Source organism: Dreissena polymorpha, chromosome 8, assembly GCF_020536995.1.
Source record: "Dreissena polymorpha isolate Duluth1 chromosome 8, UMN_Dpol_1.0, whole genome shotgun sequence".
NCBI classification, from domain to species: domain Eukaryota; kingdom Metazoa; phylum Mollusca; class Bivalvia; order Myida; family Dreissenidae; genus Dreissena; species Dreissena polymorpha.
In genome coordinates this window covers 74363869-74485764 of record NC_068362.1, presented here as the reverse complement: position 1 = coordinate 74485764, position 121896 = coordinate 74363869, and the positions used below count along the sequence as shown (strand labels likewise).

At 35.0% G+C, this 121896-nt stretch overlaps 2 protein-coding genes and 2 long non-coding RNA genes across 21 annotated transcripts; 2 read left to right on the top strand and 2 right to left on the bottom strand.

The window, feature by feature from the left end:
- Positions 1 to 1713: 1713 nt before the first annotated feature.
- On the top strand, positions 1714 to 12106 carry LOC127842561 (peroxisome assembly protein 26-like). The gene is made up of 5 exons (XM_052372121.1): positions 1714 to 1918; positions 3562 to 3702; positions 5471 to 5832; positions 8609 to 8761; positions 10111 to 12106. Exons 1-5 carry the CDS (start codon positions 1746 to 1748, stop codon positions 10206 to 10208), a joined length of 927 nt encoding a protein of 308 aa, XP_052228081.1. The 5' UTR covers positions 1714 to 1745; the 3' UTR covers positions 10209 to 12106.
- Positions 12107 to 14630: 2524 nt separating this feature from the next.
- LOC127842430 (uncharacterized) lies at positions 14631 to 15969 on the bottom strand. Its single transcript, XR_008031621.1, has 2 exons — positions 15901 to 15969; positions 14631 to 15599 (listed from the first exon to the last, which is right to left on the bottom strand). It is a non-coding gene; the product is annotated as an uncharacterized LOC127842430 (long non-coding RNA).
- An 816-nt stretch (positions 15970 to 16785) lies between these two features.
- On the bottom strand, positions 16786 to 106307 carry LOC127841975 (gamma-adducin-like). Of its 18 annotated transcripts, none has more exons than XM_052371185.1 (24): positions 106204 to 106307; positions 96927 to 96996; positions 71914 to 72010; positions 64370 to 64624; positions 55969 to 56117; positions 54311 to 54541; positions 53729 to 53872; positions 52722 to 52820; positions 52013 to 52183; positions 50717 to 50862; positions 49870 to 49999; positions 47473 to 47592; positions 45205 to 45297; positions 42162 to 42182; positions 39437 to 39529; positions 38845 to 38962; positions 37886 to 37999; positions 35857 to 35886; positions 32447 to 32569; positions 31122 to 31382; positions 28456 to 28536; positions 27964 to 28038; positions 23732 to 23853; positions 16786 to 21656 (listed from the first exon to the last, which is right to left on the bottom strand). In XM_052371185.1, exons 3-24 carry the CDS (start codon positions 71975 to 71977, stop codon positions 21537 to 21539), a joined length of 2760 nt encoding a protein of 919 aa, XP_052227145.1. In that variant the 5' UTR covers positions 71978 to 72010; positions 96927 to 96996; positions 106204 to 106307; the 3' UTR covers positions 16786 to 21536. The 18 variants fall into 18 exon arrangements, with proteins under 18 accessions (XP_052227145.1, XP_052227147.1, XP_052227146.1 ...); XM_052371187.1 differs by lacking the exon at positions 106204 to 106307 and adding an exon at positions 106087 to 106106; XM_052371186.1 differs by lacking the exons at positions 96927 to 96996; positions 106204 to 106307 and adding exons at positions 90723 to 90971; positions 91287 to 91480.
- Positions 106308 to 107310: 1003 nt separating this feature from the next.
- Positions 107311 to 117940, top strand: LOC127842004 (uncharacterized). Its single transcript, XR_008031454.1, has 3 exons — positions 107311 to 107428; positions 115612 to 115697; positions 117626 to 117940. It is a non-coding gene; the product is annotated as an uncharacterized LOC127842004 (long non-coding RNA).
- The last annotated feature ends 3956 nt before the right edge of the window (positions 117941 to 121896 follow it).

Below are 121896 nucleotides of genomic sequence, written 5' to 3'. Positions count from 1 at the left end.
AAGTTCGTTTGTTTGCAGATGACACTGCTGTATATATGGCTATTAACAACTTGCAAGACTGTGCCTCTCTTCAAAATGATTTAGACAAATTAGTACATTGGGAAAACCTGTGGGACATGGAGTTTAACCCTAGTAAATGTGTAGTCCTTGTTATTTCTAAGAAAAAACATAAATTCATCTTCAATTACAGGCTACATGGACATATCCTTGAAGTTGTAGACAGTGCTAAATATTTAGGTGTTTCCATTTCAGATGATCTTTCTTGGAACAAACATATTACCAACATTACAGCGAATGCTAATAAATCTCTTGGTTTCATCCGCAGGAATATACAGACTAAAAATGAAAACATCAGAGAAGTAGCCTATAAGACCTTAGTTAGACCCCAGGTAGAATATGCGTCCTCTGTCTGGAGTCCACATACCAAACAAAATAGTGACAAAATTGAAAGAGTACAACGTAGAGCAGTCCGCTGGGTGAAAAACGATTTCTCATTCTACAGCAGTGTTACCGGTATGCAGACTGAACTTGGCTGGCAGACTTTGAAGGACCGACGTGACCTCTCCCGACTGACCCTTTTTTACAAAATTGTGTATGGCTTGGTAGCCATTTCGCCGCCATCATATCTTGAGAGGCCTACGAGGATGACTCGTCATATGCACCTACTCCCATTCAGACAAGTCCATACATCAGCCAACTACTTTAAATATTCCTTCTTCCCTTACACCATAGTTTTTGGAACAGCCTACCGGCCTCAGTTGTACAGCAGGCAGACCTAGAGGGGTTAAAGCGTTGCCTTAGCCCCACTCTACTCCCCAGTCGGCCCTGAATGCACAAAACAGTGTTTTTAACAACTTTTAACCTATAAATATGTTTCTTCTTGTTTAACACTATCACACTTTTATCTTCACCTCACTTTCATGCTTTGAAGTCTCCCTTTCAATGCTTTTAAACCTTTTATTCTTGCACTGACACGCGCACCTGCCAATAGTACCCGCATGGGGTTTCCGGCAGTATTAAAAGAAAGATAGATAGATATTAATTTTAAGCTTTTTGTTGTTCTAGAATATATCCCAATGTATTGATATATATGTATGTATGTCGGTAAATAGCTATACAAAGTTAATGTTATATTGTTTCATAAAATTGTGCACCGACTTTAAATAAAATTTGTATTGTATTGTATTGTTATGTAAGATATTGGTAAGATATGCATCTGACTACTAGTATGTGTGTAATTTATGTTTCTTTAATACTTCATAATATACAATATTTATAAATAATGTTTAATAAATGTATATCGAAGGCCATTCATTTACTTACTTTATTTATAAATAGGGGCCAGTCATTACTAAATTACGGCGAGTAGTCATGAATAGGTGCAAATCTTTAAAGCAAATATCGTCAAGGTGGCGAGTCGTTTCTTAAACTCTTTCTTGTTATTTTATGGTCGGTCTTCTCCTTTTCTCTTCTTCATTATATATATATATATATATATATATATATATATATATATATATATATATATATATATATATATATATATATATATATTTATATATTATATATATATATTATGGTCGGGATTCGATTCATTAGTATTTATAGTCAAGGCCAATGACAATAATGTCGACCAATCGTGATATATCAACTATCTGCGTAATCCTCCGCAAAATAGATTGAAGCAGAGTAAGATTATTGAGTGTAATGTAACCCACTATGCATAATGGTCACATGATCTAAACATGGCGGCTGCACAAGTAACTAAAATGAAAACAACATTGCACTCGCACACGGACGATTTTGAATCTACGGTCGACTTAGCAAAAGAATATTTACTTTTAAGAAAATTCAAATGCTGCCATGAACTCTGTCTCAGTGTAATTTCCAAAGCTAAACATCGTGGAGATGAGAAAAGGTGAACGTGTTGATTGTTTTTGTTCAAGACTCGATCGTTCACGCTTGACCATCTAAGGCATAGCAAAATGCATATCGTCAATGGGGTTAATGAGAGACCACAGATTGCGGATTAAAAATAGGAGAAGATACAAATAAAACCTTGAAGAGTAATTCCTTTGTTCCACTATATAATCGGGGCCCTTGTGAAGAAAAAAACTACTAAGCCTTGACTTAGCTCCTTGGGTCATTGTCGACCTGAAATGGCTTGAAGTCACCAGGGGGGTGACTAGAAGCTGATTCTTGTCACCCTAGGGTGACTTCAAGCCGATTCATGTCACCCTAGGGTGACTTCAAGCCGACCGGATGACTTGAATCGGCTTGAAGTCAACCCAGGGTGCCATGAATTGGCTTCAAGCCATTTCAGGTCGACAATGACCCGATGAGTATAGCCCATTGGGTCATTTTTGACCTGAAATGGCTTGAAGTCACCCGAGGGTGACTAGAAGCCGATTCTTGTCGCCCCAGGGTGACTTCAAGCCGATGCATGTCACCCTAGGGTGACTTCAAGCCAACCGGGTGACTAGAATCGGCTTGAAGTCACCACAGGGTGATATGAATCGGCTTCTAGTCAACCCAGGGTGACTTCAAGCCATTTCAGGTCGACAATGACCCAATGAGCTTTATTTAAGATTTGTTGTATAGTGAAAGTATTTTCTCATACTTTACATGGGCAGTTTGTGTGTGTATGTATGTCAGAATTTATTTACGGGTCCCTCAGCATCTTCCCAACTGCCTAAATTAAAGACCTGCCCCTTTTCAGATGTTTCAAAGGGCCCGGTTTTCTTATATAAATGTGTTGTGTAATTGTGCAATAGACCTAAATTTAATTATTTACGCTGGTTTTCATGTATTAATGTACCAAATGGGAGAGAATAAAGTTTTGTTTCCTGTATTTAAATGGAGTTACTTGAGCTCCAGAATTGTCTTGGCCACTGTTAGTTTTTACATTGGTGGCCAAGACAATTCCGCAGCTCAAGGCTGCTCTGCCAAACACAAACATCTCCTTCCTGCTCCTTGTTATAGCAGTTATATATGCTGCACAGCCTTTATTGCCACTCTTGATGTTACCAGCAGTAAACCCTAACCCCAGCATGTTGAGCCTATATTATAATTAAAAGGGTAGTTACACAACTACATGTAGTTGTAATTGGGCACCAGGGTTAGGAATTTAGCCACATATAAAATTAGAAGTAGCTCTGTATTTGTGTTTTAAATTGACAAGAGTTGCATGTGTCATAATTCTTAAAACTCATTGAAATCTTTATTTACCAATTAAAAAATTTAAGAGGTCATGATTGACGTAATATAATCAAATTTGGTAATTCATATGTGTATCAAGAAAGAAATCAGTAATTGTGTTCTTCAGATGTTGTTACCATAAGTGGCTGAAAGTGTATATTATCAAATTGGTGTTGTTTTTTCATGAAAATGTGTGTATCAGGGCACCTCCAAAATATTTTCAGACCTAGTTCATTCGAAAGGTATCAACTCCACAGGTTATGTTTTCTTATGACATCTGGTTTAGCTCTCTAAATGTACTACAATGTCACAGTCTAAACTGTATATAATTGAGATGAAATTAATCAATAATGTGTTTAACAGGGTACAGGTGACCATAGAACGTCTGTGTGTGGTGTGTATACAAGCACTAGCAGAGATGGACTGCTGGCAGGAAGTGTTACCCATGGTACTGAATGTCTATGAAAGTGTGGAGAAGTGTCCTGTCACTGTTATACAACTATGGTAAGAATCGGTGTACAAATCAACAACGAATATATATCTGTTGAAAATTTTACACTAACATTTATTTATGATTTTAATGTATACAGCTAAAATTAAGCATTATTAGTCCCCTATTGGTGAAACTGGAGAGGGACTTATGGTTTGCACTCTGTGTGTTTGTCAGTCTGTCACACTTGTCTGGATCCTGCGTTAACTTTAAAAGTTCTTCATATTTTTTCATGAAACTTGAAACATAGCCAGATGGCAATATGGAGATTATGCACGTTATTTCATTTGTTTATATGTCAATATTTCTGGTTGCTATGGCAACAAATAGACTAGAAATATTGCTGAAAATGGTGGATCCTGCGATAACTTTAAAAGTTCTTCATATTTTTTCATGAAACTTAAAACATACATAGATGGCAATATGGAGATTATGCACATCATTTTGTTTTGTTCCTATGTCAAGCAATTTGTTTACTATGGCAACAAATAAACTACAAATATTGCTGAAAATGGTGGATCCTGCGAAGGTAGGGGACTTTTATTGCTTGGCAATAGTCTTGTTTTATAATTACTTACATTTGTTTGAATGTTCTTTTTATTTTTATTTTAATATGAGGAAAAAAGTGATGTGTCCTTCAATTTAGATTTTTACCACTTGTCTTCCAACGCCAACACAGTCAATACTTCTTGCTACATTGTATAGGCCTACGTTGAAACAGCGATATGATAATTACTTAACCCTTTCAGCGCTGGAACCGAATTTTAAAGGCCTTTGCAAACAGTTTGGATCCAGATGAGATGCCACAGAACGTGACGTCTCATCAGGATCCAAACTGTTTGCTTTTCTGATGGTATTCTTTGAAAAAAATCGAAAAAAATGCTAATTTTATCAATTCAGCAGACAATATTTTAGCAGACGACAAATTTCCCAGCATGCAAAGGGTAAATTAATGCTTGTGACCAATCCCATCTATGAACAACACCTAGTCTTAAGTATGACCTTGATCTAATCTATAAAATTCAAATGTGCTGTTCAGCACGCACAGTGGTACATCTTCATTATTTTTTTCACTCAATATCTTGTTTCATAGCGTGTCAATGTGGACATTTTTATTGGTCTCAAACTGTCATATATATATATATATATATATATATATATATATATATATATATATCCATCATGGCAGAAGTTAGGTTACAACCCTAAATTCAGAAATGAAATAATAAAAAATACAAAAAATCATGACAAAATTACACAAATAAACTTTCTAACCTCATAAAAAAAATTAACAAAAAACATAGAATATGCAGATCATCTGTAGTTTTTCATGTTCACTTTAATTCCAAATTGAGACATATAAATGAACCGATTATCAGAAGAAAATAAAACGTGCTGTTTTAGTAAATTTCTTGACACTTTTCATGTAGTCCCAATTACATTTGTAATTCGATACTTTCCTTTAATTGTTTGCTTCACAACATCCTGTTATACATATGCTTATGTATAATCTAAAATTGACTTCAAGGTTGGGTAACCTTTCTTTACTTAAGACAAGTGGACTTCAAATCCCTGAATACTATATGTGTGAAAATGCTTATAACATTTGTTTTTATCTTCTCATAACTCTTTTCTTAATTGCCTTAGCTTGCACATGATAAAAATAAGAGAAAAGGGGTACCTGTAACTAGGTTAACTGACCACTGTAAGATAACTAGAATACTGTTTATTATCATAAATATATGAAGAAAATACAACAAGAATTATTTAATTCAATTTCAGTATCCTCCTTCATGCAAAAGTTCAAGAATTTAGTCAATGTAATGCACTAGCAAGCGTTTGGCTACGATGTGAAGATAACTCTTTACGACCAGGCTATGAAAGAGTTGCAGCCCTTTATGCTATAAAAGTTATGCTTCCCAGAGGACAGATTGTGCTACTTCCACAGTTTTTGAATGCTTGCACCCATCTGAGTGACAGCGCCAAGTCAAGTTTAGTGGATGACTGTGAGAAAATATATACAGACCAACTAAAGCATGATTCGGAGGCCAATGAACATTCAAGTAGTGGTGAAAACATTAAGTCCTTGAAGGCTGAATATAGTAATGTTGAAGATGTAGATGAAACTTCTAATCACCCTGATGGTAATTGTCTGGTTTTAAGAGTTTGTAATTGTAGCAAATAGTATAATATCCATATACATATGTGGACTGTTCTGAGATTTTTGGTCAAAACGGGGATACATTGACCAAAATGACTTATTTACATATTCAGAAAGCTCCATGTATGGCGCACATGCTAAAATTAAGATGTTTGCAAAATTTATCAGTTTAAGGTTAAAATGGCTGATTTAGAAATGCCTATTAAAACACAAAAATAAACATTTCAAATTCTTGATTTATTTTCAGGTCAATAAATTATGTTAATGCATTTTTAATAAGTCTTCAAGTGCATGAATAAAACAGTAACATATGGTTTTATAATATGATATACTTAATACTTCTCAAGAATTTGAAAAAATATAAACATTATAAAATGTATATTGGTTACCATGGAAACACCTTAAATAATTCAAACTATTGACATTTTGTGTATGCAATGCACTTTTTAACTGTTTTTTGTTTAATTAATGATATATTGAAACAAACATTCTTCCATACTAAATGCAGATACAAAGTCATGGTGTCTCTCTCAATAGATATAGACTCTTGTGGTTATTTGCGCCAAGTTTGTTTGCAGTACATTTGGATCTGATAAGATTACCTACATCTAGCCAATTTTAACAAATTAAATGACACTGCAAAATATGTCATACAAACTGTACCATATTTCAAAATTTGAATCTACTGTTTTCCAAAAATCATCAGTGATTGTTTACAAAGAACCTCAATGTTTTAATTGTACTGTAACCAAGGAAACCAAGATCTATACCCAACATTATTATTTGAAAGAGGTAAAAATAAAATAATGTATTTAAAAAACTTAAACATTAAATATTATGTTCATTTAATCTTGTAAAAAAAAATAAAAAAAAACAATGTAATTACAAATTGCACTTTTAAATCTCTTAGCTATTCAGATTTAATTGTAATTCAAGAATTATATTCATCTTTAAAGAATTAAAACAGATCCCATTTAATTAAGTTCATGCATAGACAAACATAATATTCTCAGATTTGTTCAATGTTCATTTAATTGTACAATTAATTTACACATGGCTATCTTAAAACCTATTAAACGACAATACATTCAGAAATCATCAATTTGTAAGTGTTAGTTGCATGGCGATGATCACAACTTTGTGGTCACAATGGTTACCATTGTAAAAATTAAAAAAATGCATACAGTTGTTTTAAGTTGACATATACTGTTAGAATGGAATAAAAATTATAAAAACTGCATAACAAAATGAGTATAGGTAAAATGTCTTATACATTCAAACATATTCCATAAATATGAGTGAGGTCTTGAGGCAGTTAACTCTTACATCTACAAGTGTTGCAGTACATTATCATAGACTGCTCATGATTTGAAAATGCAACAACAACTAGGTGTAATATGCGTTATTAATCACATATTGTTGGCATTGCTACATCTGCAAGTGGGATAGACAGGAATAGTTTCTTTTCACATCATTCTTATTCTTCCTCTTATAGCACAGGCATTGAGAAGAGAGGCGTAGTGTTTCCTGTTGGATTGGTATACAATATGTTATGAGAGGCGTAGTGTTTCCTGTTGGATTGGTATACAATATGTTATGAAACTTCTTCCCAAAAAGGTCAAGTATTTCTTCTGCGCATTGACCCTGTCTGGCTGTTTATCTTCCAGCTGGCATGTCTGATGTTATTCTGTGTAAAACAAAAATGAGATTTAATCAGTTTTTATTAAATTAAGCAAATTGAGGGTCATTATGCTGCTCAATGACAACATAAAATTTTAATTGCACTTTCACTTTTATACAGTTACAATGAGTATAGGGGAATTTCCTGATAGAAATTTCTCCAAAACAAAACTGTATTATTTTTTTTATTTAGGTGGGAAATATAAATAATTTAGTGATGAAATTTCACAATCAATTATAATAAAACAAATAAGAACTTTATTTATTAACTTAATGTAAACTAAATATAAGGAACTGGGTCGCTATTTTTACTTTCGTTTTCAGTTGTAAATATGTTGTTTTTTGTAAATATTTTGGACATTTAACATAAAAAGTGAATTTGATTAGAAGAATAACACCTACCTTTTCAAAGAAGAGTTCAATCCAAACATTATTATTAGCATCGACATGAAATCGGTATCAACATATGTTGAAAAATTGTGTGTGGCTATAAATAATTCGGTGGCCGACATTGGTAAAAGGGAAGTAATAACTCAGCTCATTGACATTAAAAGGTCAAAATCAACTATTTGTTTGCTAACAAATTCTTTCAAGTACTAGTCTATGCCGATATTTATATTACTTAAATAAGATAAATGGCAAAATCACAGAAAACCTTAGGCAATTTATACAAAATTCAGCGCAAGTTTAGCGACGTCATTTTGAATGAGTTTTCTCATAATGACGCTTGCCGAATTAGTACCAAAAGTCTCAGAACACGACACATATTTGTAGAATATTAAGTAATAATTGAATCATGTTATATTTATTTAATAATTTCAAAGAATGAATTTGAATATTGTGATCAACTTTTTTTGTAAATTTACGAAGACTATTAAAAAAAATATTAAAATACTTTACTGTCATTTGCTTAACGCACACCTATGTTTCCCATATGATCCGTTTTAGTAAAGTGGTTTCTTATTGATGAAAAATGCATTAACATTTGTTTAAACCAAAATCAAGACTTTATCGAAGTACCATATCTCATCCATATAATAAGTAGTAAACCAACACAAATAATATTGCCTGTTCTTTAGATATTACCAGCTCAGACCTGTCAGTGTTCAGCCATATCAAGTATTACGGGTGTCTGTTGGTCAGCAAGCTCTCATTTCCCAGCCTGGTCAGTCTCACGAAGGTGGCTGCAGCCTGCGCAACACTGGCAGTCATACTGAAGATCTGCATGGACGGTAAGTTGTGCTTCATTGGTCATTGTCGGCTCGGGTACTACTTACATGTACCCCGGGTACTCTTAAGTATACTTGCATGTTCCCCGGGTACGGTAAATATACTTCAACGTACCCGGTCGATATTAGACTGTACCGAATTTGTATTCACGCCCAAAATCCGATGTCATAAAACGCGCTACCGATAACCGTTTAACGATATTGTTGATCTTAAACAAAATTCTCTTTTAAATAAAACTGCAGCAACATGCTTTTTGAGTATGATTTTCGATAATATAGGGGCCATTTAACAGAAAATTGACATAAATGTGAACATTAATTTAAAAAAAAATAGCCGACAATGACCGATTAAGCGTTAAAATTCCCGGGTGCGTTTTAGTATGATAACCGTACCCCGGGTACATGTAAGTAGTACCCGAGCCTACAATGACTAATCGAGCGTAAGTTGTCGTGGAAATCTGCATGAATAGTAGGTTTTCATGGAAATCTGCATGCCACGTAGGTTGTCATGGAAATCTGAATAAGATCTACCTACCTACATGTATAAAGTTTTAAGTTGATATATCTTTAAGTTTTAAAGATATTCACTGAAAAACGTTTTGTATAAATAAACAAAAAGCAAAGAGCAGTAACTCTTTAATTTTAAATAAAAATCTATAAAGTTTGATGTGGACAATGGAGAGACTATTTCGAGGCACAAAGTTCAAATGGACAATGATATTAAGTATCAAACAATTTTCAAAATTAAAGGGCATATTTCCGTGCAAAGATTATTTAGAAATGCATAAACAATAGGTATTTCACTTCTGCATAGATTAAACGACATATGTATAAAATTTCATTTCGATAGGCAGAACATTAAGTTGGGAACACTAAGTACACAAATATGTGCATCTTATAAGACCAACAAACCCACAGGGTGATTCCATTTCACCAAAGACCTAGAATAAAAATCTAAGTCTTTGATTAAAATAGGCAAAAACAAAGTTTGTTGATGGGTGAAATCAAAGACCTAGAATAATTCTAGGTCTTTGTTTTAATGTATTGCGTGTTATCAATTGTGTAAGTTGCGTCATTATTTAGTGGATTTGCTAAGTGTGAAAAGTGTGATAACGCATGTTTTGTTTCAGTATGCCTGACAATTGGTTCCTTGCCATAAATAAAGGACCAAGTGCTATAACAAGATGTCCTTTAGTCTATCTAGATTTGATTAAATTAATATTTTTCATATTCCACTTTTTATGATTCAAAGTCTATCCAAATAGTTGTACCTTGCAAAGTTATGAACATATCCCATTTATCAATTGATATGCAATATTGACGTGCATTATTTGCATAATTTGTTTTTCCAGGAGATTATTTCAGTAGACTGGACCATGTTAGAGAACTCTGGAAAGCTGCTGTACAGTTGCTGAAGACAGTATTCTCCCCTTACAGACCGGGCAGATAGGGGAAGTGACTACAAGTACCGGTATATACTATATCTGGCTGAGAATTTCTTCCTATCTCCTATCCGTTTGGAAATACTGTGCACTGTGAATATACACTGCAATGTTACACTTTATTGAATATCCAACTTGGCTTAGCCACATCACTGATGTGAGTTGCAAACCCTAAACAGTGATAGTCAAAGTTACAATGGTGTAACTTTCAGTGGTGTAGTGGATATGGTGTCCGCCTAGCGATCCGGAGGTCAAGTTCGATCCCCACTGTTGGAGCGTTCTTTAGCTTTCCCTCATAGACACCAAGTACTGGTTCTAGTCCCAGGAAACGGACTCGAGAGCGTTTCAAGTAAGCCTTAGACTTTCAATGCAATCGAGGTAAAATAACTAGGTTTTAAGTAAAGATACAAGGGTGATGATCTTGATTATTTGTGCAATATGGATTCTGTAAGGGTTGTATATAATCTGTGACGTTTTAATTGTTTACCCTGGTTAATGGTTCTTCCCAAGAAGACATGAAGTTTACAGTACTTTTCTGTATGATGTATAGGTTTTTTGCTGTAACTTGATTTGTTGCTTCTTTAACATGTTTTGATATTTTTAATAAATCAATTTATAACTTTCATGTTTGTCAAAGCTTGCAAAATAATTCACATTGATAATGTTTGAGTTGTTTTTAGCAATATCTGGAAGCAACAAGATACATGTATCTATTGAGTAATTTTTTTGGCCCAAAATTACGGCCTCTTACAGGCTGCTTCCCAATATCAATAAGGAACATTTCTTTCCAAAAATCTGACCAAAATTTATCAACAAAAGATGCAGAACTTTTCTAATAAACTTATTTCATAATTTGTTTTTTGAGTTTATTATACAGGGATAAAATTCTGTAACACTTTATAAAATAAATTTTAAAATGCAGTTTAACGTTCACTTATAAACAATTGGAATATCGTTATTAATAATCATATTAATAACGTTATATTTTTCACAATTGCATGGTTTATCCCGCTATTTTTCCCAATCGAAAAGGCTCAGACTGTAAAATTGCACATTCACTGATATTTGGAATGTATTGTTTTATACATAAGCAGTATTTAGCTCTCAGCATACACATTTATTGAAATTCCAATCATGTCACAGAAATTAGAATTATTGTTGTACATGTATTTGAATTATGCATGTGTGATCTGTTTCATGTGTTATCTGAGATAAGAAAACCAGAATTTATGTTCATGCGAATGTATTTGAAAGCCAGCAAGTACCCGCGTTCTCAGATGCCATAAGTGTACTAATTATTCCCCCTGATACAAAGTTAAGGGTTCATACTGTAATCACTAGGTATGTCTGTATTTAGACACTAATTTTTCCTGATTTCTCATACAGTTTCCAACACCGAACCTTCAAACTTGTAATTTCTTTATGATAGCAAATTTTGCATTTGCGATTTGTATTGTTTTACGTTGAAAATAACAAAAGTTATGACTCTTTTTCAACAAAGAATTTCTGAAACATAGTTGTTTCTAGAGACTTTTCCTTTGAAACCACAAGGCCCAAAGGTTTTATATTGAGTATGTGCCATTCAATTGCATTTCTCTGCAAATTTTGTTAAAATAATGCTTGCGTGGGGAAAACTAACCACGCCATAGGGTCCAATTTGTATTGTTACATCAGGCTTCATATAATTATTACTATATGCAGAGTCTGGGGGTATTAATGTCTTCTTAGACAAGCTTTAAATATGAAAAGGTTAGTGTTTTTAGCAGTATTGTTGTATATAATTACGTTTATTGTTCATTTACCTATGTTGTTAAGTTTGTACATATGTTTCCTTTTCTTCACCAGTTTTTTTCTTATGTCTTATCACACTACCAATTCTATCACATTGAATAAAATGGAAAACGCATTTAGTCTGTTTGTTAATTGCTACCAGAAGTAATAGTCTGTTTTTGATTGCTACCAGAAGTAATAGTCTGTTTTTGATTGCTACCAGAAGTAATAGTCTGTTTTTGATTGCTACCAGAAGTACAAGTTTGTTTTTTATTGCTACCAAAATAGTCTGTTTTTGATTGTTACCAGAAGTAATGGTATGTTTTTGATTGTTACCAGAAGTAATGGTATGTTTTTTATTGTTACCAGAAGTAATGGTATGTTTTTGATTGCTAACAGAATAGTCTGTTTTTGATTGCTACCAGGAGTAATGGTATGTTTTTTATTGATACCAGAAGTTAACTATAGTTAATATAGTCTATTTCATTATTTCTACTAGTAGTTCTAGCCTAATTTGTTTCCCTGCAAGCAGCAAATTTGTCTGCCATTACGTAGGGTACTGAGATAAAACTTTGTACTGAAATGATGGACATGTAACTGGATGGATGTTTGTCTGGGCTGGTAATTGAAGTTTCTAAGTGCTGGCTCATGATACATTTTTCACTGGATATATTAATCATGTCAAGATAGTCTTGCATTAATCGTTTCAATCTAGTTATGCATTAGTCATCTGAATCCAGTTGTGCATTTTGTCCATATGTTGTAGTTTGTGAATTTCTAAGAAATGGCCCTTTGAATTTTATTTACATAACAAAATTTGTCTGAACTTGTTCTCTCATGGTACTGGAAAAAAAGAATCCCAGGATTAATCCTTGTAGAGGATAGTAACTGTTGTGCATATCTTAGGATCCTTATCTGCAGGTTTTTAGACTCACTTAAAGCCCATCACAGTTTTTGACGTTTGCAATCACTGACTGAAATTCAATAAACTTCAGAAGGTCCGTATTTTCCACCCAATTCTTAGACTAAAGAATAGACTTAGCAAAAAAACAATAAAGTCAAGATGGTCCTTAAGCGCTCACCTGAGTTAACGTACACCAACAAAAGATTTTATCTGACATAAGGTAAAAGGTTAAAGAACAATACAAAAAATCTTAATGAACTAGGTGTCTATAGGGCATGGATGTGCACTCATTCCTCTTTCCTTTCAAAACTCCAAATTGTCAATCAAAATCTGTTTATTGCCATATTGGAATTTCAACCTCGTAAAATGACCTTGACCTTTGAGGTAATAAGACGGGTGATTCTCTCAAAATTCAGTCTCCTCGTGGTAGTCGTTTGTGGTAAGTTGTCTTTACATTGTAAATAGAATGATGGAGATGTTACAGCTTGTAAAAGCTGCTTTATAGCCCAATTGAACCATTGACCTCTAAGTGTGACCCTGACCTCTGAGGTTGGGAGACAGGTTTAAAACACACATTGTCCTCATGTTTGTATCTCAAGGTTAAGTTATCTTAAAATAGCATAGCGGATGACTATACATGTATTTCAGTCCCAAAAAACTGTTATATGGCTGACTTGGATCTTTGAAGTATGACCTTTACCTTGAAGAAGAAAGACAGGTTTAACACTAGACACATCATCTTTTGATGAACTGCATTTGTGCAAAGGTGTTTTGAAATCCATCAATATATGTTTTGGCTTTCACAGGAGTTTGCATGCTGTTTAAACAATATATATGTTAGTAATGGCTGCAGGTCAGCTGTAGGAAAATATTGCATACCAGTAGTACATCTGATCTTTTTAATACTTCAATTAAACGAAACTACAAATTTATCTAGGATCTGGCTAGTGTTTGTTGTTTTCTGGATGTTAGGATGTATCAAGATTTTTAAGGCCCAATATAAGGGTACTCAACTACTCCATTATTGTTAATAAGGGGACCAATATTGGAATACACAATTTTCTAAGAAGATAAAAGTACATGTGTCCTTGAAAATGTTCCAGATGTATTTATATAAACTGTATAAAACACGGTATTATGTGAAGTTGGAATAAGACATCAACTTGGGAATATATTGTTTTTTCAAAAGTGCATAATATGCAGTTTTATATTTTTGTATTTATTTAGTTTGACCAATTATAATTAAAACAGATACTTGCATATATACATGTAATAGCATCATTTAAATGAATTTTTCTGCAAAACTGGACTGTTTATTGATATTTTTAAAAATCCTCTTGAAATGAAACCGTGTCCATGCGGGGCAGGGACAGTTTAAAAATACAGATAAAACAAGAGTTCCGCGGTCGGAGATGACCGCATTGAAGCCGGATTTTTGATTTAAATGACAGGAAAGTACCTTAACCAAAGTTAAATCATGAAAAAATATTCACATTTAAGGTCACTGTCAATTGAAAGACTTTAAAATGACCAGTTGTTCTCTTGACCAGTGGTCATCTGTTAGTCATGGCAAAGTCCATGTCCAAGCATACGAAAGTTAAAACAACTTTTAATTTTTAACATTCAAGGTCACAGTGACCTTGACCTTCAATGACCTTAAAATGACCAATTGTCATCTACTAGTGCTGGCCAACCTTCATGTCCAGTTTGAAGACTGTAAGTCCAAGCATAAGAAAGTTATACCATGAAATAAGAATTTTAACATTTTTACATTCAAGGTCACGGTGACCTTGACCTTAAAATGACCAGTGGTCATCTACTAGTTCTGGCCAACCTTCATATCAAGTTTGAAGACTCTAGGTCTAAGCATACCAAAGTATTAACAACTTTAACATATTTACATCCAAGGTCACAGTGACCTCGACCTTCAAATGAATGACCTTGAAATGACCAGTGGTCATCTAAGTGTGCTTGCAAACCTTTACGTCAAGTTTGAGATTCTAGGTCCAAGCATACCAAAGTTACAACAATTTTAACATTTTAACATTTAAGTTCACAGTGACCTTGACCTTCAAATGAATGACATTGAAATGAATGACCTTGAAATGACCAGTGGTCATCTAAGTGTGCTTGCAAACCTTTACGTCAAGTTTGAGATTCTAGGTCCAAGCGTACCAAAGTTATAACAATTTTAACATTTTAACATTGAAGGTCACAGTGACCTTGACCTTCAAATGAATGACATTGAAATGAGCAGTGGTGATCTTCTAGTACTGGCCAACCTTTATGTCAAGTTTGAAGACTCTAGGTACAAGCATACCAAAGTTATAACATGAAATAAGAACTTTAACATTTTTACATTCAAGGTCACAGTGACCTTGACCTTCAAATGAATGACCTTGAAATGTCCAGTGGTTACTTACTAGTTCTGGCCAACCTTCATGTCAAGTTTCAAGACTAGGTCCAAGCATACCAAAGTTATAACAACTTTAACATTTTTACATTCAAGGTCACAGTGACCTTGACCTTCAAATGAATGACCTTGAAATGTCCAGTGGTTACTTACTAGTTCTGGCCAACCTTCATGTCAAGTTTCAAGACTCTAGGTCCAAGCATACCAAAGTTATAACAACTTTAACATTTTTATATTGAAGGTCACAGTGACCTTCACCTTCAAATGAATGACCTTGAAATGACCAGTGGTCATCTGTTAATCCTGGCCAACCTTCATGTTAAGTTTGAAGACTCTAGGTCCAAGCATACCAAAGTTATACCATGAAATAAGAACTTTAACATTTTTACATTCAAGGTCACAGTGACCTTGACCTTCAAATGAATGACCTTGAAATGACCAGTGGTTACTAACAAGTTATGGCCAACCTTCATGTCAAGTTTTAAGACTCTAGGTCCAAGCATACCAAAGTTATAAGAACTTTAACATTTTTTATATTGAAGGTCACAGTGACCTTGACCTTCAAATGAATGACCTTGAAATGACCAGTGGTCATCTGTTAATCCTGGCCAACCTTCATGTCAAGTTTGAAGACTCTAGGTCCAAGCATACCAAAGTTATACCATGAAATAAGAACTTTAACATTTTCGAGCACGCCGCCACCCCGCCCGCCCGCCCGCCCCCCCGCCCGCCCGACAACATCAATCTATAAGCCGAGATTTTTTCGAAAAAAATCCGGCTAATGATGAAAATACAATCACTGTTAAAGAAAAAGTCATGGAAAATTGCTTATTAAGCTTGTAGTGTAGATTTACAAATTTAATAGTATTACAAAAATAAATTCAGATCATGAAATGAATAGTTTTGTTTGAGAAAAATCACCAAAAAAATGTCCATTCCCAGTTTGATGTCTTACTCAAATTCACATAATTCAGTGTTTTAATAATAATTTATTAATTTTTTGTTAGCAAATCAATCTCCTTACAGTTTAATGAACATGTAATGTTTGTAGTGTAAATACAATTTTTCATAGAATTTAAATAAATTTAATTATATATTAAAAACATCCCATTTGCAATATTTTAATTGAAAATATCTAATATGCCGTGTTATTATGTGTTACACGTTCTATTCATTACAAAGAAACGATGGACCAATAACAGGCCTTCCACACGTTGAATTTGTAGGCATGTTCACAGGTAAACAAAAATGGCCAGCAAAGTTTGACAGATGTAAATAGAATGTTACTGCTGACTTTGCATAAATGCTTCCTAGAAACAGTTGGAAGATTAACAGCCCTCTGAGAAATCCACAATAAATTGTAAATTCATTTGACAAGATAGAAAACAATTGTAATCAATTATAAAGATTCTTTGGTTATTGGTCCTCTTTGGCTATTGAATTGCGACCATTAGACACTAAACCCTACAAGGAACAAATTGATAACAAACACACGCTATATGTTGAGAATTTGTTGTTTTATTGGACACCGCATTTACAAAGTGGCTCACTAGAAGCTTAGAGAAATGTATGTATGGCTTGTAAACACAGAAAACACAGAAGAAACAGAGCAAAATGTACAACAAAGAGAATGATCAATCTGCCTTAATCCTTATCTAGACTAGCTGGAATACATGTGACACAATATTGTTAACAGACATGTAGACTGCAGCATGTTCTCCAAAACAAGACAATACATATTTCCAATTTATTAAAGATTTTATTTGATTGCAGATTTTATTGTAGTTCTAAATTTGTTGATTTGTTTTTCATTTGGCCCTTAAAAAAGCATTTCTTGGTAAGGGTATTTGAATCAATAAGTTGAGGAACGAAGCATCTCTGCTTTCTTTACTTATACATTATAGAACACAAAAAGAAGAGTAAGTGAAAGTTTTGTTTGAAACAATATCTTATTGATACAAAGACTATACCTGTTGCCAGTTTAATTGAATACATGTACAATCTACTCAACATAAATGACATACAAATCTTAAGCAATAATTGGATACTATACATACTACTACATTGAGACTCAAAAATTATAATAAGATGCACTTCTACATTCATATACAATATTGACATAGTTTTATTATAATAAAGTTAAAGTAATAAAACTATAATGACCATAATCATAGTATCGACCATATATTCAATATCTGTTTGGGTATCCCAAATACACGATATACTGCATAATATTGATATATACGTACTGCCTATGTAGATTATGACAAATTATCGTTACATATTAATATGTATGTTACACTTTATTTTCAATATCAATTATTAAATATTTTGACTACTTAAAATTATATGACAAAAAAAACTTGGAACCCTTATGATTCATACGGCAAGATACATTCAATTAATTAACACGAACAATGCTATAAAAAGGGGAAAACATTCAACACCGACAGATTCCATTATGACTTTCAATCGGGACAGAAAAAATGTGGCAAATATAATCATAGCAACATCATATTAATTTAACATTTTAATCAAGAAAAAACATATAAATGTAAGGGCTTAATATTGCATGGTTAAAATAATGTAATTCAACAATTTAATTTCAAACGTTCATTTTCATGACCATCAATATTGAGCATTTTGGTTCATTGTCTAAGTATTGAAACTCAATGCATTATATATTAAGTTAGCTGAAACCTATTTATTTTAGCTTGATTGCATTTATTTAAAGGTTAAATGCTCTCGAGTCCATTTCCTGGGCCTATAACTTGGTGTCTTTGAGAGAGATATAAAGAACGCCTTAAATATTGAAAGTACAGTATCATGTCAACTGTTCTCCCAAATAGTGGGTCCACTACACTTACAAACTGTACAGATGATGCCCATATAGTTTCCAAAGTGTTCACAAGGAACCCCAAATCCCATTAAAAATAAAAAAGAATTATACACAAAAATAAGACAATGCGAAGATAGACACTATAAATGTACAATACCTAGACACTATGACGAAAATGTACTTGAAACATGAATATTATATTTGTGTACACATTAAAAAAGGCATTACACAGGCGGTACTTTTAATTGTTCACAATTTCTCGAAAGCATTTTCTCTCACAAACACAAGTGAATACTTCAGAGAGTGACACACAACACTCACATTTACACAGGAGAAAAACACTGTCAATTCTGCATTAATATAAAAGCCCAGATCTTTGAAGGTGTAAGACGAAAGGAACAAAACAAAAATTCCAAAGATCCTACACTTGCATGTTTTGACTAATGGAATCTTGCAACAGTTCTGTTTCCGTTTCTTAAAGAAACAAACACAAAACAAGAAAGCATTTTATGCAATACATGATTCCATAATATTAGCAATGACAAAAACAATTATTTTCATAGACAAGTTTGAAATTGACCATCCTAAGAATAAAGTTAATAAGATGAATATTACTAATGTTTCAAATAGGAACAGTTGAGTTTTTTCGTATTCAGGATCAAAATTGGAGAGGTTATTATGAGCTCCGAAATTACAACTTCATTTCTGAATGACAGTCATACTTTAAAAATGTCTTTTTAAGTTCAGTATTAATTAATGCAAGAACAATGGCAAATTCACCAAATTAAGCATTTTTGCATACATGTTCACACAAAGCAGAAAGTATATATCATTTTGCACATTTCCCTAAAAAAAGAACATTTAGTGACTTGGAACCAGTCTGGTCGACAAGTATATCATGAAACATTCATAGACAAATAACTGGACACATTTGAAATATTGTGTTTATGCTTCATCTCTTTATTTTTATGTGGAGAGTTAACCAAACAAATTGGCAAAAAGTTTTTTAAGCATTCAAATTATAATTCATTTTATTGGCATTGGGCTTTTTTCTTATAGTTCATAGAATGTAAACAAATGCAAGCTTATTCCAATATCAGGTCAATATCTTTCTAATAAATGCAACAAAGCCTGATATATGACACTGTTCTTTTCTTTCAATAATTCATCAAAATACAAAGCATCATTTAACATGAACAAAAAGCAATGTAACATCTGTTCACCGTTGAAGTGCAACAAAACAAACAAAGTTGAATACAAGCAGGACAAGAAATGGTTTGGACAGTTGTACAAACTACCGGTAGTATCTGTGCTGAATAATGTATTATTGCATAAGCTTTCTAGAAGTCCCAGGCACCATTATAAGAATACCATCCCGCATTCATCAGCAGGACCCGGAGCTAAATATTCCATTTTCTAAAGACTACAAGCTAGTGAAATAAATACATGGAAGAGCAGCAATAAAAACCAGGTGAACAATTAAAATGAGTAACAAGAGTGCCAAACTGTCACAAGATACGCCCGTTCGAAGGTTTTGGACACCATGCTCAATGCTTGAAAGTGTCCTCAAGACCTAGTTATTGACCCGGCATGACCCATATTTGAACTTGACCTAGATATCACTTAGATGTAACATCTGACTAAATTTGGTGAAGATCAGATGAAAACTACTTCAATTAAAGAGCGGACAACATGCTTAATGCTTGAAATGCACTATGTGACCTCTTTTTTGACCCGGCATGACCCATGTTCGAACTTGACCTACATATCATCTAGACACAACTTCTGACCAAATTAGGTGAAGATCAGATGAAAACTACTTCAATTAGAGAGCGGACACCATGCTAAATGCTTGAAATGCACTAAGTAACCTCGTGACCTAGTTTTTGACCCGGCATGACCCATATTTGAACTTGACCTACATATCATCTAGACACAACTTCTGACCAAATTTGGTGAAGATCGGATGAATACAATTTGAATTAGAGTCCGGACAAAGTGGCGCCGTTGAAAATGCACTAATTGACCCTATGACCTAGTTTTTGACCCGGCATGACCCATATTCGAACTTGGCCTATATATCAACTAGATGCAACTGCTGACCAAGTTTGGTGAAGATCGGATGAATACAATTTGAAATAGAGTCCGGACAAAGTGGCCCCTTTGAAAATGCACTTATTGACCCTATGACCTAGTTTTTGACCCGGCATGACCCATATTCGAACTTGGCCTAGATATCAACTAGATACAACTGCTGACCAAGTTTGGTGAAGATCGGATGAATACAATTTGAAATAGAGTCCGGACAAAGTGGCCCCTTTGAAAATGCACTTATTGACCCTATGACCTAGTTTTTGACCCGGCATGACCCATATTCGAACTTGGCCTAGATATCAACTAGATGCAACTGCTGACCAAGTTTGGTGAAGATCGGATGAATACAATTTGAATTAGAGTCCGGACAAAGTGATGCCTTCCGCCCGCCGCCCGCCGCCCGCCGCCCGCCCGCCCGCCGCCCGCCCGCCCGCCGCCAAGGGGTTTCACATAATACGTCCCGTATTTTATACGGGCGTATAAAAATCAGAAATGAGTAAAATGAATGTACATGATGAAATGATGCATCAATATTTTAGATCATTTAGATTCTGCTTAAAAAAACAAATGACATCAAGTGCATGATTTGGTGTTACCTTGGTTGTTAACTTCCACAAAGTTTCTTAACAACACAATTTTCGTAGATAAGCATCTCTGCTTTGAAAACTTCGTAAGTCACCAGCATGCAATTCTTGAATAGTAACACAGCAAACCAGATGTTTTTACATTTTTCATTTCAAATTACTGAAAGCAATAATTATATTCAAAGCTCATGCTTTAAGTACCACTTGTCTTTCATCTGAAAATCTGAAACTGATCATAAACATTGTAAGGGCAAGCCAGGTAACAAATGTTTAATATGAAATCCTATAAGGCTGAGGCTACAATATACCATACAAGGTCTTGCAATTTTAATGCACAGGAAGAGTGCTTCGGACAAACAGCTTCACACACAGGTCAACCTTTCAGTTTGAACGACAGATTATTGCAACTTTGAAGGGAAATATTTAAGAACACATTTTAATGGATGTACACAAAGCTGGTTTTCTAATAAATGTGTTATTTCAATTACTTTTGTAAAATAAATAGAAAAATCTTTTTTGAAAAATATTGGTAAATTCATTCAACCACAGCAGTAAGCTGCTGCTGTTTTGTAAACCAATCAGAAATCAGCATTTTAATCATGTGACCATTACCTCAGCTGGACTGTCCAATCACATGCAAGATAAGGTATACATATTGAATACAAATATTTAAAAAAAAACTATCACGACAATAAGATGTCTGCATTATGCATTGAACTAATACATGTGCTTTCAAATTGAACTTTCTTTGCCTTCCTTATTTTTCTTGTTTTTCGAGAACGATGGCATTCTAAATTTCTTCTTCTTTTTCTTCTCCTTTGTCGGTGATGGATGCTCCTTGGTGGGGGATCCCTAAAATTACAGACACATTGATAAATTGAACAGCCAACAAAATTACATGTATTGATATAAAACAGTCTTGCTCTGAGAAAACAGGTCATAACCAGTTACCACTTAGATATAGTTACCACTTACATACATATTTTTACGCCTGTGTAGTCCCTTAGAAAGTTAATTTAATTAAAGACCTATCGTACCAGATTTAAGTTGTAAAGGCTTCATTTCCAACCCTTAGATACTGGTGAGCAGCAAACAGCATGAAATCTGAACAGACTGCGAGTTACTCGAAGGCTGTTCTGGCTATACGCTGTTTGCACATAGCAATTTTCACTTTGCTCTGAGAAAACGGGTCTTAATTGTGCATTTAGTGTCGACCCATATTAACCTGTGATGTCCACACAGGCAAATTAGGGACTACACTGTAAGATTTTATGGAATCTACACTTAAGGCTTTAATGGACTTTTCTTGTTTGAAGGAAGTAAATTCTAAGGTAAAATTCAGTTTAAGCTGAAAATGTTGTGCCATATTAGCCTGTGAAGACTGCTCTGGCTTTTCTGCCACAAAACTTACAGCACATAAATTAAACACAAGCTTCTTGGATAGAGGCTAAAATGAAGTTTACGTCTTTGAACAAGACTTACACATTATCAAATCAAACTTGTGAATTCTCGTTAACTTAAGAATGTTGTCTTCATATTTGTGTTAATAGTTTTGCAACTTTCTAAAAATTACAAACTCATTGATAAATTGAACAGGCAACAACATTACATTTGTTAATATAAATAAAATTCATATCTTGGAATATCACTTATACATTTATATATCAAACTTCTGTAATCTAATAAGCTAAGGAATGTTGTTTTTATAGTTTTGGACCTTCTGAACAGTAGTTTGTAATGTGTACACAAATTATTTAGTTCTTATCTTTTTTTCCATATTTGGTACTTTAATTTTTGTTTGACCTAGTATTTACAGAACTGGTAAAAGCTTTCAAGCCTACGAAATAGTTTATAATCCTATCTTTATGAATACGAAAATATGGAAAATATTAAATTTCAATATATTTAACCCATTACCACTTAGATACATATTTTCACTCATTTTATTCCCTTAGAATGTTATATTTAATTTAAGACCTTAAGTTACTCACAGGCTGTTCTGGTTTTATGCTGTTTGCACATAGCCATTTTCACTTTGCTTCTGAGTGGGAAAGGGTTAATATATTCAAGTTTTCAAGGCTTCGTCTCCAAACCTTTGATACTGATGAGCAGCAAACAGCATAAAGCCTGAACAGACTGCGAGTTACTCGCAGGCTGTTCTGGTATTATGCTGGTTGCAAAAGCAATATTCACTTTGCTTCTGATGGGGGAAAGGGTCGAGTTAATGTGGCTAAGAAATTGCTGGGTCTCTTAGTGGTCACATTCCAGCTACCTATCACAGTTAAAACTGCATAAATGTATACGAAAGTATAATTTCTGTAGAGCCTTTAACCATTTACTACTGTTTTTAACATTTTACATTTTGCAGCATTCGTCGTCCCTTATAAAATTTAATGAAATTAAATACCTTTCTTACTAGATTCAAATTTAAACAGCTTAATTTACAACGCTAAGATACAGGTGAGCAACACACAGAATATAACCTGAACAGCCTGAAAGTTACTCGCTGGCTGTTCATGTTTTATGATGGTTGGATATAGCCATTCTCACTTTGTTGCTCAGCTGGAAAGAATTACACCAACTATACGTGAGCATATTTCTCAACACCATGAAGACCACAAACAAAGACCCAAAATAAACTATCCACCAATCACAGCACACAAAAACAAGTGAGCTTTGTTCTGAGAAAACTGGCTTTAATTCAAATGCCTGAAGTTTTGTACCAGATTAGCCTGTGAAGTCCACACCAGCTTATTAGGGACGAAGCTTTTATTTTATTTTTAGTTAAAAGGTAGTCTTCTCAACCAAATACGGCGGAACCTGTCGGTCATGATAAGCCCATGCTGACTGCACAGGCTTATCCGGGGACGACAGTGTTCCCACATGCATTGAGTCCAGTTGCCTCAGAACGAGACTCGAGCGCATACCTCTTTGCTGCTGCGTCCTGACTCCTCCAGTGTCTCACCGCCGCTGGCGCTGTCCGTGGAGCGGAGCGTGTCTGACTTGGCCGGAGACCGCATCTGGTCATCATCACCATTTACTGCCTTCTCTGTAACAACAAACAACTTGTGAAAGTGAGCTATCTGGTTTATGCTGCAAAAGTGCCGCATATTTATCTCATAATAAGTTGCACAAAAATCAGCCAATCATATTGGGGCAAGTCACAAAACAGCAGATAGCTACTTTGGAATATCTTCCTGAACTATTCTGCCGATCATATTGGGTGTATCTTTTGTTTATAAATTAAACAACTATTTTGAAAACAAAACATAATGCACATGCACAAATGCATGAATAAAATAAAATAGATTTTCATCACACACAGAAAATAAAATAAATGAGCAGAATACCTTTAAAAGACTAGAAATGGCGCGGCAGAGGCCGACGCGTATCCCCACGCCGAATGTTTGACCTAGGTGTGCCCCAGGGTTGGTAATGGGGCCATGCATAGCTGAGATTGACCGTATTGTCATAAGAGAAGTTCATCATCAATTAGAAGTGAATTGGTGTAGAAATGAAGAAGTTATAGTAAAAGGCAATTTTGGGTGGGTGTGACATATGTGGGCAGGGCGCCCCAGGGTTGGTAATTGTGCCATGCATAGTTGAGATTGACCGTATTGTCATAAGAGAGGTTCAGTATCAATTTGAAGTGAATCGGTGTAGAAATGAAGAAATTATAGTAAAAGGCAATTTTGGGTGGGTGTGGTCTATGTGGGCGGGGCGCCCCAGGGTTGGTAATGGGGCCATGCATAGTTGAGATTGACTGTATTGTCATAAGAGAAGTTCAATATCAATTTGAAGTGAATCGGTGTAGAAATGAAGAAATTATAGTAAAGCAATTTTGGGTGGGTGTGGTCTATGTGGGCGGGGCCCCAGGGTTGGTTATGGGGCCATGCATAGTTGAGATTGACCCTAATGTCATAAGAGAAGTTCAGTATCAATTTGAAGTGAATCCGTGTAGAAATGAAAAAATTATAGTAAATGGAATTTTTTGATGGGTGTGGCCTATGTGGGCGGGCGCCCCAGGGTTGGGATTGGGGCCATGCATAGTTGAGATTGACCCTAATGTCATAACAAAAGTTCAGTATCAATTTGAAGTGAATCCGTGTAGAAATGAAAAAATTATAGTAAATGGAAATTTTTGGTGGGTGTGGCCTATGTGGGCGGGGCGCCCCAGGGTTGGGAATGGGGCCATGCATGGTTGAGATTGACCGTATTGTCATAGGTGAGGTCCAGTATCAATTTGAAGTGAATCGGTGTAGAAATAAAGAAGTAAATGTAAAATAACCTAAAAAAATGAGTGATAATTTCTGACGCGGCCCCACCCCAACCCCTATAACTTTTGACCCAGGGGTCAGATCAAAATTCCAAATAGTGCAGGGTCGCACATATGCTCATAGCTACCATGTGTGTAAATTTCAAGGTTCTAGTGCTTTTAGTGTAGGAGGAGATAGTGGCCAGGACGGACGGACAGACGGACGGACAGACGGACGGACGGACGGACGGCGGAGATCACCACAATATCCCCACCTTTTTTTCAAAAAGCGTGGGGATAAAAAACAACAAAAACAATATAAACTTAATTTCATAGCTGTTTCAACACAAAAAGTGTGTGTTTTTCGTAATTAAAGCAACAAGCTAAATAATTGCCATGCACATCAAATAAACTGTGAAAAGGGCAAACTCACGATAGAAAAATCTAGCATATATGCACAAACAGAAAGGTAAAAACAACAAATAGATGTTCAGATAGTATAATTAATTTAATAATGTATTTTAATTTTTAATACTTAGGAACTTTAACCCTGTATGTTTCTTATGAAAATTTGTGGATTTATGGTGTTGTTAGCCAGTCAAAATTTAATAAAGATATTTTAAATAGATGGAAAGACATTTGTTTTATACAATTTAACATTTATCTCCTAGATAAAAAACAAGAGGGCCAAGATGGCCCTAGTTCGCTCACCTGAGAGGAGTCGGTTCATTCAATCTTTACCAAACGTCAAACTTGACCTAGATTTTGTCCAGACAAACATCCTGGTCAAGTTTCATCATTATTGAACCAAAACTCTGGCATATGGAATGTTTTTGTTTTTGTACGATTTGACCTGGTGACCTATATTTTGTGTTGACCCCCCCCCCTTACCAAACATCAAACTTTGCTTACAAAAATAAATATTATGACCAAGATTCATTAAATCTGAAACAAAATTGTGACCTCTAGAGTATTTACAAGGATTTTGTATAATATAATGAAAATTTGGACAATCTAAGGGCAATAATTATGGCATTAATTATGTGATATATATATAAAACCATATCTTTGTACCAAGTTTCATGATGATTGGGCAAAAAATGTGATTTCTAGAGTGTTCACGAGTCAATTTTTGAACTCTACTCTCATATCAAGGAAACAAATGTTCTGACCAAATTTCATGAAAATTGGGCCAAAAATGTGACTTCTAGAGTGTTCTCATGTTTTTACTATATACATATAGAGAAAAATGCCCCGTGTTTTTTCACCGATCTGGACCATTTTCGAACTCGTACGAGATATCAATAAAATCAATGTTTTGACCAACTTTCATGATGATTGGGCAAAAATTGTGACTTCTAGAGTGTTTACAAGGTTAATCTATAGCCAAATAAGGAAAACTGCCCCACCCCCCCGGCAGCCATGTTATTCAACTGACCAGAACCATTTTTGAACTCAACTCTCATATCAAGGAAACAAATGTTCTGACCAAATTTCATGAAAATTGGGCCAAAAATGTGACTTCTAGAGTGTTCACATGTTTTCACAATATACATATAGAGAAAAATGCCCCACCCACTGGTGGCCATGTTTTTTCACCGATCTGGACCATTTTCGAACTCGTCCGAGATATCAATAAAACCAATGTTTTGACCACCTTTCATGATGGTTGGGCAAAAATTGTGACTTCTAGAGTGTTTACAAGGTTTCTATATAGCCAAATAAGGAAAACTGCCACCCCCCCCCCCCCGGCAGCCATGTTATTCAACTGACCGGAACCATTTTTGGACTCAACTCTCATATCAAGGAAACAAATGTTCTGACCAAATTTCATGAAAATTGGGCCAAAAATGTGACTTCTAGAGTGTTTTCATGTTTTTACTATATACATATAGAGAAAAATGCCCAGTGTTTTTTCACCGATCTGGACCATTTTCGAACTCGTACGAGATATCAATAAAATCAATGTTTTGACCAACTTTCATGATGATTGGGCAAAAATTGTGACTTCTAGAGTGTTTACAAGGTTTATCTATAGCCAAATAAGGAAAACTGCCCCCCCCCCCCCCCCCGGCAGCCAGGTTATTCAACTGACCGGAACCTTTTTTTAACTCAACTCTCATATCAAGGAAACAAATGTTCTGACCAAATTTCATGAAAATTGGGCCAAAAATGTGACTTCTAGAGTGTTCTCATGTTTTCACTACATGTATATACATTTAGAGAAAAATGCCCCGCCCACTGGCGGCCATGTTTTTTCACCGATCTGGACCATTTTCAAACTCGTCCAAAATATCAATAAAACCAATGTTTTGACCAACTTTCATGATGATTGGGCAAAAATTGTGACTTCTAGAGTGTTTACAAGGTTTCTCTAAAGCCAAATAAGGAAAACTGCCCCGCCCACTGCATGGCGGCCATGTTTTTCAACGGACCGGAACCACTTTTGAACTTGACCAACATATCATTAAGGCAAATATTTTGACAAAGTTACATGAAGATTGGGCATGAAAGGTATCTTCTACAGTGTTTACAAGGTTATTCTTTTTTTCTACCTAGTGACCTAGTTTTTGACCCAGCATGACTCAGTTTCGAACTTGATCGAGATATCATTAGGACAAATGTTCTGACCAAGTTTCATGAAGATCGGACATGAAATGTTGCCTCTAGAGTGTTTACAAACCAAATGTGGACGGCGGACGGACGGACGGAATACGGACAAAGACCGGTCACAAAAGCTCACCTGAGCAATCAGGTGAGCTAAAAAATTACAATAAAATAAAATGCATTTACAAACATTATTCTATGGTGTCAATGTTGAACATTTCATGATATATTTCTTTGAAGGTTTGAAGTTTTTAATTTGTAAACTTCATATCTAATGATTCTCAACCATTGAGTTACCTTTCTTTCCCTTATTCTTAGCTTTGCGTTCGGATTTTGAGCGATCAAAGTTCTTGGCTTTCAATTCTTCAATCACTAAGTGAGAAAAACAAACAACAATATACATGCTACATGCTAGCTACAACAAGGGGTAGTGAAGCTATAACTACAAAGGTCACAGCAGAAGGATTACAATACCTAAACAATCCATGTGTTTACCACTTTATAAATTATCAGTCCTTTTTTTAATGTGTATAATATAAATAAACTATGCTGTCACAAATCTGGTCTATTTGTATATTGTTACTTAACAGATACGTTTGTTATCTGCAATCCTATATCAATACATTTATTTTCTGCATTAAACAATTAAACGCACATAAGCAGGTCAAAAAGTTTTGCCCACATTGGTTTCACAAAATGTCATATTTTAATGTGTTTAGCCAGAAATTGTATATCAAATTTAATGATGGTAACCAAACCACTCAAGTTATTTCTAGAGTGTAAACTTACGTTGAGGGGATTTAGGCGGGTATCTGGCGGACTCTGACCGTTGGAAGTTAGAGGTGGGTGTGACCGGTGAAACAGGCTGGGCTGAGAACATGCAATCAAACATGCACAGGCTATACATCACTATACAACACTTTTTACAACGATAATTAAAACAGATAAGATAAAAGGAGTCCCAGACATACACATGTAAAAGAAGCAAACTGAAAGCAAAGTGTTTAGTAAGCTTAAAAATTGCTAAAAAAAAAAGAAAAATATAAATTACACAATTAACACTATACATTAAAGTGCTTAATTAAAATGAAATTCTATAAATAAAAAGTAGATCCATTCACCATTTTTTACTCATTTTATTACCATTAAAAGTGTATCTAAATGATTAAGCTTAAATAATTACATGAACTTTATTTTATGTTCAAAGGAAAACAAGGGACAAAATTGTCACAAAACCAGGTTTTCATTGTGAAAAAAAAATCTGATAAAGGGAGAAAACTCAAACTGAACTTTTGAAATGAACAAACAAAATTAACCCCCTTTGTAAGTTTGTTTTTAAAAAAAATCTATTTTTAGTCGTGGCGACCTTGACATTGGAGATATTGACGTGATTCTTTCGTGCGACACACCGTCCCATGATGGTGAACAAATGTGCCAAATGATTTTAAAATCTCACAATGAATGACATAGTTATGGCCAGGACAAGCTCATTTATGGCCATTTTTGACCTTTGAACTCAAAGTGTGACCTTGATCTTGGAGATATCAACGTAATTATTTCGCGCGACACACCGTCCAATGATGGTGAACAAATGTGCCAAATGATTTTAAAATCTGACAATGAACGACATAGTTATGGCCCGGACAAGCTTGTTCCGCCCGCCCGCCAGCCCGCCAGCCAGCCAGCATTCGCCAATCTAATAACCAGTTTTTTCCTTCGGAAAACCTGGTTAAAAACCTGGTTTAAAACCTAGCTGGTTAAAAAGCACTCAAACAAATTATATTAGCCTATGTTTTTCCTATACTTTCTACTCCTAAACTGCTATTGTTGCTGAGGCTAAAAAAACTAAAATAATTAGCATATTTACATATAGAGTACGAAGTCCTTTTTTTTTATTACAATGTAATAGCATATAAACAAGAGGCCCATGAGGGCCTGAATCACTCTACTGCTATAAACACTGTGCAAGTTTGGAAAGAATAAGATGGAAACTGTGTACTTAATCGCGCAAACAAGGAGAATTTTCTCAAATTCAAGGGGAGATTATTGTGTACTTATTTCTTCGATACTGCTCATATTCAATAGGGTTCAAGTCCTAATTGATATAAAGATACTGTGCAAATTTGGAAACAATTGGATGAAAACTGTGGAATTAATTGCGTAAACAAGCGGGATTTCAAAATTTTTTTATATTCAAGGGGAAGTCATTCTGAACTTATTGCTTCGATATTGCTCTTTTTACAAAACTTTAAGGGTTAGAGTCCTCATTGATACAAAGAAACTGCAAATTTGCCAAGAATTGGATGAAAATTATGGACTTTATCACATACAAAAACTGAATTTTCATTTTTTTCTCAAATTCAAGGGGAGATATTTCTGGACTTATAAATCCGATATTGCTAATTTTCAATAGGTTTTGACTCATCGTTCAGATAAAGACACTGTGCAAGTTGGGAAATAATTGGATGACAACTGTGGACTTGATTGTGTAGACAAGTCTTATTTCACAATTTTCTCAAATTCAAGGGGAGATAATTCTGGACTTTTTACTCTGATGTTACCCATTTTCCATAGGGTTCGAGTCCTCATTTATATAAAGACACTGAACAAGTTTTAAAAGAATCGGATGAAAGACACTGAACAAGTTTGAAAAGAATCAGATGAAAACTGTGGACTTTATCACGTAAACAAGAAAAAGCCTAATGCACGCACGCATGCACGGACGACGGAAACCACGCCATGACATAAGCTTTTCAGGCCTTCGGCCAGTAGAGCTAAAAATAAGCTTTAAATTCTACTATCGCAAGTCAATCTTTAAATACGTCACTAGTCTTTTAACGCAGAGAACATCATTTGTACATCCGACATCTTATCCTCACCAAATTCTGTATTATGGAGTTATATACCAACTAAACATACCAATAATATTTAATGTTAATTGTAAAAAAAATAGCATGCTACTAGTATTAAATGCAAATACAATGTAATATCATTTGCACACACAACTTGTTACCCATCCCAAAGTCTGTGTAATGGATTTCTAGTTACATACCAATTATACATACTGATCATATTTAATGTAAGAGAGTATAATTTCAGACTAATTAATTCAACAGAACATCTCCAAACACTTAGCATGAACGTGATGCTTATCAAACAGTTATGTTTCTGTCCAGAAAAACTTGAGCTCATTGCAAATTTAAAAACAAGACCCATCATTGCATTTAAAAAATAAATGGGGTCTAAGGAATATCGTGAATTCAATGAGATTTAAAAAAGTAAAGACTTTCTGGACAGAAAACATTTTCATTGACAGTGGAAACCATCTAACACCAGACCAACAACAACTAAGTGATCATCAGTCCACATCAAAGAACACAAAACAAAGGAATTAGCCAATTAAATATCACCATGGCAACATGTGACTATGAACGCAAAGGGTGGCAACTACAAACCATAGTATTTGTTACTAATGAACGCTTGTGAATCCTCAACTATATCCTCAAAGGTCACTCCAGCAGTTTTGTGATTTGGAACCAAATCATCAATGCTGATGCTGCCACCTAATTGTTGTTCGGCAATAATGTCGTCTAAATTAGTTTCTCGAGACTTTCTTATTTCTGGTTTTCCAAGAATGTCATCAACATTGGTTTCTCGTGAATTTCTGTTCTGTTTGGACAATGATGACTTGGATGTGTGTTTCACTCTCCGCACAGCTAACATAAAAGGACATCATCATTGTTTTAATTCCTATCACATGGGTTAGATGGCAAATGAATCCTTGGTAGGTAACTTACCGCTACAGCTAGGTACAATATAAATGTATCATGGTCTGGACCACTTTCGTGGTCTTACAAATATGACCATGAACCAATAAACTGAATAATTGAGAGAATCTATGCAATACTTTATTATTCCTAATATGTATGTATAATTGGCAGCTGGATCTTAATTATTGAGCGGAGTCATACAAAAATGGGTCTCATGCAAAATGCTGCCAGTGTAGCTCCATACACGCCTGTGGAATCAGGAGCTTCCATAACCGCCATCATATTTAGTGAGCAGTCTGCATGGACGCCGAGCCTGGTCTGGAGCTCCACTAGCCAGATATGTAATAAAACACTTTTTTGCATGACGCGGCTTAATTATGACAGCCATAATACTTGTCAGGTTATATCATCTAAAGCTATATGCAGCATTAAATCAAAAGTACCAAAAAATAAAGCAATAATACATAAATAAAACGTGGAATATTTAAATGAAAAGCATCAAGCATATTCAAGCAGTTAAGATTAATTGTGCGCAATGCATTAAGCAAACATAGAATATATTCAACACGTGAATGTGACTATATAGATTCAAGTGAATGTGATTTGGAAACCATAAGCCATAACGATAAAAAGCTGCATGATCCTCCTTTGAATTCAAAGGAAGGCAGCATTTAGTTAGCCAGGGGTGTGATATAAGAGACACTCTCAGGGGTTGAAATATATCCTTCCCCTGCAAAGAGCTCAACCAAATTATCCATTTCAAAGAAGTGTACAATTATTTTCATCCAGTGTTACCATGATTAGACAGTTAAGTTCATACACATTTCTCATAGAAATTAGACGCTATAAGAGAGAAAATCTGGTGAACTGAAGAGCGCTTCACTACACTGAAATAGTAATGCGAAGCAATATGATAATAATGGAGCTCCTTTCAGAGAGATGAGTCTGGGTTACACAGGCTGCTAGGCAGCCCATAGTGGGTTACCATGGTTACAGGGTAGCACACCTACCTCCAGACCCGGGGCTTTCGGGTACACTAGACCCAGACGCGCCGCTACCAGTTGATACCCGGAAGGAAGCCTCGGAATTGAGACTCGTCGTTACCGTAGCAACAACAACAGGCTCCACTGGGGCTACAGGGCATGCACAATACGGGGTGTGAGGATTGAAACATGCCATTACAATATCTATGAGCCACGCTCTGGGATAACAGGGCTTAATGCATGTGCGTAGAGTAGTCCCAGATTAGCCTGTGCAGTTTGCACAGGCTAATCAGGGATGACACATTTAACTTTTATGGAAGTTTTCATTTTAAGATAGTCTCATATGAACAAAATTCTGTTTAGGCGGAAAGTGATGTCCCAGATAAGCCTATTCAGACTGCACAGGCTAACTTTTGATGACACTTTAAGCACATGCATTAAGCCCCATTTTCCCAGAATGAGGCTCCTATCTATAGTGCAGACACAGGCTGCTGGTGAAAAGATGTGCTTTTACCTGGGACCATGCCCAGAGAACACGTGTTAAACTGATGCTTGCTTTCATGATTGACCACAATAAATGATTGACCCCAATTATGACGAAACAAAACCAACATTTTATGTGCAATATGTCAACTTTATAATGTGTTATCTGCTTTTTACAAAATGTTAATTACGTATAAATATTCAGAATCCGAAGATATTAAAGGCCCTATAAAGGTGACAAGTCCAATTATTATGTATATAAACTGGTCTAGTTTTTACTGGATTTCATTTACTCTTGCATAATAAATGCTAATAACACAGTATTGTCAAGAATTATGGAAGATATACCCGTTTCATAATTGGAAGAAATGTTTACAACTTTGCAACTAACGTGATGTGTAGCCCCAAAGCGGTGACATATGCTTAAAATAGTCGAAAGAACATTCAATTTTAATTCTATTTTAAACAACTTTTTACCAGCAAAAAGTAACTTATTAGATCACTACAAACGTTTTAACCATTAAGAAGAGACCTACTTTGTGAGTGATACCAAAAAACGTTGAAAAGCAACTATATATTTTTGGTGACCTGAGTCACTTTCACAAGTAAACAGCGATGTAAATAAACTGATTGTTTGTTAACACGATTTACTTGGAGGACACTGTATTTTGAGCTCAAAACAAGTTTTATTGCTCATATTTTTATGGTAATGTCCAATAGCATATATATATATATTGTTTTTTGATAACCTTTATAAATAAAATATGGAAAAAAATATTTAAAAATCGGTAAATAATTACTGATCGTCACCTTTATAGAGCCTTTAAGCATTTTATTAGTTGATCATTTTTAACCAGAAATTAATTACCAATAATTGTAACGAACCAAACATTTTGGATAATTTATAAATTACTACATAAAGACACACTATTGCAATCAGTGTAATTTTCTTAATGAACACATCTCTTAACCAAAAGTTAGATTCAAATAATTGAGTGCAAAAACAAGTTTCTAAAATACAGGCTTTACTCTTTTTATGTTGGACGAACACCAATGCATATTAAAAGGTAACCCATTCAGCCATTAAAATACAAGTGTTAAAGAAAGAACAGAAAATTGTCACTGTTAATAACATATTTTTGCCCTACCAGTACATAAATTCATTCTTAAATTAAATTATTCACAGAAACAAAACTAAATAAATAACATAAATGCTATACAGAACATGTTAATTAATTAATGTATATTTACATTTTAAACTGTACAATAGCTTTTTAAACCCTTATAATGTGTGAAAATCTAACAATGGCATGAATGAAAGATGGTTCATGGAATGAAAACTAACACAAACAGGACAACATCATGACACAAGACATCACAAGATCTCTTCGTTTAACAAATAAAAAATACAAAGGACAAAAGTAAAAAACTATTTCCTTATGCTGTCAGATAATGTTGCAGCTCAGGTTCTTGTCACTTATTTTTGTTTGTTTTATGCTTTTTATACTTAAGTAATGCCCTTTCCCTGGAAAAATCATGATCAAAACAAGACGTGTTTGTGAAACACTATGTCCCCCATATATTTGACCCTTGACCTTGAAGGATGACCTTGACCTTTCACCACTCAAAATGTGCAGCTTCATAAGATACACATGCATGCCAAATATCAAGTTGCTATCTTCAATATTGCAAAAGTCCATATATTTGACCTCTGACCTTGAAGGATGACCTTGACCTTTCACCACTTAAAATGTGCAGCTCCACGAGATACACATGCATGCCAAATATCAAGTAGCTATCTTCAATACTGCAAAAATATGGCCAATGTTAAAGTTTGACGCAAACCAACCAACAGACAGGGCAAAAACAATATGTCCCCCAGTACTGGGGGGACATAAAAAGAGAAATAAATGATTACTGTAAATACTAAACAAAAATGTATGATTACCTCTCTTAAGGCAGACCCATATCTATTCTATTGAACAAGTCACATAAACATTTTGACAAAACAAACACTGTATAGGTATAGCTACTACCAAGTCTGCACTTACAACAATGTCTGTACAATAAACTAAAGCATTGGCGCAAGTTTTATGTACTCTATTCTCTTTTGGTCAAGCAATTCAGTGTTGTTGTTTTTCATTTTTACAAACAGTGAACTTGATCATAACGCAACAGGTCCCAGATACCATGCTACATACATATAAAGGCCACAAACACACACAATTTCAGCACATATCCATTCAGTAATTAGGTAGAAACCTTTTTTCTATTTTAGAAACAGAGACTCTGACTTGTACAACACTTTCCCCAAAGTCTGCATATAAGCAACCTACAAACTATTTCAGTGTAATACATCAATCCAAAGTTATTTACTGGAGGCCAATTTTCTATTTATAGTTATAGAGACTATGACCTTGACCTGACTAACTACAAATGCAATTCTGAACTAGGTTTGCATGTTAGCTACCTCCATACAAAATTTTAGTGCAATACCTCTTTAGTGCAATACCTGTATCCAAACTGAACTTATTGAAAGTATGCCATGTGACTTTACTTGGTAACAATGACCTTGACTTTAACCCAATATGCCCCAAATACAACCCCAAGTTAGGTGTCCATTCAAAGCTTTCTATAACAAACGTTCCAACAAGATTGGTCCATGAAATTCACAGATATTTACTGTAAAACATGCTTTTGTCAGAAGCTATGGTTCACAATTAAAAAATTATTACAATATTAAATAACAGTTTAAGTCACATAAAACGTTTATAAAGTGAAAACTTGGTAGCTTCATATATGAGTCCGTGTTAGTAAATATGAAGAGGAAACATACATGACCAGTGAGCTAGAAACTTGTCAAATAACACTGCCTAGACATCCAATAATCTGTCTACGGTGACAATTTGAACAAGTGTTTGTGTCTAATGGAGATGTATGAATGAATGACTCACTTGCGTTCACCCTGTGTCCGTCACTGCGGCCTGAAAATCACACATACCAGAACTATGTTAGCACAACATTGAAGTGAAAAGCTTTGTAGAAGTGGAAACAGCATGTGCTGTACACAAGCAAAAATGTGCTATAGCTTGAAACTGTGACCTGGCACTATAGAACTCTTACCATGTGCATAAAATATGTTAAACAAGACTATTGCCAAGCAATATAAGTCCCCTACCAGCTACACGATTGTCAGAAATATATTTTTTTATTATTTTTTTTATACTTGTTGCCATAGCAACCAGAATTTTTGACGGAGGAACAAAATGAAATGACGTGCATAATGTCCTTATTGCCATCTATCCATGTTTTAAGTTTCATGAAAAAATATTAAGAACTTTTAAAGTTATCGCAGGATCCAGAAAAGTGTGACAGACAGACTGACAGACACACAGAGCGCAAACCATAAGTCCCCTCGGGTGAAACCGGTTGGGCACTAATAAATGTTTTTGTATTATTATAATCAGAATTTATGTGTGTATGTTTTTCACAAGCCCTTTGCATTGTTATAACAAAGATGTTCCATCTGGCAACATTCCTTTGATTTACTTGATTCCAGAAAGAAAACCAATATATGCATCATATCAGATTTGTAAAGTATGTTTTCATATACATGTATAATTATATGTGCCAGGTTTAAATGTTCAACATAATGCACTTGAAGAATATTGCTTAATATTCGTGAAAGTGCTTATTCCAAAATGCGTATAAAACATTTTGTAAATAGAATAAATACATATTCGAATATCTTGGCAAGTGACCTCAGAAATTGAAAAAAAAATTATAAACACAAAAAATAAACATTTGTAACAACAATAATGTACGCTGTTCATAAAAAAAAAGCGTTTAAAAAAATGCAAAAAAGGTTCTTAGCGATATATATGATGAAGCTGGGATAGAAGTTATACCAAAAAATCTCCATATACATTAAAATATAAAGTTTCAATATTCTAACAGTTTTACTTAAGGTCAAATAACAAACAAGTCATTGCGTACAAGATACATTAAGCCAGGTTAGAAATCAGATCTGTAGCAAAGTTTACAATAATCAAGAGCTTGAACAATAGCGTGCACACAATATAATTGGTTTCGCGTGTTTAACCAGTAATAACCCTGCTGAAACAACAAAATGGATGGTAAGATAAGCTAAGAATCAATGATGGAAGAGTCACAACATAAACTTTCCATGATAAAAACAACAACAACAATGAGAGACATACCATCAAGTGTTGAAATTTGAAGGAGCAAAATGCCAGATGACTTCGGAATCAATCAACACAACATTTTCTAAAGTCTAAAGCACTAAGGTTTAGCTATAAACACATGTAAACCTAGTCAACTACAACATCAAAGAGCAGAGGGTACAAACCAAGCACCTGCCAATGTGCATACATTAAATTCAAGGCCGTCTGAAATAGTCGCTCTTTGTAGCAGGTACAAAAGCCATGCCAACTTCTTGTAAATGAAATACTTACGTCAATATGCTGCGCAACCATTGGTAAGATTTGCTGTTTCATATTCAAGTTATTTTCACCCCAACATTCATAAAAACTAAAATAACTTAAAGTTTTGAACACAAATCCTAACTAAGTCAATTTGAATGCTATCAGCGTAACCAAATGAAAGTGCATTCAACGCAAAGATTTATATTTTACCCATGGAAGATTACCTTACTTGCTGATTATCATCCCAGACCGGAAACTACAAAGCTGTTCTATTCCAAGGGAGGTAACAACTTACCATCCTCACTAACACCAGTACTAGGGTGAGATTTGTTCAGGGCTTGTTACTGCTCTTACAATCATAATTGATTTTAAATCATACCTTCCACAATGTTTTCCTCAAGGTAGTCAACTTACCCTAAAGGAGAAAACACTAGCCAAAAGGAGGCTTCTTAAAACCATGAGAAGAAAGTTTTAACCAAGGGAGGCAACTTTTAAACGACAAGTGGCACCTTTATCAACAAGGGAGGTAACTACTTACCATCATCACTGACATCAGCAGCCGGGTGGGACTCCTCTCCCCTGTGTTGCACTCGTTCCAGTCTCTCCTCTGTGGAGATCAGCTTTCCTTCAGGACCAGGTTCCAGTTGTTCCTCTGTCAAACAAAACATGGTGCTTTTAAACTCATCATAATCATCCTCATCATCCTAAAAATCATAATCTCGTCATCTTCACACTGATTGTCCTTCCACAGTAGCTCTTCTGTCCTTTGCCCCACCTTGTTCTACCTCACACTATCCTACCACCCTACTCACACCAACTTCAGTCACCAACACTCGCCTTCTACATTAGTAAGTGGGTAGTGTTCCCCACGATGTTCCATCTCCAAACTTTCCATCAACCCACAAACCCACTGCGGTCACCCACACTCACCCTCTACAGTACCAAGGTCATCCTTTGCCCACAGTGTTTGACCTCCCACCACTCCACACAGACCCACCGCTATCACATTCTCTCACTCCCTTCTGGTAGAAAGGCTGTCCTGTGCACCACAGTGTTCCAAATCCCACAATAACTAACACCCTCCCACCAACCCACTCACATCCTCTTTAACCACCCACACTCACCCTCAACATTTGTGAGGCTGTACTGAGCCCCACAATCTCACCCTCCCTACAACCCTCGCTCTCCCACTTCACCACTTACACTCACCCTCCACTGTAGCAAGGCCATCCTATTCCCACATTGTTTGACCTCCCACCATCCCACACATACCCACTTCTGTAAGGCTACCCTGTGTTCCACTTTGTTCGACCTCCCACTATATCTCCCTCCCTACAACCAACGTAACCACCCACACTCACCCACTAAACCCCCTACACTCACCCACTTAACCACCAACACTCACCCTCCACAGTTGCGAGACCGTCCTGTGCCCCATGGTGTTCAACCTCCCACTGTATTACCATTCACACAACTCACTTAACCACCCACACTCACCCTCCACAGTAGCCAGACCGTCCTGTGCCCCACGGTGTTCAACCTCCCATTTGTAGCGCTCAATCTCCTCTGCTGACATTGTCTCGAACGGATTGGCCGCATACTGGGACTTGTACACCTACAAAACATGGAGCATTCACAAGCTGTTACGAATCTCTAAGCATCACATCATATATATATAAAATATGATTTATTCTAAGGTTTGTTTCAATGCCTGACAAATAGGCCTTATTTCTTTTACTAAAAATTGCACATGGAAAGCATTTGACGAAAAGCACAATTACATTTTGTCAAAATTATTGTTATATGAGTTCATATGCCAAGATGATCTAAAAAAATGAGCAGGTTATTAAAGTGCAATAACTCTGAAAAGCCTCATGCAAATTGGCTTGTTATTAAATTTATTTATTTAATGTTAAAAAACAGTTTCCGGAGAGTTTGGTAAAGGTTTGATGAAAACTGATTGACTTAAAAAATTTGCCCATCCATTTCTCCTGCCCATACGTCAATTGTGTTCAAATAAGACTTTTCAAGAAACAGGTGTATAAACTGGAGGATTGGAGTACAAATGTGATTTATGAGCAAGAGTTACCTGCACATTGTGTTGCTGATCCCGCTGAATTATGCCCCTTGAGGCGGCCCCTATTACGATCACGCTATCGCCAGTGGCACTGAGGCTGCCATCCTGAAAACACAGACACATTACATCACACATACAGGGTGTCTGGGTTTACCTGCACAGAAGTAGATACACGGCATTGAGAAAATAAATGTCATATATGTCTTAGTCCCATCATGTTTATTTTACAGACGAAGACAGTACATGTCTGTTTTCCACAAGAAGAAAGATTTAAAGGGATTTTTTCACGGTTTGGTAAATTGAGAAAATTGAAAAAAGTTGTTTCAGATTGGCAAATTTTCCTTTTAGTTATGATGTTTGTGAGGAAACAGTATTACTGAACATTTACCATGGTCTAATGTAGCCATTATATGCATCTTTTGACGATTCAAAACCCGAAAAATAATAAAGCGTTGCAACGCGAAAGGATTGAATAATTTGGAGAGTTCTGTTGTTGTCGTTTAAATTTGTGAAACTACAAAGATTGCTTATATAACGTATAAAATACGCTCTCATGTATGCTTGGCAGGATAGCTCAGTGGGCTAGTGCGTTTTTACTCCAGGATTCCGGGGGTCAGTAGTTCGAGCCCTGCTGTGGGCTACTTTTTTTCCCTTCTTTAAATTGTATTTTTAATTTTTTACTGGAGCTTTTAAAATCCAATGTTAACATTTATCAATATAAAGCATTTAATGACAAACTTCAAAACATGCCAAAATCTGTGAAAAGGCCCCTTTAAATTCCATGTTACATAAGGGGGCTTACAGGTATAAAATGAACCTATAATTTGTAAGGCATGAAAAATGAAAAAACTGTGAAAAATACTAAACAGAAATTTGAGGTTGTATTCTAGATGAAGATGAGCAATATGAAAACTTCACTTTTGAAAAAGGAACAGGCCTAATTGATTATACAAAAGCAAACATACATGTATGCTAGGTCAGGGTGTGATTTTTTAAACACATCAGGGGAGGATATTCACCCCCTCCCCTTAACAGAATTCATAAAAACCCTCTTCTTTTTTTTTAAATCTAGCAAACTTGTCGTCTTTTTTTAAAATCTAGGCATTGAAACTAGGCCTTTTAAAGATGGAAATGAGGAAAAATCACACCCCTGAAGCTTTGTCAATATGGCAGGTTAAGGTATATATATTATAATTCTGCATTGTATAGATTTCATTCTGAATGAAGTATTATGATATGAACAAGACCTCTGTCACAGACAAAACAGCAGTCTTCTTTCCGCATACCAATTTTCATCCATCTACCTTGAGTACTTTTGACTTATTGCAGAACCTAGATGTAAGTTTTCAATTAATTATGTAACCATAGCAACCACAATTTGTGTGTGATAAATAACAAGAATATTCCCCAAATCGTCATCTATCAACATACCACGTTTCATCAAACTTAATTAAGTACTTTATGAGTTACAGAAGGATCCAGATTGCAACAGACAGTTAGACGGAATCACTAACACACTGACGGACCAGGGGTAAACCTTTAGTCCCTTATGGTTACACTGGTAGGAAGCTAATTAAAGCAGATCGATGAACAACACGAATAATGGTTACATATTAGATCACCCATGCACGCATGAAGAACAAAGATGGCCAAGTAAAACCAAACCCGGGACTGTATTGACATGTACATGTTTACATTAATAAATTTATTTAGTTGATCACTGTTGAATACTGTTAATAATCTTATGAAATTTATTATAATGATGTTATATTTATTTATATACTTAGTTTTATAGTGAATTACCAAACTAACAATATAATCTACTGTGCTTCAAAATTACAGATGTCAACACAGTAAAAAAAATAAGAATTGCTAATTAATTGCAGATGACCTATAGTCATCCCTTTGTAATGTAATCAGAAGACAATAATCAAATTCAAATCTTATACATTTTAGTCTTTCTACAGATGCTACTTCATATTTAAGAAAGCATTTGTATAATATCCTTTAGATAATGTGAAGTTATGTGAAGCCATGTGTACTACAGACACAGGCCCAAGAATACTCACTAAATACTAAATGGCAGAAATTACTTTTTTTAAACATTTGAAAAGCTTGGAAGTATACACACTTCATGTATCACATCCAAATAGGTGATGCCTGTGGCTCAATTTTCATCATTATATTAATGATTTGAGGTCTAAAAACTTATAAGTGAATGTTAAGCACACAATTCAATTATATGAATGTCATCAATCTAAGTCTAATATTAAACTATGTGTATAACTTAAGAGTTCACACAACTTTGAATAATCAGTTTTTATTTTTTATGCAAAATATTCATCTTAACAACAATTAAATTTATCCACTTTTTTACTTCACAATCCCAAACATGGAAAGGATAAGCAGCATTTTATTGCATAAAATACTGTAAATAATATTTTAAAGTGAAAATCAGGCATAATTCAGCATAATTCGATCTTGTAAAGTCTGATTACCTATAATTTACACCTATAATGTCCACGCTGTGTATTAACCACTCATAATTTTGTTAGCAATGTTGTATATTTATTTTGTGTTATTTGTTTTACTATGAGTGTTCCGTGATTTCCGAAACCAAACCACACTAGACATAGATTGTATACAGCATTTATAAGAATAACAGGTATATAAGTTAACACTGTTGTTACAGTACCAGGGATATGATATGAAGATGAGTAATGAAATGATAACTTACGTATCCGTTCTGTTCCATTTGCTGAAAATGGTGCAAAAATAACAAGGCTACATTCAAAGACAAATATAGCTACATTATGGGCAATCACTCTAAGCAACAAAACTCACTACAGCAGAACAAGTGCAGTTCCAGAATAAGACACACACAAAAACTTCTTTATTAAACCCAAACAATGTCTCACGCGTACAAGCATTAGTCAATTTTCTGATTCATTGATCTTTATCTGCAAGTATGATTTGTAACACATAATTTAAATATCACAATTATTATGAATCGTAAAATATTTATCGTGTGCATATCAATACAGCATTTATGTCAAATGCATGTTTAACCCTTTATCACTTAGACGTGTTTGTAGTCCCTGAAAAAGTTACATTTAATTAAAGACCTTTCTGATTAGATTCAAGTTCTAAAACACTTCATTTTCAACCCTTAGATACTGATGAGCAGCAAACAGCATAAAACCTTAACAGACTGGGAATTACTCGCAGGCTGTTCTTGTTTAAAGCTGTTTGCACATAGCCATTTTCACTTTGCCTCTGAGTGGGAAAGGGTTAATTTACCATCTGTTAGAATGTTTGATTAATATTTATTCTGGGATATGCACAAGCTCAACCATACAAACAACAAAACCATTTGTCACAAATCTGGATTATTATCCATAATATAGTAAAACAAATCCAAACAAATGCAAGGAACATAGCATTGCAACCCTAGAAACTAGCTGATTTTGCTTCCAAATGTGTTTTATTAGACATAGCTTTAAAAGAGCAATTAACTTGCAAATACAAATGCAGAATCTGGCAAGCAAAAATTTACATATTAATTCCCGATGTAAAAAATGTACCCGATACAAATGTTTCAATTCAAACATATGAAATCTGTGAATTAATTTGACCAAAAGTCAGTTTATTCACTTGCATGTATTTTCCACAGCTTTAGTTTTGAAGTCATCTGATGTGCACATTATTTTGGTATAACAATACTTATATGACAACTATGGATAATTGAATAGGGAATCATAATAATTTACAAGGGGATATGGTATAAAAATTGGAAACATAAATGAGCTGGAAAGTTAAATTACAAGGTGCATTATATTATATTGTGTTTGCTATTTACATTTTCTCTGGTATTCAAACATACAAATTTTATCCAAATACAATTGCCAGGACACATACACCAAACAGGTGGAATTTTGTATGAGAAGGGAAAGAAATAAGATTTAATTGAGGGTAGGATAATGGCAATTTCATTTTTGAAAATGTATATAAACACACAACTATTTAAATATAATGATTGAAAAATCTAACTATTCCATAGAACATTTTTGGTTAAGTAGTGATATTATCGTTTCTAAAAATTCAAATTTACCCCAAAAAAATGATCAAACATTTGCAATGCCTATAGACTCCAACTTTGTAGGGGTCTCAACATGTGAGAAAAACATTGAACAAGTTTAACACTGTCCAGCTGGTTAATTATGATAAAAGTTTTTCCTTACTGAAAAGGAGTTGACACAAATTGTGATGTAAGTAAATACATTAACAATTTAATAAAAATCTCAAATATGTAACAAAAATAACATTGTTAGCACCCATTCCCAATTGGATGTTATTAATGCCAAAACCAATGCTCAAAGAATCAAGTATCTGGTATAAAAAAGCCCAAGTTTCTGCCATACATGTAGATGTGCGAGGTATGGCTGGTGGTAAGCAGGTATACGCTGGTCAATCTATATATCTACAGCTCTGGCAAAAATAAGTGCAAATAGACACTGACCTCATAATGCTTGAACAGAATAAGAAATCAAATATAAAAGAGTTCATACTGCCAAATTACTTCATTTCAATCTTTCTAGTGTCTTGAATGGGTTACATCTTAAAAGCGAAGATTTCGAAATTACAGATACAGCAAAATCACCTAGTTCTAAGGCTGTGATTTTATGAGAGTCCAAATGTTTCAAACAAAATACACGTCTTAGCAAATATCAGCATGAACTGGGTGCAAATATCACAACATCAAATTAAAACAAGCAAATTTGTTAAATTTATATCCCCCGCAAATTTCACAATTTTGTGACAGACAATCGGACGGAATGACAGACAGACAGACAACGCCTTTTCTTTATCTATCAGCCATTGGCAAGGGATAAAAAGAAATGGTATCAGAAAATAACAATGACCTGATAACCAAACTGGCACATTACACGTTGTTTCAAATAGAATATTCATAACATGTTTTGAATTATCTGAGCAGAGTTCTTGGAAAACAGGACTCAAAACATGTCCATAAAGTATTGTCCCAGATAAGCCTGTGCAGTCTGCAAAGTGTCATCCCTGATTAGCCTGTGCAGACTACAACAACTAATCAGGGACAATACTTTCCCCTTTTGTTTAAATAAAGTCTCTTCCTAACAAAATCTAGTCTAGACAAAAACTGTCGTCCCTGATTTGCCTGTGCAGACTACACAGACTAATCTGGGATGACATTTAATGCACATTCATTAAGCCCTGTTTTCAGAGGGCGCAGCTTATGTTTTGATATATATGAATAACATGTAAATGACAGGCCCAAAATAACACAGAAGATTGTCTGCCGATGCATTTACAAAACCTCAATTAGAAATTATGACATTATACAAATCCATGAACAAAATACTAAGATCAAAATATATATAAATAGCGCTCATGAAATTATTAGACAATAATGGTAACATTAAGTTACATAAAAAACTATATGGGCAATAAGTTTGGTAGAAACTTTATTCTACACTAAAAAAAACTCACACTCTACTTAGGTAACAAACAACAGGCACAATGACATAAGTGCCCAATCTGTAAACTGGGGCTTTATGCATGTGCGTTAAGTGTTGTCCCAGTTAAGCATGTGTAGTCATTTAAAGGAAGTCTCTTTAAAACAAAAATCAACTCTAGTTGTAAAGTTTCGTCCCTGATTAGCCTGTGCAGACTGCAAGGCAAATCTAGGACAACACTTAACGCACATGCATTTAGCCCCATTTTCCCAGAGCGTAGCTGTGTACCTTCATTTTCTCTGCCTCCTCCCAGGTCATGCCCTCCAGGATCTTGGACTGGGGCCCGGCAGAGATCCTCTCGTCATAGTAGTCCTTACGGATCTGAAGTAGGATTCATGCATCTCAGATTAATTCCAGAAAAGTATTATTTCTAAGGACAAGGCACAAAAATTCTGCAAAAATCAAAGGACTAAAAAGAAACTGAAACATGATTTGTATATGCAGGCAGATTAACACACCAAAAATTAGGTAAATATCTTTTAAGTGTTAAGGAAAATCACAAAGCGTCGGCTGGCCGGACAGACAGACAGACAGACAAAGGACAGGCAGTGTGACTGCTATATTCCTCCCTACCCAGGGGCATAAAAAGTGTCAAATATCTAAGAATGGATATACCCAGCAGTCAAGAGTTCGGAATGGACACCAAAAAACATGTTCTACTTACAAAACAGACTTGAGCTTATTAATAATTGTCAAGATTCTTATAAATGAGGTAACATAGAAAAGTTAAAACAAGAGATGTGTTCGTCAGAAGCACAATGCCCCCTACTGTGCTGCTTTGAATAAAAATTTCTATTTATCATTTGGCAGGTATAGAAATCATCTCCCTTTAAAGCTTATTATTTCCCTTGGATTTTGTCCAATCCAACCAATCAAAATAAAAAAATATGTACAGTAACTGTGAAAAGAACTTAAATTCTTGGTAAGGAAATATATAATCTGAGATTTATAATTATATAAATTACTTCCTTTGAAAAAAATTGTCTCTAAAAAATCTCTATTTTTAGTAGCAAATAATTAAAAGCCACAACCGTGACTGTGCAGCTCCATCAAGCTCTATCAAGTTGCTACGTTCAATATTGAATAATTATCTCCCTTTAAAGCTTATTACTTCCCTTGGATTTGTATTTTTGACCTTAGACCTTGAAGGATGACCTTGACCTTTTACCACAATGTGTTTGTCAGCAACACAATGCCGCTTACTTTGCCGCTTTGATTTATTTAACAACAAGTGGGCCTGAAAGGCCCAAAGTTGCTCACCTGAGATAACAAGATATTATTGGGATAAATCTTCTGACCAAGTTTCATGAAGATCCGAAAATAAATGTGGCCTCTAGAGTGTTAACAAGGTTTTATTATAGCCATATAAGGAAAAATGCCCCGCCCCCTGGCAGCCATGTTTTTCAACCAACCGGCATCATTTTCTAACTCGTCCAAGATATTATTGGGATGAATCTTCTGACCCAGATTTATGATGATCGGACAATAAATGTGGCCTCTAGAGTGTTAACAAGATTTTGCTATAGCCATATATAGCCATATAAGGAAAAATGCCCTGCCCCTTGGCAGCCATGTTTTTCAAGCAAACGTCACCATTTTCGAACTCATCCAAGATATCATTGAAACCAATCTTCTGACTAAATTTCATGAAGATTGGACAATAAATGTGGCCTCTAGAGAGTGAACAAGGCAAATGTTGACATAGCACGACGGACGACGGACAATGGACAAAAGGCGATCACAAAAGCTCACCATGAGCACGTTGTGCTCAGGTGAGCTAAAAAATATAATTTGCCAGGTCAGATAATTATGTCCATTTAAAGCTTATTACTTCCCTTGGATTTGTTTTATCAACCCCATGACCTAGTTTTTGACTCGGCATGACCCATATTCGAACTTGACCTAGATATTGTCTAGATACAACTTTTGGCCAAGTTACGTAAAGATCGGATGAAAACTATTTGAAATAGAGAGCGGACACGAAAAGTGTGACAGACTGACAGACAGACTGACTGATCGACAGACAGACAGACTGATGGACAGTGCAAAAACTATATACCCCCTTTTCTTCGAAAGGGGGCATAAAAAATAAAAAATCCAGCACAAAAATCCAGCTACAGAAAATAATTTATTAAACAAATATTTAGATAGCCTTTGAATATAATATTATATTTACTGGTACACATTAACAGAGCCTGTGCAGCAGAGGTACACCTACTTTTCTACAAGTGCACCATACCAGACCACAGTCTCATTAGAAGATTCAAAACAGACTAAACTAGTGCAAGCCTTTGCACCTTATAAACTGCTTATAAACCTATAAATGAAGAACCATAAATGCAAGATTACCAGTTCTTCTTGGCTTAAACACACTAAATTAATTCAAGCTTTAGGACCTTATACATTGCTTATCATCAATAAATACAATATTACAATATCTTCTCCTAACAAACTGCTTTTGAACAATGAATGCAAGATTTCTCGCTGGCAACCCACCTGTTTCTGTTTCTGCTTGAACTCCCTGGGGTCGGAGCCCTGTGGTGCAAACTGGTTGGGATGGTCCACCTTAATGGGGGTGCTTCTCTTGGGCGAGTTGGGGTCACCATCTGGAACCCACTGAAAACATGGACAGGTAACTGCTGTTAGAAAACATGGAAAGATAAAAATAAGTGCAGGCAACTGTGGTTAGAAAACATTATTGGAATAAGTAGACACACAGAACATTCCAATAACTAATATTGTAAAATCGTAAAGTTTATTAATCACCATTTACCATACATGTTTACTCCAAAGCTTTGAATAGAGACACTGAATAACTAAACATGCATTGAATGGGCAGATAACTCTAACAACTTTTTTTAATAAGAACAGTTGACAATGTAAAACTAAATACAAAATGTGCCACCAAAATGTACAATTTACAGGTTAAAATGACTCGTTCAAGTTATATATGGCCTATATTTTCAGAATATCACCTGGAAATGACAGTATCTAGTAAAAATTTAATTAACTTTTAATGTGTCTTGTTAATTCATAGTACATTTTATTGCTATGATATAGCAATATTTGTAGGATCAAATTAACCTCAACACTCAATAGCAAGATCTAGCGAATACCTATTGCACAAGTTTCATGGACCTATAATCATAAAATGATCATTCAGCACTCAATCTGTTATATCTGAATACATTTACAACCTCCATTCCCCAGCAGGTAATTATTATTCTGACAAACATTAATTTTCTATCCAAAAACACTGCACAAAATTGTTGAATTTTATTAATTTTCATGAAGAATTTATTTGGAATGATGAAAGCATTTCTTTAAACAAGAGTTTATCACATCAAACATCAATTTATGAGCCAGTGTTACCAGAGAATAATTGGTAAACTTTTCACACACACAAACTGTTCCGAGTTCTCCTAACTTTATCAGATGACTTCAAACTGTTAATAGTGATAAAATATATTAAACTATCAACACTTTATTTTATTTTCTTACAACAGTAATAATGTTAAATGACATTTTACCAAAATATACAATGCAGTCCAGGAAACACCTATATCATCCGCAGACTTAATTTGACCTTACAATGGTGAACTTGCTTTTGACTGATTCAATTCTTCAGCCTTCAGTCTCATTTACCTAACAATTGTGGCCAAGTCTCATGGAAATCCTTCAAAGGGTATTGGATAAATGGAGCCGAATCAAACACACAGGTGCATCAATTTTAACTGTAAATGTGACCTTGACCTTGATGTAGCATTGAGTTAACGCAATCCTTTAGCATCAATGACCTAAACATTATTACCAAATTAAAAGAAGTCTTCATGGGTAATAGGAGATATGAATTGCACACACAAATGGAGGCTTAAACCTTTAACCGTGAAGTTTGACCTAGGCATTATGCAGGTATGACTGACTCATGTCTTTCGAATATATTCTCAATAAATTGACATTGTAGCATGCTGTAATGAAAATCTTTCACTGGATACAGCAGATATGGACCTCAAACAAAAATAGAGGCCAAGACATTTGATCTTTAAGTATGACCTTGGCATCCAGCCAACATGACGTATTCTGTATAAAATATCAATTGCCTTAACATTCGAGGCAGGCTTCCCAAAGATCCTTCTTCAAAGGGTATAGGAGATATGAAGAAGACACAAATTTGAAGCCAAAACTTTTGACCTTGAAGTACAGCTAAAGCTTGACCTTGTGTCTTCTGTACACTATCTCAGTGCCATCAATATTTGTGGCAAGTTTACTGAAAATCCATCACTGGACTTATGGATCATATAGTCACCCATCTGCATAGCGGCCTCAAATTAGTAATGCTTGTTTGAAAAACATCAGAATAGTGCAATGGCACATAACTTGGTATCACCATGTCAAGTTAATCAATGTTAGCCAAACAGTGTTACAATAGTTACCTTGGAACTATTCATCTGCAAGTTTAAGACATGATTCTAGGCAAATTCAAGATATATATATACATTAATAAACATTTAAGCATCTACGGCAGCCATTTTGACAGTGTTACAATTTGTGAAAATTGTCAACAAACAACTTAGGTAATGTTTACATTCATAATAGAATAATTAGGTTTACAAACAAAGTAAAATGTACAAAGAGCATAGTACACTTGTCCATGCAAGTGTTTAGTTAAATTATTATACCCATTTTATTTTGTAAACCATGTCAGAGATCTATATAATTACTTGTGATCAGACCTTAATATTTTTTAGGAAAAACATAACCAATAATTTTGAGATTCACTTTGAGAAAAAAAGTACTAATTTGAACATTAATTATTCTCAAAATAGCTCCAACACTATTTAATATGAAAACTATCCCATGTCACATGATCTCTGTGTCCCTGTGCGAGTGTACCTTGCTGTATTTCTTTGGGTTCTGAGTGCCAGTCTCATCGACCTCCTGTCTGATATAGACGTTTGGGGAGTTGAGCCAGCCCACCTTGTGCTGTTGCTTCTGGCGCTCCATGGCTGCCTTTATTGGGGACCTGCGACAATGCATTTCATGCATGTGCGTTAAGTGTCGTGCCAGATTAGACTGTGCAGTCTGCACGGGCTAATCGGGGACAACACTTTCCGCTTAAACTGGATTTTTGCTTAGAAGAGACTTCATTAAAAACAAGAGCCGTCACCATACGATGACTTATGCCCCCTTTAAACGCTTGATAGAAGTTATGAGATTTTTTCGAAACCTAAACGCAGATTTCAAAACCTAAACGCGGACCCTAAGTTCAAGGTCGAGGTCACAGGGGTCAAAATTTGTGTGCGTATTGGAAAGGCCTTGTCTATATACACATGCATGTCAAATATGAAATTGCTATCTGAAGCGACATAGAAGTTATGAGCATTTTTCGAAACCTTAACGCAAAGTGTGACGGACGGACGGACAGTGCGATCACTATATGCCCTCCTTCAGGGGCATAAAAATCCATAAAAGCGGAAAGTGTCGTATCTGATTGGCCTGTACGGATGCACAGGTTTATCTTAAACAACACTTAACGAATGTTCATTTAGCCCCGCAAATTTAACAAATATCTACAAAATATGTGAACTCATTTTAGCCTAGTTAATTAAAATCATCCACTTCAAATGTTTTCAAGAGGTTAATAGGATTTTTTAATAATTACATTCAAAAGCTTCAGCAAAACAGATTTTTAATGACTGACAAAATACAACAATTAACAGACAACAAAGATGTGTCTCACATGTATTTCGAATGTTCCACATCGCCATCAAACACGTATGTAAATGAACTAGAGGAGGGGGGTACTTCCACGTCTGCATTCGACTTCTCTCTTCGCGTCTCACGCTTCAGGTTAGGCTGCTTGTAGTTGTAGCCTGTTCTGTAACCCTGGAAACAAAATTTTAATGTTTTAATTTTTGTTTACTGATAGCTGTTGAGACACTTAATAAACTGTTATGGACGCTAAGCAAATAGGCAAATATAGGCATGTTTGATCAAGCCTGTCAACATTTACTTTAATTGTATTAAGTCTGGACAAACTAGTATCATTTGGTTTTTAGTGTGAGCGTTAAAGTAGAGAGGCAGTTTTGCAAATCAGTCTGCTTTAACTACGCTAGGGACGACAACTGCAGCTAGTAACGATAACCACTGCCTGTTTATACTTAACCACTGGTACACTGTAGCAGACAGCATGCATAAGGTTAAAAAGCTTGTTCAACGATATTGGCCAGTCTAGTGTTTATAACAGCTTGTGCGACAACATTTGCCAGTTTTTAATATTATTGAAATCTGTACATATTGGCTGCTTTCAGGGAAAATGGGGATTAATGCTGCATTAAAAGTCTGTCATGTTGGCAAAATTGTTGCTCAATATTTAAAAGAAAATAGATACAGTATTAGATACACATAACACAACATGTACATGATTATAGGCTTGTAAATTTTAGCAAGGAAACAAAATTCTAAAGATGGTTGCCAGCGCAGCAACCAATTGTGAAAAAAAGAGACATATTGTTGTTATTTTGTCTAAGTTATCTCTAAAAAAATAAATATGAGGATAAACAGTGCACACACATCTCGACCTGTGCTTTAAGACACACTCTTTATAAATTTGAATGGGTTGTGTTCATTTCAAACTTGCGATATAAAAAGCTATGACATAATTTTGAAAACTGAAGTGCGTCTAAGATTATGCTTGAATGCAGTGCCTTCAGCGCTTTAATTAATATATATGATTTGGTATATATATAAAGCTACTCAAAATCTTTTCTTTTAACATTGACTTCATTGACACTCAAAAGTGTTAAATACTATGTGACCACATAGAAACGAACTTTTGTTTCCAATTTTTATTTATTTTGTTTTTAACAACATAACTCTGAAACAGGACAACTCAGAAGACTTTACCCACAACGGTTTAGTAAAAAAAAACAACTCATAAGCAAACAATACAGAAACTGAAAACAATTTCTCAGAACGTTCAGAAATCAGTCAGGATAGTCCAAATCCAATATCAACACACATAAAGGCCACCTACAGCGTTATCCATGACCCTCATTTGAGCCTCAAACTCCAGCTGCCCAATCTTCCACTTCCTGTCGGAGGAATCCACCCCGCCACCGCCCCTGTTGGCCATCTCGAACGTCTTCTTGCGAATATCATCGCTCACCTTTATCAGATTCTCTACACCTGCGGGCATGGCTTGGATCTGAAAGCAAGATGTGAAATGATACATTGAGCAGTGTTCTGAGAAAAATAGGCTTCATGCAAGTGCGTAAAGTATTGTCTCAGATTAGCCTGTGCAGTCCGCACTTGCTTATCAGTGTCTTAACATTAAACTTTAACAGAATTTTATGTTTAAAGGAAGTCTCTTTCTTAACAAAACTCCAGTGTATGCAGAAAGTGTTGTCCCTGATTAGCCCGTGCAGACTGCACATGATAATCTGGGACAACACTTAACGGACATGCATTAAGCACAATTTTCCCCCAACAAGGCTCCATTAGTCCTCAATTATTCTTTTTAATAACAAACAGTGCTTGGATTTGGACACAGTATGTGAAGTAATACATTTATTCAGGCTTGGATTTGAAATAACAAATAGTCTTATAGCATGGCTTGAATTTGGAAACAGTATAGGAAATAAGCAATCCTCCTTTGGTACAAGATTCTGCTTCAATTAAAGTTCCTGTGATGGTTATTCAGGTGTTATACTGTGGACACTAAATGACAACCACTTAGGCCTTACCTGTGAGTTGCAGGCTGCCACTACGTTGAAGGCAAAGTGGTAGGCCTCTTCAATGGTTGAGCCGCATGCCACAATACCATGGTTACGTAAGATCATCACCTAGAATCAGACATAAATATACTAGCATATAAGCATTGCAAAGATAAAATGGACTTGAATGCACATGCCTAAATAGTTATCCTTGATCCGCAAAGGCTAATCAGGGAAGACACTTTCCACCTTAACTGGATTTTTGCTAAAAATAAACTTCCTTTAAAAGAAAAATGCAATAAAAAAGCGGAAAGCGTTGTCCCTGATAAGCCTGTGCGGCTTGGTTTCTCTATTACTTTGTTAATTGGTCCAAGGTTTCTCTATTACTTAGTTAATTGGTGCTAGGTTTGTCTATAACTTTGTTAATTGGTCCTAGGTTTCTCTATTACTTTATTAATTGGTCCTAGGCTACCTTATGAATTTGTGAATTGATCCGAGGTTTCTCTATTACTTTTATTAATTGGTATAAGGTTTCTCTTTTACTTTTATCAATTGGTCTTAGGTTTCTATATTACTTTGTTCATTGGTCCTAGGTTTCTATATTACTATGTTTATTGATCCAAGATTTCTCCATTACTTGGTTAATAGGTGCTAGGTTTCTATATTACTTTGTTAATTGGTCCAAGGTTTCTCTATTACTTTGTTAATTGGTCCTAGGTTTCTCTATAACTTTGTTAATTGATCCTAGGTTTCTTTATTACTTTATTTGGTTCAAGGTTTCTCTATTACTTAGTTAATTGGTGATAGGTTTCACTATTACTTTGTTGATTGGTCCTAGGTTTCTCTATTACTTTGTTTATTGGTCCTAGGTTTCTCCATTACTTTGTTCATTGGTCCTAGGTTTCCCTATTACTTTGTAAATTGGTCCTAGGTGTCTACATTACTTTGTTTATTGGTCCAAGGTTTCTCTGATAGATTGTAAATTGGTCCTAGGTGTCTCTATTACTTTGTTAATTGGTCCTAGCTTTCTCTATTACTTTGTTAATTGGTCCTAGGTTTCTCTGGAGCTTCTCGCGTTCTGACTCATCCACAAGGATGCCATTGTAGTCATGGTAACTGATGTCACCACAGATCAGGGCCTCTTGGGACAGAGGCAGGAATCCACACGTCATACTCGATACCTGCAATGGGAATACAACAAATGGGAGACAATACAAGGGCAATCGGAAAAATTACTAAAGAGATATTTGGGCTGATCCATTATTATGATTACCCTTATAGTTATCAAGATGTAAAAATATTTTATAAAAGCTATTAATAGTGCTTAATATTATGGAAAAAGTATTTATTTTTTTAACATTTGTTTATGATTTATTCCCAAACAAACCTTGTATAGATTCTGTGAAAACAAAGCTCAACTTAAGGGTTTAAACTCCATTCTATATGGTGGTCCCATTTTGTGTTAAATTGACATCTTCTTCAGGCAATTTCCTTATGGATATTTTATATGCCTGAAGGCCATTTGTATAACTACTGGAGCAACTACAAAGGATTTTCATGATTTACAATTACAGCAAAAGATGGTTTCCCATGACAGAACACCAGCCCTGCCTGCTTACCGCGACTACAGATGGCTTGTGTAGATGGATGATGCATTTAATGTCTGGCCGAAACTGGTGTATGGCTGAATGAAGATTAAAGCCAGCCCGGTTTATGCCCAGCATGGTTGTGCCCTCATCAAGCACTTTCCCCTGCAAGTCCACTTTTACTAGCGAAGAAGCAGTGATCTCTGAGTAGTTCATGCCGAACGGGTTGATTAGAAAGTGCTCGTGGTCTTGACTGACACGGGCCTGAAACAATAGAAAGAAGTTCATGAGGAAAGCGGTTAATGAGAAAGTACTTGAAAAATATTAAATTAAATATCATCAATTGTCAGTTCCGGTTTATTTGAAACAGCAATAGCTCATAAAATAAATATAGGAAGAAGATACAGTTGCGATTGATTTTGAAATATAGGAAGAAGATACAGTTGCGATTCTTTTTTAAATATAGGAAGAAGATACAGTTTCGATTCTTTTTTAAATATAGGAAGAAGATACAGTTGCGATTGATTTTGGTCAAATATATAAGTTATCTAGACATTTATAAAGAAGAAATGTGTATGGGTACACAGATACCTCAGTGTTCTCCATAAAAATTTGAGACGTCAGTTATATTTTGAAAGTAGCCAGCGTCTGAGAACTAAAACTAGCGTTTTTTGCACTGTTTATAATTGATATTTTGGGGATAAGTAGCAAGCGCTAAAATTGTAAGTAACTGGTGAAATCGCCGGCAGCCGGTGCTTCCAGAGAACACCGATGCCCCACCTCCCCCCACCCATCTGTACAAACACTAAATGCCCTTCAGCCATTATCATGACGGAAGCATAATATAACTCTAGTTGAATAGACATCTGTAAGTATTAACACTGTTTTAAGCATCATGCACTGGCAAACTGTTGAATAAATTGTCCTTTAGTTTTTTTATAATGCAGTTTAATATTCCCATAACCCTTAAAGCAATGAACTGCATTCATGTTGACTAACAATATTAATATATCGTTTAATCATAACATCAAAGCTTGATCTGCCATCATTTAAGCTGGACCCATTTGGACCACATTAAGCTTGATAGATTGATGTTTAAACAAGATAAATCAAAATTTATGAATAGGTGTACAAATTTGAGAATTTATCATCTGACGCCCACAGCAGGCAATGTGTACAGAGTCTGTGCTGTAGTACAAATCCATCATGACAGGTTATACATGAATTAATCGCTGGCTTTTTTTGCATAATACGCTAATGTAAGACAGAGGTCATTGAAAACAATTTGAGACCTGCTCTGTGAAAAAGGGGTTTAATGCATGTGTGTAAAGTGTCGTCACAAATTAGCCTGTGCAGTCCACACAGGCTTATCAGGGACGACATTTACCGCAAAAACATGATTTTTGCTAAGAAAAGACTATCTTGAAATGAAACATTTCATACAAGCTTAATGTAACTTGGTTGTAAATAATATGTTGAGGGCTAATTGGAAAACTGTTGTATCTCCTTCTTTATTTATTATGAGTTACAACAGTCTTCCGTTCAACCCTCGAAATTTATTTTTATTGTGATCATTATAACATATTTTTGGGTATCATTTGTTATCACACACATTATTCTTATCTGTCACCTTCCTACCGTTATATGGTAATAAATGCTGTGTGACCAGCCATTGTCTATCACCCTCTCACCGTTATATGGTTATAAATGCTGTGTGACCAGCCATTGATGTCCACAAGTCTGTAGCAGGAGGCCAGCTTGCACCTCAGTGCTTTCTCTTGTTTTGTGTACGACATGGCCTCCGTGCCCTTTATGTCTGCCACAGGAATCACTGGGGGCGCTGAATAGATGAGCATTCAAAATAATTATAAGCCTTGCTATGGGAAAACAGGACTTAATGCATGGGCGTAACGTGTTGTCCCAGATTAGCCTGTGCAGTCTGCACAGACTAATCAGGGAAAACACTTTCACCTCTTACTAGTTTTTCACTAAAAGAGAAGCTTACTTTATAACAAAAATTCCATGAAAGCCAAAAAATGTCGTCCAAGATAAGCATTTGCAGACTGCACACAATAATTTTGGACGACACTACGCTTTTATGGAATTTTTGTAATATTATTATATTATTAGAATACACAACTTTCTATTGCTCGCTTACGTTGTACATATGTACGTTCATGACCAATAATTATAACAGATCAGTCCCTTATTCTGTTGATGCATGGTGTTCTGTTTAAGAATATTGTATTAATGCAGGACCAACTGAATGTTTGACAAATATCTTTTGATCAGTTAGAAGCCCAAAACTCATTTAAACTATTTATTTCAAAGATTTTTTCACTAAAATAAAATCCTGTAAGCAACACTCCTTTTTACATAAGACAAAATCTAGCGGAAACCTGTTTGTGGTTGTTCTTCTCTTTTTTTGCATACAATCATGTACATGTGAATTAGCATTCCTTGCAAGCTAACTTTGCCATTTTAGATTGTATGTAACATTTATAAGTTTAAAAAAAAAATCAAAGAGCTGATGACATAATAGGCTCAATTTGGCTAAACTGCATGCATATAAGGAACTTGTGCTGGTAAATATCATATTATAAGTGTGTCGCAAAACAAAATGCCAAATATAATACATCACTATAAACAGCAGTTGAATATTTTATGTATATTAAAAGGGTAATATATTTGAGTCTATTGTCTGCATTGCCTCACTGAATTTTCTCAAAATTCCATTCTTAGAAAACCGACCCTCCTGGAATCCATGTACACTTCAACACCGTTATTTCGAAGTCGTCGGGACCGTTAAAAAAACTTCGGATTAACAATAATTCGAAATAAACATTTGACAGAAGACTTCTTTGATTCCTTAACAAGGGCTGTTTGTAAAACATGCATGCCCCCCATATGGGCTGTCCGTTGTACTGGCAGCCATTGTGTGAATACGACTTTTGTCACTGTGACCTTGACCTTTGACCTAGTGACCTGAAAATCAATAGGGGTCATCTGCAAGTCACGATCAATGTACCTATGAAGTGTCATGATCCTAGGCAAAAGCGTTCTTCAGTTATCATCCGAAAATCATTTTACTATTTCGGGTCATCGTGACCTTGACCTTTGACCTTGTGACCTCAAAATCAATAGGGGTCATCTGCGAGTCATGATCTACCTATGAAGTTTCATGATCCTAGGCATATGCGTTCTTGAGTTATCATCCGAAAATCATTTTACTATTTCGGGTCACCGTGACCTTGACCTTTGACCTAGTGACCTGAAAATCAATAGGGTCATCTGCGAGTCCTGATCAATCTACCTATAAAGTTTCATGATCCTAGGCATATGCGTTCTTGAATTATCATCCGAAAATCATTTTACTATTTCGGGTCACCGTGACCTTGACCTTTGACCTAGTGACCTCAAAATCAATAGGGGTCATCTGCGAGTCATGATCAATCTACCCATGAAGTTTAATGATCCTAGGCGTATGCGTTCTTGAGTTATCATTCGGAAACCATTTTATTATTTCGGGTCATCGTGACCTTTACCTTTGACCTAATGACCTCAAAATCAATAGGGGTCATCTGCGAGTCATGATCAATCTACCCATGAAGTTTCATGATCCTAGGCGTATGCGTTCTTGAGTTATCATCCGGAAACCATTTTACTATTTCGGGTCACTGTGACCTTGACCTTTGACCTAGTGACCTCAAAATAAATAGGGGTCATCTGCAAGTCATGATCAATGTACCTATGAAATTTCATGATCCTAGGCCCAAGCGTTCTTGAGTAATTGTCTGACAACCACCTGGTGGACCGACCAACCTACCGACCGACATGAGCAAAGCAATATACCCCCTCTTCTTCGAAGGGGGGCATAAAAATAAAACGTTGTGGAATTCGCATGGTTCGGTTACACGCTTACTTAACTAGTCAGATAGCAATATATTTCTACTCGTAACAAACGGGGTAATAAAACGATTCTTTTTCTTGGTTTTATTTTTCTCTAATTACAGAGCGTATAAAATAAAACGAATAGCACAAATTATCATACATACATATGCATACATTTTCGGAAATGAATTAACATTTTTTTTTATAATACGCTATGTCTCTCTGAACACCGGCGTTCATGCAGACGACAATGGTGTGATAATCGGCTTTTGACGTGCCACGACAAGTGTGTGAAATTACGCTCAGTATTTTGCAGTTTTGACTTCGGATTAAAGATTGACAATTAGGTGCGAATTATAGTGTTGGGACTGACAGAATCACTTCGAATTAATGATTTCTTCGGTTTAACGAAGTTCGGATTAACAATGAAATTTTACATTAAACAAACAAGAATCAAAATCGGGACCAGAAATATACTTCGAAATAACGGTGACTTCGGATTACTGGTGTTCGAAATAACGGTGTTGAAGTGTACTGTGTTCAGTGCTTTAAATAATACAAGATCTCCAGATTGCAACTTTTCTTTAACCCATTTATGCCTAGCGTCTAGAAAAAAGGCCTTGGTAAACGGCGTAGACACAGGTCTGCGCTGTTTGCTTTAAGGAATTTTTGTAATGCCTCGGTCACACTGTCACGAATCAGTGCTGCGAACGAGCTAAAATACTTTTCGTCACAGTTCCTAGCTATCCTTACTGGACCATGGCTCTCCGTACTTGATCTGTGATCAGTCGTAGTAGTTTTTGGATGTCCGTAGCGACTCTTGACAATTTTTTAACATGTTCAAAAAATTGCTACGAATTTATTGACCGTAGCGTATCCGTAGCAGTCCGTACTAAACCGTACTGATCCATACTAGTTCGTAACGACACCGTAGCCGTCCGTACCTTTTCGTAGGCCCAAAGAATTTCAAGGACTTCTACGGATTGATACGAAGAACTACGGAGCGGTACGGTTACGCTACGTATTAGCTACGATTATTCAACGGATATACTACGGAAAGCCACGGTTCTAGTATGTTGTACTACGGATAGGCAGCAATTTGCACGATCGTGTACGATGTACTACATTTCAGCACGAAACAGTACGGACATGTACGGTCCACTACAATACATTGCTACTGAAATACATCATTGAAATTATAAAGCAACCGTACTTGCATTTGTTGAGTTCACAATCATGAACCGCCAGCAAATAGCGTTTGCGATTAATTTGTTACACTTGGATATTAATATTGCACAAAATGCAGAGGCCGTAGTTGAGCTGCTTGACGATATGCACAGAGGTAATAATGATTCAATATCGTATAACTAGTATAGCTTTGTGCTAAAGGTTACGTATTTTTGAAAATATTATCACTTGAGCTTACCGTAAAAACGCAGTCATAAGTCGAGATTTTTTACTTCCAAAATTTGATTAAAAAACCGGTATCGACTTATGAGGTCGTCCATGAAAAAAAAAAAGAAATTCCATGAAAAAAAAAAAAATGAATTTTGACGAAGATTGATCTCCGCGGCAATAGTTGTTTTTATTGTATTAAAAAAAAACGTTGATTTACGACTAACAAAACGCCGTATTTTTACTGATACTTACCAATTAATATAATCACAGTTAGCAATTACTCTTGTTTTTATTTTTATAATCTAATCCAAAGTCTTCATGTAAGCAGGTGATGTTTTTTTTACTGATTATGTAAACAAAGCATCAAGGACATCATTTAAAGTCTCGCGAAAATTCGCAATATGTGTGAATCGACAGTTTGACGTCATCAAAGGAAAGCCGTTTCCTATCAAGAAGCCATAAAGAACACCTTTCTCGCCGACAAAATTGGATTCCTTTGTTTAGAGAAGCGATATGCTTAACCAATCGCGTGTTTGTAACTCGCTTGCAATCGCACATTATGCATGAGCACGTGTATAGCTCCGCCTTTGAAACTGTTTCAGAGAAAAAGGTGGAGTTAGCGGTCTCTTGGGTATGTCAATCATTGTTATAAAAACACGTTTTACCGAGACACTTATCAATTGTTTTGACAGTCAGATTTAAAGTACAAAGATTGGATTACAGTGATAACATTGTTTCATCGGATTAAAAGCGGAAAATAGTTTATGGATAATTACTAGCGTGGATTATTGAGTGCAACCTTTTATTAATTAGATAAACATAATCACAACTGGACTTACGATAAATCTTTGAAAATGCCTGGTAAACGCAAACGCCAGGCTTATGACAATGCATTTAAAATACGTGTGATAGAGTGAATGATTATGCTTTGCTTGTCTATATTGAAAAATATTATTTTCCATTTCCACAATAAACCGCATTGAATATATTTAACGAAGTTTAGAATACATGTGTTGGCTTTGCCTACGTTCAACAGTTCCACAGTGACGTCATGTGCAATGTATAGAATACTACCGCAACTTCATGTACATTTAAAATGGCGTGCGTTTATGAAATTCGTAAACAGAAAATTTCTGACTCGACTTATGAAGCTAACATACTCAAAATCTCCAATTATGGTACCAAAGTATACCCCCCGACTTATGAGCCGGGTAGACTTATGACTGCATTTTTATGGTACTAGTAATACATTTTTTTTTATTTGCAGGTGTGTACCTCATATGCCTTTTGAATCTTGCTCTTACTTTTACGTGATTTAATAATTGTTAAATTAATAGCCGACATAATAAAATACAAAATTAATCATACTTTCGTAAGCATAATATTTATTTGTACATCAATAATTACATACTTTATAAGGTCAGAGAAGAAAACGGAGGTGGTGGACTGGCCTTAAGACAACCCAGCTCTTGGTTTTGGATGGAGGAGGTACACTCTTCCCCAGACACGGCTGATTCCATTATTGCTGTTACGCGCTGTTGCTGCCGCTTGCATGTTCTGTTTTTGGGAGGCATTCTCTGTCTGACAATACAAGAGGCTGTGGGCGCAATGTTCAATTGTAGTTCGTTCCTACCTGTCCGTACCAGTCTGTCGCAATTCCCACTGCTTCGTAGAGGATCGTTCTAGTTCGTACTTACCCGTACTAGACCGTAGCGGATCCGTAGTTAGATCGTACTGATTGGCGTAGCATCGTACTTAATTGTACCAGACCGTAGCGGATTCGTAGTTTGATCGTACCGATTCGTGTCGCTCCGTACTAAATCGCGTCTATCAGTAGCAGTCCGTACCTTCCCTTGTTCGTTTTCCAACATTTTGATGGTAGATTCGTTGTGCTCCGTACTGAAATCGTAGCGGCCTACGAATTTTGACAATTTCGTAGTCATTCGTAGCCGATTGAATCGTAGCTCATTCGTAGCTCTGAATCGTGACAGTGTGACCGAGGCATAAGAAATATTCTAAATATAGAAATTAATATACTAGACATCCCTAATTTTGGAAATAAATTGATCCAATTTAGACGGATGGGAGAGTCCACTAGGCTTAAATGGGTTAATACAGTGTTAATGTTTTCTTTTTAAACATATTCCTGGAGGTTAATTCATCTTTCACAAAAACATTCGCCAGTATCAACCCATCAATTGGATAAGTTAACAGGTGTTCAGGCAAAAATGATCATTCAGGAGTCACAAGAAATTAAAAAATCTTTGGAATATAACATTCTATCAACATTCCAGAACCTGATTGCTCACAATTTGATAAAACCTTTTTCACTAACAATACAAAACTTTCCAGTAAAAAGCTATTTAAATACGTATTTCCTTTCATCACTTTCCAGGAAAATACACAAAAATCATATTACTCATGAAGTTAAAGATTTGTAATACAATGATTGTTTCAATATTAAATTAGACAATTTTTATTATGATATCAGACAAGAGCTTCCTTGTTATGAATGGATATCAGAATAATTATGACCTCAACCTAGGACATGTCTGAATAATGATGTGTGATGACTTGATTGCACGTCATTTAGTTACGACATGTGAGATTTTGTTTATTATTTCTGATTGTTTTCTTTTATTTAACCCTCTCAGAAGCAAAGTGAAAATGGCTATGTGCAAACAGCATAAAACCTGCAGAACAGCCTACAAGTAACTCGCAGTCTGTTCAGGTTTTATGTTGTTTGATGCTCATCAGTATCTAAGGGTTGGAAATGAAGCCTTTAAAACTTTAATTACGGTAAGTGAGAAAGGTTTTTAATTAAATTTAATTTCTAAGGGACTTCACATGCATAAAAATACTTCTTTATAAAGTGGTAAAGGGTTAAACTTTTAACTTGTATATAGTTTCATTTTAAGAAAAGTATTTTTGTACTAACATGCTCGACGTTAATACATGTACATGATGATTCAGTTGGTACTCAACAATAAATAAACATAATATACCGGACAGAATAAGACATTTTACTGAAAAGCATTTTTTTGTTTCTTGTTTTTTTTTGGTCATCAATGTGCCAACAAATATTGACAACAAGGCTATTGTCAAGCAATATGGTCCCCTACCGGCTCCACCATTGTCAGAAATTCCACCATTTTCAGTTTGTTTTTTTTTTGGTTGCCATAGCACCACAATTTTTGACGTAGGAACGAAATGAAATGGCGTGCATAATGTCCATATTGCCATCTATCCATGTTGCAAGTTTCATGAAAAAATATTAAGAACTTTTAAAGTTATCGCAGGATCCAGAAAAGTGTGACGGACAGACAGACAGACAGACAGAGCACAAACCATAAGTCCCCTCCGGTGAAACCGGTAGGGGACAATAAGCATATGATTAATGCAGGTCTTAAAAACACTGAATAATATTCAACTGAAACTTGTCATTGTAGAAACAAAAAAACAACAACCCACGCTCAGTTTGAATGCTGTACTTTTTTTTTGGGGGGGGGGGGAGTTGTTGGAGAAATGTTCAACCATGTAAGGCATTTTCATAACATTGTGGTATAAAACTTCTGAAAGTGTTTACACTGGCAAATCTTAGCCTTAATTAATTCAACTGTGCATGATCTAAAATATGCTTTAAACATCCCAGACTTTTGCAATCGGTCGCAGCACAATAATTGCCTTTTCACAACCCATCAATCAAGTGGTCTCATTTCCAGTCACATGTTTTTGTATTTTTTTTGCAGGGCAACGGCAGCTTTAAACAAAGACCACCTTTTCTTTAATCAAGATAACAAAAGTGACTTCATGAATCAGAAAACCTGTATTTATCATGTGTCATTCTTAACAGGAAAGCTGACTTTATCTGATTAGAAAAGAAAACAAATATTTACACAAGCAATGCTTTTAATGATAAAATCTTTTGATAGAAAAGAGTTTAGCTAGAGTGTATTATTATGTACAGAATGAACATACAGTTTGTCACAATTTAAGGTTTTTCTGCAAAAGTACATGCACTGAAAAAAAATCAAAGAATGAATGATAGACTTGTTGCATTTTTTATTTGTACTTTATTTTGAAGTATTTGGTAAACAGATGTTTTTGTGTTAAGGATGTTTTTTATCAACTGGTTAAGAACACGTACATGCTGGTTAAATCTTGTAAATGTCAACTTGTCTTTTCAGCTAGCAATCATTACCAGTAAGACTGTGTACATCAATTTTATCAGCAAATAAAGGGAAATACAAATGTCTTAATAGTAGACATTACACAATAAGAATACGTTTGTCCTTCAGATTAACTGATAACTAAAGCATGATTAAGCTCTAAAAACCTTGTTAATTTTTTAAAATAAGTGGTCTTAAATAAACACTCGATGCCAGACTTTCAGTTTGACGAAAATGTTTTATTAGTAAAATGTTTGCTTAAGCCCTCAATGATTTGCTCAAAACTGGAGTCAATTCTTGTTTAAAAAGCCATTAAAACAGAACCTTATTTACATAAAGCAAATATATTAAAAGAAAGCCTACATGGAGGGCATAAAAGGGGGGGGGGCATACAAAATCATATAAAGAAAACAAAGTCTTTTGTCAGAAATAACCTGGGGGGCATAAAAGAGGGGCATACAAAATCATATACTGAAAACAAAGTATTTTGTCAGAAAATAACCAGAGTTGGCAAGGTTATAAAAAAGTAAAAAGCTAATATCTTCTTCATGGCTCTGCCTGACTCTACATATTATTTCACAAAATTGTTAACAGCATCCCCTACACAGACCCAAATTTTCCTAAATATACGTACCTCCTGCCCCCAGCATAGAGCCGTGAGAGAACTTGTGGTTTGGCAGGAGCAAGTTGGAGATCTGCTGGAGGGCGAGCAGGCTGGCCGGCGCATTGCCTTGGCGAAGTTGCTCGTCCACAATCTCCTCGAGTTCCCGGCGAAATGCCTCGCTGTTGAGGATCAGCGAGACGCGCGAACGGTCTGACATCTGTTTTATGTCCTCTTTCACCTCCGCCGGCCGGCGTAAGTTCTTCTGGTACTCTTCATCATCAGGATCTGGAGGAAATAATGGTCATTATGACTATGTAATTTTAGTAAGAGAACTTAATAATTTGATCTGGAGGTAGATACGGTCATATACGAGAGGTGCTTTTACATGTATGGTGCACATGAAGCATTACATTTTAGTTTGTAAACATCATTTTTGGGATTGGGAGAAGGAAATTGTCATATTCGAGTGGTACTTGTACCGTGCAAATGTGACATAACAACTTTATTTAGTACTCTACTTTATTGGGATCTGGAGGTAGTTATGGTCATATTTAAGAGGTGCTTTGTACGGTGAACATGCAGCATAACAAGTTTAGTTAGCATTTTTATCATTTAAAAAGATCTGAAACACAAAAATAGATTTGTAAAATTCAGAAATGGTCATAATAAATATAGAAGTGTAGCATGATGAGAAAAATTTGTTCAATTTCTCACCAATTGCAAAACAGCAAAGTTTTAGCAAGCAACTAACAAACTTTACTGACATTTACACTTTACACCATTTTGTTTGACAGTATTGCACCTCATAATTCTAATTCAAATCTCAATTTCTTTACTATAGAGGAGTGAAAGACATACAACTTTGACTCTACCAATTATATTTTTCTGTTATGCAATGCCATCTTGTAAGCAAGTAGATAATACAAACATTTAGCACATCATCGAAAAATCATTAATGTTCATGCGTCAACATGATACAAGCATGTCAATTAAGAGGGTTTTAATTATGAGTCAAATAAAATGTCTATGCATCAAAACTTTCAGTGGTGGGTATAGAAAGTTATCATTTATATTTTGCTGCAGCAAAACCGGGATAAAATGAAATGTTTAAAGAAGCGCAGCATACTGATAAAACAGTTCAATCATTGCATCAAAATATAATACCGTATTTATGATTTCACAACATGAATAGTGCACCAAAAACACAGTAAAGAAAAGTTTATTCTGTCCCGTTTTCTTCCATGAGATCATGTGAGACCAGACATCTTCAAAAGCATGAATACATGATTTTTTTTTCGATGCACGGTACAGATGATACCGCAATGCATGCATATCATTGCAGAGCTTGATGTTGCTTTTGACAACAGACTGATTTGCATATCTATTTCACATCAAAACAGCTTAATAACTGAAGGTCACCAGCTTACATGTATAATGAATCACTATACATAAACATGTTTTCTTTTTCATTGCATGTAAAATATTCACTAGGTCTTGTTTGCCAGCTAATGTTATTTTATAGAGGTAAGAATATCATGAGCTGGTTTAAACTGAACTATGGTGCAATGTGTTACTATTCTAAGTTGACACAGACAAAAACACTTAAACATATCATCTCTATAAAACTGAGCCCTAGTATATAACTTAACCAGCACAAGCAATTTTTGTCATATACTAGTATATCATACCACTTTTTTTTCAAAAAATATTCACACAAAAAAAGATGACATTGTGTCTTTTATGACTATACCTCTTTTGTATTTGTTTCTTGTATTTTTCTTTGGCTATATATTTCCTGTATTTGTCCATTGTTTCCCTCTATGCCTATGATCTCCATTGTAGTTGTTTCTTATATTTTTCTATGACTAAATATCCTCTGCAGTTGTTTCTTATATTATTCTATCACCAGCAGTTGTTGTTATATTTGTCTATGCCTAAATCTCCCCTTTAAATGTTCCTTGTACTTTTCAGTGCCTAAATCTCCCCTGAAAATGTTCCTTGTACTTTTCAGTGCCTAAATCTCCCCTGTAAATGTTCCTTGTATTTTTCAGTGCCTAAATCTCCCCTGTAAATGTTCCTTGTATTTTTCAGTGCCTAAATCTCCCCTGTAAATGTTTCTTGTATTTTTCAGTGCCTAAATCTCCCCTGTAAATGTTCCTTGTATTTTTCAGTGCCTAAATCTCCCCTGAACATGTTTCTTGTATTTTTCTGTGCCTAAATCTCCCCTGTAATTATTCCTTGTGCTTTTCTATGGGTAAACATCCCCTGTAATTGTTCCTTGTATTTTTCTTACGCTAAACATCTTTTGAAATTGTTCCTTGTATTTTTCCAAGGCTTCATCACTATTTTGAATTGTAATTGTGCCTTGTTGCTGTTTTTTTTGCTATTTCTTGCCGGTAATAAAATTATTGTTCCTTTCTTATGACTTATAATATCCTTTTCTAGACAGTTCTGAATAAAACATTTTTGCATTCCAAATAAGGAAATCAATAAAAAAGAGGAATACTATAACTTCATGCTTACAACATGATTATCATAATAAAACCAAGCATAACTATTACAGTTCTGAAAGCATGAAAGCCAACAAAGACAAGGGCACATTTTACAGCCATTTTATGTGGGGAAATGCAATGTGTGAAACTGGATATAAATTATTGACATCAAAGCACCTGGGACATTATTTCCCAGCTACAGCCATGAAAATAGCTCTCATAAATGACGGTGAAATATTATGCAGATTGAGAAACCAATGCATAACTGCATAATTCATAACAAATAAAGTTACTTATTTATGCTATATAGTCAAGTCTGTATAACAGTCAATCTTTCTGTTCAAAGATCTTAAAGGAATGCAATATGTGAAGTCTGTAGAAAAGCGCTGTAAAATATACTGTCCGAAAATTAAGAGACATTAATTATGGACAAAAACCGGTATGTCCGAAAACATTAAGTCACAAAAATATTTATTTTTGCTAAAAAGAGGGTGTCCGAAAACTTTGTGTCCGAAAACTAAAAGTAATTATGGTAATTTAACTCTTTAAAACAAGTGCGCTGCATGGCCGGTGCAAACGCTCGGCTGCAGGTGCAGTTTTGAATAAATTAAAGCTTGTCAGAACAATATTCGAGGTCACAGTGACCTTGACCTTTGACCTAGGCACCCAAAAATGGGTGTGGCCTGTAGAACTCATCAAGGTGCAGCTACATATTAAGTTTCAATGTTGTAGGTGGAAGCACTTTGATTTTAGAGCCAATATTAAGGTTTTAGCAAGATGCGGACAGCCTGTTTACTTTGGGAATGCGTCCGCTAAACCGACCCTTAGATACGCCAGGAAAAGGCTAGGACCTATATCAAGTTTGAAGCTTGAAGTCAATGTAAAGCAATTGATCATGGCTAAAACAACTATCCATTTAAAGTCTCATTGTTTTGACAGTAAATTCTGTATGACAAATAGGTCCTTATATATTATTCCGATAGTGCTGTGTTGCACTTAATTAATGATCAATAAATTGTTGTGTGGAATGTTGCTAAAAGTTTATTTCCATGTGGTAACATCTGCAAGGTTTGCAACCATTTGCAGACAGAAAATAATTGATACAATATTGCCGGTTTTATCTTCTTTAACAATTATAAGTAAGAGCATGAGAATTGTGTGTATGTACTGCTCCAGCTAGGATTTGAAAAGGGCAGGGTGGGGCTTCGGAAGGGTAGGGCGTGGCGCCTTTCCATTTAGGCCTAGCTGGAGCAATATGTGTATATATGTGTATTTCAAAATTAAGGAGGCATTTTTTCCCGATTTTGCATAATGTGTCGACCCTGGTAGAGTGTCTCAATAGATCTCTGAAATGTGCAAACATTTACATCACTTTAATTCTTGTTGATGCTGTTTTGAATTAAAAGACAATATACAATTATATGGTCTGTCACTAATTCTGTATGCTTCATTAACTAACTGTCTCTAATTCTACAAATTCTTTGAAATTCTTTACTGCATAATGTCTGGTGCGCTGTAAGCAGAACATTTTGGGGATATTTGTGGGTTTCTGCAGATAATGGTAGTTTCTGTAGATCACATGTGGTCACTGACATTTAATTCTTCCACAGTTTGTGAATGTATGAGTGGATGTACATAGATTTATTACATACCTTTTGACAGCCTTTATCAATCAAGGAAATACAGAAAATCTATATTATGCTACTTGCTGTTTTTCTTATTTTACATGACCAAGCAATGCCTGATTGTGTGTTTAGAGTGTTCATGGATTACATCCATGCAAGAAACTATATAGCAATCCATCTTGATATTAGAACAAACACATCATTTTGTTTAAACCAAATATTTGGACTTTCTGAATAAGTCCAAGTCCAAAAGTAAGTTATAACAAATGTATCAAGGTCAAAATGAGGTCTCGTAATGTGGATGTGTTAATTGAGTTCAAAACATCATCCATTTCACCCTTTACCACTTAGAAACTTATTTTTCTGCATTTGCAGTCCCTTAGAAAGTTATATTAATTTAAAGACCTATATTACTAAATTTAAGTTAAAAGGCTTCTTTTTCATACCTTAGATAATGATGAGCAGCAAACAGCATAAAATCTGAACAGTCTGGGAGTTACTCGCAGGCTGTTCTGGTTTTATGCTGGTTGCAAAAGCCATTTTCACTTTGCTTCTGGCGGGGAAAGAGTTAAGAATTGAAGATTTGTAGAAAGCATTATGTTATACAAAACAAAATGTGTCATTTTGAGTTAACCTCAAAACGGATGGAAGAACTAATTGACAAGTGAATTGCTATACGCCTCAGTCTGCTTCTGTGAAGCTGGACAATAAAAATCTCATTTTCATTCACTTTTTTCATGAACATAACCTATTACTCTTTTTTTTTGCAATTTTCAAATGCTCAACAAACCAAAAACTGGAATTAAGTATCTTCTTGTCACATACAAATAAAATCTCAAATTTATTCATTAGCCTTACAGTTACATTAAAATGTGTGTTTCCTGAATATCTTTACACAAATTAATGCAAAATTAGTTTATATTTTGAGCAAACAGACACTTGTTGGCCACTTGTTGGTCAAAGATTGTATCTGAACTAATAACATAGGAATACATATGATAACACCATTAGCATTTTATTGATCCTAATTGAAAGTGAAAACCAGGGCCCCAAGCTATAAATTGTAAATGGAAATCAATATTGAATATGATGTCTGGCACATACAGAGGTTTATATCCATGCTTGACAGGATTTACATGTAACGAATCCAACACTGGTTTTTGCTTTAAGAGCAATTTATACTTACAAACAATTGACAATTAAACAGAGAACTCTTTATTTACAATGTTTTATCAAATTATGCAAACTGTTGGAAACTACTTGTGTTGCGCTTTTTTCTTAAACTAATTATTTTCTTCAAATGTTATTCCCCCCCCCCCCCCATCATATCTCTTTGACTGATACTTCGTTAATGCAACAGTTTAAAATTAAACAAGAGATGTGTTTGTCAGAAACACAATGCCCCCTATTGCGCCGCTTTGAAACCATAAATTTGACCTTTGACCTTGAATGATGACCTTGACCTTTAGCCATTAAAAATGTGCAGCTCCATGAGATACACATGCATGCCAAATATCAAGTTGCTATCTTCAATATTCAAAAAGTTATGACCAAACTTTAACGAAGGTTAAAGTTTTAGGAATGAAAAATACAATGATACTTGACCTTTGACCTTGAAGGATGACCTTGACCTTGACTTTTCACCACTCAAAATGTGCAGCTCCATGACATACACATGCATGCAAAATATGAAGTTGCTATCTTCAATATTGCAAAAGTTATAAAACTTTAACCAAGGTTAAAGTTTTGTGACACAAACATACAATGACTGACACAATGACAGACAGACACGCCAAAAACAATATACCCCCAATCTTTCGATCCGGGGGCATAAAAACACCTTATTTTTGTGCTTTAACATCAATAAAGAACATCGACCAAGAAAAACACAACTAACCACAAATATTGTGACCCTATTTGTCAAAAGCTTAGCATAAAACAGACAATGTTTTCATTTTCTCTCACAAGTTATCTCAAATAAAAAACAACAATGGTGTACAGTCTCATAATCTATATTTTTTTATACAGAAATGTAATATATGAAGACTACGCCCAAGTAAGTGATTTCACAGACAAGGAAAAGGGTTAAGTACCACTTGAATTCTCAAGAGGCACGCATATGACTACAGAAATTAAGATTTTTACACTTATGACCGATACTTATGATTAATAAGAAAAATGTTGGAAAATAATATCAGATAAAAATTCAACATCCACAACATGTTTTATTCATTATATACATGGTTTCTTTTATTTAGAAATCCCAAGTAAATCAGGGGAATAAGTCTTGTAGCCAAGATAATAGAATCTTTATTTTTAAACATTACTACCAGAATAAAACCTATTTCCAATCATCTTAAAAATACCAATGTTATCATGTCTGGCATTTATGGAAAAGCGAGTAATAAAAGCAAGAAAATAAAAATTATTATATCAGACATCGTTTAACTTTTGAGAGACGTAAGGGAAAGTAACAATTATGTTATTCACATACATTTCTACTGCCATTTTATTGACAGAAACTATATGTGATGGCCAGTATCATAAACTTCTCCCTCTGAAAACCTTAATTAGCACACAATGTATGTACAATGTATATGAGATCTTTAAATATGAAGATGCTGTGTGTATGCTGGAGATAGTGTTGTTTCTCAAAGCAACTAAGCTTCAATATTCACCCCTACATTCTTGGCCTTGTGTCAATTTCTCTCAGACATCTTGCTGATAGAAAATCTCATGCGCTCTCATGTGCTCTTTCATACATAATAATAATATGTACTTCATATGTAACAGTGTAGAAACCAAGGTATATTATGGCTATGTACAGTAGGCCTCTCTAAATACTACCCCTTGTACTTATCAGCAAGGTTTGTTTACATGTTCACGCTATTGCTGTCAACAGCTATCAACTAACTGCAATTAATTGAGTTCACTATAATCTTGTCCAGATATTACAACACCTTAGTTAACAATAAAGAAACAAGCAGGGTGGAATACTCTGAAATTGACAAGCTTTTTTAAGCTCAAATTGTATTTCACAATTATGCTACAAAACAGATAAGAGAAATATTTATGCAGAAATGCAATAAGTTTTTTATATTAAAGGGACCCTTTCAAGTTTTGGTAAATAGCAAACAGTACTGAATGTAAGCTGTAAGTTGAAAAGAATGCATGGAATGAAAATACTGTTCACGGAGTTGAGTTTCATTTAGACAGGTTAACATCACATAAGTGTTCCTTTACACAAGTATTCCCTTAACAAATATTAAACCGAGTAAATGACTTCATGCAAAAAGGCATTTCAAACCACAAAATGAAAATCAAACTAAAAAAAAACCTTTTTGCCATTAAATGCCTCTCTCTATTTGCCCCCTTCCTTGTGGTCAGGGATATAACTGCAGCTCAAGATTCTGGTAAATGCTATTAAGAAACAATTAATTGGCATGTTTTTCCTTACCTATTGTGTCTATGTATTTCCCGGTGGGGCTGGAGGGCCCATTCACCTGTGGCGCCCCACTCATGCTGGCACGCCCTCACACCACACTACCACACCCCTGAAAATAGACATTCAGCAACTCTGTGAGTCCCAAACGAACAATTGAGCCTTATTCTGCAAACACGGGGCTTAATGCATGCATGTAAAGTGTCATCCCAAGTTAGCCAATGCCGTCCGCACAGGTTAATCAGGGACAACACTTTAAAAATTCATGAAAGTATGTTACTAGGAAGTCTTTTCTAAACTGAAATCATGGCCAAAAATTGTCATCCCTGATAAGCCTGAACCGTCTGCGAGGACATTTTAAGCACATGCGTTAAACCCTGTTTTCCCATGAACCGTCTGCGAGGACATTTTAAGCACATGCGTTAAACCCTGTTTTCCCAGAGTGTGGCTCATATACAGATATCATTGAAACAATCCCTTCATCCCTCCATGGGCAGAACATTTTATTAATGTAAATCGCAAACTCAAATTACAAAATATTTATTCCCTTAAAACATCAATCAGATGAGACACAGCAAAACGGATAACAAGTATCCAATTCAAAACCAGCCAGGTTCATGCACTGACAAATCTCTTAACCTTCCTTTCCAATGTATTACTAGAAGGAAACATTAACATTGCATACCATTTGAGAAACTCAATCCCATGTTTATGTTATTATATTTCCACAGCATCAAAGGGACTCTAGCTGTCATAACTATTGTGAAGCTTTATACTCGGTAGCATAGAATAGCTTATGTACACAATCTAGCTAGAAGCTACCCATTTGATGTCAACCCAAACATGACACTGAAATCATTTAATATAAAGTTGTATTCTCATTCATTCTGTATGCTATTCACAAAATGGGATAAAGAAACCAATTTTCTTAAATGCACATGTATTTATTGACCTTGGAATAATAATTATAATTTACAATCACAAAGAATCAATCAATTCAAAACAAAAATGGTGTGTTACCTTTTTAAATAAAGTTAAAAAATGCATTTTAGTTCATTTGTTCTGGGCTTTCAAATATCAAGTTGACAATTGCATCAGTTGATTTGGTTGATGCAAAAGCTGCACAAATCTGCATTAGCCCCAAAATCACCATAATCCAAATAAACTGGAACAACTACCAACCTGGCTTCAGTACACTGTGCTGTGCTAACTAAACCAAGCAATAGATCCAAAAAAGCTTTAAAAACCATTTATAACACAAAACCCTAACTTTCTATTTTAAAAGTGAAAGCACGACTGCTTTGTTATGCAGTTGTGTGGTATTTGTACAAGGTTAATAGGACACCCTGTCATTGGGAAAAAGTATTGCAATACAACAAGCAATAAACTGGTGAAAAATGTCACCAATTACCACACAGACAGGTGCAAATAGCTGATAATTGGCTTGACCTCATATAATAGACACCTTTAACTATAATAAAAACATTGCTACAATAAAAACATGCTTCCAGCAAAACATTCTTCTGCCTTATGATAAACTGCATAGGAAATTGTATTGCAATACAATATGGGTCGACTGAAAAAAGGAAAGATGAATAATAGACATAAAGTTCTAGAACACCACTTTTTTAGAAAATGGTAACAGCCCATAATAATTAGGCAGTAGTAAAATGAAGACAATTAATACATGTTCCACACTGTGACTAATACTGAAACAACAGTTGTGTGTGTGTGACTGTGTGTGTGTTTTAAGAAGGCCCATTATTTATAACTACAAAACTAAAACAAGAGGGCCTGAAAGGCCCAAAGTCGCTCACCTGAGATAACAAGATATTATTGGAACAAATCTTCTGACCAAGTTTCATGAAGATCTGAAAATAAATGTTGCCTCTAGAGTGTTAACAAGGTTTTACTATAGCCATATAAGGAAAAATGCCCCGCCCCCTGGCAGCCATGTTTTTCAACCAACCGGCATCATTTATGAACTCGTCCAAGATATTATGGGGATGAATCTTCTGACCAAGTTTCATGAAGATCGAACAGAAAATGTGGCCTCAAGAGTGTTAACAAGATTTTACTATAGCCATACAAGGAAAATTGCCCCGCCCCTTGGAAGCCATGTTTTTCAAGCAAACATAATTATTTTCAAACGCATCCAAGATATCATTGAGACCAATCTTCTGACCAAATTTCACGAAGACTGGACAATAAATGTGGCCTCTAGAGTGTTAACAAGGTTTTACTATAGCCTTATATAGCCATATAAGGAAAAATGCCTCGCCCCCTGGTGGCCATTGTTTTAAAAGCAACCAAAACAATTTTCAAACTCATCCAAGATATCATTGGGACAAATCGTCTGACCAAGTTTCATGAAGATCAGATAATAATTGTGACCTCTAGAGTGTTAACAAGGTTTAACTAAAGCCATATAAGGAAAAATGCCCCGCCCCCGTGGTGGCCATGTTTTTCAACCAACCGGCATCATTTTTGAACTCGTCCAAGATATTATTGGGATGAATCTTCTGACCGAGTTTCATGAAGATCGGACTGTAAATGTGGCCTCTAGAGTGTTAAAAAGATTTTACTATATACAGGCACCGTGTACTTAAACAAACGCCACTCGCCGCGGTGTTCATTTCACTGTGTTCGCGTACCAAATGAACCCCACGATGGGTTTCCAGATTAAATGTTTGCAGGGGGCGTTTTCAATAAGGCGAACACCGTGAATCACCATGGACGCATAATATCTGCCGCAGTGTTCATAGTGTCCGCTAAAAAAAAAATAATTGATCATTAAAGTATTGTATTGATTCCTTTCATGTAAAAGTGATAATGAATTATGTTTTTCACACCCATGTTCATGACAGTGTTTTCTGTCTTTTTAAACATCTCATATAAAAGAAAACCGTGTTCGCACCTAGCGTGTTTGATTGTGCAATTAACAGTTTGAAGCCATGGAGAACTCATAATAACTGATTGTAGTAATGGTATTATCCCGAGTCTCTTGATTCCCCGATGCATACCTGTCAACTGTCTCAATCACATACATGCAACTTCTTCCATCTTTATCCATTACTCGATAATCCTATATTTGCCCGATTTCCATTTTTAAAAGCAAATTATGGGTGTGTAATATGGACGATAATATTGACAAAAATGTCAATTACACAAACGTTAGCAATTTTCGAAAGTATCAAATGAATTTCGGCATATGATTCTATTTAAAGATTTGATGAAATAAGCGTCCAATCAGGACAAGGGTTTTCATAGGCATCATGTACAGTTCATGTTCTGAAACAAATTGTAGCCGCAAATAAATGCATGTATATGCCCATGATATTTTCGTGTCCAGTTTTTATCTACAAAAAGCGCACGAAAATAGCAGGCAACATTGTAAAAGCTTCGTTGTGAATTTCAATATAAGTATCGGGGTACATGTATCTCGCAAATGACTTGGAATTGGCATTGCACATTAAGTGCTGTGTACAGTTCACAGGGGTGTCAATTGTCCCCAATTTAAAATCCGGAATATTAAGCCGTAGGATAAAGGGAAGAGAGGGCCAAACCCCCCGAGCCCTAGCTTATTGTTCTTTTTTTAAAGTCTTTCTAGGTGCAATTTCTGGTGAGTACAATGCGAAATATTATAAATCAAACCATCCGTTACACCGCAGGTGTATTTGTCATTCTAAACAAATGATATTAAGAACTTCGAAATTAAATTAAAATCGACAAACCAGCGTATTCGAAAAAGACTGTCCGAAAACATGTCGCAATACATCATTTGCAAATGAAATAAAATATGCATATCGTTTGACTACAGAAAATGAAACCCAGTAACCTAGCAAATTTGATTAACATATTGTTTTAAAATATGATATTGCAGTGCTTTACTTTGCCAGTTACTGCTGATGTCAGTGCCAGCCGCTTACTAATCAGAAATCAAAAAATAAAAACGGTACCAAGCGCAAATGTCCAGAATGCCGACGATGCTATATCAATATTCGTTCTGAAATGAACCCGCACTAAAAGAATTTTGTCCCTACCCCCACCCGCCTTAAACAAAATCATCCGATTTACATTCACCTCAAAATCAACCCTGGACGGCTCAAATCCGGATTTCCGGAATAATCCGGAAAATTGACACCCCTGAGTTCATGAATATTCTTTTACAATGACCAATGAACAGCGTCATCTATATTTAGATTTCATTCAACAGTCCTTTTCTGGATATCGGGTGAAAGTAAAAGCGATTTTTCGAAAATAAACCAACGTTTTGTTTATTTAATTTGTCATTATTATTTATATTTTGTATTGTCTGTGTACCTTTGTTTGGTTCTCATTTGTTTTCAGCAAATCTTATGAAAATAAATATTGTAATTGTAAATGTTTAAAGCAAGTCCCGTTTCTGATATCATATACGAGAATTACTTCGATATGTTTCATGAAAATGACATGAAAGTGTTCCCGTTATCGATAGCGTGAAATTGCGGTGATTTCGGGTGTTCACTGAACAGAACACCGCGGTCAGTAGTGTGTCCGCCCCCCGCGAAATGTCACCCATCGGGAAAAGTGAACACCGCTGACAGGCGTTTTTGTTTAGGTACACCATGCCTGTACTGTAGTCATATATAGCCATATAAGGAAAAATGCCCCGCTCCTTGGCAGCCATGTTTTTCAATCAAACGTAACCATTTTCGAACTCATCCAAGATATCATTGAGACCAATCTTCTGACCAAATTTCATTAAGATTGGACAATAAATGTGCCCTCTAGAGAGTTAACTAGGCAAATGTTGACGTCGCACAATTCACAACGCATAAATGCACAACGGACGACGGACAAAAGGCGATTACAAAAGCTCACCATGAGCACGTTGTGCTCAGGTGAGCTAAAAAACATGTAACACCTAATAATGGCAATTGAAATTCCTGAAAATTTAAAGTATTTTCACTCTTGTATTTTTTCTGTGAGCTGGAAATTTCTATTGAAAAAAGATCAAACCACCAAATTCAGTCAGACAAAAAATTTCTCTGACACTCCCAGAAACACCAATGCATGATACTTTGCACAGACCCCATGCCTCCAGTATGGGTCACATGATCAGTAATGTGATCATGCACTCAGCTAATCTCTGGGCTTATCCAAATAATTTGCCATAATTATCACAACACCACCCAGCATGGTTTCAATCTCCACAGACCAACACAATGCTCTGACATCCATGTTTCCCCTCATTTCCTTTTTCCACCCCAAAAACATAAGACAATGTATGTGCACAAGAATGTGCAAAAAGTATACACCTCTGTTGGACACACAACCCTACTTTTTTATATTTGTGATGTATACCCGCACACTTAGAACACAAACAACAATTCCAGTACACTGCCTTTAATCACTGGTACCACCTCTTTTTGAAATGCATAAATATACAAGCTGATGCTACTTCTGAGAAGGCGCTAAGGACTGGAAGTTTTTTAAATACACGGAGAACAGGGTGAGAAGTTGTATACATGTATGTTGTTTTTTCTCACATATTTTTGCATTATTTAAAATCCGACTGTTGTATACATGTATGTTGTTTTTTTTCCCCACATATTTTGGCATTATTTAAAATCTGACTATGTACGTTGATTCAACAAAAATTCATTTATCCACAAACATACTGAAACAAACAATCACAACATATTTAGAACAAGAGCACCGCCTTGCGGATGCAGACCGCTCATCTATTTTTTTTTTTAATGTGAAGGGACCTATCTCAATATTTCAATCACAAAGGAGGGAGGGGTGGGGTGGAGATGGGTGTATAGTGAGGGTGTGTGGTCATTTATTATTTATTATTGGGTGGGATGGTTGGACGGTCTTTCAAAAAAAAATTATAAAAATAAATATGTGTGTTTTTAACCATGTTTAAAAAATATTTTTTATTTTAATTTTTTTTTTTGGGGGGGGGTCAGTGGGGGGGGCGCTTCGGCGGGGGGGGGGGGTTTAGTGTGAGGGTGAGGTCATTTATTAGCTGATCTTTCAAACAAAAAATACAAAAAAAATACTTTTTTGGGGGGAGGGGGAGGGGAGAATTCTGGGGTGTGGCGTGGGGGATGGTTTGGGTGGAGTCTATTGTGGTATGTCAGGTAAGAGTTATTTTGTCAAAGTATCAATCAAATCTGATCATAAATAAAGAAGTTATGGCATTTTAGCAAAATTGAATAATTTGACCTTGAGAGTCAAGGTCATTCAAAGGTCAAGGTAAAATTCAACTTGCCAGGTACAGTACCCTCATGATAGCATGAAAGTATTTGAAGTTTGAAAGCAAAAGCATTGATACTTTAGAAGTAAAGTGGATCTAAACACAAAATTTAACCATATATTCAAAGTTACTAAGTCAAAAAAGGGCCATAATTCCATCAAAATGACAACCAGAGTTATGCAACTTGTCCTGAACTGTCCCCTTATGATAGTTTGCAAGTGTTCCAAGTATGAAAGCAATATCTATGATACTTTAGGAGTAAAGTGGACCAAAACACAAAACTTAAAACCAAATTTGCAATTTTCTAAGTATAAAGGGCCCATAATTCTGTCAAAATGCCAGTCAGAGTTACATAACTTTACCTGCACAGTCCTCTTATGATAGTTATTAAGTGTTGCAAGTATGAAGGCAATAGCTTTGATACTTTAGGAATAAAGTGGACCTAAACACAAAACTTAATCAAATTTTCAATTTTCTAAGTATAAAAAGGGCACATAATTCTGTCACAGTCAAAATGCCAGTCAAAGTTATATAACTTTGCCTGCACAGTCCCCTTATGATAGTTAGTAAGTGTTGCAAGTATGAAAGCAATAGCTTTGATACTTAAGGAATAAAATGGACCTAAACACAAAACTTAACCAAATTTTCAATTTTCTAAGTATAACAAGATGTGTTTGTGAAACACAATGTCCCCCTATATGACGTCTGACCTTGAAGGATGACCTTGACCGTGACCTTTCACCACTCAAAATGTGCAGCTCCATGAGATACACATGCATGTAAAATATAAAATTGCTAGCTTCAATATTGCAGAAGTTACATTACATGAGCAATTTTGACCCATATATTTGACCTAGAAGGATGACCTTGACCTTGACCTTTCACCACTCAAAATGTGCAGCTCCATGAGATACACATGCATGCCAAATATCAAGTTGCTATCTTCAATATTGCAAAAGTATTCATAAAATAAGCGATTTGGGCCACATATATTTGACCTCTGACCTTGAAGGATGACCTTGACCTTTCACCATTCAAAATGTGCAGCTCCATAAGTTACACATGCATGCCAAATATCAAGTTGCTGTCTTCAATATTGCAAAAAATAAGCGATTTGGGCCACATATATTTGACCTCTGACCTTGAAGGATGACCTTGACCTTGACCTTTCACCACTCAAAATGTGCAGCTCCATGAGATACACATGCATGCCAAATATCAAGTTGCTATCTTCAATATTGCAAAAGTATTCATAAAATGAGCGATTTTGGCCACATATATTTGACCTCTGACCTTGAAGGATGACCTTGACCTTGACTTTTCACCACTCAAAATGTGCAGCTCCATGAGATACACATGCATGCCAAATATCAAGTTGCTATATTCAATATAGCAAAAGTTATTGCAAAATGTTAAAGTTGGCGCAAACCAACCAACCAAGCAACAGACAGGGCAAAAACAATATGTCCCCCACTACTATAGTGGGGGACATAAAAAGGGCACATAATTCTGTTAAAATGCATGCCAGAGTTATCGAACTTTGCCTGCCCAGTCCCCTCATGATAGTAAGTAAGTGTAACAAGTTTGAATGCAATAGCTTTGATACATGAGAAAAGTGGACCTAAACACAAAACTTAACCAGACTCCGACGCCAACGCAGACGCCGATGCAGACGCCGACGCCAAGGTGTTGACAATAGCTCTTTTTTTTTTTTTTTAAATAGATGAGCTAAAAATGAGGACCATTGAAAGTTCTGACATAGTGGAGTTTTTAAAGGCAAATCAATGTTTTTTTTCAGTATGACAAGCATATTTCCATAAATTAAAATTGCTCAATTATTCATAAGTTTAAGATTCTGGCCTCTGCAAGGTTCACACTACTCTGGCCTCTGATACTTGATTGGTTACAGAAATACTGCAAAATAACAGAACCACAAATAAAATCAATTGAGTATTGTCACTGAGGTATTTGACAGATAATTTGGGTGTATGGAATTACACTTTATGGCCAGATAATTGAAAACCAACTTTGATCCTTTTCTAAACATTATTATGATTCTTATGGTACATGATTGAATGTGAGCAAAGTGCAACCATTTTACAGTGTTCTAACAAGTGACAAATGTGTGTGTTAAATGGGCTTAAAAATAATGTCATAATTCCATAATTTAATGGCATATGCAAAAGTACCAACACTTCCACACAACCTCCAACATTGATCTGCTGATCATACTTAAATTGTTTTCCAGATTTACAACAACATAATTAACATGTACTTGTAAAAACTGGATATTTCCATGTGTAACAGCCCACAAATGCCACCACTTTGAAAACATTGTTTGCCATTTGACCTTCTCCATCTCTAGTGGTCACTCTCTCAGCTGTTCAAACTTTGCTATAATGATCCTAATTGGGTACACTTTACTGTTGAAAGCCCACTTCACAGCAACATGAGGCTGTCAGGTCTGTTATGGACAAAATAACCTTGTCAGGTCAGACTGGGGTGAAAAAATCAAAATACAAATGGGCCGTGCTCTGTGAAAAGGGGCTTAAATGGATGTGCGTAAAGTGTCTTTCCAGATTAGCCTGTGCAATCCGCACAGGCTAATCAGGGACGAAACTTCATACTTTAATGACATTTTTCATTTCAAAAAAGTCTCTTCGTAGCAAAATTCAAATTTAGGCGGAGAGTGTCGCTCCTGATTAGCCTGTGGTGTACAATGCCATTATGCGTGCATCATCCTCTTATCCATATATATACTCATACCAAGTTTCAATGAAATCCGCCAAAGCACTTCCAAGATATGGCTCCGGACACAAAAAAGCATTTTTCCAAGATACAAAGGGCCATAACTCTGTTATTAACAGATGGTGTACAATGCCATTATTGGCGTGCATCATCCTCTTATCCATATATATATACTCATACCAAGTTTCATTGAATCCGCCAAAGCACTTCCAAGATATGGCTCCGGACACAAAAGTACCGGACAGACGGAAGGACAGAAAGACGGAAAGACGGACAAAAGGACAGACAACGCCAAAACAATATCCCTCCGCCTATGGCGGGGTTTAACAATATCCCTCCGCCTATGGCGAGGGACAAGCAGTTTACATCTATTAAGTATTCAACATTTATGTGTTACCTTAACCTTTGAGGTAGACAGACAATCTTTAAACATGAAATGCAGTCTCAACTTAAAGGGACTGTCAACCACCAATGACGAAATAAATAAAAGTTCTAAAATACCGTATTTTTTTACAATTATTAGTTTATATTGATTAAAATTTCACAACTGGTATATTAATTTACTTGAAAAAAGTTCATATTTTCAGTATATTCAGGAATAAAATTTTGCGATGAGAAATCGAAAGTACATCGCGAAAATAGGTGACATAACAATATGCACACTATAAATAACGCAAGTAGATTGATCATTTTATATATTAAATATATATACAATTCACTACGCATGCACTATTTGCATTCCTGGGTTTACCACCTGACGATGATCAATATACTGGCGTCATTTATAGTTAACTGGTATAAGTTACCTGGTAGACATACCCAGTAAAATTTGATACCGAATATACTGAAAATATGAAAACTTAACAACTGTTTGCAAGTAATGTAATATACCAGTCGTTATATTTTAATCAATATCAACTAATGATTGTAAAACAATACTGTATTTTACAACTTTTCTTTTCTTGGTCGTCGTGGTTGACAGTCCCTTTAATGAGCATATGTGGTTATCTATTTTACAATCCAATGAACAATTATTAAGTTACAGTCTTGACAAGCTGCTTTGTAGCCAAACTTAACCTTTAAGACTGATCTTGAACATTGAGGAAGGAAGACAGATTCTACTGGCAAGTTCCCTTTAACATGGCCGACATTTATGGTTTAGCATTAAAATTGCTTGATGAATGAAACATTAAAATCTGAAAAAAGCTTTTCTATGACAAAATGTTGCATTTGACCTATAAGAGAAACCTTGACCTTTGAGGTATGGAGCAGAGTGTTACATGAATCATGGCTACTCATTATGATGGAGATTTGTGGAAAGTTATTTTTAAATAGCCTGATGAATGTCTAAGTTTCATTCCAGACAAGCAGTTTTTTTGCCAAAGTTGACCTCTGACCTCCAAGGGTCATGTTGACCTCTGAGGTAAAGTTATGGGTATCACTGGTGAGTTGCAGTATCCTTATGGTGTCATCATTGTGGAAAACATCTGAATTTGAAAAGCTTGATTAATCAGGTTAACATAGGACAGATTGAGGGGACCAAACAGGGTGGCACAAAAATGGAACACCATCTAAAACCTGACCGATTTGCTATAGATGTTAAATAGCAGCTGCATTGTTTAAACAACTGACTGCAGCTATCCTTCTTAAGAATAAGAGCAAGTGCAGAAGCACTTATACACACAACGGTCCACACTTCCCTATCAATTAACACAGATCATTCACTTAATTGTGAGCACACATAAGTACATTCGGAAGCAATCAATAGGCAGAGCTCACTGACAATGTTAATTGATATAATTGAATCAAAGTGATATCAAATTACATTATTTAGTAACTAATTCAAACATGCAATTGTGCATTCATTTAAGGAAGCCATATAAAAGAAACTGATTTCATTAAATGTTTTAGTATTGTTCTTCTTTTTGTGTATGCATAGTAACTTTCAGGCAATAGTATTGTTCTTTTTTTTCTTATACATATATATTTTCAGGCAACAGTAATGGTCTTTTTTTTCTTATACATATATTTTTTCTGGCAACATTTTGGTATCTTACATGTAAAAACATCTCAGCCTGAATGACAAAATACATATTGAAAAGCACAGCCTGACTCACAAAATACACATTGAACATCTCAGCCTGACTCACAAAAAACACATTGAACATCTCAGCCTGACTCACAAAAATACACATAGAACATCTCAGCCTGACTCACAAAATACACATTGAACATCTCAGCCTGACTCACAAAATACACATTGAACATCTCCGACTAACTCACAAAATACACATTGAACATCTCAGTCTGACTCACAAAATACACATTGAACATCTCAGCCTGGCTCACAAAATACACATTGAACATCTCAGCCTGACTCACAAAATACACATTGAACATCTCAGCCTGACTCACAAAAACACATTGAAAAGCTCAGCCTGACTCACAAAATACACATTGAACATCTCAGCCTGACTCACAAAAACACATTGAACAGCTCAGCCTGACTCACAAAATACAAATTGAACAGCTCAACCTGACTCACAAAATACACATTGAACAGCTCAGCCTGACTAAAAAAATACACATTGAACAGCTCAGCCGGACTCATAAACCATACATTGAACATCTCAGCCTGACTTACAAAATACACATTGAACATCTCACTCAGCCAATACATGGCTTAGCAGCTAATCACTCATAATGAACTTTCAGAATTAATACCAACTGGCCGGATAGCATAATCACCTGGTATCGGCCTCATAGTGTAATCAATGAAATATCTTATCCCCCATATAAACCCTTAGGTATGCCAGACATTTCACCTGGTTAAATTACAGACCAGTACTTGTGTTATTAACTACATTGTATTTATCTGCAGCCTTATCCACCATGTCTGGAATGGACATTTTTTTGAAAGTTGATACCATGATGTATGCCAGACAGCTTAGCCAGTTAGAGGACAATAAAAAAGAGATAATAATTAAGCATTTAGCAAAGAAACAAATTAATTAAATAAATAAAGCTCAATTAATGAATTACACACAGTTTTCAAAGTAATGTTTTTCATATTTTGAATAATTGATGCTTAGTTCAATTGAAGCTGTTTCATTAAAATTTTGAACTACAATGAGGTTTGTTAAATGTGCTTTATAATAATTTCTGGTTTGATTGCGAGATTATACAGTTTAAAGTAACTTGTATCTTGATATTTTCATTTTCTTCTCTTCATTGATAAATGTAATGCTCTTCAAAAGCATATGAAAGAGATGTCAAAATAGGATAACATGTGACTCTGAATTTGAAAAGAAACATAAGTAACACGATCAGTTAAGATGCTTTGGTGTTCAGTGGATTTAATGTCCTTCAAATACAATATATGAGTCAGAGAGATATATCAAATAAGAACATGATAGGCAGGGCAGAGTTTTCACTGAAATATTGCAGTCAGGTTTTGTTTGAATTATTTTGTAAATGATGAGATATACATTTTTTTAAGATATGCATATATAAATACAAAGGCTGTCTCAAAACATGACATAGGAATTATTGGATTTTTAGAATGATGAGTTAACGTTACCAAATTTGTTCATAAATTTGAAAATGAAAATGGAGATTCAATTAGTGCTAACACTGCTCTAAGTAAACAATCCTTTCTTCCCAGACTATTACACAAACTAAAACCAAATATGACCAAATATTACAGCCTTCACTTTTATGATGGTCTTACAGATACGATTACAGTCATTGAAATAAGCAACATTAAGTAGCAACATAAAGCCAGTGAACCATGCATTATTAGGTCAACACTGTCAATAAATGGAAAAACATGTGAAAGCAATTTAGTTTATTTCCTAAAAGCAACTTCATGATCTTATCAATGCATATGAAGTTGAAGTCCATTTCTACACCATCAAATATCTTTGTACTAATTATTAAGTCAAATTATAACCTGCTGTCATCGTTACAGATTGGTCCCCCCAAGACACAGTCTAGCGGCTACAATGCAATGCAAAAAACATGATTGCAATTTTAAAGCACGAGTATCTTTAATATCTTATAATAGATACTTCATACCTTAAGAATGATTTGATAATGATTGAAGGAAGAAGTAACATATTAATAGAAGCATCAGGGAAGAGATCGAACTTGGGACCCCGCAAATGTGGAAGCTATGTTCATAAATTTGTGTGCATAAAAATAACTAGAACACAGTGCACATGCAGTGCACATTCATAATTTGGAAGGTGTCATGTACTTTTTCACTTCCTTATCCAGCATGTCTGAAATGACAAGGAACTTAACTAGCATAATTATAATTCCCTTAATGAAAGGGAGTCTTTATGAAGTTTAACTTGTGCAGAGTGTTGAAACATGATTTATAGCTTCCTTACTCATAATTCATCATAAAAAAAGAGAAATAAAACAGAAATGAAGGCGTAACTTAATTTACTTAGTTTAATACATAACAATGTACTGCATATGTAAATGCTAAGTCCTGTTAAATTATTTTTGCAATGAACATCCTGTTAAAAGTGGAAAGTGATGTGAAACAAAAAGAAATTATAAACATTTACTCATGTTTATGGTAACACTATTAACTTACACAACCTTTATATGTCAAAAGCGTGAATATACCCCAGCACCGCTTTGTCAGCAATGTTCAAGGGCATATAACTCAGGAATGTGTCAATCAACATGAGATGAAGTGTCTTGCATAACTACACTTCAAGATGATAAAATATGGAATATGTGTATGTTGAAATTTGAAAGGTCCTGCATTATGTGAGGACTCAAAAACAACTGTACTTTCCTGATAATTTTTACTGAAAGCTGTATGGTCACTACAAACCGTGTGTACCATCATATTGTGCAAACCTGACATGGCCAGGGATTTACCACAGACAGAGTGACTCTTACAGTACACTCCACGCGTTTTCCCCAATTTCCTCCATACTCCGCGGTGATTGACCTGGAGGGAGATTAAGAAAATCCCGCCAGACGCGCGACGTTTGCATGATTTTGGACGGGGCGGTTAACGATCGGCAAAACTGATAAGCCGACGTGACAGCCCTCCGCGTTGGCAACGCGGGGGAAACTCCGCATTTTACGATATAACGATCAATTTAATTTTGTTTGACTTCCTGATTTTCAAATAAAATTACATTTATTACAAGTACATACATGTACATGTAGTATAATATTTACAATTAAAAAAAAACAACCAAGATAGATCGATCCCGACGTGGTTGTAGAAGTAGTTGTTGTTGTATAGAAAACTCGTTGATTTACGACAAACAAAACGTCGTCTTTTAACTAATACTTACCAATTAATATAAACACAGTTTGCAACATTGTTTTTATTTTGATAATTTAATCCAAAGTTTTCATGTTAGCAGGTGATTTTCTATACTGAACATGTAAACAAATGACCAAGGACCCTAAAAATCTCGCAAATCTGTGTGAATTGACAGTTTGACGTAATCAAAGAAAAGCCTTTTCCTGTCTAAAGGCATAACTTACTCAAGTAAACACGTTCAACGAATGCATAAGGAATGGTTTTAATTGTCGGAACAAAGTCAATTCTCTGCCCGCTAATGCATTTATTTTCTCTTTGAAGTTAGGTTGTTCCATTGATTGCTAAAAGAAGGTGGTAACTTATATTGAGTTGATAGTTGCATTTAATATTCACAGTTGTATTCTTGTTGCGTCGACATTCAAAACAATGTTTACCAGTAATTATGGACCAAATCGTCAGAGTGACACTCACACATGTTAATCCCTTTTGTCAAAACACCGCAGACAGCAGTCAACACAATAGGTCAGTAGACAAGCTTTGCGTGTTTTCATAACGACAAACACTTAAAATCCAGTTCCGCCCAGATGTCTTCTTTGATCAGTTTACAGTATAATTACTGTTAAAATAATTACTCTTCTCAGAGTCTCTGCTCTACTAAAATACCGTAACGATAAAGATTCGGCGTGTATGATTTGAAATTATTTTGGAGGAAATATCAACTTATTCGCGATATAATTTTGTTAAAAAATACCAAAGAAACTTTTAACCGAAATCAACAAAATTCAATGTTCTCTGCGCTATAAAGTTTGTATAAAAAATATCAATACACGCATGCTTTGCAGGAGTATACCTTGTACATTGCAGCATAATTTTCGCGCGCTTTTGTCGGGAAGTATACATGATGACTGTATATTGGAAGCATTTGTAAACGTCGTGTTAACATTAAAAATCGTAGTGTGTTTCGGATTACTAATTATCATTCTCGTTTGGAAATTTATGGAACATTTATTCTTGTCTTATATGTGTTATGATTTAAATATTAATTTGTCAAATGTCTTATATTCATTCATATTGTAGACGTACCTGTGAATTAAAAAACATAATTTTTATACATATTAATTTTCTATACAATTATCTTTTTTATACATGTACTACAGTATTTAAACAATTTATTATAACAATGTTTTTATTTTTTGGCATGCCCAGTAGCACACTGCTAACGCGACGTTGCGCGGCGGTCACTGATAAGAACGGAAATTGTCTGCATTTACTGACTAGGCTAAAGTAATACACGCCGCAGGAATTAGCGAATGCGGCGTATCGCCCAGCGTTTTATCCAGTTCACCTCGCTCTCTCAACGCCGCATGAACACTCGCTAGCAGAAAAAACCGCGGAGGGAGCGCGTTTTTTGGGGAAAACGCGTGGAGTGTACTGTATATACCCCCCTCCCTGTGAGGGGGGGTATAATTGGTCAATTTTGCTTACTACTATAGAATCAACAGTGAATTCAGCAATGTACAATGTCTAATGCAACACTTAGTTAATATTTTTCTGCACACAATAATGTATAGACATTAGATGTATGAATTCCTTCAGTTATTGCTCATAATTCAAACAGCATGCTATTATTGGGCGTTCATGTCATTATCAATAATTATGAAGTGCTGCTGCAAAATGTTTGATACATGGACTAAAAAGCTGTAACCACATGGTAAACTTGTAGCAAGCATATAGGCTATTGTCATTCAGTAAAAGAAATAGATATTTAAGCAGTTCTTATTTTGCTTTATGATTTTTGGGCTGTACTTATTTCTGTGTATTTGCTAGTAACAAGTAACTTCACAAAAAGGCACTTCCGCTGAAAAGTGGAAAATAAAACAAAACAAGAAAGCAACAAGAAACCGTCGGAGACGAGTGATGCTCCCAAAGGTTTTTTTTTGTCACAATATTGCACTATATATTCAGATAAAAGGAAATGTCTTGAGGGCACAGTACATGTAGTTGGGGGGACAAGAATTTTTTTATATAAAATTTCAAAGGGCCATAACTCTGTGAAAAATCATCCGATCAGAACCCGCTGATAATATGCACATCTCCTCTTGGTAGTGAAGCTTCCCATAAAGTTTCATTGAATTCCGGTCATTAGTTGCTGAGAAATAGCCCGGACAAGAATTGCACTATATGTACAGTTAATGGAAAATTTCAAAGGGCCATTACTCTGTGAAAAATTATCCGACCAGAACCCGCTGATAATATACACATCTCCTCTTGGTAGTGAAGCTTCCCATAAAGTTTCATTGAATTCCGGTCATTAGTTGCTGAGAAATAGCCCAGACAAGAATTGCACTATATGTACAGTTAATGGAAAATTTCAAAGGGCCATAACTCTGTGAAAAATCATCCGACCAGAACCCGCTGATAATATACACATCTCCTCTTGGTAGTGAAGCTTCCCATAAAGTTTCATTAAATTCCGGTCATTAGTTGCTGAGATATAGCCCGGACAAAAATTGTGCACGGACGGACACAAGGACGGACAGACGAAGAGCGACTATATGCTCCCCAAAAAAATTTTTGGGGGAGCATAATAAACTGTTGATGATTTCATATAACGTTTTGAAGAAAGTTCTTACAACTGATGCCATAAACACTTAGTGAGCTCGTTAAGATTCATCAAAATATTTATAATTAAGAGCAAAACACTTATCAGTATGAACACGAAAGATCAATGGAAACTTTAAATACACAAAACTAAGGTGATTGTTTTAACTAAGAATGGCTTTTGATATGGATAGCAGGATTGCAGATTATACACTAAGAAAGTTTCATAATTATGTTAGCATGCACCTACACCGGACTTTCACACTTGATAATCTACATGTACCAGATAGATTTGAGTGCCCTGCAGTCATTTGGAGAACCCCTGATATGCATTCAAGTACACTAATTAATTCCCAACTGCCTTATTCTAAATTTAAAAAAATTCTTTTTCCTTATCATTAGAATATTGAGTCTACTGTTACAAGTCTAAAAGGGTTTTAAACCTCTGTGTAAACAAAGCAATGCATTGAAAATGTCACTAGCCTATGCCTTGACCCATTTATGCCTAGCGTCTAGAAAAAAGGCCTTTGCAAACAGCGTAGACCCAGATGAGACGCCGCATGATGCAGCCTCTCATCAGGGTCTGCGCTGTTTGCTTAAAGGAATTTCTGTAAGAAATATTCTAAATATAGAAATAAATATACTAGACATCCCTAATTTTGGAAATAAATTGATCCAATTTAGAAGGATGGGAGAGTCCACTAGGCATACGTGGGTTAAAGAACCATCGTGAAGCTCATGATCCTTGGTACCATTCACTGGCTGACTCAGCACACTGACTAGCTCAGTTGGTAGAGAACTGGACCAGAAATCTGAAGATCCTGGGTTCCATCCCCAGCCAGGCCACATGACTTGATTGAGAACTGGTCATAAAATCCCTTCTATCACCATTCTCCCCCTAGATATGATTCGGGTGGGGCAGTTGTCAGTTAATAGCATAAGTACATGAATGTGCACTTAGTTCTGCTAGAACCAGATATTCCAGGACAGAGTGAGCTGTTAAACTGACCGCCGTGATACGACTGAAATACTGTTGAAAATGGCCAAAAATCAAACTGAAATAAACCAAACTGAACTAGCTGACTCACTGGATTATGTTGGGTTTCCTCACAAGAAAGCTGATCAATAATGAATGTTCTGTTCTTCAATACCATACTGCACAAGTACCTTGCATAAAGCTTCATGTGATGACTGTTTCAATGCATTGTGAAAACTCTACATTAAGCCTTTTATTGAGCGATAAGGGATTTGGCACAAAAAACTGTCAAGGCCTCCGCAGCTATTTTAAAGGATTAACTGCCATTCATCTTGAATAGCAAATATTACCATTTGCTTGTTTTAACTTTTATTATCAGTACTTTTGCATAGAACATATTATGAACTGCTAAAAGTTTGATTTCCACAGGCGATGCTTGGATTATTCATAATAAGTAAATTAAATATGACGGAAAGTTTGAATATTTATTGCAGTGATCAACATTAAGCCCTTAGTAAGACATTTTGAATGGCTGCTTTCTCAAATCAGATATGTAAGTGTAGATGGGTTATGTTTTCTTATTCTCAGTAATAAATTAAGAATTCTGGCATGTTTGGTAAGACTGCGACTTTCACTGACTCTTCTTGGGTTTTGTTTAATAACTGTTTCCTGGTTTATGCTTTTTTAAGCAAAAAAATGCCACTTAATTATGTTAAAATACTTTTTTGTTTAGAACTATTGTCATACCATTAAGCAACAATTTATCATTAAACATTTAAATTAGTACAAAAATAATACATCACAAAAATGACAAATTATACAAATACGTCTTTCATGGATCTACAAAAAGCTTTGAAACATCAAGCGCTTTTGGTAATGAAATTCACATCAGTCAATTTTATTGCAAAACATTTCATCACAATACTTAAGACTAATTCATTAAACCTCTTTACCTGTTTAAAATCGAAAGCTGGAACCTGTTGATTGTAATCTTGTAATCGTAGGACAAGTTACTCCTTTACAATATTAAGTTTTAACATTAATCCAAGTCTCTGCAGGTTTATTAAAATCCAACACACCTTGACTCATCCACAAGCAAACAGTAATGAGAGTCAAGGACATTCAACTGTGATCCAACTTTATCTTGCTTGATTGCAATCGCTTTCAAAATGTTGGTTACACTCCACTGAATTTATCTAGCGCTGTTGAACATAAAAATAACCACGCATTTCATAAGTGAGGACTGACATTCAATTTAACATAACCACTCGAGTAATTTTCAATTTTTACGACATGAACTGAAATATTAATGAAGTAAACCACAGAAGAGACTTGTTTAACAAAATTATTTTAATATATAAACAAAAACAAATCACCAAAGTCTGTTTAGACAATTACAAACAGAAATTGTTGTTAATAAAGCATTATTCTATTCCCACTTTATGACAAATTTCATTTACATTGGACTTAAGACATGACTGTCTAATCTTTTCCAAACCAAGCACAAATCTACAAACCTGAACAAGTTTCTTAGCCGCAGATATTTAAAGGCCAATATCAAATATTTAATATTGAAATTTATCATTTAACCAATAAATCCACTTGATTATTCAAATATTCAAATATTTGCACAAAATCCAGTGATGATCATCGTCTGTACACAGGTTCACATGAGGTGGTAGACTGTGTCCTATACACACATACACTCACATATCCCTGCTGAAATCCAGACTGGTTCAATATCTTTAATATGCATTCCTCACTCCAACAGCCTGCCTGTCAGCCAGCAAGCTACAGCCAGTAGCAGTATGGATGTTTGTTATCCTAAGCATGTACATTAAGCAATGGATGCCTCTATGAATATTGAACTTTCTTCTTCTTGTTGTGGTTGTTGTCACAAGTATAAGTAACCAAATATAATATTTTTTAAATGGCATTCATTTGAGGCTAAAAAAGTGACTTCGTATTAAAAACTCTTATACATTACAGATCTTATTCCATGAAAAGAGACTATAAAACGTTTTATGGACTTCATTTTGATTAAGTTACCGTCTTTATAAACATTTTACCTCATTTACATGCACATTTGAGTTATGATTCATGGTATCCAATTTAGAAAAGATTAATACTATTATGTATCATTCCCTTACAAAGTGACTTTTGATATACCTTCTCTATTCATTATTCTGCAAGAAGTTTGTCTTACGATCTCAAGCTAATAGTTATTTTCAGTGTTAGATAATTGCAAGACCCCCAAACAATATCTATTTCTTGGTCTGTGTTGACCGGATTGCTGGGAAATCATGCTCAGAACTGAAAATAGCTGATAACTGGAAGAGCACAGCTATCTATAGCTGGGCAGTATTATCATGTATATGTACTGACAACATCCTCCAGGGATAGAGAAAACATGTAGAGGGTGTTACTGGATGCTTGTACATTATTTGAGAAGATAAAACCTCCCAGAAAGCAGAGTCTGCCATAAAACTCTGAATATGAGATATATATCCCTGATATTTGTATACAGTATGAACTTGAATATCTAATAGAACATCACTCTAAGAAAATGGGGTTAGATGCTTGTAATATTGTCCCAGATTAGCCTTTGCAGTCTGCTAATCTGGAATGACATTATCCGCATATCCATTACACTCCATTTTCCAATAGCATGGCCAATATAATTATATCCCCCACCATATTCTGATACAGTATGAATTGGAATGCAAGTCTCTCTTCCTTTTACTCTGTAACAGCTGGGAAATGTTCCTCTTGTTTGTAATACAGTGTTTTCAAGAACCCTGACCTCAGCAAAGAATTTCTTTGAACATCTGCTGCTTCACCTCAGCAAACATTACAAGGATACTTGCCTCCAAACAAGATTTATGGGTTCCTATACTTCCACTACTGACATAACATACCATGCATCATTATGCCATCACTGTCTGTACAACCTAATTATTTACATGTTAATTAATAATGCAAAAAATACAAAGTAACAATATAGTTCATTAATATTCAAACAAGGGCTGTTTGTAAAACATGCATGCCCCCCATATGGGCTGTCAGTTGTAGTGGCAGCCATTGTGTGAATACGTTTTTTGTCACAGTGACCTTGACCTTTTACTTAGTGACCTAATTATTCTTGAGTCTCATCAGGACACCATTTTACTGTTTCGAGTCACTGTGACCTTGACCTTTGACCTAGTGACCTGAAAATCAATAGGGGTCATCTGCCAGTCATGATCAATGTACCTATTAAGTTTCATGATCCTAGGCATAAGCATCCTTGAGTTATCATCCAGAAACCATTTTACTGTTTCGAGTCACTGTGACCTTGACCTTTGACCTAGTGAACTGAAAATCAATAGGGGTCATCTGCCAGTCATAATCAATGAATCTTTGATGTTTCATGATCCTAGGCCTTAGCATTCTTGACTTATCATCTGGAAACCATTTTACAATTTCAAGTCACTTTGACCTTGACCTTTGACCTAGTGACCTGAAAATCAATAGGGGTCATCTGCCAGTCATGATCAATGTACCTATTAAGTTTCATGATCCTAGGCCTAAGCGTTCTTGAGTTATCACCCGGAAACCATCTGGTGGACGGACCGACAGACGGACCAACCGACATGTGCAAAACAATTTACCCCCTCTTCTTCGAAGGGGGGCATAACAAAAAGCACTGTTAAATTCAAACTTTTTTCAACATTTTACCATAGCATACTTACACATTAATTACATAATTTCCAATTATAAGAAGTCAAGTGTATTGAATTTGGAGCACACATAATTATGGTACATGTAATCCACCCAGATAGGACAAGAAGATCAAGGCCCATATCATGGGAAAGCCCTGAATTCATGCAGTCTGTCGACCTTGACTGTTGATAAGGATGATACATAAAATACCATGGCAACAGCATGGGTATATTGTTGCAGACTGTAGGGCCAGATATCAGGGGGTAACCAGATAACACATCAGATAATGTTGAGAGATTCCAGGATGGAATTCTGTTGATTTAAAATACATATGGGGACCATCACCCACTGAATAAAAGCATAATTATTACCAAAGTTGTAATACAATGTGGCAGGATTTTTTAATTGATGTCCTAACAAGAACTAAATTAAGTGGTTCCAGCATTACAAATTTAAGTGGTAAGTACTTCAGAGTAGGTCTAATTGAGTTTGAGGCTTAAATCACTCTGTACCATCAGCTTTTTTTATTCACAACTGTCAGAACATCTTGTTAGAGCTCAATTTGTTACCTAAACAAAAAGTGATACACTAACTTGCAAGTGATCTACAATTTTCCAGACGACATGATTATGATTAAATTGTACAGGAAATTCCTGCTATCATAATCAGAATGCAAAACAATCAACTGTTGCACACATTGATCCCCAAGCCGAACTGAAAGGCTGCCTAGACACTTGATTTATAATCTCAACTCACAAGATCATATATGGTGCTGGCAATAAAACGGGAATAAAACCGGTCGTTTCCATCTCTTTTAACTAGCTCGAATACTATTGAATAGGGTGCAGGCAACATTGAAAACTAATACACAGATTAAAATGCTATTAGCAAATGTGGCTTTATGCATTTTGATATAAGCTTACAAACCCATTTAGAAATAGTATCGCATATAATATTATTGAAGTATAATTCATTTTCAGTTTCAAGGGTCCTCTGTTATGTCTTTAGCAGCCAAAAGTTATCATTAACTATAAGTTTACAACATGGTTTCAACAATAAATGCAAAATATCATATTAAATGATCATAAATGAAAAAGAGTGCATCTAAAATTGTACAAAGTTCAAAGAATTTTTATTTGTTTACCTTAAAGTTCTTCATACAATACTTCTTGTATAGGAAGCATGGGTGATTGAGTTTTATCAAACACCAATTCATGACCCAATATTTCACCTGAAGCCTTGCATAACCAACAATAATGGCAACATTAAGGTGGTACATGTAATATGATGGAATGCAAGCATACCACCTCAAGCATCTTGCAGTTACTACCGACTTATCAACATGAGCTTTTTTACTTTACAACATGAGATTTGAGGGCTGATGAGCAGTACTGCAATGCCTATACATTGTACCAGCTGAGAAGATTTCTATCTGCTTATGAAGTCCTCAATTATGTATGCTGGGAAGGTTACAAACAACCAATTTGCAGTAACATATCTTATCATACACACCATGAAACTATATTTTTGCTATGTATGCTTTATTTTTACAACAAAAAATCTGTGGAATTTCAAGCCATGTATTTACATGTTGTTGTTGTTTTTTACTTTCAGCATTAAGACGTATTACATGAAGAAACGGGATGCCTCTTGCTTGGAAACAGTTATTGTGAACTCTTATTACTTTGTAACATGTCACAGGGTGATTTAAGAGAAGATCAAAGAAAGAAATTATGTTTACTGAATTTGGACAACCAGATGTACTTAAAAAGAATATACATGGGTATATACACCTAGTTGAACTAAACATGATTTATTTCTTAAATTCTATAACTAAACTTACTGAGATGCAAATTTAAAAGTATTTATATGGGTGAATTTCCTACTGTTCCATGTGATCTTTCAATTTTGCACTGTCTTCTTTTCTACAAAAATCTCCCTTGCCACTTTGTTTACAGAAGGCCTATTGAAGGACAATTAAAACATGTTGGATGGGGGGAAAATTTAGGTTCTGCAGCAAGAGGACAAAGTGCCAATATTCTGCTAGTGCTACACAACACATTGCAAATCAAGTCAATCTGAGTCAATTTGGTCACAATATGAACATAGATATTAACAATGTGACTGTCTTAAAGCACCTAGATTATACAATTTACATACCAACTTTAAATGATAATCTCAAACAAGAGCTGTCTCCATAGGGTGACATATGCCCCCGATAAACGCTTTGATAGAAGTTATGAGCATTTTTCGAAACCTAAACCCATTTTTTCGAAACCTAAATGCGGACCCTAACTTCAAGGTGAAGGTCAAAGGGGTCGAATTGTGTGTGCGTATGGAAAGGCCTTGTCCATATACACATGCATACCAAATATGAATGTTACATCTGAAGCAACATAGAAGTTATGAGCATTTTTCGAAACCTAAACGCAAAGTGTGCAGACAGACAGACAGACGGACAGTGCGATCACTATATGCCCTCCTTCGGACCATAAAAATGATTTTATAAAAAGTAGGCTAGAAAATTCTATACTACAGTAGCAATTTCACCTAAAGCTGTATGCTGTATACATAATGATCTAACAAAATTCAGCCTCCCAGCATGGGGTGGTAATGTGAACCAGCAATAGTGAGTTCTTCCAAATCAAAATGTAATCACCTCAACAGTGAGTGGTCCAACATTACAACAGGCTGGGCAAAAAACTGAGTTATTCATACTGATATTATTATGCCAGGTTGAATTTATATCTTATTCCAATTTTATTGAAGTATATCCGCAATATCGCATGACGCTCTCTTAATTCAAATGTATCCTGTTATATATTCTTGTATTGTCCCAATTTTTAAGCATAGACTTATAGTTCTGTTCTTCAGCAACTGTTGAGTATTAATATGACAAAAATAAAGGAAGAAGCTATAAATGTATGTTTATTTTTGATATGTGAAGTGTTTTGATTTTTTTATCTTATTTTGTTATTTCTTTTTTTATCTTTTTTTATCTTTATTTACATGCATATGGATGCATTTTTAAGTTTAGGACTTGTACATTATGGACCGGTTCTGGCTGTAAAAACACTGCTAATTGTTTATGCAAAATGACAATTGAGTTTGTATACAAAGTAACATAATTTGCCCAGACAAATTACATAAAGCTTTGTGCAGATATTATGGAATGCATCAAAAGTGAGATGCAGCTGAACAATAATCTGTTCATTTTCCTTGTAAAAATTACAATTCATACAAAACCATGCAACTTGCATGTGGTGTTGTCAGTAACAGAATATTTTTCTTTGAATAGTTTAACAAACAATTCAAAATACATTTTCTTTTCACACAATCTGTTGTTTTTACTGGATCATGAGAAGCAAATAACAATGGCAATCAAAAATGTGATATTCTGTTTCATTTATTTTGTAAAAGTATCAAATCTTGTTTGTTTTTTTTTTACGACTTACTGTGACAGGAGAAAATAATCCAATATCAAGCTCTTCCCCACCGTTACACTCCACTCAAACGAACATCAAACTGTAAGTAAAAGAACAACCACTTTGATTCATGGCAACTTTGTATAGGATATAATAAAAGTTTTTAAAAATTAACAGTACTTCAATAAGCTAAACATAGTGACATATAAGATTAAGTTCTAAATGGGTTCTCATCTTACAACTTCGATATACTAGTTTACTTACTCAGGGTAAGATATGATTGAACACTGTGTCTACATTTATCAAATTGAATTATAATCATACAAATCAAAGTAAAAATATATATATCAGCCAATATTCACTGATCCAAGTTGTCACCTGTTTCTTACCAATGTTATTATACACCACTTGCCTTAGGTTACATCTTTTATAAATAGGAGCAATGGGATGTTTAAATTGTTACCAAATGCCACAAAATCTAACAATTGTGTATTCAAATCTTTCTAGCCATATATCAATCGTGTATTCAAATCTTTCAAGCCATGTATCAATCAACAAACACAGTAAGCCACACAACTTTTCAACCAACGCTTTAAACCAAACCATTGTAATATTCACAATCAACATTACAATTAAGACAGAAGAGCAAATTATAAAACTGTAATTGTTTTATTTCAAATAGTTTTCGATGATAGAGGTTTTAAAAGCTCTTAAAATGTCAGGCAGTTAAACACGAAGATGACTAAAATTGAAGCCTCTGATAAATGTAATAATGATAATTTTAGATTAGGTATTGATTTTATCTTGGGACTTAACAAATAATATTCTAGTTTGGTAAAATCAACAGGTATTTGATTTTAAACTGAGGGGTTTAATTGTCCCCAAACAAGTTGTCACCCCTTTTTTGCTTTGTAAAAAACAATATGTCAGTAATCCCATCACCTTGTTATTTTAATAAATTTAAATAAAATCCTTTATTAATTTACATAAATTGATAATTCTTAACTTCAGTGGTTTCAGTTTTGCACTCTGACTCATATGTCCCCTATGTTAATAAATCAATACGCTTACGTTAGGCCACTTACATTGGACTTGCACTACATGAATTCACAGACTTTTCACATCTCTGGTCATGTTCTTAGAAAAACTTGAGCAATTATTATAAGACAGTTGAATGATTATTGTCATCTCTGATTGCATTTGTGAATAGTGAAATGCTTATATTTAAAATTGTGTAATTATAAATTAGAAGAGAACATGTCAGTTTTCAAGAACACTATTATACATTTATTTGCTTTATATCAATGGTTCATTTGTTTGAGTGATACAAAGTTAATAAATGTAAATGTATTCATTTATATACATTTTATCCTTGTATACATGTTAATCAATTCAAACCACTATCATGTCAATCTGTTACAGACCAGCCATGCTTTAAAACCCAACAATATTCAAAAATTTATTCTTTTCTATTCCCAAAGTTCTCTCACGCAGGATTATTTCTTACACTCAGCGATTTTTGTTCGCCCAATGAGGAAAGTACCAGTACAATAAGCCCGATTGGCAAAAACTGTTCGCAAAAAAAAATGAAATTGGGAAAATTTTCGTCATAAAAGTCTTCATATAAAATGGAAATTGGTGTATTTGATTTTTTTGCTCCCAAATATTTTAAAATTGATAACAAAGTGTTGTTAAGTTGTCAATATTACATTTACTTAGGTTCAAGCCATAGAGCTGCATAGGCAAACTAACTAAATGTTGCTTTTTTTTTAATCGTTCATTTGGGATTTTTTTTACAGCAATTGGGCGATTTGCAGTTTTTTCCTAATTGAAAAAGTGCTATTTTCTGGTACTTTATAAAGAAGGAAAAAATCGCTGTACACTGTAAGTCATTGTGTAACAATATGAGGGTAAGGCAACACACTATTCAGAGTCTGAATGAAAATCAATTTTCAATTAACAATTTCGATCAGTCTGGATGAGGGGGAGTTCTTTTCATATATTCAGATATCACTATCATACTTGTTCATATAGCCGGGTGCTGAATCGCTAACAATGGCTTGCATGATTACAGAAAAAGCAACATCAACCAAACAATAATAACACTTAAACTACGCAATAATAGATATTTATGTTCAATAATAGTAAACAAGAGATGTGTTTGTCAGAAACACAATGCCCCCTATTGTACTGCTTTGTAGCCATATGTTTGACCTTTGACCTTGAAGGATGACCTTGACCTTTCACCACTCAAAATTTGCAGCTCCATGAGAAGTAAGTAAGAGATTGAATAGAGAAATGAAAATTATTTTTATTATTTTTGACCTTTGACCTTGAAGTATGACCTTGACCTTTCACCACTAAAAATGTTCAGCTCCAAGAGATACACATGCATGCCAAATATCAAGTTGCTATCTTCAATATTTAAAAACTTATGGCCAACGTTAAAGTTTTCCGACGGACGGAATATTTGACATTTGACTTTGAAGGATGACCTTCACCTTCACCTTTCACCACTCAAAATGTTCAGCTCCAGGAGATACACATGCATGCCAAATATCAAGTTGCTATCTTCAATAGTGAAAAAGTTATGGCCAATGTTAAAGTTTTCGGACGGACGGACAGACGCCATATATAAGACATTTGAACATGAAGGATGACCTTGACCTTCACCTTTCACCACTCAAAATGTGCAGCTCCATGAGATGCACATGCATGCCAAATATCAAGTTGCTATGTTAAATATTGAAAAAGTAATGACCATTAAGTTTTCGGACGGACGGACTGACATACTGACTTACTGACAGTTCAACTGCTATATGCCACCCTATCGGGGGCATAAAGTACATAATTCAGCAGACCAAATATTTTATCATCTATTTCAGATGCAGTCTTTTTTTAACTGTTGAGGAAAGTGTGGCATGGTCCTACAGATGGTGGCATCAACCACCTATATATAGATTTGGAATCTTGTTTTAGTGTGAGCGCTCACACTAATGTTACCGACCATATTTTGCAAATCAGTATGTGCTTAGAAGCCTTAGGTACGGTATGGAAAGACAACCACTGCCCATTGCAGCAGACCACAAATGCTATATAGAGCGTCTGCTAGGAAAGATAGCCACCACATTTGCCTGTTTATAGTTCACCATTGGTACACTGCAGAGGGTTTATATGACTAATAGTGTTTAACAGCTTGTAGGACAGATTGGCCAGTCTAGTGTTTATCATTGAAATCTGTACATGTTGGCTGCTTTCAGGGAAAACGGGGCTTAATGCATGTCAAATAAGATTAACCTGTGCATACTGATTAGCCTGTGAAATGCGCACAAGCTAATCAAGGACGACATTTTACAACAGCGAACACCTACAGTGCCTTCAGCGCTTTGATTATATTAGCATTGTGATAGTCCATACTCTCTTTTGTAATGAAACATTTCTTGAATTTTATGCTTATAATTAGATATCTTTGTTTGCAAACATTGCTGATTATTTACAAACAAATGCCTCAAACTTTATTTATTTCTGTACATTTTCAGTCTTATTTTCTGAAATAAAGAGTATGGATACATGTAACATTGAGAGGGGAAATTTTAAGTTATTGTATTATGGGGAAAATATACACCATTTGAGCAGGAGAATAAAGGTAAAAAGAAAAGAAAATTACAAGAATCAAAATGCCTTTTGTTGCTGAACACAAATGCATGGAACTTTTTTTTACACGTGCAATTAAACTTCACATTTATAGGGATAAAATAAAGTAAAAGTTAAGAAGTTTTATCATTGTTGTCTTTACTTACTTGATTCTATGTTTGGTAGCAATCATGCTGAAGAATTGGACATTCCTGACAACAAAGCTTTACATGTAGGTATGTACACAATTATTAATGCATGTCTCATAGGCCAGCAATAAAAGTTACAGAATGTGTTTTCACACATTGATGCTACTACAAGCACAAAGCAATTAACATAGAGGCAAGATGTAACTGATCCAGGTTGTGTTATTGATTGGGCTGATCAATACTGATGCAAGATGCATGGCTGTATTGATAAGGTGGTGAGACATCCTCACAAATGTCTACTGGGTCAGACAAGCCAGAATGGAGCAAAAACAGCAACATAAGACTAACGGTGTAATCTAGGTGTTTATCTTTCATAATGCACATGCATATCAAAGCAAAATATTGAATGAAAACACATGTGTTTATCAACATAATTTGTATTAAGAAGTTAAGAAAAATGAATTTCTTAGCAAACTTCATAATGATTCAGTTAAGATGCATCAAATTCAGTTTCAATTCTTAATCTAACTACTTATGAATGGGAAGATGTAAGGAATAAGTAATTTCATATACTTAGTATTCAAAGCAATTTCGCAAAACATAGCACTTCAAAAACTTTTTAAATTCCCGAAAGCTTTTCAATTTCCTTTAATACATTGACGATATTTGTTTTTGAAGAAGCAAGTTATTTCAGCTGTATTCCCATTTCCCTGGGTACTTTTACAACATAAAACTGACATGTGTTTTAATTACCAATGGCACACAAGTTTTGATGCAATGCCTAAAACATTTAAATTTGATTATCAATCACTCTATTGTAAAATTGAAACTCTTAAGTTGAGCTTTCATTTGAATGACCATTATTTTAAAACAGTAACAGTCAGTGTGTCACATAATTATTGTCTTCAATTGGTGATAATTGAAAATTGCCTGTTGAATGATAAAGTAATAGTCTTGACGAGTCCGGATTTTTCTTACATTTTACTTTGGCCCTGAAGTGTTACCATTCACAATTGGTCTCAGGAGACATATGCAAATGCATGAGACTTACTGTCTCTACATGAACCATTGACGTTGTTGTTGACATGGCATTGACTAAACTGCCGGCCTGGCTAACAACTTTGGATCAGGGTATTTTGGGCGGATATTATAGCTGTTATTGGGGCAGATTCTCAATGGCAAAATTTCTTTTTTTTTCCCGAAATCCAGTCCAAATATTCCCAACTGATTGTTTGAATTTTTTATGTTTTTTAAAATCCATTTTACTGATTTGTGTATGTTCGAAATTCACTTATTGCTACCAGTTTTATCTCAGAATTTTGACAATTTATATACAAAACAATTTTTTTCCATAATTTAGAGTACATTGTAACGGTAGTTTCCCTTGGAGGCCTGTCTTGAATATGTATTGTACCCTCTGTTATGATTTACTTTGCATTACAACACGATTTAAAACCAATTGATGTGGTTTGAAAACAATCACACATATCCTATTCTCTCTTTTGAAACTCCAGGCCTAGCACGCACTATGCCAAATACCATAATTACACACCAGAGCTTCTAAACAAGGCATTAAATAGTGAAGACTAGTAACATATCCGTCAGAAAAGCAGTCTTGATGTTTGGCGTCCCAATTCAGACTCTGCATGTTCGAGATTTTATGAAGACCAGTTTTGTTTAAACCATTCTGTTCAATACAGTTTATTCACAAAATTCATCTCAAACAACACATATTTAATACAAATAAACTCATAATCACATCTGTTACTACAATGACGTCATCAAAAACGGTGCACGATCTTATAGGGTACTTCTGTGTGACAATATACGTGAATGTTTACATTATTATTATCTGAAAACCAACATATTTCAGTAGTTATTTGTTAAATAAAAGATAAATCATAAAGCATATTTCACGTTTAGGTATATTGTCTAATGATTTTTCATGAAATATATGCCTTTGAAGTTTAAGGTACACAAACCTATAGGTTTAGAGGCTATACCTGTTTTTCCTCATTTTGTTTGTGTTTGTATTTCTTTTCAACCATACTTACGTTAGCGAAATAAAATTGCATGTGACGTCATCACGGGAGTCGCGTTCTTAATGTAAACAAAATGATCGATATCAAGAGACATTCCGATACACCGTTATCGGAGGATGCATATTTTGGTCGCATTTTTTAGTAGCAAAACGTTGGCGACTGTGTCAAAACTTTTTCTGTTACGACTGCATCACGGTACAAACATTCCACCAAGGGATTTCCTGCGATCTCATTAACCAACGACTCAACAAGAACCCACGACTCAACAATAACCTACCATAAATTGCACTAGAATTATATCACTGGACGACAGGTATCAACTACACTTCAACACCCTTATTTCGAAGTCGTCGGGACCGTTAAAAAAACTTCGGATTAACAATAATTCGAAATAAACATTTGACAGAATACTTCTTTGATTCAGTAGAAATCAAACGTTGTGGAATTCGCATTGTTCGGTTACACGATTACTTAAAAACGTAAACTAGTCAGATAGCATAAAATTTCTACTTGTAACAAACGGAGGTGTAAAACGATTCTTTTTCTTGTTTTTATTTTTCTCTAATTACAAAACATAAAATATAACGAATAGCACACATTATCAGACATACATAAAAATGAATACATTTTCGGAAATTAATTAACAATTTTTTAAATAATACGCGATGTCTCTATGAACACCGGCGTTCGCGCAGACGACAAAGGTGTAATTATCTGCTTTTGACGTGCCATGACAAAGGTGTGAAATTACGGTCAGTATTTTGCAGATTTGACCTTGGATTAAAGATTGATACATAGGTGCGAATTATAGTGTTTGGACCGACAGAATCACTTCAGATTAACAAATTCTTAGATGTTTAACCACAGGAGTTTGAAATTCTATCCATAAAGCTAATCTAATGGCTAAATAAAATTTAAAAAACCTATATAGTATAAAGACTACAGGAATGAAACTCAGCAGACCCCAGACCCGCCGAGTTTCCAGTAAACAAGGGAAATTACTGGAAAAACAGGGTACCTTACATCAACCCATGGTATAATAATCAAAAGGCCGGTGAAAGAAACTACGAACACTGCTTACCGTGAACTACATGTACCTTCCTCTTAATTCACAATCATCAACACTTATCGCTCATCGTCGGATCCATTGCGTGTTGTTGTTGTTTTTTAGGCTAGATTGCACTCTACCGGTACGCAGTTGTTTACCACTATCGACAAAGCGGGGGTTTGGGGGCGGTAGCTCCCAATACTAAGGAAATATATAGGATAAAAAGGATAATTAGGTGTTGCGTTAGGTGTTAGGTACCATGGGTCGATGTAGGGTACCCTGTTGTTCCAGTAATTTCCCTTGTTTACTGGAAAACGGGCGGGTCCGGGGTCTGCTGCGTTTTATTCCTGTAGTCTTTATACTATATAGGGGTATTTTTTTTATTTAGCCATTAGATAAGCTTTATGGATAGAATTTCAAACTCCTGTGGTTTAACGAAGTTTGGATTAACAATGAAATTTTACATTAAGCAAAAAAGAAACAAAATCTGGATCAAAAAATACTTTGAAATACAGTGACTTCGAATTATCGGTGTTTGAAATAACGGTGTTAAAGTGTATAGGTCGTATCCTGGTCTATCGTAAGTTCATGGATTAACAAATAGAACAGTTTTATAAGTAATTATATTTTTATTTTGATAAAATTAATATAATTAAGCATAAATTAAATCCTCACCTGCGTGAATAATAACAAAGAATCAAATTCATTTGTAATCTTGTTTTCCAAATTCAAGTTAACAAACACCTTCCATCAGTATGAACTGCCATTTTGAATTCAAGTTAAGTTCGTGGATGACACATGTAAGGTCATTACTCCAGAACAGCTGATTAGGCCTAATGTAGAAATGGGTGCTTTCTAAACATTTTTAATACATGAATGAAAACAATAAAAAAATACATGTAACTGAACATTGAACATTTATAAAGAACATTATTTAATGAAATATTTAATGTTTCAATAGAGTTGGATTGGCCTGTAAATTTACACAGATAGTTAGCGTGTGGCTATGATATAGTGAAAACATCATTTTTAATGATAAATTATAATCAAAATATAACGAAAAATCAACTTTCTGAAAAAAATTCACTATCAAATAAATATAATATATATATATATATATATATATAATATATTTTAATAAGGTATCCAACTCAAGATCACCCGAAACAGGCATAACTTCATCAAGTGTACAGCGATTTTCACAAACTCGGTCTTATAAATGCAACGCAGAAATGAATTTCCTTGCATTTGCAGAAATCTGGCAAGATATGTACATTTCCAGAAAGTAAATTCATTTCTGCGAACTCATTAAGACTGAGTTCGTGCACAATTGATGATGGTATGGCTGTTCAAAGCGATGCATCTCGCTTTCGGGTCATTTTGAGTTAAATACCTATGATAGTGAAATAATTTTTTTTCAGAAAACTTGATTGTTTATCATTAAAAATGCTTTTTACTTTAATAAATATCATAGCTACACGGTAACCACATGTGTACATTAAATAAAAGGGCATAAGGAACCAGGTACTGTAAAACACTTCTTATTTTACGTTGCCTAAAAAGAATTTTAAAATCGAGTACAAGGCTGTGTACATACAGTGTCAATAGAACCCTGTATATAAACAAAGTGAGCCAAAATCAGTTTTATGTACTTATGTTACGTATGTTTTTTGGCAAAGGAAATTCGTGCATTAAGAAAATGGAGGTAAAATACACTTATGGCCATTATTCAATTTGTTTGCCTGTTTAGAACGCATTTCATTCAAATATTTTGTTCTCAGTTGTAAAAAGATAGTTTGCAATACACAATTCCCGTTTTCGTCTCCAGGATGTCAAAATCTAGCACTTGTAGTTATTCCAAACTGACAATCCACGAACTTACGCTATCCACAAACTTAGACTATGCAACAATATTCCCGTAATGATGTGAAAAGGCCTTGTGGACCATTTTGAGGTGCAAGTTCTTTCTTCAAGACCATCACTCAAGTGTATCAGTAATATATGACAAGTGTATGAACAGGGTATTAGGATTAGATTCAATTCAACTTTACTTTGGCACACATCTGACCGCGGTGCCCCCACCCATTACTAAATTCGAGTCAACATAAACAAGCGACAGTTCCCGAATCATCCATCCAGACTTATGGAACTTGTATCGTCATCAATTAAAACATTGGTCTTCGCAGAATAATCTGTGCAAACCAACAGACCAAATTTTCTGGCTAACCAGGAGTCAGTGATCATTCAGACATTTATAAGACTTGCAGCCTATCTAATCTGACTCGACAGAAATGATGTGTGCGCGTGCATAAATTTACCAAATAAATTCGCTGGCTACGTCTGAAATACAGGCTATTATTCGCAATTTACTAAAAGTAAAAACATTAATTATTGAAAGTTAATAAACAATTATAGCAAATTAGTGAAACAGTTACTGTTGAATTTCCCGGATGTCCTGCAATTTGGTTAAAATCCACTCTCACCACAGATGACCCAGATCCAGCGCAGGAGTGAATGATATGCAAATGAGTGATACACACTTCCAAAAATAGCGAGATGGCTGTTCCGGTTCTTGGTTTTACAAATCACAGTTATGACATTTTCTGTTTTATTACATAACATGCATACTGCTGAATAATTAAAAATATTATTTTTTATTTGTAGTAAGAGTATTTCAGAAAGAAAATTCAACATAATTTAAAATGCGTTTAACTAGGAGAATAATAAAACGATTTTTAATAATAAATATTCAACTGCGAATCTAAGGGACGCTACTCAAATATTATTCACTCTATCCAATAGTCATGCAGTAATTGTGCCCCATTGTTAACGCGAGATTGGTCATTGTCAGCTCGGGTACTTCTTAAATGTACCCCGGGTACGGAATAAATACTTATACGTACCCCGGTATTATTTTGCTATTTTGATCGTTGTCGCCTTTTTTTCAAATTAATAAGGTTCATATTTATGTCATTATTTTTTTAAACTTGCCTTTTTAAGACGTATTATCAAAACTCATACTAAAATTAAAAAAGAATGTTGAGGCCGGTTTAAATAAAAGAATTTTGGTTCGTATTACTTAGCGTATTGAACGACATTGGATTTTGGCTGGGAATAAAACTCGGACTCAGTCTTAATTGGTCGCATGCTTTTAAGTATATTTTCCGTGACCGGGGTACATTTAAGTATACTTAAGAGTATCCGGGGTATATTTAAGTAGTACGTGAGCCGACAATGACCAATCGAGCATTGTTAACTGTTCAGATCTCACTTTGATTCAACTTTCGTTATTTACGAGATAATCATAAAATGTTCAATAAAAATAAGTTTTGAATATTGTAAAAAATTGCTGCTTAACAATTAACCTATTTAAAACTCTGTCATTATGTATACAAATCGTATGTAACGGCAACGAACGAACCAATATTATTAAAACAAGCAAATAAGCCCCAGTCCTAAGACCTATCAATTTACATAATTATGTATATTAATAGGTCTTTGCCCAGACCCGCATACATGTAAACCGGATCATATGCGGCACGATCCGGCACGTGAACTGTGAACTGTGTCAGTTGAAAGCTGCATTTCGAGCTTGCAGAATTTCTGGCATGGTTGCGAAGTAGTTGCGATGTTTATGCAAGAGTCAAATGAGTCTTCCAGGTGAGTCATAAGGATTCATCTTAATCAAATTGGGAACGATCTCTGAGATCACTTCGAAACCGCGAAATCCCAACAATGTACAGAGGCGTATCCAGAAATGTTTCTGAGGGGGGCTCAAACGGGGAGGGTGCGGGAGGGGTGTCCCCTCACGTCGTCGATTTTTTTTGAAATCGCACCTTGAAGCGATGCAATTTCCTGCTATCTAATCAGCATTTTGCATGATAAAAGTGCATGTAAAACAAACAAGAAATTGAATTCAGACATCAAGTGTGACAGACACACAGACAGACACACATGGTAAATCAAATGTCTCTCAAACCACTTAAGTCGTTATCCAGAATTTGTTAACAGTGTTAGATGGGTGGACCTCCTATATAAATGATTAAGTTTCATACAAGCAAAGTAATTCTTCATTTTTGAGTCCTTTTTAATTTCAAAAACTATGGCTGAACATCAAAGCAGTTAGCCCAATTTTAAAACAAAAACAACAAATTAATTGCCATTCATTAAGTGCGCTGTTGAATTTCACTGGCAATAACTTGTTACTCAAAAGGATTATCACTCTAAAGAGCTAATACCAATTAAATTCATCAAAGAAACTTACCGAAAAAAATAATGATGATTGTCCATTGCGTTCGTCTAAACTCTTTAAAGTAGCGTACCCGTAATGGGCACCTATCCAAATATAATCTAATCTATTATTTTCTTAATCAGCATCATTTCACTGAACTACATGCAATTTTTTGGGATAGTCTTTCCATGCTTTTTTAAAAAACATACTGATTTTTTCAAAACCACCCCCACACTCAGCTTTTGTCCAGTTTATGTGCACCCATGGGGCATATGAAAGTTTCATAATTCATCCAGATTTACAAATATAGGCATGCAGTTGGTGTGTACAGATGCAGTAAAGGTGATTAAAGTTTAAACAAGATGAAAAAAATTCTTTAACAGACATTTATTTATCTATGGAAGAGCGCAATGAAATGTAAGTGGTTTCAGGCATGTAGAAATTGGGTTGGTTAAAAACAAAGTGTCATAAAATTCAAAATAGAATCATTTAAGTAATATTTTGAACTTAGTTTTTATAGATACACTATATACAGCAAAAATACCGAGAAATAGACAGATTTACCGTTTACTTTTTTAAATAAAAATGCAAAATGCAACATGCATGGTTCGTATTTTCAGCAGTAAATCACCCAATTTAGCCATAACGTTGTTTTAATTTTAAAAATTGAACAATGTGCATAAAAATGCAACATATTTAACAATAAACATAGTTTATATGCCATTTAAATCAAATTTCGTTAGGAAAGAAATAAAACGCGTCGCAAAAAAGTAAACGTCGTCGGCAGGATTCGAACCTGTGCGGGAATATCCCAAAAGATTTCTAGTCTATCGCCTTAACCACTAGGCTACGGCACCTAATATTAGACTCTTCAACCTTCGAAGAAATAGCGGGAAATCATTAAGGGTGCACTACCTTAATTGCTACAAATTGATATATTGATTTTCACAAGTCCCATGCGGCAGCCATTTGTATACATTTACCTATCACAGTCAATGAAGCGTGCAGTTTATCTGGCGATGGTTAGATTGTCTGTACACAAACCAGGTCGGACCTCAAAGACCTCGTGAAGAGGCCGGTAGGACCTGTAAATAAACTCTGATTTAAAAAAAAAAGTCTGTACACATGCCTGGGGGCTAATCGCACAAATCGACAGCTGTTTATGGCTCTATTAGGGGCATATGACAGGAAATACACAAGTGGATTGAAACTGTAAGGGGCTCATTTTTTTCAAAAATCGTATCTAGCCAGACAGCTGGGGTTGCTTAAGCCCCCTAGCCCCCCACCTAAATACGCCTCTGATGTAGTATGTGAACGTATCGCTAGACCTTGCGGAAAACTTTTGGATTCACATCTCCAGCACGGGTTCTATTTTTCCGCGGATCAAATGGTACAAGTGACCATGTCTGAGTTTCGTGCAAATAAAATGAAGAATAGGTCAATGTTACTATATTTGTGCATGTTTCATGTACAATGCTCATGTCCCTTGCCGTGTATGTGTCCATTTACATCTCTTGTGAGATTCAGAGTAGTATAGAATGAAGAGTCTCGCGGCCATTTTTGTTAGGAGGAGCAGATCAAATTGAGGTCAAGTCGGTTGAAGTCCAGGTGCAAGGGTGTGAGTTATTGGTTTTCACCTGGTGCCTGTTATGCATGTATCCGCTTAGGGGTATGGTAATAATCCGTGTTTATTGTTGTCGGTGTAATGAGCGTGAATTCATCTGCGAGTTATGCGTGACTTATTAGAAGCGATTCCATATCAGAGCATAATCGATTTGGCGCTTTTTTACGAATCCGATATAATTTTGAATGTATTTGAAAAGCGAGCGGTATGGAATCACAGGCGCGCAAAAGTTTTACATGATTTGGCGCTTGCTTTGTGTGCATTCTCTGTACACTTAAACGTATTTGAAGAGCGGTCATTTCCAATGCAATTTACATTACATGTACATGTATATTATAAATTTTAGTAGCCGAGTTACGATACTCTCACTTATGTTAAATATCAATTTGAATGTTCGAGTAAACTGTCATTAAAATTTGCTGTAGAAAGTTAATTACAATCCAAAACTTTAGGTACCCGTTGTTTTCAAAAGTATCGTTCAATGTTTACAGTTAAATAAAACATGTTGATTGGTTCGATCATGAGTGTATAATTGATCGAAATTAACCCTTCACGCTAAACAGTGTTTTAATTTGAATAAGCCTGATTTCAATGGCGTTTTGTCGACATGATAAACAACAAATAAAAAGACAGACACATTAAATTTCAACGAAAAATTAAGGAACGTTGAAAAGTAAAAAGTAAACATGAATTTCAGATTCTTATTTTACTCGTTGATATTGCTGCCTTCAATAGTATTTTAGGTTTTGAGATTTAGATAAACATGTTTAAGTGTTAATTTTTTATATATATTGATGTCGATTATGCGGCATTATTTAAACGAAAACACACGTTTGCATGTTATTTTTGTTAATCTGCTTACATGTTTTGATATAAGGCGCATATGTCGTAGAGAATTATGGCTAAGCATGAAAAATCTGGTATGCACATTAAATTATTTAGAATAATTATAATATGCATAATAAATGTTACTCGTGTGTTTAGTCATGTACATCCTATCTGAATAGGAAATTTATAATATTGGTCTCAAAAGAGGATGGTAATACCATTGATTACATTTCTCACAGTCTGTAGACAATTTTAAATTTTGTGAACAAAACACTTTCTGGAATAAATAGAGATTCCACAATACTTATTGTATTGTTATTTTCGAATGAGAAGGTCATGATGGTAAATCACCATCACAGATACAGAACCATTAAGATAAACATTACCTGTATTACAATTATTTGGGACTAAATGTGAACACTTTGAACGCAAAGATGATGTTTTTCGTAAATACGGTAAAATCCGATCAATATTATGGTCACAACATCGAAATGGTCCATAAATTAAATTGTCTTTACACTACCATAAATGACCATGTTACTTTCACTTTTAACCAATAACATATGCGCAGGAAAGCCCTAAAGGCTATATTTAGTTTACTTAACGAATGTCAGCAGTATGATTTGAAGCCGAAATTAGTTCGTTCAGTTGTTTTATTTTTTTGTTAAGTCTGTTTTATGTTAAGCCTCTAAATTATTGGAGTTTTAATAAATTACAAAATATCAAACGCATTTGTTCATTTTTTGGCAAAAGATTATTAAGGTAACAATATACAAACGTAATACTGCAATATATGTAGAGTTAGGCAGATAACCTTTATATGTAAATATATGTACGAATATTTTAAATAGTGGTACAACATATAAATAAAAAATACCATAGTACAAACTCTTAGCATTCAAACATAAGATGATTTTTTATATAAAGGATGCAAAAATTGGGATGGAAATGTTCAATACTTATCAAACAAAAATGGATTTTTAAACTTTGAATATAACTAATTTTCTAGTATGTGTATGTCAAGCAGGATTTTTTTTTCTTAAATGAATATTCATTCTATTTAATTTAATGAAGGATTAAAACTTTTAAAGTTCTGTATTGCCTTTTTTAAAATGAACTAGACATAAAGAATGATTTCTATGAAAGGAAACATATCCTGAAGCAAGAATGATTTCTATGAAAGGAAACATATCCTGAAGCAATAAAGATAAACACAATTGATAATTAGCGGGTTAGTCCTTAAGCTTGTAACAACGGCCCCCAGTTTTCATTGTTTACCGGTCCCATTACAACTTTAAAGTTGATTGCTATGTTTGTATTAACTTATGAATAATGTTCTGAATTTATTCAATATGTGATGATTGTTCTGCTCTTAAGCTATAAGTAAAATGCATATACATACTAGATTAAAACAGAATTGATGCAGTATATAAACACGCAAGAGGAAAATTATTTTTGTTTATTGTTAAAAACCTATTTTTATTCAGATATTTACGTTCATATTTATAGTTATTGTTATAAATTTAAAGCTGTGATATCCGATTTAATTTTAAGGCTGTACACACAATTGGTTATTAGCGGGTTTCGTTTACTATATGACGCTGTTCAGATATAGGGCGCAGTTTTATACCAAAATATTGAATTTCTGATGTTATCTTAACAATACATAGAATCCATTGTTTCAAATATCGTAAACAATCCACGAGTTCAATCGATTTTCCAATGTTATTTTACCAGCTGCAGGAGATTTCTTGCTAAAACTAGGTCCTGCTACAATACACGTAGCTTGACTTTCAAACGGTAAAAGTGATCTGATGTGAACAGTTATACAACTTAATAGTCAATGATCGTATAACAAAAGAACAAAGTATTTTATTTATGACTACTTTATTTTTTAACATACACACACACATTTAAGTAAATATACAACTACAAAGTTGATACGAAATGTCTATGAAACAACACCATTATACATATTTACATATGATTTTAAAACGCTGAACAATGATAAATATTGAATATAAACATTGAAAACATCATATTTTAAATCATTATTCTATGATTATATTGCGTTCTTTGCTGATTTAAAAAAAGCCTGTTGATTCGCTATATATAATTCAACTGATGGTTTCAGTAAAAGATTGTTTAAACTGTACATAGAGTCTTACATTGTCCTGTTTTCATAAGCGATAAAAATAATGCATTTTCTGAAAATATTGGTTCTATTTCAAAGGCAAATAAGGTAGAAGCATTTGCAAAGTCTTCTCTACTGATATCAATACCTTCACTTTTGTTCCACGTAACATTTGCTGTAAATAAATTTGTATATGCTCTCATAAACGTCTGACCTTGAGTAGAATCGAAATTAAGCTGTAATGGGTTACCACCTACAGGTACACCGTCTACATACAAACAAACACTCTGTATGTTACAATTTAAGAAATGAAACTGATTCAATTTATAGTCACCAGAAAGTGCTCTAGATTTAACGAATGCTACCACAACCTGACTTGGTTGTTGACCATGAAATAAATTATCCCATGTAAACAATGTACTTCCAGTAGCGATTCTCTGCGATCGACATTCAAGTCTGTTATATGGGTACTTGGCGGTGCTGTTCTTCAACACTTCAGCATGAGCGATTATCAACGATGGATTCACACGCACTTTTCTAGCAAGTAAGTATATATCAAGAATCTCTATTTTATAATCAGGAGCATCATCTGCTGAATTTAAACAAAACATTGGTGAATTCCGAAACAATTTCAGTTTCACATCCACTTGGTTTAATATGAACCGATTAATGGTACTAAAACTGTGATAAAGAGGTCCTTGTAGATGTAACGTTTTGGAAGCGTCAATGTATTTTTGACGTAAGTATAGTCCATTATTACGTCCTTCTGCATCGCAATCATCAGGATGATCTGAGTCATCTTTGATAAAAAGTTGAGATAAAAGCTCTGAATTGGTAGCAGTAGCATCATAATTCATTAGCGTTCGAATTAACGCGATATAAGGATTATAGTTGCATATAATAATGGTTTTATTTTGCAATGTAACTTCGCTTGCAGAAAATAATGCTTGTAAAAGCATGTTCACGGGACCTACTTTCTTGCTGGTAATGTTAGTTCCATCCGGTTTACATACTCTAAGTTTTACATGTAGTTGGGTTCCTTTTAAGTCTAAATAGTCCATAGAATTTTGTCCACTGATTCGAAACTCAATCGGAGTATTTTCCGACACTTGCGAGGATGGTCGTACCTCTTGATAGTAAACATTATCCAAAGCAACTTGGGTTGGCGGTAAATCAAGTAATTGCAAACTCTCTGGTATCCCCTCACTAAATACTAGGGATGCAAGAGGTTACACAAATGATTAACCGGTTAACCTTTTTCCGTAACCGGTTATTAACCGGTTAATCGAAACGCCTAAAGTGGTTAAAATCATTTAGAGTACGTAAAATATGTCATACCGCTCTGTAGAAACAAAAGTAATTTCAAATTTGAAATCGCTTGCGTGGATAACAATCCAGTTTCGTAATAAAATGAATTATAAAAAAATATTTTCATAATTTTGAAAACATATGCTATATATTTTATTTAGTTTTCCCGCGTAAATGCATAAGAGTAAAAAATTAAAGAACTACACAATGTTCATTTTCACGTGTTATTAACTTATTTTTGGTTTGGCCGCTTCGCGCCGTATCGCTCACAAAAATGGTGTGTTTCTTTGTTCATTCTGTTATAGTTTTTGAAACTCAAATTGGCTTAATATAGAAATGGTTTTCCCTTTCAATTCGATGTAAAGTGGGTCATGTGTGTTCAACGAATCCGCATCTATTCTTATTCGCTAATTGCATATTTTGTTGCTTGCATTTTAGCGTTTGTAGCCGAAGTAGTATCGTTTGATTTTCATTATACAATATAAAAAAATGTGCGTAAAATAAAGGACACACATAAAATTAATTTTGAACGAAATGTAAGTTGAATATTTAATATAATCAGTACATTTATGTAATAGCGAAGTAACTAAGTATTATGATCTCAAAACTGATAGTTACGTATGTTTGTCGACGTACCATAGCGCGCACATTTTACGCAATTAAACAAATACTAAATTTTACGGGTTTATTAATTTTTAATATTTTTAATTGATGTTTAATTATTTAAATAACTAATGATTTGCTTTCTTAAAAAGAACTTGCATCGGACGGTAATGGTGGAATCATTGGACGTAAATTATCATAATGATATTAATTTTTGATATAGAAAAACGACATTAACTCGTCAAGATTTTAACTACGATTTCAATTCGTGGTAAAATTGTTACTTATAAACACGGTATTTTCGCGACCAATCAGTGTTGGATATTGGTTAACAAAACATCAAAATAAGCCGTCAAATGTCTCAACTGTTTTTTATCGCGAGTTCAATAAACGTGTAAATTACGTCTTCGCTATAAGCTCCCACTCACCGCAGTTCGCTAGTTAAATTTTAGCGAGTCGAAAGACCAGTAGTGTCAGTTATCAAAACGTACCCCTTATTTGTTATCACGAAGGTATTGATTAATTGCTTGATTACTTTGACGGTTGACACGTTATTTATTACAGTGGATGGTGCGTCATGTTGTTTTAACTGGTCGCCCGCGCAAGTTGGCAGTATGTCACGCGAAAAATGTAAAATCGTACGAAATATTCACTGAAAAAAACATAATCATATATTTTTTCCAGGTTAACCTTTTCCCTTAAATGTAACCGGTTAACTGGACGTTTCGGTAGGTTAACCGGTTAACCGGTTAACCTCTTGCATCCCTAGTAAATACGACATATTTATCTATCAAAAATATCACCGATAATAGACGCTTGCAATCCTTTTCTTAAACTTTTCTGTTTAGATGATATAGATTCAAGTCTTTTTTTCGCCCGATTTTGTAATTTATTAACGTTTTTGTTTGGTTTTGTAACGCCTTTGCTATTCTTCTTATTTTATTTATTTTTTCGATTTTGTAACGTTGTTCCTCTCTTTTTTTGATAAATGTATTCGATTTTGTAACGTTTTTCCTCTCTTATGTAGCGTTTTTGTTTTCTTTTCTGATTAAATTTCTCGATTTTATAACGTTTATTTCTGTTGTATAAAACGATTTTGTATCCTCTCGTTTTAGTTCACTCTTCGCTTGATCAACTGTTTGTTGCGCGGGCGACACAGCTGTTATATTTACGGAACAAACCCCATCCTTCGATTGAGATGGTATGATTAATCCTTTTTCTATATAGTACTTGATCCATGACTGTGGGTTATGCACATATAAATTAGATAAATTCATGATGCTTTAAAATGAAGAGTCATATGCACGGGTGATGTTATAAAAGATGCTAACTGTCCGTCTTCTGTTTTAATACTGAAACTTAATTGATATATTTCAATCTTTTTTAAAGGTACATAAAATGGAAAATCATATATCTATATAGCCATTTATTATTATTATTAAGCGGTTTATCTATTCTTCGTAAAACGGAATGTGCCTCTCCAAAAACAATACTTTCCCCACAAATATCTGAGTAAATAAACACATGATGAACGTTTTTCATGTTAGAACTATTAGTAAACGATATATCACACAATGCTACTTTCCAATTACCAATAAACCGCAATGGTAATTTTAACTGCACTTTAAAATTGTGGGGTGAAATGTCATTAAACATGTATTTACATTCATCACTGCTTATATAAACATATCGTTCCTTTTTTCTCGTACTTGACTAGCATCGATCCATTGATTTATGCACTATTTTATCCACTAAAAGAAGTTCATGTTCATTCATGTATCCTAAAATAGACTCGTCATTAAAATCTATAACTTAATATTGCGGTATTCCTTGATTAAACATTCTTTCCGTTATTTTTAATACTTCAGTTATATATTGATCTTGATATGAACGTCGAAATGGATGTTTCACAAAGCTTACTCTTACTAAATCACCTAAACGAAATTTACATCGCGGAACCTTTTTTTTAATTGTCTTTGGTTTTAAGTACATTTTTGACCAAACTTCAATCTCGTTGTTTTTATTAATAGCACTAGGGGATAAACCATTCAAACTTCTATGAAGCGATTGATTATAACTTCTTACAAAGTCCTGTAAATGATCGATGTATCTATAATCACGCTTTTGTCGCATAAACCGAAACATCATACTACGCAATGTACGAATAACTCTCTCCGCGTAATTGGCTTTTGATATATTATGTGTTGTAAAAAAATAAACTCCATTCTTTTTCATAAAATTTTTAAAGTCTGAGTTTACAAATTCTGACCCTTTATCTGATCTTATTTTCTTAAATCGTCTTTTCTTTAATATATCCTTGATATCTGTCAACACAGTAGTTGCTTTCTTATTTAAAAGCGGTTTTACTAATAGAAAACGTGAAAAAATGTCAATTACTGTAAGTATAAACTTGTAACCATCACTATCCTTGGATAGATTTTCAACACTCATCAAATCGATATCTGCTTGATCATTTAAACCAACAACTTGAACTTTTGGCGTTTTATATCTATGTTTAATTTGTTTCTGCAACGCGTATGAGTCCTGTTTGTTAAGCCATTTCTGTAAAAAATGAATGCTAAATTCTCCCGGATATTTTCTGTTTAATAAAGTATGTCATTTTACACCTCCTAAGTAACTTCCAGGGTTTTTCGCATTAAAATAATATTTTGAAAGAATATCCTCCCTTTGCGATACATCCATTTCTAACAGTAAACGTAGTATGGTAAACCTAATAACAAACCATTCTTTAAATAAAGCGAACGAATACAATATCTGACATTAAAGTTTTATTCGCATCATATTATATCAAAACACACACACACATATAACCACATATAACATACTACAACATCAATATAATAAAATGTAACACATTCTACACATAAATATACAACATTTATTCATTAGCAATGACATTATAATCAAAGATACATATCGCTCTAAAGTGTTCCCTTGAAACATATTCAAGCGGATACCGAGTATGGTAGTAGTTCCATTCACAAACTTCCTTATGTCTATTAACGTATATCTCGGTTGTTTACACACAGTTAAATACACATTTTGAGTACGATTAAACTGTTTTACATTCATACACATTGAATGGTTCCAATTTCGGTCTCGTTTCAGGATAAGGGGGCTCTCTTCCTATCAACACGTAACCGGGATACGCAGTCGTAATAATCATCAAAAGTATGCCAATCCATTTGACTACAGTTAAACGACATTTACAAGTCCTTGAACGTACAGATAGTCCATGTTCTACATCAAACAGTTTCGATTTGGTTTGCTCATAAATTAATTTCCCATCAGATTCATCAACTTTTGTTGGTTGTTCCATTCTAACTCACACAAATTCAAATTGACACTGACTGTGAGAAATGTAATCAATGGTATTACCATCCTCTTTTGAGAGCAATATTATAAATTTCCTATTCAGATAGGATGAACATGACTTAACACATGAGTAACAATTCTTTTGCATATTATAATTATTCTAAATAATTTAATGTGCATACCAGATTTTTCATGCTTAGCCATAATTCTCTACGACATATGCGCCTTATATCAAAACATGTAAGCAGATTAACAAAAATAACATGCAAACGTGTGTTTTCGTTTAAATAATGCCGCATAATCGACATCAATATATAAAAAAATTAACACTTAGACATGTTTATCTAAATCTCAAAACCTTAAATACTATTGAAGGCAGCAAAATCAACGAGTAAAATAAGAATCCGAAATTCATGTTTACTTTTTACTTTTCAACGTTCCTTAATTTTCGTTGAAATTTAATGTGTCTGTCTTTTTATTTGTTGTTTATCATGTCGACAAAACGCCATTGAAATCAGGCTTATTCAACTTAAAACACTGTTTAGCGTGAAGGTATTAATTTCGATCAATTATACACTCATGATCGAACCAATTAACATGTTTTATCTAACTGTAAACATTGAACTATACTTTTGAAAACAATGGGTCCCTAAAGTTTTGGACTGTATTTAATTTTCTACAGCAAATTTTAATGACAGTTTACTCGAACATTCAAATTGATATTTAACATAAGTGAGAGTATCGTAACTCGGCTACTAAAAATTATAATATACATGTAATGTAAATTGCATTGGAAATGACCGCTCTTCAAAAACGTTTTAGTGTACAGAGAATGCACACAAAGAAAGCGCCAAATCATGTAAAACTTTTGCGCGCCTGTGGTTCCATACCGATCGCTTTTCAAATACATTCAAAATTATATCGGATTCGTAAAAAAGCGCCAAATCGATTACGCTCTGATATGGAATCGCTTCAAATAAGTCACTCATAACTCGCAGGTGAATTCACGCTCATTACACCGACAACAATAAACACTGATTTATTACCATACCCCTAAGCGGATACATGCATAACAGGCACCAGGTGAAAACCAATAACTCACACCCTTGCACCTGGACTTCGACCGACTTGACCTCAATTTGATCTGCTCCTAAAGGCTCTTAACAAAATGGCCGCGAGATTCTTCATTCTATATTACTATTCAGTCCCTTGTCCCGTGTGCGTCCAGTCATGTTCTGTGATGTTATACTTGTTTATTTCAAGTGAAAATGCGAATTATCAATTATTCAAGATTTGTATTGGTCAGTTCCAAAAACCTATTAAAATTCAGTGCAAATTACTGACCATGCATTCCTTTGATTCTAGGCTGTCGAAAGACATACGTGTTTCAACAATATTACTGTGTTTTTTTTGTATCTCCCAACCTGGTGAGAAAACTTTGAGATTCTGTGCTTGAGCAACACATTCCTGACCTACCGATTTAAAGATTTATGTCAGGTCCATTATTTTCCTTGATTGGGGTGGATACTTTTGGACCCCGGGAAATACCTATCGGGATGACGCGCGCGGTGGTGCTGCCGACAGTAAGATGAGGCTGATGTATTTCACATGTCTGCCAACGCAAGATGTGCACATAGAAGTTGTTGAGCAGTTACGTAGATCTGCTTTTTAGCTCACCTGAGCGATAGCTCGAGGTGAGCTATTGTGATCACTCAGCGTCCGGCGTCCGTCCGTCCGTCCGTCCCTCCGTCCGTCTGTCTGTCTGTAAACAATTTGTAAACATCTTCTTCTACTAAACCATTGAGCCAATTTCAACTAAATTTCATGTGGAGCATCCCTAGGTCATGGGACAAAAGAATTGTTAAAAAAAATTTGATCGCATAACCAAGATGGCCGCCATGACCATATATGGTAAAAACCTTAAAAAATCTTCTTGTCAGAAACCGCTCATCAGATTTTCAAAAAAATTCACAGGGATGACCTTTGAAGGCTCCCCTGAAAAAGTTGTTCAAAGAAATTTAATTCGTCAAAAAACATGGCCGCAGGAGCTCGTTGAACTTTGCATGTTTATTCGTTTTTGCCTATTTTGTGAAAACTTTAAAAAATCTTCCACATTTTTTGTCCGATCCTTTCCAAATTTGCACAGTGTCTTTATATCAATGAGGACACGAACCCTACAAAAATGAGCATTATTGGTCCATGAAGTACAGAATTACCTCCCCTTGAATTGAGAAAATGTCATATAAAGTCCAAATTTTTCATCCAATTCTTTCGAAACTTGTAAGGATTTAGCATGGTTCAAACAAGGGAAACAACTACGGTTTATGCATGTTCTTTTTATTACAGATTTGCCTCCCTTTAATTCATTCAAAATCTCATTTTACAGCAGAGATTCCAAATCTGACCTGTAAATGAGCCCCATATTTACTGCCAGTGCTAGGTTACCTTTTCCCATTGGATCATTCTTAAGTATTGGTCTTGTGATGCTGCTACTGCTTCTGCTACTGCTACTGCTACTATTACTACTACTACTACTACTACTACTACTACTACTACTACGACTACGACTACGATACGACTACTACGACGACTGACGACTACTACTATACTACTACTACTACTACTACTACTACTACTACTACTACTACTACTACTACTACTACTACTACTACTACTACTACTACTACTACTACTACTACTACTACTACTACTACTACTACTACTACTACTACTACCACCACCACCACCACCACCACCACCACCACCACCACCACCACCACCACCACCACCACCACCACCACCACCACCACCACCACCACACAACCACCACCACCACCACCACCACCACCACCACCACCACCACCACCTTCTACTACTACTGCCACTACTACTACTACTTTTACCACTACTACTACTACTACAACTACTACTACTACCACTACTACTACTACTACTACTACTACTACTACTACTACTACTACTACTACTACTACTACTACTACTACTACTACTACTACTACTACTACTACTACTACTACTACTACTACTACTACTACTACTACTACTACTACTACAACTACTATTACTACTACTACTACTACTACTACTACTACTACTACTACTACTACTACTACTACTACTATTACTACTACTACTACACCACCACCACCACCACCACCACCATTCACAGTGACAAAAAACGTATTAACACAATGGCTGCTACTACAACTTATAGCCCATATAGGGGGGCATGCATGTTTTACAAACAGTCCTTGTTTCTATGGGATTTTAACCACAACTGTTCATGTTTATCTCCGACACATATTTTTAGGTCACCTGTCATGAAGTGACACGGTGAGCTTATGTGATCGTGTGATGTCCGACGTCCGTTGTGCGTGCCTGCGTGTGTCTGTGTGTCCGTCCGTCAACAATTTGTTTGTGTAGACAGTAGAGGTCACAGTTTGCATCCAATCTCGATGAAATTTGGTCAAAATGTTTATCTTGATGAAATCCGGTTTGGGATTGTATTTGGGTCATCTGGGGTGAAAAACAAGGTCACTAGGTCAAATAATAGAACAACCTTCTGTAGACAATAGAGGTCACAGTTTTCATCCAATCTTTATGAAATTTGGTCAGAATGTTTATCTTGATGAAATCTGGGTTGGGATTTTATTTGGGTCATCTGGGGTCAAAAACTAGGTCACTAGGTCAAATAATATAAAAACCTTGTGTAGACATTAGAGATCACAGGTTTCATCCAACCTTTATGAAATTTGGTCAGAATTCTTGATGAAATCTGGGTGGGATTGTATTTGGGTCATCTGGGGTAAAAATCTAGGTCAAATAAATAGAAAAACCTTGTGTTGACAACAGAGGTCACAGTTTTCATCCAATATTTATGAACTGTGGTCAGAATGTTTATCTTGATGAAATCTGGATTGGGATTGTATTTGGGTCATCTAGAGTCAGGAACTAGGTCACTAGGTCAAATCATAGAAAAACATTGTGTAGACAATAGAGGTCATAGTTTTCATCTGATCTTAATGAGTCAGGTGAGCGATTCA

Excerpts from the sequence above, each read along its gene's own strand:
- LOC127842561 (XM_052372121.1), top strand. The coding sequence starts at position 1,746 with ATGGCGGCTGCACAAGTAACTAAAATGAAAACAACATTGCACTCGCAC. Across the intron at positions 5,833-8,608 it reads AACTTCTAATCACCCTGATG|ATATTACCAGCTCAGACCTG; the intron begins GTAATTGTCTGG and ends CCTGTTCTTTAG. Across the intron at positions 8,762-10,110 it reads ACTGAAGATCTGCATGGACG|GAGATTATTTCAGTAGACTG; the intron begins GTAAGTTGTGCT and ends TTGTTTTTCCAG.
- LOC127841975 (XM_052371185.1), bottom strand. The coding sequence starts at position 71,977 with ATGAGTGGGGCGCCACAGGTGAATGGGCCCTCCAGCCCCACCGGGAAA. Across the intron at positions 64,625-71,913 it reads GAAATACATAGACACAATAG|ATCCTGATGATGAAGAGTAC; the intron begins GTAAGGAAAAAC and ends TATTTCCTCCAG. Across the intron at positions 38,000-38,844 it reads CGGTCTGGCTACTGTGGAGG|AGGAACAACTGGAACCTGGT; the intron begins GTGAGTGTGGGT and ends TTTGTTTGACAG.